This window comes from Nymphalis io, chromosome 10, assembly GCF_905147045.1.
Source record: "Nymphalis io chromosome 10, ilAglIoxx1.1, whole genome shotgun sequence".
NCBI lineage: Eukaryota > Metazoa > Arthropoda > Insecta > Lepidoptera > Nymphalidae > Nymphalis > Nymphalis io.
The window spans coordinates 3,832,331-3,955,798 of record NC_065897.1 but is presented as its reverse complement, the minus strand read 5'-3'; the positions used below and the strand labels follow the sequence as shown (position 1 = coordinate 3,955,798).

Below are 123,468 nucleotides of genomic sequence, written 5' to 3'. Positions count from 1 at the left end.
TAAGCGGTCACCGTTAAAAATGTTATCAAAGACCATAAGCCTCAGTAATAGCTGTAAATGGCTTAAAAATCCGCACTGCATTAAAAGTTTATAGTAAAAATGTATATTATATATGGCTGAGTTTTTTTCAGTTCTTCTCAGATATAGTATAGTATGCTCTGAGTATAAAAGGTAGTTTTTAATTTGACTATCAATAAATAAGTGTAATGCTTCTATATTGAATAAAGGAATTTCATTTTATTTGATTTGTAAGGTTGATGATGCTTATTTCACATTTAGCGAGTTTCTTAAAAGTCTCTAAGTATAAGGAATTATTTAAAAATATATAATATAAATGATTGTGCTGTTGTCGAGTAGTACAAATATAAGAAAATTAAAGTTTTTAAAAGAGAAGAAAAATTCCTTATTCGTTCGCTCGTATGAGCTGTGAGACTTAAGCTGATTATGCAATGAATGTTGGCCGACTAACTTTTGTAACGTAACCTACTCGGAAGTAGGCGCATTGTGCGAAATGCGCGCGCGATTGTACCATATTTTACGCATCATTTCCTTTCATACAAAATAAATATTTCTGTTATTATAATTTAACTGTAATTAAAATAAATTAAAATATTATTGTTTTTTTTTTATAAAACCATAAAAAACGACTATTTTATTAAAATTGAGGTTTTAAGCTGATTCAGTGTGTCTGTGTTGTTTAATAAAAAAAAAGTTAAACAAAACAAAAACATTCAAATTACGCTGAATTAACAGTTTAATAAAATAATGTATTGAATTTATTTAATTCTAATTATTTAAAAAACAGCATTAACATCAAATGTTATTTACCAGAAAATTGTAGTACATATATTCCAAAAATTAGAAGCCACTGCGCGTTAGTCACCATTTTTATCACAAAGGAAGGAATATCCTTTTGAAATCAACTGAATATTATCACAGACAACATCACATAAATGTCAAAAGCATTCAATTGACCACCGTCTCTTGAGGTCGGCAAAAGAAGTTTTTATATTTTTATTTTTTTTAACGACCACGTGAGGTTCGGCTATTTGCGGAACCCTTATACGTCTATCACGTTCGTTCTCAGTTAAGTCACTGAAAGCGAAAGTGACTGCACGCCTTGCCGTGTGGTTCCTCTTGCGAAAACTAAGATATGACGAATTCAACATAAAACACATTATTATAACCGCATCATCAAATTACTGTAATTTATGTAATGAGTTTATACAGTACAATACTGACAGTGCCAACGAATGTAAATGTATTTTTAGTAAAATTTATTCTTTTAAGTACAAACAAATATTCAAAAATCCCAGAGAGGTTTAAGTCAAGTTTATAAACTTGATTCTAAGCTGTTATAATAAAAGAATACGTTCGAATTTTAAATGACGCAACCGAATGTTGAACTATTTTAAAGATACTACGGAAGATTTATTTACAAGCATCACCGTCATTCAGCCTATCGCATTTTCACATGCCTCTTCCAAAGATCCTCCCGGTCGTCCGTTACACCAAGAGAATATTGTGATTTACTCGGATCCCCATATTGTTCAGATTAATCCACTTATTTAACTTCGTTAAAAGCTCATCTCTAACGGCTATACGCCCATTGATACGGAAGACATTTTTCATTCATTTTAACATTTAAATTTCATAAATTCTAACGATTTGCTTCTTCGTTTCTGATACGCACCGCCAAGGTCTGGAATACATAAATTAAATTAAGGTCTCGTTTTATTTTGTTAATTTGCAAATGACTTAAATGAAGACAGTTATTTTTAAAATAGAAACTGACACACCAATTTTATATAATAAGATTAATATATTGAAGTATTTATTGATCGTGGCGCAATAATGAAGATATGCGTAATTCACGAAATATTATGTTGTCATACAAATATCAAATTCAGCCACATCAGCAATTTATAACTAATAAATCTATATTGTCTATTTTATATGACATTAATGATGATGATGTCCTCCTAACCGATTTCGGCCAAGGTGACCATTCTCAAGGGAGACTAGCCATCTACTCAGGACATACCATAGTTAACGAGTGTGAGTGTAAACACGCTATTCCCTTACTCTCTCAATCTGATGCAACAGCAAATCGGTAACTACGACGAGCTCAGGCGCAACGCCTTCACGTGGTATCCCAGGCACAGAGTCTTTAGAATTCCAGGCTGGTACTGAGAATATGTCGACAGAAAAAAATATGTGAGACATTACCATTCTAAATTTATGATACCCAAAGTGACATGAATACTAAAAGGAATAGAATTAAAGACTTGAAAGGAGACATTGCGAAGGTTTATGCCCCGAAGAAATTATGGGACAAGAGAGAAAACGTGGAATGCAATCAGAGAACGAAAGAAACTACTTAATGTCGAGAATGATTCTGGCCACAAAGAATATGAAGGATTTCAGTAAGAATCCAATAATCGTGTCGCAGTGACTACAAAGTATTATTTGTAGCCACTGCGACTGCCTAATTCCAGAATTCAATATCCCTAATATATATAATAATTCAGAACATTGAACGAGGCGTAAATGACCCAATTTCTCTAAATTACTATTATCACTTAAGAGGTGAAGAGTAGACATAGAAATACGAATCTTTTCTTCATTATTGAGCAAAAATGTTTGTAAGAAAACCCCAATAACATTAACCGTGAACTATTCATTACACTAAACACTAGTTTAAACAGGCAGTTACTCAATTTATGCCCACAGTATAAAAACTGTTTAATAATAAATTCGCTGTAATATTGGCGTTGCAACAGAAAACGAGGATGCTATAAGGATATTGACAAAACTGATTGTAAGTGACTGTCCGGTTGTTGTTTCCGCCACATTGTAATGGTATTACCAGACGGTTACATAACATTACAGAGGTCCGCCTTTCAATAGTTCTCAATGCGGTCAACTAAAAAATATATACATATATATAACATGTTTTTGTATAACCTTGAACTGATAATTAAATTACTTTTATTTTTTTGTTGTTATCTACCTTGCCGTCTAAACGGAATATTCGTCGTTCGTTGTATGTTCAATACCTACGCTTATAGTCCTGTCGTAGAGACATAATCTTTGCTTATATATCTTACATATTGTTTTTTTCTTAAATTACCTTTTTTAAATAATAGTTTCTGTTATTAATGAATTCCATCACTTTTACATCCAGATTTATTGACAAGCTTGTAAGAAAAAGGTTGATCGCAATTCCTCCAATCGAGCGTATCAAGAAAAATTACCCGTAATTCCCGCTCTAGCGCCAATACTCCCTTTATCCTGCCAATGTTAATTTTCTTATATTTTTCTAGTGTTGCCAGCTTCAAAATCACAAGCTCTTATTTAAGTTCAGTTGTTTGTGTGTGTATTAAATCTAGCAACTGCACTTTAATCAGTTCCATCAAACCGATTGGTCTGATATTTTACTAATATACAAGGACACTTGATAAATCTTGCTAAACATTATACGCTTTAAAATAAATCATTAAAAAAATGTCTACGAAACTTCTGTTTCGGATTATAAAGTTTAAATGTCAGTCATTATTAAAACGCGATTTGCAAATATTACCATATAAAGGAGGCTGCCCACTAAGAGCATATTATTCGAATAAAACGTAAGAGAGCAAATTTGATCATTACGTCAACAAATACGTCACGACAAACATTTTTCATTTCAGTTTAACTTATTATCTAGCTATATACGCTAGCTAACATTGGGACCAACCTCGGAAGGCAAGTGGACCACGAAGACCAACGAAGGCCAAACATTGTCAGTACCGTGTGTATTTGTTACTAATAATCATTAAATGGTCCCTCGGGGTCGGACTCTTCCTAGTTAAGCAGTGTACATTCTTCCTTGTTATTTACAAGGAAGAATGTACTAACTGTACTAATTTCATTGAAATTGTATTCACATGTGTATTCTACCAACCCGCATTGGAGCAGCGTGGTGGAATAAGCTCTAAACCTTCTCCTCAAAAAGGGAGATGAGGTCTTAGCCCAGCAGTGGGACATTAACAGGCTGTTACTGTACAATAGATGGCGCTAGATGTATTTTCGTAAGTCGAGATGGCCCAGTGGTAAGAACGCGTGAATCTTAACCGATGAACGTGGGTTCAAACCCGGGCAAGCACCTCTGAATTTTCATGTGCTTAATTTCTGTTTATAATTCATCTCGTGCTTTTCGGTGAAGGAAAACATCGTGAGGAAACCTGCATGTGTCTAATTTCATCGAAATCTGCCACATGTGTATTCCACCAACCCGCATTGGAGCAGCGTGGTGGAATAAGCTCCAAACCTTCTTCTCAAAAAGGGAGATGAGGCCTTAGCTCAGCAGTGGGACATTTTCAGGCTGTTACTGACTTAGATGTATTTTACATCACACTATAAGAATGTTTTTTTCAATGTACTAAGTAAGTTTTGTAAATTCATAACAAGTTAGAACATTTACACTATCTGACCGGCAGAACATACTCGGTGGTTTTTTTGGAGTCTCACAGTACCAATAGTACCGGGTAACCACAAATAAAACTCTAAGTATTCTTAACTGATAAAAAAAAAATTGTTGAGCTAGTAAAAATTATTAGCGTGTTCATACAGTTCGAGATCGTTTGGCAGAAGTTGGGAGCGTATTTTAAAACGCTGTTCAATGTATCCGCATTATGTAGCAGAATTTTATCAAACACATTTATTTATTATATCAACACCAACAAGAAGTACACTAATAAATACGATTGAGTCCTTAAAAATGACGTTATACAAATCATGTGTCTCCTAAATTATAGGTGTTGCAAAATATATCAATATATCGAGTTAACAAAAAATAATAATTTTAAAAATCAATATATTTATAACAAATAGAAAACACATTAACAATTAAATTATTATAAAATTATCACTTGATTGGTATAAAATGAGTAAAATATAAATATCGGAGAACAATTAAATTTTTTGAATATTAATTATTTGATTAAAAGCAAACAAAATTAAGAGGTACATTAATACATAAAGAAAAAGATGTTAAAAACAAAAATTTAAACAATATTTTATACATTATTATTGAAGAAAAAAAAAGATATTTTTTTACGAAACTGATTCAAATTGTCACGTGCTGGTTTCGTTACGATATATTGTAATCCCAGCGCTTGCCCCGCTTTTAATCCGTAAGTTTCACATGTTCTTGCCACTGGATCATCTTAGCTTGAGTCAGTAAGTATAGTATAAGATAAATTTAAAACCTCTTCAGATGATGAGATAAACTCCAATTTCGTCGTAAAAATGTTAGACGTAAATTTCTTCATTTTCATTAAAATCATTTAGGAGTTTTAACTTCGAGATATTTTGTAAATGTTAATAAATACTTGAATTACTTACTCAATAATACACAGCAATTATTGAGAGATAATAAATATTCAGAAAATGATTGCTTAAAATACTTATCAAAATACCGCTTGTCGTGAGCGTCCTTGCTACAAAAAGTATAATTTATTATCAAGTTAAGTAATAACGGGTTAAAAACGATTCCATTTATACTTGTATGGCTTTAACTATAGATATTGCTTAGAGGGTGACATAATCAAATTCAAAATATATATTTTTTATAAAAAATAGAAGCGTTACACTAGCTTATTTACTGTCTAAAAATAACTAAAATTCAAGCAATGATACGCCTCTTTCTTTCGAAGGCTATTTTTTCGTTTCGTTTTCTGTACATTTATGACAGAAAAAAAGAACAATGTTTATTTCAAAAACTGAAAGGTAAGGTAAGGTCAATAAGGTACAAAATTTTTACATGGATTTTTCAAAATTGTGTTAATTAAAGTAAATGTCCTATTAAAAGCTAAACAAAAATGTCCTTTCTTCTTGAAGAAAAGTTTCTACTGCACTGTTAAAATGCAGGTGCCTCACGGAGTTTCCCTTTGCTGCCGAGCATAATTTGAATTCCAACAGATGATTACATGAAAACTTAAGTATTACTTGCTCTGGTTTGAACTCGCAATGATCAATTAGCAATCACGTGTTCTATCCTCTGGGCCATCTTTGCCCTTAATATGTCACTTGTGGTTAAATCTAATGGGGAAAAGTGTTATCATCAAAACATCAATTTGGTATCGATTTTCCCTTAAAATTCACACTGGTAAACAAACATTGTAATATAGAATTGGCAAGTTTACCTTCAGAATATTTCCAATTTTAAAGGCAAACATGATTCAATTTGAAATGCGGAACTATATAGTTCTTTGTGTATTTTTTACTTATTCAGCGTTTTGCTTTAATTTTTTTATTCTAGATAGTTATTTAAGACCTAACCTACTCCAGACAGCATACAAGGGTATTTAGAAATAATATTACAAAAACATGTTACGTACTAAACAAGTTTATATATTTATTTGTTTAGTACCTAACTACATTCGAGACGTAGACGAGCCGGTTGGCGTGGTTGGTAGATACTTGCCTTTCACGCCAAAGGTTGTGGGTTCGATTCCCACCCAGGACAGACATTTGTGTGCATGAACATGTCTGTTTGTCTTGAGTCTGGGTATAATCTATATAAGTATGTATTTACAAAAGAAAAGTAGTATATGTAGTTTATCATTTGTCTGGTTTCCATAGTACAAGCTTTGTACAAGCTTAATTTGGGATCAGATGGCCGTGTGTGAAAAATGTCCTGATATTATTATATTATTATTACATTCAAAATTTTCTCTTTAACGGTAAGTATCAAACACATTTTTTTATTTTATATTTCATTTTATTTAAAAGTTCGTAATTACAAACATGTTAAATCCAACAAAATATGTTAAATCCAAATTACTTATATGAAATATATATATATTTCTGATTCTGAAAACCCTGGAGCTGTCCAGGGAATAACAAACATTAACAGAAACAAAAAGTTAATGTTTGAAATTCGTGTGTAAATTACCTAATAATGTAGATGCCTGGAAGTCGATGAATATTTGGCATAATTTCAGGTCAAATCAATAAAAGCATTTTAATAATTACTAAGCATTTTAAATTATTATTGTTCCAAATCGTTGGTTAAGATCTTCCAGTTTTGATCATAGAGCCACGAGCGTAGGGAGGTTCTGAATTGGTACTAAAGAAGAAAATACCTGTAGTACTGAAAAGATAATATAATATTTGAATTAGTTGTATTCGAATTAACAATTTATTTGGCATATCGTAGTATTCAATTTAATAAAATATATGTATTTATAAAAATAGCAAAACGTCAAAAAATATAATAGTATAAAATCAACGGCTCATCGGCTCAACGGCAATCAGGCAACGGTGTTTAAGTGAGTAGGCGTAGTGAGTAGAGTTCCAGAGTAGGAGTAGTGAGTATATATATATATATATATATATGCAATACTTATATTTATGCAAACCTCATTGTTTTTTGAGAGTTGTAGTCTTAAAGTACAGCGGTAATGTGCTCTAGAGTTTTTATAATGGGGGTCATTATTCTATCATGTATTACTGATACAAGCAAACAAGCGAAACCTTTTTTATGCACATTTTATTACAAAACGCCCCACCTTATTAACATATGACTAATAATAACTGTAATAACAACGTTTTGCCTTAGTATTTCATTTAATAAAACATAGCAATATATAATAAATAAATTATGACACGTTAAAGTTTTGGTTGGTAGCATATTAGGTTTCCCGTGGCTTCCTTTTAAATCAGTAATACAAAAATCTATAACCCGTAGAATAAACAAAAACTGTCTCGAACTCGTGAACTAAACTAACTAAAGAATTAAATTCAATTACTTTTTAAAAGGTTGATTTAAATTTATAAGCAACAAAATACAAACAATGTCTATAGTTAATAGTTTCGTCATAGACTGTAATCTTCACTGCGCCTGATGAAAACGTTAAGCAACAAAATATTTTAACCGTTTGTATTGTTTATTGTTTTATTAGAAACACTTAAAAACTTACATATATTTGTGTTATATTTTGTTATATATTTGTGTTTATAAAATAATAGATTCAATATAAATTACGTATACAATAAATATTTTTCATCGTTGCATGATTGCTGTCGTTGCTTATTATGGGTATTTTAATAAAGTAAAGTATAAACAGTTAAGATATTGATGGCGGATTAATTAAGTAAATTAATTAGTAATTCTTGCCCTAATGGATTATATTGTTTAACGTACAGCAGACATCATCACACATCACGCCTTTGAAAAAAAAATAGCTATTTGTTGTAATTTTGTAATGCAAATATATTTTTGATTTAATTTCTTACTTCCTTGAAATATATTCTCCGTATAGTACTTCTTCACTTGATGGGAATAAATTACACAATCCTATTATGTAAGTTATCCACGAGTAGCACCTTGTTGCGTAAAATCCTGTAGTTGTTAAAATTGACTCTGCGTAGTAGATCGGCGCTCTTGCGTGGTCACAACCAGATTTTGCTAGAATAAATATTTACTATATTAAATTATTCACTTGATGTTAGGACTTTGTGTAACCTCATTTGGTTAGGTACCACTCATTCATCAGATATTCTACCGCTGAAAGCAGTACTTCTTGTATTGAATATAATTAATATAGTATTTCTATATAGAGTATAAGAAATATTAATCATCCCTTTCATCGCCAATGCGCTAACAAGCTTAGGAACTAATATGTTACGTTCCTTGTACCTGAAGTAACATTACTCATGCTACAAATCAGAACGCAACAATACGCAATTGCTGTTTAGCGCTAGAATATCTGATGAGTGGGTGTTACCTGCCCAGTTGGGCTTGCACAAAGCCCTATCATCTAGGCAAATGTTAGTGACTATTATATACTAATACCCTCTTGCGTTGTATAATTGCTTACTCTGGTTTTTAGTAGATTTGCAACCAGGCTGGACGACACCTCCATTAGAATAAAAATCTGCGTGACCACTAGTTTCTAATTTCCCTTTTGCCAACGCGTTAGTGTGAAGCACATCGACATAGTGCGCGTCATTAAAATCGAGTTTTTTCATTTTATCCGACGTTGCAAACATTGGTAACGCTGGATCAAGTGCTAGAAAACAACTAAGCTTTTTAGGAAAATTATCTCACCAATTTATTTGCTTATAAACGAAACATAATTAAACATTACGTTTTAAAGTATTTTATTTTATTTTTAAATTATATAATATTATTTAATTTACCTGAAATTCTGTCGAGTTTGCCTGACTTTAGATAATTTGATAAATAACCGGCAGTTTGCCCGCCTAGACTAAATCCTATAACATGAAATTGTTTCAGCTGGAAATTATGATTCTGTACCATCTCGTCAATCAACTGCGCTAGACACATCCCTACCAGCTCAATGTTTCGGGTAGCTTGCAAGTAACAAGGCTCCAATGCGATTTTATTATAGTCGACAGTTATTATATTGTAGTTACAGCATTCCATGTACGCTGAAATCCGTAATTGATTTTAACTTAATTTAAAGAATATTGTTTAGTTTTGTTAATTCTTATTATCTTTAACTTTTAAAGAGTGAATAACATATAAGATTATAGGAACAGCAAAGGTAAATTTGACAATATTTATCATTGATAAAATTAATTGATTTGCTTAACCAAGCCCGGTTTCAGAATTCAGAGTCATTTGAGGACATCTCCATTCCGAAACGGTTGATGATGACAAATGACAATGCTTTATTTAAAACAAAAAGTAAAAAACAAACATACAGCAAACATTAAAATTGTTACAAAATTATACACAAATCTGAGAGGTGTTCCAGTCATTTGACAACATTTGAAAGAGGAATTTAGGAAAATATTAGGAATTTCTGTTTGTTAAAATTAAGAGGCTAAGCGTAAAGCTTGTGTTAAGGGACGACGGTCAGGATCGAACCAGACTTTCATATCGTGCGAATAACGTTGAGCTATTAAGGCTTAAAGTTATTTGCATATAACTTTTATAAATATTTATATATTTTAAGAACAGAATATATGAGAAATATGGTGATATAATAACCTGGCCTTATTTCCGTGTTTGGAGAGAAATCTTTGTGTCCTGTATAACCATGTATTAAAACCTTAATTGGACTATTTTTAACCCATGGAGCTGAAGCGATGGAGTCTGTGTCCGAGACCTTTAATTCATGAGGATTGTTTTCGTTTGCCCTAAATAAAATGGAGACGAAATGTAGCAACTTAAAAATAACAAGTACATATATATTTTTTGTTCATTAATTATTATCTTAGTTTATATAATAAGTTGATTTTAATCAAATATTACGGGCTCAAATATATTGCACTTAATTAGTGTTTATAATTCATCTCTGGCTCGTCGGTTCAGGAAAATATGGTGAAGAAATATTCATGTGTCCAATGATCTGAAATTCTGTCACATGTGTATTCACCAGCCCGCATTGGAGCAGTGTGGAAAAATAAGCTACAAAGCTTCTCTCTTCTTCTTCTCAAAAGGAAAGGAGGCCTTCGTCTGGTACTGGTACATACACAGGTTGTTACTAAATTTTTTGACTTTACATGTACATATATCTAATACGAAGCAACTTTGTGGAATAAGCTGCAAACCTTTTCTTGCAGATAATTTAGATTACCTTCATTATTTGTTGCCAATTGATAAATTATTATTTACTAATTTGCCTTTTTTGAAAATATTATAATAATTATGATTGTTATTAAAAATACAAAATATATTATATTAAATACAATTTATTTGTTTCACTAACACATTTTTTTAATTATTTTAAATAAAACAGTTCTTTATTTAGCGTAGTCTCTTACCTGGTGTATAGCCAAAAAGTTATATTTTTATTCGGACAAATTAAAGGTGGAACCACACAATTATCATTAAATAATGCAGATCCTTTTGCTAGAAAATAAAAATAAAAATTAAAACTTAAAAACAAATTATAGCTAGACATAATTGACAAAATAATACACTCGGATTGATTATATTAATTGCCGATAATATTTTTGTGCATGCAGGTTCATGTATGTACTCGCGTATGCGAAGTTACTGATAAGTCAACTTATCGGTAACTTCACTTGTCTGTCGTTTTGTCCCAGTTTAAAATATTGGATTGACACGTCCTCGTGGACTCAGAACCCAGGTCCCACGAGACCTCGGGATCTTCGGCCGTATATCAAGTCACTAGAACAATTAATCAATTTAATCAATCATAATGATGATAGATGAAGTATGACAAGGTCTGGAGAAAATAATGAAAGTAAAGACCGTCCTCGATCAGTTATCACAACTTGTAATAACAATTGAGTTATTAAAACCTGATGAAAGAAAACTTATGCAGTCCGTATGTAACACCCTTATGACTACTGGTCTCACGTAATCTTGTAATAGTAAGTCTTGCTATGGAATGCATGTACTTGTACCTGTGTCTGGTAGACAACTTGTACGTCGAAGGAAACATTAAGAAATTGTATTGTGAATTGTACTCGCAGTATAAAAGTCAGAGGATCTAATTACAATTATAATTAATGTCAAATTTCTGATTAAAGAAACATAAAAAATGTGAGTTAATTCGAGAACGTATCTGTAACTAATTGAGTTTTTCACGCCACGTGATGTACATATTTAGATTGGCTTAATTAATTTATATTTCCGATTCGTTTCGCGTCTGAGTTGATTTATCTATTTTTGAGATTGATTAGCTAGATGTCCCATATTATTAGTGTTTTCGTACTAAAGATAACGTAACATAACTTTTAATTAACTAAATTGATTTTTATTTTTACCTTCATCGTGGTATTAATTATGCTTACCCAAATAAAGTTACTAATTACCCCTATATTCGAACATCTTAATTACCAACCAATGTTATACACACTGCACATTGTGAAAAGCAGAATTATCTGACTTTTTTAAACTTTTTTTACCATGATATTGAACCTACCTTTTTACCTACCTACCCTGAACATTTCATAACGACACGACAAAAAAATCTTAATATTTAGTCTCAATGCATCCACAGAAGATTAACTTGCATAATTAATATAATTAAAATTAATATAATAAATGAAAATATAACAATTAACCGTCAGGAATAACGACGCTAGGTTTTTTAATGTTTTCAGTAATTTACGGTTTCATAATTCATATTTAAATATTTATTTTCGACCTCATAAAATGCTTAGAGTATAAACCAACAGATAAGATTCATTGAAATTTCATTATAAATAACTGTCGATGACATTGACCGAGAAAATGTCTAACAATTTCATTGTACGAGTAATTTATTATAGTAGTGTTATTTATTTACGGTGTTATCTTAAAGGAATAAATATTTTGATATTATTATTTATACATTATATGAACGATGTATTGGGGTTTGGCTGAATTGAAAGAAGATTATCTGGAAAGTGAACTATGTCACAGAATGGAACAAGTTAACAAACACTAGGAAAAATAAGAAGAAAAAGAGACATAAGGTTAATTTTCTACTTAATCATCAAAACAAAACAACGGACGACGATGGCTGGGAAACTCATAAATAGGGCAATCACCAGTTTTAGAATCAAACGGAGAATTCAGAATAAGGAAAAATGGGAGAAGACGATCTGGAAAGTGGACTCTGTTACAAGATGGAACAACGTAACAAACACTAGAAATAATAAATAGAGACAGAGAAAAACAAAATAGAGATAAGGTGCATTTTCTGTTTATTCACAAACAGCAAACGAAGTAGCGGAATCGTGGACGGAGAGGGTAATCATCAATTTTAGAATCAAACGGAATCAAGGACAACCTAAAAATGGCGATCCATTATAAAGATGATCCTATATAGACAAGGACCTAATACCTGCCTAGAATTTCAGAAGTCTACTAATATCAATAACACCTCCTCTAGGTGACAACTGACCCATAACAATAAAGAAGTCGCAAACAAAAAATAAAACTGATGATGATGGTGCCTGAACTGCGATAATTATAACGACTTAGCTTACTTAATGATCCATCGTTACGCAATATTATATCAATAATCGATTTTAACGATTGCTTTGTTAAATGAAACAATAAAATTAATATACTTACAAACACATAAGAAGAAAACAGCAAGTAGCTTATACGACATTTTAACGATATATATTTGTAGTTATATCACATTAGTTTGAATTTTTTGAAGAAAAATCAAAGTGCGTGCAGCTACACCCAAAGAAAAACCGTTATGCGTGAAATAGGTTTCACTCAGTAAAAAGCGTTGCACTGAAGTATGACCTCGGAATATTATCAAATGGTGCCCAAAAAAAAAACAAAAAGATATCCGCACATGAAATGGTTTTTTTTATAAGGCGTAGGTCTGCTTTACAGAAAATCTTCCATAAGACTGCTGCTTCAGAAATTTTATATCTGACATAAAAACGCCTCAGTACCATTATTTTTGGATAACTATAAAACAACCTTGCGAGACTTAATCGGTGCTCTCGATACATATTTTTTTTTTCAATAAATTCTAAATTCCATAGCGAGTTATAATTTCACTTTTCAGAACTATGTGGTAGCGGATAAGTTATAAAAAATACAAGAACAAGAACTCATTTGATCATATGAATACGTGGAGATCATAATAGTGTAATTATTTAATTTTTAGAAAAAAAAAATATTAAAGAACATGCAAATTAAAATTTTAAACTATTAAAGCTACGGAAAAATTATCAGGTTACACTGTGTATGTATATACAAGTATACGTACACTGTATGTATTTATTTATTAAAGATCATCAGCAGTCATTACAGTACAGTAACAGCCTGTAAATGTCCCACTGCTGGGCTAAGGCCTCCTCTCCCTTTTTTTTTTTTTTGAGTAGAAGATTTGGAGCTTATTCCACCACGCTGCTCCAGTGCGGGTTGGTAGAATACACATGTGGCAGAATTTCGATGAAATTAGACACATGCAGGTTTCCTCACGATGTTTTCCTTCACCGAAAAGCACGAGATGAATTATAAACAGAAATTAAGCACATGTAAATTCAGAGGTGCTTGCCCGGGTTTGAACCCACGTTCATCGGTTAAGATTCACGCGTTCTTACCACTGGGCCATCTCGACTTTTTGCCATTATAGTAACATATGTAAAAATAAAAAATCATTAAGACAATATAAAGTGCGCCAGTTTAAGATGGCGTAAACATGAATTTTCAAGATATAGTATCAATATTTTTAGAATACATTTTTTATATTACTTAAAATATATTATATAACAGAGACAATAATTTTTACAATACTAAAAATTCTAAAGTACATTTCTTTCATAGATATTAAAAAAATATTAATGAAATTATTAAGATAGCACCAAACCATCTGCCAATTAAAATTTAAATGTAAATATTTAAAGCATTAAAATAGTACAATTAAGTTGTGCACTTATTTCATTAATAATATATAATAAAATAATTAAAATAAAAAACAATAAATAGTAATTAATAAAAAAAAATAATTTGAACATGCTTGCAATATTTAAAATTTTAATTTTATCTTTTTTTGTAATTAAAGTTTTATAAATAAATATAAGCCCACAATATTTTTTTTGTAATTAGCTATGAAATGTATTTATGTATATACAAGTATTTTTTTAACTTTATAGGGCTTTGTGCAAGCCCATCTGGGTAGCCTATCGCATATCTGTCACATATTCAACCACCAAACAGCCATACTATTATTATTAGTATTGTTGTGTTCCGGTTTGAAGGATGAGTGAGCCAGTGCAACAACAGGCACAGGGAACATTATATCCTAGGGTGTGGCGACATGTCTACGGTGCGGCACCGGCCACGGCGCGGGACCGCCGAATCAAAGAAAATATTGGGTGAATACTGAAACCTGGTATGAAGTCTTCCTTTTCACTATAATCTTTTAGAAATTCTTAACTTGAAATCACATGTTTTTTTTTCCACAAGTTTCACCTAATTTTTAATCCTCCAGATTTCACAATGGCATGTATTTTTAACGAAACAAAAAGTGATTTTTGTATTTTTTTCAAACGACATTATTCTACGATCATGGCGATTTTTATTAACGAGTGTGAACTAAGCAATAGCAGAACATAAGCTTACGTGACGTAATAACGTGCGGTGCACCGTACACGGCACCGTGCTGCGGCACGACGCCGCGCCATCTCCCAGCAGTGGTGACGTGCCATTACACGGTGGCCAGTGCCGCACCGTAGACATGTGTCCAAGCCCTTAGTTTCCAAGGTTGATCACGCATTGACGATGTAATGAATAGTTAATATTTCTTATAGTGCCAATGGGCAACGGTGACCATTTACCATCAGGTGGTTCATATATATATATATATATATATATATATATATATATATATATATATTGTTTCATTGTAAATAACTAGGAATGTCATTTATTTTATTATTAAATAAAACGTGTTAATATAATAAAATTTATAAATTGAAAAAATAAAAAGTAATGCTCCACAGTTTCGCTGTTTCAAATTATGTAAATATTACCGGTATTAACAAATGTAGACGCATGTATTGTTACCTTATCACATTAGAGTGTACCTTAAGACGTTAACGGTGTTCCCTTTATAATTATACTTAATGCCTTAACTGATAGTGAAATCGAAACGAAAACAAAACGTAATGGAATAATTTTACAATTAATTTTAATTGTACTTATATAATTAAGATATTTATTTTAATTAATTTTTATTAAACAGAACAACTACTGAGTATCATGTCTGTCCTCGGTAGAATCTGTGTTTCAAAACGAATGGAAGGGTTAACTTTACATTTAATTTGGTTATGAAAACAAATGACGATTTAAAAGCTTATTTTTAACAAAAAAAAATCTAAGAATCAAATCATATATGTATTTTATTTCAATTTTAGTCTTACAAACAAATTTTGATTCGACATTTTATATAGTTTATTTGTTACAATTATTTTATTTTTTCAATTACAACGTAACAACATAAGTTCTATGCTCACCTTCTCTCCCAGCCGTAAGCGTCGCCGAGGCTAGGAGCGTTCTCTGTACCCTAGGAACTCCCTTAGGAATGGAGGGCCAAACGTCGGTGCAGCGCGTAGTATGCGTATGCGATCAGATGTAGATCCCGTCATGCCCACCGAAGAGATGTAGCGAGTTGGTTAGGTTAGTAGAAACGCCTACTAAAAGCCAGTGGTAAATCCCACATACCCCCCTTTACTTGGAGGAAACGCGAAAAAGAGATCATCTTAGAATATAAAGAAAATTTATTTTCGTAAAAATAAAAATAAAATCTTAATTCAGAGATTTCTTAATAATCAACCCTCTATAGAGATGTAAAAAGTATGTATGGGAAATTTATATTTGTGATAGAAACTAGACATATTAAACATTAAGTTAATGTATCAACTTTTATATATCATGCCGAGCCGAGATGGTTCGGTGGTTACAACATGTGCAACTTAACCGATAATTGCTGGTTCAAACCCAGGCAACACTGAATTTTCCTTTGCTTAATTTGTATTCTTTGTACTCTGTATCAATGTAATTGTAAAAAAAAATTGAAGTATAAAATTGCAATTCAATATAAAGCATAAGTTTATTAATTTTACTGATTGGGTAATTAATACTCCTGAGAAAGTTTTAAAAGTTGATCATAAATGGTATACATTTTTTAGTAAATTATGCATACCTATTTACTAAAAGGATTTCAATTTAATATTTTTATAAAAGTACGAATAGTATTTATTTATGGATGTTATTGAAATGATAAGATAAAATAATTTAATTCAGTTTATTATTTACAAATAAGTATATAATCAGTCAGTTCGTTTGAAAAGAAGACACATTTGGCACGTTGTTCACTAATTAATATGGCTATTACAAAATTGCATTATAGCACCCAAAATACTTAAGTCTGTTTGGATTATAAGTATCTATACAATAAGTACACAGGTATATAGACACTTTTTTAACTTTTTCATTAAAGCATTTATTATCAAATTATTTTAAACTTCAATACTCTAGTTTGTATATTTTTTAACACAAATATAATAACTATGAAATTATTCATTTGTCTTTCACAATATAATTTATTTTTGTCATCAATCGATTTACATATTATAGTCTTCTTAATGCATTGTACAAAACTATCATTGATATAAAAATAAACTTATTACAATATCTAATATTACAATATCTACACATTATTCGACAATTATGCACAATGAGGTTCACGATATTAACTCGTCTAATATAAATGCTTAATTATTATAATATAACCTATAATTCAACAATTATGGCAAGAAAAAAGAAACTATAAAGACCTTGATACAAGATCCTAACAATTTTGTACAAAGTTTTTAAATCTAAATATCAGTACCTATTTACAATGGGAACATATTATCTAAACGTATTCCTCGGACGGTTTCGGTGTTCCATTTGGCAATCTTAGTGAGGAAGACATTCGGCCATTTACTGAGTCTGGAAGCTCAGCGATATCTTGAAAAACGCCTATCATACTTTCAAAATTTGATCCCCAATTCCAGCCTAACGAAGCTGGTGAGCCGTTAGCTTGTCTATATAAAGCTGAACCTACATGTGGAGCCAAGTCATCGTCAGATGCAACTAACGTGCTCAATGAACCTCGAAATGAAGAATCGAAACTTTCATATGGTGGTGGTAGGATAGGTTTCTTATTATTATTTCCACTAGTAACGTTTTGTCTCCTTACATCTTCTGGTTTATCAGCACTTATACTGTTGTTATCGTATTCTATCTCAGAACATGTAAAACTATCGTTTCCACTTTCATCATCTGAACCAGTGGAACTCCTATTGTCTACTTGTGGTGAATGATGCCTATGTGACATATGATGGCCAACGCCACCAACCCGAGGTGCTTCGCTTGAACTTGATACTGCATCAAGTGTCGACACTAGGCTAGAAGTTCGTTGTCTAGCATTCATTCTCTCAATTTCTTCTGCTGTAAGGCCAGTTCCCACAGACACGACCTGTGGAACCTGCGGTGCAGTACTGGGAGTCTTTCGTCCGGCGGAAGAGCTTTGTCCACTTAACTGTGACATAACGGGACTATTTAGGCTTCGTTCACTATTACTATGTAACGCATCTTTGCCTCCCGAACTAGATGTAGTAGCTAATAACGCACTTTGAAGTGGTTTACCGGATATATCATGAAGAGTAAGTATCCTCGGTTGCTGACTTAATTCACTACTGGGTGATAATCTAGCTAGAGGTGTAGTCTGATGTTGTCTTGTTTGAGGAGGGTGTTGTGAAGTCTGCGAGAGAACTCTAGGTGGATATCCACTTGGGTGATGTGGAGAATGTCTATGTTGAGGAGTTTGGTGCTTGTGATGGTAGCCTGCAATCGGTGGTGGAGTTGCTTTATATTTTCGAACACCACTAGCTTCACGGTATCCTTTGTAATGGTAAACAATATCTATATCTGAAGGTGCTATTGAACTGGCGTTTTCTAAGTCATAATGTTCCGGTCCTTCTGAATTCATATCCATTCCACTTGGGTGATCATGCGTGTGATGGGAAGTATTAGAAGAAGGAGTTGGCAGAGGATGATGATCTTCTCTTAGGGCAGGACTCTTACCAACTACTTCTCGTTCTATTATATCCGGTCGCTGAGGTCTAGGAGCATCTAAGTTCATTATTTCTCGATCTTTATATTTCTTTGATAGTAACTCAGGTCCTACAATATGACCCACGTTTCGCATGATATCTGCATTATCAGTTATGTAACTATTAAGACTAGTTTCATTGCTATGAACATTTCTATTCATTAGACTATCATTTGTACCAGCTATTAAATTTGGTGCGTTAAGCATAGCAGGGCCTCCATTTTGTTTGGTATGTACCATGCTATTTTTTCCAACAGCAACAGTACCTTTTTCTTTTTTTTGTTTGCGCAATCGAAATACAATAAATGAGCCAAAAATGGCAACAATCAGTATTATGAAAAATGATATAACAAGGGTTATTCCTATACTTAGAGGATCTGGGTTTTGAGCTAATCCAACACCAAATGCACTGTGGCATCCAGAAAGAATCTTTCCTGTTTTAACTACTTCTTTAAAAATACTGCCATTCCCGATAAACGGTTGGACTTCGTTCTGGATTGTAAAGTTCGCTAAACATCCTTCGAACTTGTTATAAGCTGATATAAATTCGGCCTTTATACCCCCTAAAGATATAGTTGTTAAATAAGGGTCTAAAAAATCATGTACTCCAGCTGTGTCCAATTCCTCTCCAAGATTTTTGTCATCAACAATTAATCTAATAATACGTCCAAATGCTAATAATGTAATATTGTGCCAATTTCCATCAGCAACATCAACCTGTTCTATTTGACTCATATTCACCATAGTATTTTGTTTAGAAGTATAACTTACTTTTCCTCCTTGTAATTCTAATAATGTATAGTATTTATCAGTAGCGGCATAAAAAAGCACCCCATCTTTTTTATGAGTTCTAAAGAGAAAGGATATTGATTTAGCAGGATTATTTGATTTACTTAATTTACCAACTCCTTTTCCAGATTTTTTATCCCAAATTGTACTTCCACTATAAAATGAATCAAGTAATTGCATTCTTCTATGCTTTTCCGATATTAAATAAGTGAGATATCCATTTTCTCCGATCGAAACACTTTGCAATGAATGTAAACAGTCTGGTGAAATAAGATTGTTGTCACATTTGCAATAATGATTTTTCCAGATGTCAAAACATTCTCCATTACCACAAATATCTTCTTTATAGCAAGCTCCTTTTTCTTTACGTCCACAATTAGGCTCAACTCCTCGGGCTTTTAAAGGGTTAGTTAAATTTAATACACGCCCATTTATTGTTATACTATGCATACAACCAACAAAGTCATCGGAATGAATTTGTCCTGGACGCTCTAAAACTGGGTCAGCCTTATGAAGTCCGCCGATCAATAACGGTTCGTTGTTAAAATTTAAAGTTCTGAAAATAAATAAAAAATGTATATAAAGACATTTGCTTATAAAATTATTGGCATTATCCTATATCATATTTTAACTTTAATGTGTCTAAATAAAGACAAATAAAAATTTAAAATATATATTATTTTTGGATATATATACAATATAAAAATATACGTACCCTGCTTGTCCAGTATCGTCATCATAGCAAGAATCATCACCTGGATCACACTCGGTACAAATATCACCATGATCAGTACATGAGGCTACACTAAGTGATATGACCCGCCCGTTTCTTGTAGCTGTTAATTTGTACCAATTTCCATCAGCAAGACTTCTATCTGTGTTAGTAAGAGCTACAGATGTTATGGAAGTTCTGGCACCTCCAAAAGAGAAAACTGGTTTTCCACCAAGCAATTCTATTGCAATAAAATCGGATCGGCCACCAGTTTGTGCACCATAGTTGTATAAAAGTAAAGCATCTGGCTTTGTAGTTGCAAATATAATTGTTATATCATTTGTTGATGCGTCTAAAGCAGGGAATTGCATATAAGACAAATCATTGAAACCGAATGTTGAGCTCTCACAATGTGTACCATAGCGGCCATTTATACAGCTGCATCTATATCCAGGTTTAAGGCTTATACAAATGCCTCCATGCATACATGGATTTGGTCTACAAGAATCTACTAAAGCTTCACATTGATTTCCACGATAACCTGGACGACACAAGCAGAAGAAAGAATTTCTATCAGAACTTTCTTTGCAAGAACCACCATTTTTACAAGGGTTACTACTACAAACGTCATCTCTTTCTAGTTCACAAGTCTTACCCTCCCGTCTTGATGGGCAAGAACATACAAAATCATGACCTTGCTTCCGACATTGACCACCAAACTGACAGGGATTAGGCGAACAAGGATCTTGTCGTTTTTCACAATTGTTTCCCATGAATCTGTCAGTACAATGACAAATATAATCATGGCGCACTAGAGGCGATGATAATATCAAAGTGGCACTTTCAGTTATTTTTGTGCCATCCAATACATTTATTGAATCTGTGCAAATACCGTCATTCTGACATTGATGCGTAGAACAGGGATAATATGGAATAATAACTTGTCTTTTTAACACCTTCCGGATTTCCGATTCCTTGGATTTTATATGATTCTGAGTGCTTTCTTTTTTCCAAATAGAATTCATATTCTTAATGGCTATAGTTAAATCTATATTTTCTTTTACTTCATTTATACTATACAAATAAATACTTTCTTTATTTTTCATACCAACTCGTAATATTTCTAATAATATTCTGTAATAATGAGTTAGAAAATCTGAAGATGTCATATTTAATATTCTTGTTGTAACAGACTGTTCCACGGTATTATTGTCGAAAGAAAAATATTCTACACTTATGGACGACACCACTTCATTATGTATGCCATCATTTCCAGATACTGAAAACGAATATCCCTGACCAGGCCTCACTGCATTTGTATAGAGATCACATCCTTTTCTTATACTAAATAACGATAGTGTGCTGTCAGACGGGTCCTTAATAATTTTACATTTATAATCACCTACGATGTCTAGATCGTTAGGTTTAACATCTGCTATTTTTCCTAATGGTATTTTATTATTAAATGCATGTACTAAAACATGCGCTGATCTCGGTGTAGGAGGATTATCATTTCTATCTAATATCTTTATTTGTATTGTATAATTAGAATGCATCACAGGTGTACCACTATCTTCGATTTGAATTTTAACATCTAATAATGGTGTTATTTCTCTATCAATTTTTTTCGTGGTTAATAGAACGCCTGTATGCTTATGAACTTTGACATAGCTCTGATGTCTACCACCTATGACAGCGTATGAAAACGGCGCCCCATTTGGTGGTAAGTCCGGATCCTTTGCGGATAATGTAGTGATGCTGGTATTAGGGGGTTCATTTTCATACACGAAGCCATCAAAGTTATCAACATCAAAAACAGGGCCGTTATCATTAATGTCAGTTAAAGTTATTTTAACAGTAGTCGTACCAGTTTGTGGGGGTGCACCAGTATCAATAGCACCAATAACCAGCGAGTATGTTGGTAACGTTTCTCGATCTAGATGTCGTGTAACTTCAATTACACCGCTTTGCGGATCAATTTTAAAATCTTGGTTCGTATTTCCTTCAAGTATGGAGAAACTGAATTGGTTGTTTTGTGGACGTACATCCTTGTCAACTGCTTTAACTTGTATAACCTCTTGACCAATATTAGCCCCTTCTGAAATTGTTGCTTCGTAATAATGTCGTAAAAATTCCGGTGGATCATTACCATCCTGTATTGATATGATCACTTGAGCTTCGTCGGTATCATTTCCATGTATACCACCTGAATTTTTAGCTAACACTGTTAACACAACTCTATTTTGTGTTTCTCTGTCTAAGTATCTAGCAACTCTTATGACACCTGTCTGTGAATTAATACTAAAACCTTTATCATTACTGGAACCAACAAATAAGTAGTAAATTATTCCATCCTCCCCTCTGTCTTGATCAGTGGCTTGAATAACGCCTACATTCGCACCTACTTCAGCAGACTCAGACACATCAAAATGAAAAACAGGTTGGATGAATTTTGGATAATATTCGTTAACGCCTGTTACATGAACAACTACTTCGGTCATATTCCTCATAACAGTATCAGGATTTTCAGCCATTATTTCCAAATTATAAACTGCCTTTTCTTCGTAATCAAATATTTCTCTTGAAAATATTTCACCCGTATTTTGATTAATGTAGAACAGTGATAACATTTCATTTTTTACTATATGATATTTTATAATTGAATTTTTAGGAGAATCAATATCGACAGCTTGTACTTTATATATAAAACTATTGATTGGTGAATTTTCCGGTAAATAAGCAATGTATTTTGATTGATTAAACTGAGGAGCGTTATCGTTAATATCTGTCAAAATAATAGTGATAGTGGCTGTAGTTTCCTTTGGTTTAAATCCAAGATCTTTTGCCGTTATATTAAGTCGATATTCTTGGATCTCATCGTAGTCTAGTGGACGAAGAATACTTATTGTTCCTGATACAGAATCCACACAAAACTCTTTACCCTCATTTCCAGATGTAATAGCATATCTTACAATGCCATTAGGTCCTTCATCTTCATCGTTTGCATTCAATGTTAAAATAGATGAGCCAATCGGTTCATTTTCGGGAACTATTACTTGATAGCTCAATGCTGTAAATCTTGGACTATAAATATTTTCTCCCGTAACGACAAATGTTAATTTTGTTTCTTCAAATTGAGGTGGGACTCCACGATCAACTGCCTTTATTTTAAGTTCATAATACTGCCCAGTATAATAAAATTGCTTGGATACAATAATCCATCCGTTGTCTTTGTCAATAGTAAAGTATATAGTTCCATTTCCACCCGCAACAAAATATTCAATTTCAGCGTTAATTCCAAAATCTAAAGTATCTTCAGCTACTAGTCTTACAATTTTTTCTCCAAGCGTAGCATCTTGAGGTACAGGTATTAATTTTTCGTGTTCTTTAAATTTCGGCTTATTATTGTTAGCATCTACGACATTAATTGTTACCAAGCATTCTGATGACATTGGTGGTTTACCATTATCGGTGGCAACGACTATGACAGAATATGTATTTTCGGGTGATGAATTAACTGAAGTTCGTTTATAATTCATCATAAACTTACTTAGTATTTCGCCTGTAGCTGGATCAATAGTAAAAAGATCAGATGTTTGTTGTAATGAATATGATATAATAGAATTGGGACCTTGTTTATCCTTATCTGTAGCTATTACTTGGCCAACAAAACTATTCTTATTTTGTAATTCAGGAAAATTAAAACTATAATAGGAATACTCAAACTCTGGGGCATTATCATTCTGATCTTGTATGGTTATAGTCAAAGGAGTTTCCGATCGCCAAGCTCCATCAATTGCCGCAACTTTTAAAATATATTCATCTTGTAATTCTCTATCCAGAGACCTTGCAACAGTGACATTACCACTTACTGGATCTATAACAAATTTTTCTCCGGGATTATCAACGAAACTATATGTAGCATTAGCATTTGGGCCTGTATCTAAGTCTGAACTAGTAACTTTTATAACAAATGAACCAACTTCAGCATTTTCTGTGACATTCACGCTAAAGAGTCGTGTAAATCTTGGAGGGTTGTCATTTTTATCCAAAACAGATACAATTACTGTTGATGATCCTATAAGTTGTGGTACACCATGGTCGACAGCTTCCACTAAAATTTCATAAAATGCAATAGATTCTCTGTCTAAAGCAATATTTGTGAAAATTTCTCCACTTTCAGAATCAATTACAAAGGTTTCCTCATAATCATTAACAAGTCTAAAAGATATACGTCCATTTTCATTGGAATCATCGTCGTGTGCTTCAATTTTTATTACCATTTGTGGTGGAGATTCTTCTTCGGGAACTGTTGCATTGTACAATACATTTTCGATAACAGGTGCATTATCATTCGAATCAGTTACTTTAATTTCAATTTCAATAAAAGACTTTAAGGGTGGATTATCAGAATCCTTAACTTCAAACCAGACTTCATATAGAGGCATTGTCTCGTAATCAAGGCCTGTCCCCGTTATGAAAATTTCTCCACTCATCGGTTCAACTCTCAAAGCATCGCCGACATTACCTCCTGCGACGGAATATTGTAACAACCCTGTTGGTCTTTTTTTGGGTGATGTCGCAGATAGTCTAGTTACTAAAACTCCCTCAGGTGTATCTTCAGGAAAGGTAAAAGTTAATTTATTGTTTACTGTAAATTTAGGGAAATTTTTACCGGATTTTGGAATCAAAATTAATTCTGTTGAGCTTTGTCTTGAAAGTACTCCACTGTCAGTTGCTAATATGATGAGCATAAATGTCGATCTATTTTTATCTTTATACTTTATTAAATTTTCTTTTGCTTTAATAACTCCAGTGTCTTTATTTATACTAAATAAGTTTTGGTGATCACCTTTTAAATCGTAAATTATTTTTTTATTCAGACCAATATCATTATCTTTTGCTTTAACGCCAAAAATAAAATCACCAGGCATAGTGCGCTCAGATATATAGACTTCATACATGGCTTGAGGAAATGTAGGAGTATTATCATTTTCATCGTCTACAATTATAGTAAGATTAGCAGTAGCAGTTCTAGGATCAGTCGTTGAAGAATCTTGAGCCATTATTATCAAGTAATAAGCATCCCAGTCTTCTCTGTCTAACGTAGCATTTGTCGAGATTTCACCAGTTACGGGGTCAATTTTGAATCTTTCTGATTTATCACCAAGAAGGCTATACTTTATTTTTGCATTATTTCCAACATCTTTATCCACTGCTTTTGGCTGTAGTATAACAGTGTCAGGCGGTAAGTTCTCTTTAACGCTAGTTTTATAACTTTGTCTTTGAAAATCAGGACTATTATCATTAACGTCTTGAACAATAATTTTGACAGTACCGGAACCAGTAAGTGGCGGCGATCCTGTAAATGTACGAAAAGTAAATTACTACAGTTATTAATTTAAGAGACTTAAAATAAAACTACAATTTAAATTTAAGATTCAAAAATTATACTTAATTAAAAATTAAGCTATTATGGGTAAAGAAAATTTAAATAAGATTAGTAAAAAATCATAGAAATATTAAAAGTACCTGTATCCATTGCAACAAGTGACAGCGTATATTCATCTTGAGTTTCTCGATCTAATGTCCTCAATAGAGATATTTGTCCAGAAGACGCATTTATCTTAAAAATATCTGCATCGCCTTCTTTTATAAAATAACGAACTTGATTATTAAAAGGTGGAGAATCAGCATCATAAGCATGAACTTTCAATATGTATCCATCGTTAGGTGGAATAACATTTTCCATAACATAGGCTAAATAGGGAGAATCTAGGAACGTCGGTGGGTTGTCATTTATATCTTGAATCGAAATTGATAATTCGGCTGTATCAAATCTCACATCATCTTTAGCACAATCTTCTGCTTTTATCAATAGTATATAACGAGATTTTCTTTCAAAATTTAAATTTTTTGCTACTCTTACAATACCGGTGTCTTCGCTTATACTAAAATCTCTATTTTCATCACCAGATGCTATCGAGTATCTAACTCTTCCGTTAGCATCTTCATCTATATCTGTTGCAGAAACCTAAAAAAATATATTTATTTATGAATTATTTTTTAAAATACTACTGAATTCATACTACACTACTCTTACTTTCACAACAATTATATTATTTAAAAAAAAAATCATTTATTCAAACTTACTTGTAGAACACTTGCTCCTATACTAGCATTTTCAGGGACCGAAGCACTGTATTGTTTTGGATCAAAAACCGGACTGTTATCATTTTCATCGAGAATTTTTATATAAATTTTGGCTTTAGTATTATTAGGCGGGTCTCCTCTGTCCTTGGCCGAAATAGATATTGTATAATTAGATTTTAGTTCCCTGTCAAGTTTTCCTGTTGCTCTTAAAATACCATCAACATTTCCTAATGTAAAATATCCATTAATTTCGGGGCTGGATGCCATAAAATATTCAACATATCCGTTACGACCTTCATCCTTATCAATTGCCTTAATTGTCATTACAACTGTATTAAGAGGAATGTTTTCAGAAATAGCAGTTGTTTTAGGAGAAATAAATTCGGGTGCCATATCGTTGACATCTTTCAACTGTATCGTAACCTGAAAAAGTATTAAACGCAAAAAGTTAATTAAATGCCATTTTGAGTTAAAATAGATATAAAATGTTCTATTATAATTAATGAACTAGCATAGCAATATTTATTATTTTTGTAGCGCATTAGCGATGTGAGGAATAGGTTCTAACAATGTCAATGTCTATGGGTGGTGGTGACACCATTAGGTGGCCCATTTGGTAGTCTGCAGTTCCGTTTTTAATAATAAAATTAAAAAAGAGAGAACATGATTTTTTTCATATTTATAATCAACGGAATAGGCGATAGTTACTTCGCTAAGCTATTTCAAGGACAAACATAATTACCAAAATATTATGTGTTAATTTATTAACTTAATTATTCCTGAATATCTGGTATATTTCATATAATCAATAAAGGTATTTATTACCTGCACAGTTGATGACAGCTGCGGTTCTGGTGGCTTAGCTAAATCTTTAGCGGTTACTATCAAGTTGTACAATGGAAGTGTTTCTCGATCAAGTAATTTTGCAGTTATGATTGTTCCATTTGGTGCTATTGAAAAGTCTTGATTTTCATCGCCAGATGTTATGCTGTATATCAGTTTTCCATTTAGTCCTGCAAATAATACAAACTTCGTATAAGTAAAACGATAATAGCAATAGTAGCATATAAATAATGCTAGTAAGTAAACAAAGTAATTTCTGGCTAAGAAATTACTTTGTTTTATGTATTTTTACTATTTCAAATGAAAACTTATTGGCTACATCAATTTCAATAAAAATGCTAAAAAAATAATGTTACTATTGATACAGAAATTTAGTTTATTAATAAAATTGAAATGATAACATTTAAAACAATAAATGAAAGTTTTTAAAACAAAATAAATAAATATCAGTAGTTCATACTGCAACATGTCTTCCTAGTCTTATTCATGATATTAAATTGTTACATAAATTGTGTATGAAGAAACGTGTTAAGATAATATAAATTTCACTTTGCTTATACCTGCATCCATATCAGTTGCACTAACGGTGACCACCGAAGTACCTATTGGGACATCTTCTAGAATTTCATTTGAAAAGCTCATAGGATCAAACATTGGCGCGTTGTCGTTAAGATCAATGACATTGATGTAGACTGTGACGGTACCGGACAAAGACGGATGCCCGTTATCCTGTGCTTGAGCCACGAGAATGTAGTGTTGAGTCTGGAAATATATTTACAAAGAGATATTATAAAATAAAAAGGACATTTCATTATAAGATTAAATTTACGGTATACCGCGGACTTTGGTCAGGAATATAGATATTTCTGTCCCTTTATAAAAAAAATCGACATATTGACCCACGATTTGATTGTTATCGCTTCAAATAAACATTAATAGCTCATACTATTAATTTATACATACAAAAACATAATATAACGTATCCAGTAAAAATATGCCAACAATGTCAAATTATAAAATATTTGAAGTACAGAAATATAACATCACCATTTAAAGAATCCGTCTGGCATTCAGATTTGCCATATAATAGGTCATCAAAGCTTTCCAACTATGACAAGCTCCCTCATTCGCAGATCGTGAAGCGAGATGGTTGTTTAAAAAAACAGGCAGCGGTCTCGGAATCCGGCTCCTGAATGTTTTGCCGACGGTCGCTTTGTCAGACATTGTTCGGGCCTTAATTTCGATGGCGAATCCAGTGGGCAAATGCCGAATATGATGCGCGACGCCAAAAAACTGTACCGGGATGAAATTAGCAGCTCTCTAGTGGGGTACGCGGAATTGGCGGGCGGTCGAGAAAACGAATGTACAGCGAATTGTTTTTACTAATTAACTAAACTAAGCCAGACCGGTAGATTTGACGAAGAGCTAACGAGACAAATGACCACATTGATCTGCGTAGCAACGAGGATTTGCTCCATTTAATTACATTTCAGTTAATTTATTATTAAACTATTAAATTATATAATATTAAATTAATGTTATATTAATGATTTTGTAGGAAATTGATCTTAAATCGAAAGTATTTTCAAAAGTAACGTTTACTAAAGTTTGCCACGCTCATGGTACCGAACAGGTTTCAATGAATAGCGGGATCAAATAATACCTTGCATAGACCTACTTATGGGAAATACCAGGATACTGCACGTCATATTGTGATCTATGAATATTTTATTAATGCAAAAAATTGTATTTTTTTTAAATATTTTATTCGAAGTATAAATTAGCTCTCGAGATAAATGTACTTTACTAATGAAATTCATACTACTTGTTATAAAACTTTCATAAATTTATTATAATAATGATATGATACTGATATTAAAGTGTGATATTAATAAATTTCAAAGCGAATTGTATAACTTGGCACATCGTCTAGGTAACTGCTGATTTATGGTTATAAAAAATTAACGACTTGTATGTCATTTTACTGCACGCGAGGTAAGTACTACAATAAGCTAGTAAAGATAAACTCTGAAGTAAAAACGACATAAATAAGCTTTAAGCTGTGTTATAGATTAAAAAAAATCCACAATATCTAAAGGCAAAGTACCTAATTTATTACTTATTTAAATAAAATACCAAGGAGTGCGCCTGTCTAAGAATCTGTTTTCATTTCAAACATTTAAATTTCACTTAACCGTAGCATTGTCTTAGCATTGAAGCTTCAATCTCCAATTAAATATTCTCTATTCCCTTAAAGCCCTCATCACATTTAAATTATCTTCTAGAGTAAAATAAAACGTACGTATGTACAAATAAAATATTGTCCTTTGGCATTTGATTTTTTATTGATTGCTTTAATTTTGTAATATGTATTTTGTTCTTTTTATTTTAATTTTGTATCTTATAATAATGTCTGTACATGAATATAAATAAATAAACCTTTATGTACAAATATAATTAAGTATCACTCGATAGTTAGTATAATTCTTTTTAAATGATGTATGATATAAAACAAACTGTAACGGTTACTTATTCAAGTTAATAAATATAGAAGATAAGTTGATTCAGTCAGTAATATTATTAAGAGTTTATTTTAGTATTAATAGATGAACCGGGCTTCATATCGATGCTTTATAAAAAGAACTCTACGGACGAGGCGGTCATTTCACCGAGCTTGCATTAAAAACTCGCTCAAGGGCATCATCGCCCTTCGTCTCTGAATTGCACATCTTACCTACAACATCAACAGCATGCAATATTTTATGGAGCTCGTAATAAATTTTACTTATCCGTATCTTATTTTTACGCCTAAAAGGCATTCGGGTAAGGGACTCTGAATGTTTTACAAGAACTGCGAATTATTTGCCCTTAACTAATTAGCAACAACTTAAGCCAGCAATGTTTTAGTAAAAATTAACATTATTTAATATACAACAGGAGTTATGAGTAATTCGAATTGAAATAAAACTCAATCTTACGTGGAGTTGTTGGTTTTAAAACCAATATTGGTTATAACTTACTCGTAAGACGGGATGGCTCTAGTTGAACACGTGGATCACATCAAAATCCCAGGTTCAAATTCGAGCCAAGCACTACTGAGTTATCACGTTCTTAATTTATAATAAAATTTTAAATATCGTGTTTAACGATGACGGAAAATTTCGTCAGATGAAATAAGCGTCGTGGAATAAGCTCTAAGCGATCTTCATAACGTACTCATCGTACTGTTGTGCGGCATTTACGGGACATGTGAGAAGTTAGATTCATCTTGAATATCATGTTGTACATAAATAAATCTTTATCTCAAAATACGGATTCTTTATTGACATATACTCTTACACTGCTTCCTACTCCAAACTTTTTTTATATATTACATAGTTCTTCTGAGCTTTGGAAACAAATATTTGAGACCAAACAACTTTTGGAACGTTACGTCGTGTCGTTCAATAGAACTACTCGAGCGGTCATCGCCCTGTCTTAGATTTATGTTAAGATAATTGTATCAACTGCAAGAACAAGCACACGAAGTATCATCAAGTGGACGATAGTACATTAAAGGCAAACAAAATAAATAATCGATTATACATTGCGGTCCAGTAGATAATCGATAAATTTATTACTTTGAATATAAACTAATAAATTTCATGTATGTGCTATTCTTATACATAAATACGTATATATTTTAATTTTGATGTTATCGAGTCATTAAAGAAGTTATATTTACTCTTTTATTTGCTCGGATAATAAGACATATATAAACTCCAATATTTATTATATATCGAATCATAGAGATATAACATTCCATGTAGCAAGCAGACAGACTAAAATTAATATAGAACATATGTAATACAAAAGTATAAACAAGACTGTAGTTTACTTTATTACATTCTTAAGATAATTAATGACGCCTTTACAATAATACAATAAAAAGATATTCAATGCTTTGTAAATTTGAAGTAATTATTCCACAAGACAATCGATCTTTAATTTTCTATTTGTACAAGATAAGAATTCTTTGCAACAGAAAGAAACGGTTGTTCATATATATACCTAGGTGTACTGGTCAATGCCCTGTCTTGAATTTTGTGGCGGAAAATTCATAACCTCTAGGCAAAACATAATAACGCTAGATGCACGTTTCTCCCGCGAAAAGTAGCACGAGAAGATTCTCGAACAAAGGGTTTATTCATACAGAGCCATTCTGATTTGTTGATAATTATTTACAATTTGTATCTGATATTCATTATTTAAACAATATTGTATATTTTAATAGTTTACATATTATAACCTTGTGGTTAAAACATTTTTTTGTAAAAACAAAATGTCGTCGGATTAAATATAACATGTATGGTGCAGAAAAAATCTTTAAGGAAACCGATAATGATGGAAGAATTCCGAGAGATACTTGTACATCGTAATCTATATAGAAAGAGCGTCGGGGATGACGCTCCGTCTCTGTAAAGAGAGGAAAGGCTTTTGCCCACACGTGGACCCGAACTGTTACATAATTACATATTTATATTAGCTACAATCAGTTGTAAGAATTTCGTTGGTTCACCAATAGTTCTATTTTCACTCGATTACCACCCACTCATCAGATATTCTACCGCAAAACAGCAATACTTGATATTGTTGTGTTCCGGTTTGAAGGGTGAGTGAGCCAGTGTAATTACAGGCACAAGGGACATAAAATCTTTGTTCCCAAGGTTGGTGGCGCATTGGCTATAAGCGATGGTTGACATTTCTTACAATGCCAATGTCTAAGGGCGTTTGGTGACCACTTACCATCAGGTGGCCCATATGCTCGTCCTATTCTATAAAAAAAAAAGATTACAACGAAACAAAAAGAAGGGATATGATTTTAACAGGCCATATTTATATGTTAATTTAAAAAATATATAAATTACAATAATGGAATATATTATTAGATAATCATCAATAAATCAAGTGTTTAATAACACAGAAGTACTATACAAAACAAGTCCCAGATACAAATATAGTGTTTTTTATAATTATCAATTGTAGTAAGTGAGAACAATACAATAAAAATAAAGACTTTCGTGGGTAAATTCCGCGAATATAAAATGTTAAACTAATTATTTTATCTGATGTAATTATACGCTAGTAAAAAACTATTTAAATAAAACTACTATTTAAGTATCTTTTATAATGAATAATATAATTATAAAGCGTGACCTTACTCAGTTATCATCAAATACACTCGAAATTGGCCCTTCGTCATCTAAATAAGACCAAATAAACTAATAATGAATAAGTAAAGTGATAAAGCCTATAAATTGCCTACTACTAGGTAAAGACCTCCTTTTCTCTTAAGGTTTAGAGGTTATTCCACCACGCTGCTTCGTTGCGGGTTGGTTGGTTGTATATCTATAATGTATGTCAGAATTTCATCTAACACATGCTTACCTCGCGATGTTTACCTTCACCCTGCTCGGCACAATATCATTGACAAAGCGAAATTAGGCCGATGAAACTTCTGTGAGACTTGCTAGAGCTTAAATTGGAATGCGGTCAAGATTCGCTTGTTATAGCCATCTCAGCTTTTGGGAAATAGCCCGTAAATAGCTTACTTTTAAAAGGCAAAGGGTTTGAAGCCTATTCCACTACTCTCTCAACTGTGAGTTGATTACCACTTAAAATTTAAGAAAGGATTTTAAGATTTAATGATAAGATTGCACCCCTCTCCAACTACACATGATCTAGTCTTTCGACATGCCATTCTTCCAAAGATACTAAGAGACATAAATAGTGTTAATAATCATATTCGTTTTTCAGATAAGGCAAACGTGGCTGCGCTCAAAACACACTTACATGTAGATATTTTTTTTTAAATTTCCGCGGGTTTAGCTGCTAGTAGATAAGTATAAATATAATTATAGCATCATCGTTTATTAATAAATATGAGTAATATCTTCCCTGTTACATTTATTTAACGATTTCAAGATTTTTTAATCGTTTAAATTTCGGCACTTCTAATAACTAAATCATGTCGCATGAGTAAAATCAGTGCGCATGACGATTAGCAAAAGAACCCTCAAGGAGGTTTCATTAAACAAATTAACTTCGTTGAAAGAGCGACAGTAATTGGCTATTATTTTACCCCTGAGAATATTTATACGAATGATTTTAATCACTTAACCTTTAAGCATTTTTTTTTATTCGCGAGTTAACTGCGCATAGACGCACATCGTAAAACAACTAGGATACCACTTTATTTTATGTCCTGTTTAAAGAGTTTTACTATTATGTGCGCAGCGTCGTCTTTTGTTTTAATTCCGATAAATATTAAGTAACCATCAGTTATCCGATCGAAGTAATAACTATCATTAATGGCGATCGATGATGACGATTTAAAAAGAATTAAAAAAATATGATGCCGTCGTTAATGCAGCATGAAGTACTTGTACTTATTCTCTTCATTTGAATTGCAGGCGTTATAAAACATATATATAAGTACCTATCGAATTTTTGTACGGAAGCGTCAATTACTCCAGCTTGGACTGACGGTCCATTCGGTTAGCAGACATATATAAACTATTAATAACGATATTAGGTGACGTAAATTCGCCACCAAAAATCCAAAGCTACCTTCTGTGCTATAATAAAAGAACTAAAAAAACTTACCTCTTCATAATCAAGTCGCGCTGTCAAAGTAAAGATGCCAGTTTGTGGATTGAGTGAAAAAACATCGTTAGCCCAATCCGATATCACAGTATAGATTAACTGAGCGTTAGGTCCGGAGTCCAGGTCTATAGCAGCCACCGTTCCCACAACAGAACCTCTAGCAGCATTTTCAGATATGTCAAAGGAGTACGCACTCTCTTTAAAAACGGGCGGATTGTCGTTTGTGTCGGTGACCTTGAAACAAATATTTAGAATATTCTTTTAGTGAAAGTCATCATTGATCAGAATAACATAAAAGTAACTAAATGTACGCAAACAGGTAATACAAACTTTTGTTAAGTGATGGAATACGTGTTGGAAATATAAATGAAGAGAAAAAAATATTTATTATTTTCCTTTGGATGTAGAAGGATCGTAAATGGAACTAAATATCAATTATAATCTTCTTGTTGGGCTTGTCATGCCAGATGTAGCCGCACGATATGGGCCTAGCCGTTACACTAAATAGAAAATAATATGTTTTGTCCCTGATCTTTTAATGTTTTGATATATTAAAATTGCTTAAAGGCAAATATATTAATGAAATGATAACCGATCTCCGCATATTTAAAGGGGCGGTCTAGTGTTGCTAGATGTAATAAATAGTAACTATAATTGAAGCTCATCTAACCATATAAAAAGTGTTGAACAACACAATATATTACTATTTCAGTTTTATAGCAAACCCATTTTTTATGTCTACTTTGATAAATAATAATTAGCAGTTTTGTTTATACATATTTTAATGTTTATAAATATTTGGGGCCTTCTTTTTGGGGACTTTAAAGAAATCGGTGTTTTAAGTATGATTTCAAAATTGTCACGTAATATATGAAACTATTATTATTGTTACATATACAAGATTTTCGTAACAGTTCGTTAAAAATAAAAATCATTTGCTTAATATCAGACCCAATATTTTATAAATTCAATACCTAGAAAATACCGAATAACAATTCACCGAAATAAAAAATCAGTAAAATTTACAATTGACGCCACGAGTTTGAAGATTTCATTATACATTATATATAACTTTTATATTACTAATATAGGTAGAAATATGTTCTATGTATGTACTATTTAAATTATTATGTTTGTATTATGTAACTAACCTGAACGACGATTGTAACCTCTGTAAACTGCATTCCATCGTCAGCTCTTATCACCACCTGATATTCAGATATTGTTTCCCTATCAAGTGGTTCTTTTAATGTTAATTTTCCACTTTGAGCATCCAACGTAAACGGCGTGGATTCTTCCGAATGTATGCTGTATGTAATAGTTCCTATTGTGTCGGGATCTTCAGCAGTAACTGTTGCAATAACTTGTCCAGGCGCTAAGTCTTCCGACGCAAAATATGCTGATGGAATGTTCTTGAACTCCGGCGGACTGTCATTCTTGTCCAAAATAATGACTTCGACCTGTAAAAGAGGAATAGTTTAATATAAAAGTATTTGAAGATACCTATGACCATTTGTCAAATTAGTCTTGAAGTATAAAAACAAAGGTTTTGAAACAATAACGTATTTAACCAAGCATCGACTTTCGTAAAACAGACTCGAGTCAAGACGACTGATGTTTTATTTATAAAACTGGCCGAAAATCGACCACTTTAACACAGTATAAGAACACGAACAAAATTAATAATTCTAAAAATGCAGCCTGCGAGCGGTTGTCTCGACAAATGTGTGTCCCTACTGACTGACAGAATGATAAAATATACTTTACGTTATTTCGTTTTACAGAGTGAAAAAGCGATATATTTTTTTTTTTATAGAATTATTGAAGAACGCCTTAATTTCAATTAACTGATTTTTAAATGTAGAGCATATTTTTCATGATTTTCAACAAATCGAATAGAAAAACTTAAAATCAAAGATCTCTAGATAATATGTCAGAAATGCATTTTATGTAAGCGAAGGCCTAAAGTTTCATCCGCGCTTGATGAGATGTATTAGATAAGATTTATGAAGTCAGAGGCAAGCTTTACAAACGCAACCGGTGGACGTTTACAAAAAGCTATCCGAACAAAACTCGACAAGTCAACAAAGGGACAGAGGAATGAAAGACTTAAACCACCATAGTTTCGTCATCTGTACGCTGAAGCACGAAGAATTCGGAACACAATGATCGGAGCCGTCACAGATAAGAAGAGACCGATTGTCAAAAGTTCTCTGCCCTCGACTAAGAGAAGCTGCGCATTTGTTATGATGACTCAATCTTTTCTTTATGTTCGTACGAGGGTGCCTTGTCAAGTAAGGTGCTTAGAAAAACCACTAGACGCCTACGTTATTTTACGTAAGAGAAGCAGCAATTAACGTTGATTGTACGACGGTGTCGGTCTTAGAAATAAATTGAAATGTGTTAATAAAATTTATTGTTCAAGAAATAAGAAAGCTTGAGAAAAATTTAAGATTGATTGTAAACGCATCGAGCTTTATTGATATTACAGTACATATTCTCATCGCATGTTTTATTTTGTAAACATACTAGAATATAGAAAGTTTGTAAGACTAATTGTTTCAATGAAATATTTATTGTTACGTGTAAAGGAACGTGAGTAACAAAACCGATAGAATAATACCCGACTCTTATAAGTTTATGTTAAAAAAAAAAACAAACGATTTATTTAACGAAAGCTTATACGTTGTACGTCTTTTGCTCTTAGACCCCCTAGAGATCATGTTTGAAGTAATCGATTAAGGGATGAGAAATGACAAGACGTCAATTTTGTTGGAACGTCGATTAATCAAGTTTCGATAATTGATAGAGGTTCGCTACTAGATTAATACTGAATACCCAACGTTTGTTTTAGCTCACGATTAAATAATGATCCATAAATTCGAAACTTACATAATGCATGTAATAAAAATCGTAATCATTATAAAGAGATTGATTATAAAACATAGTAACAGAATTTCCGAAATTATAAATGTAATTTGCCTTTTGAAAATATTGAACGTGGACGAAAATTATATCGAGAATATATTGTTATTTCTAAATGAACAAAAACACACAAAAACACGTCAACCATAACTAAAGAAATGCACCATTGAGTTTTCATGTGGGTAATTAGTTTGTACGTGACATAATAGCTCCCAAGTTTTCCTTCAAAAGATGAAGCTTTAGTCTCACAGTTGGACATGTAAAGGCTCTTACTTAAGTATTACGAAATTAAAAAATTAAAACATAATGAAAAAGCTAAAAAATAATCTAAATCCTTAACTGTTTATTTCTTCTTATAGATGAAGCCCCTTCTGATCGCTTTGTGCTTAAAAAAATGACCTTAAAATTTTGTCGTTTTGGTAACATGTAATATATGTTCATGGACATCAATCATTCTAGTCATTTACCTCAAAAATTTTGACGTCACGCCTTGATTGCCTCTTACCATTTTTATAAAATTTCACCTTGCAACTCAAACTTCAAAGGATATATTTAGTTACTGTGGTGATCGCAAAGTAATTTATCATTTGCCAAAATTGATTGTGCTTTTGATACAATATACTCCTAATTTGTGTTCGGTTGGTGAGTTTAATCAAAAGCGCCCTTTGAAAAGTCATTAAATATAGTCGATAATCTTACGTTACATTGTAATTTATTGCATTGTGTTTAAAATTATTAATTGCTTTAAAATTTTATATATCTGCAAATAATTGTACTATTTATCAACTTTTGTTTTATTATTTTCATGTAATTATAACGAAATACTTCGATTAAAGTACGTACGATTGAATAATTCTTAGTACATGTGTGTAATGTTGGTTAAAATAAAATTTAAACAGCTTCGGATCTAAGGGTGCTGCCCTGAGTTTAAGAAAGCGCCATGTTCATAATTATGTCAAATAAATATTCTAACGAGTATTAAATTTCTTAAAAAATGTTATATATATGTTACAAAAATTACATAGCCTTTTGTGATGTTTAAATTATTATTTTAAATCCGTAACAGACGGGGTTCTCATAGACTCGAAGCAATATTTTATTAAAGATATTTATAAACTGTTATTAATGTTCCTACTTCCAATTATACAATCCAATCCAACAAACATATTATACAGAATATTTTAGAATTCCATGATTAAAAAGTTCATATTTAAATTTAAATTTTTAATTTTTAGCTTAGTAAAAAACGCTGAATATATTATGAAACCATGATTTTCGGCTTACTAGACAAAATATTATCTTTTTGATGCCTTATATAATATATTGCAGGTTTGAGAAGAGAGTGGAAGGGCCGTGAGGCAGTGGACAGATATGGTGGCATCGTTTAGACTTGGCCTCTATGTTTAGAGTGCTTCGTGACCGCAGCGCGACCGCTATACCCTCAGGACTTCGCACAATTATGTACGCCTCACAAAGTTTACGGCATATGCGGTAATTTTTTCCTTCTATTGTTGTAATACGATGTTAGCGAATCAGTTTTATGACCTCATCAAAAATACAAAAATATTATTATTTAAACGTTTACTCGTAAATTGAAATTTTGTTTATTAATCAGCAACCGTTCGTTTATCGTATTACAACAAAAATTATGTTACATATTTAAAAATGACATTATATTTTGATATATATTAAAAGTATTGTATACCTTATAAATAAAGCATTTATGTGTCGAACAAATATAATAAATATCTTTATTAGTTACAAATTGTCCTGAAGTAATATTAGTATATTTTACTAATTACAACTTAAAACACGTATGACACAAAATAATATAGTTTAAACAATGCGCCCTTTAATTTGAACAAAGTGTATGTCTGCGTGCCGGCGATTCGCTGTATGCATTAGTATGCGGGCGCGCAGTCCGCCCACACTGACTATCGATATCCCACAAATATATTTAAAATATGCACAAAAGTACGACGGGATAAAGTGCATCGATAAGAAACGATGCAATTTTCATCGCCTAAAGCACATTTATTGGACGGTTGGCCCTATGTTTACCGAAACTTTGGAATGTGCGTCACTTTGCAGATTTAGTAAATGATACTGTTATCACAAAATTATAGGAAAAAACTTAACTTAAATTGAGTATATTTATATTTTTCATAAATATTATCAAAAGACCACTAACTAAAATAATACATTATGTAAAGGCGACGTATTTATATTCTAGTACTCTTTTAAAAACAAGAATAAGGTTTGGTTATGTTTGAAAAATTAAGCTGAATTGTTTTATACTTACTTCCTCTAAAAAAAATATTTCCCAATTATCTGTCAAATAAAAAAGGACAATGAACTAAGTTACGGTTAACGAAGGTCCTGTCTAAAATTATTATGTATGCAGATCAATTACTCAATATAAAAGAAAACTGCAGAGATTTTTCCGCCCACGAATTGAACCCTGAACCTCGAGCTTTATAACCTAGCCACTTGACCAACGCGCAGTTATATAACATACATAAAGCAATACCAAATTTTCTAAAACTGTAATATCCTTCACCGATTTTACCTCAAAACGTATAATTTTATATATTTTTTTTTCTTTAATAAAATTTGTCCTTTACGTGGTATATGATTTCGAATAATGCTTATCATTAGAGTTTATGTAAGGATTATGCCCCGAAGACAGACACGCAAGCACCCTCAATTTCACCTAAATTTGCAACCCGAAGGCATTATCTTCGTATTACCGCTTGATCGATAGTATAATTTCATTATAACAAGAATTTCACATGATTTTGTAAATGTGCTGATATTTACAATATATATCTTTTCTATTTCAAACCATTTTTACAATATAAAATAAATACTTAAAGAAATGCTTACAGTAACAGCCTGTTAATGTCCCACTGCTGGGCTAAGGCCTCTTCTCCCTTTTGAGGAGAAGGTTAATGCTTCTAAAACAATATTATTAAAACAAACTATTAAATTTTAAAAACTTTAGTAATTTACTTTACAAATTTATAATAATAATTTAAAACAAACTGTTTTTTATAAGCAAAATAATGTAGTTTATGTTACAAATTTATAATAATAACAATTTGTAAGTACTACGTTTAACTTAAACGGACAGCAGGAAACCTTCTAATATTTTGCCGTAAACAATATTCACCGTCTCCCGGCAAATAAATGAAGTACACGAACGAAAATCACGAGTTCAGAATTTTTCAACGTCGCCCTTGGATCGAGATCTGCGCTGGCGCAGCGGCGAGTACAAAGCGACTAACGATTAACGATTTAAACCAAATGAGAGCATGTCATTTTTGTTTTAGGTTGTTTGTTATCTGACTTCGATAATTTACAAAAAAAAAACACGTGACGCCTATCTTTGTGTAATATATCACAGATCGTAAATATCTGTGAATATACTAAGTGAAAACAATTGCTATATAACAATTATAGGAACACGGATTTCAGCAATAAAATACGTAGGTGTATCGGATATAAATTATGATACTGCGAATGATAATACCCTTTCACAACGTGAGGTCTATTGATGACTCATGTCTAACGAATTAGAATAAATGTACTTCTCATCTGCCTCATTTAGGAGTATCGGATTATCTATAAATTTCGAGTCATCGCAACGAAAACAATAGAAATAATAACAAAAGAATTACAACGTCAAACGAAAACGGCTCTATCGATCGCAGGTGGTTGAGATTCTAGCGATTTATCGGTGGGCGATATAACTGTTGATATAATAGACACCCCGCCCCGCGCGATGTCGCAACTCGCTCGCCGATTTCGGTCAGCCCGTCGGTCATCTCTAACGATGGAGCGATAATTAAGATCAGACGTCAGCATTATTTACGCCCGCAGCATCCCGCCGACCCGAGCGAGTCGGTCACGACTTTTTCCTTGTCAGGCAACACCATTGTTGCTTTACTCGTGTCCAGCTCAACTAAGAAACAGGATTTCATATTTTTTAATTTAATAGCAATATTATGTTAAATTTTTATCTTTCAATCTTATGTAACTGATATAGTCAGTAAGTCGTGTTATTTTTTTGTGTTAAACTATATAGAGCAATAACAAAATAATTTTATACTTGCTATACGTCCCGGCTTCGCGTGGGTAGAATAGTAGTAACATCCTGTGAATGTCCCACAGCTGGGCTAAAGTCTCCTCTCCATTTTTGCGGTAGAATAAGGGTCAACATAATATATCATAATATATATAACTCTATAATATATACTATTCTACCATTATATAATGGTTTACGCGGCATACGTGAGTGTAGCTCCCAGTCGGCATGTTTTTTTCCGACATCTTCATCATTTATCGTCACAATTCAGCCAATTTCCATAAAATCTTGATGAATTATACACCAAAACCTTTCTCATAATTTTTATAGTTGCTGTATTATATTTAAATAATTATTTATATCCATAATCATACTAATTATAGAACAATACTAATAATATTAAAGCGGTGTTGTTTGTTTATTTTCCAGTTTCACGCTTCATCCAATTAACCAATCGCTATCAAGTTTCGATATTCACATGACATGGAGATACAGGATACTTTTATTACCATTTTCATGAAACGAGTGCTCGAGAGTCGAGCTATCGAGCACGTAAAGGTTATTATTAAAAATATAAATCATTTATTTAACATAAAAGCATTACACATAGATTTTTTTCTTTTTTAAATTAAATAAGAGGTTTTGTCACACAGTGACAATGTCACCTCCATCGTCTCTTTAATATAAACAGAACATAATTAAACATAACATAATATAAGATTATTTTATAAGCGTTTCTGGCCTCTTCAAACGTTGATTCCACATAGTTATTGAAAAGAAAATACCCAGACCTGAGAAGAACCAGCGAAATAGACTTATTGCATATGATATAAAAATGTATTACACATTCATAAAATAAAAATTAACGTATAAATATAAAGTTTTATAATAGATAGTAAGGTTAAATAATTTATTTACCATAAAAACTAACGGTAACTCATCTTGACTGAGTCAATTACCTGAATAAGTTATGCAAATATTTACCACTAACTTGAATGAAACTCACAATCTAAAAGTTACGGGACAGGTTCGATCCTTGAGCCAAGTGGTCGTTATAACGAATGCGCGAATGTGACAATAATGTTTCCGAAAATACTTTTTTTAAATTGGCAACTCATTAAGTTGAACCTGGCAATGATTATAAAATGTATATTATTATGATATACGTTTTACGCTTATCATTTGGTCAATGCAACGCCATTATGTTATGGAGTACAGATAATAAAAAGTCGAATTTCAATTTATTTTAAGTTTTTTTTTTTAAATCAATATCATAATATTATTTATTCAAATAGGCTCTTAAATATATAGGCGATTAAATTTAATTTAAAGCTACAACGTATATATACTATAATAAATAGGTAAATGAGAAATATAATGGTAGGTGGTCACCTTAGCTGATTTGCATTGGAAGAAATATTAACAAATCCTTACAACGTCAATGCCCCGTCGATCATAAAAACTTACGTCTAACTTATAAACTGATTTCGCTCATTCTGTCATTATTGATTTGACATTAAAAACAAGAAGACTGTGTCTTCTTTCATTGTTCACTTATTCAGCCGATACACATAAATTGTACTTGTAATAACACCAGCTTAATATCCAACATATCTATCTACCCAAAATCCCAAAACACAGCAGTAGGTACAATGTATTTATGTTTGGCTGTAGAATAACTGAGATGGAACACTAATAATAAATATCATTAACATATTATTTCTCTTAAATTTTAAAATTATGTATAAAAACGTATAATTTATGTATGTTTCATAGTAAGAGCTAGTTAAAAAAAAAGATAAAATCAATAAAACAACAATATAACCAGACTTGAAAATAAATTCCAATATTATATAACAATTTCGTATTTTTATAGTGAGTAAAGAATAAATTCCTTAAGAATATATTGTTTATTTATTATATAACTTTGTTTATAGCAGAACGGAACATGCGTTCTAATTGATATGAGTTTACGTTTGCACAGTTTTCAAGTAACTTTAGATAAATAAAAAAATATTGCGCGATTAAAATTACGTAAATAGTCTTAGTAGTCGTCTAGTAGATTATTTTTACTTTTTACTGTCTTATATGAACAAACATCTCGGAAAACCTTACTTCGGACAAGTCATCTTAGATTATGTGATTTGATCTTTGCGGAAATATAACATTGTCTTATAAATATCCCCATAAATAAAAAGAACCTTTGATTAATTGATTGATGAAATACGTGTTTGTAGATAATAAGTACCTTATCGTATTACCTTTAACTAGATATCATGGTTCAAATTCAACATAACACTTGTGAGTTATTCAGATTCACATTATAATATGTAAAATGTCTGCACATCACTTAAGAATTCTAATTGTGTACAGCGAAGAAGCAAATCTTTACGATGTAGCGGATCTAATGACCGGTCAATATTCCCACGAATTGCGTACACCCCGAGTCCAAGGCATAGATATGTATCTACGCGTAAATTGAATAATAAATACCTTTTTCGTAGTGGCGGGCATTGTGACAGCGTTGAAATTAATGCTTTATCTAAATGCTAACTAGTTTTAGGTTATTACTCATTCGGTTCTTAGTTACGGCGCTTTGTTTAGGCTCGAACACTTGTATGTTGTACAACTAGAACAACGAAATGTACAAGAAATGCCTTCAAACTTATCGTCGATAGATTTAACAAATGGCGCGTGAGCAAAAATGTAAGTATATCTAAGCTACTTATTGGCAAGCCCGTCTGGTACAAGTACCACTCACTCAGCACTTATTCTATTGCTAAAGAGCACAATTTAGTATTTTGTTTCGGATTGAAGGTTGAGTAAGCCAGTAATTACAGGTACAAGGGGCATAACTTTTTAGTTACCAGTGTTGGTGCGCTTGGGTGATTTAAGGAATAGTTAATACAACTTATAGCGCCAATAAAAATGCGCGGTGCACAAAAATAAGTGCCCAGAGAGATATCTGAACTAAAGGCTTTACGTGCTTTCCAAAGCACGAGAGTATAATACCACCAAACTCATAATTTCAACGCGAATAGAAAAAATATTAGTCTGACCCGTTAGAACCTTCAGGTTCTGCAGATTTATAAGCTAGCCATTACACAGGAGAGGCAGTTGTGTGTAATATACACAAACGACATGGATGGCCATTTTATAATTTTCATTGTTCTATGTTCCAGCCCACCCATGATTACATAATGGATTTGGCGCCAAATAATGGAACTGTTTTTTAAATTTTAAAATTTATGGAATAAGTTAAGTTAATTAGTATAAAGACGTAATGGCAGTGATATTTAGTTATCAAAATAAATTTTATAGATTTCACGAAATGATACATTACTTTGCTAATAAAAAAAATGTTAACTTTGCGTATTAAAAACACGAAGAAAGTGTATTTTAAGCTCATACATATACATATACAACTTATAATAACAATTTCTAAATATTAAGCGTTTCGACTATATTTTAAAACTAACTTTAATACATGCTACAGAAACATTACTTTTACGACTTTTTCTGAACGAAAGAACGTATTAAAATTCCGGACTTACCAAAAGCCATCAATATTAGGTGAATTCGGACAGCTTCTAATGAACTCAGGTTTGCGATAAAAAACTTTTATCAGTCAACAATACAAAGCCATTAGTTGGTTGAATAAGTATTTCTTATTAAATCAATTTTTATCTACGTCGTTTGTTATTTAAATATATTTCTCTAGTAATTATATATGTTTATATAAAATCGTTGTTTATGTCTACTGTGACTCAATGACCACAAATATAAATCTTTATTTTAATTTTTTATCATGTGTCAAAAGTCATTGCATTCGGATTTTAAAATAAATATTAACGGTAAAAATGTATTAATAAATATAAATAAAGTAAAAATATATATATGTATAATAAATATTCTTATTAACATGTTTCCATTAGTTTCACCTGTAATGTAATTAAAAACATTACGTAAGTAAAACTAGCAATTAGTAAGAAATAAAAAGTTTACAATCGAAAAAAAAAGGGAAAATACCCTTTCGCCGGTTCTTCCCAGGTCTGAGGTGTTTCGTTCCGAACCGATGGATCTTTGACGATTGTCAAGTGTAGTGCTTCTATATATTTAATAAAGTTTTGAGTTTAAAAATAATAATAATTATTATTATTATTATTAAATACATAGTTAAACTCATAATAAATATATTTTTTTTGAAACAATCTTTAAAATAATCTTAGCAATATATATTTTTACTATGCGATTGATTTTGCGATTTTTACGGTTTCGTTAAAATTCTCTCACCGAAACAGAATGTTATCGAGTCTAAAGCACACAATGGGAGCGAGATCGTTGTCTCGGACAAGCCACGACGGCTGCAGCGGGTTCGATTCCCGTTCGACGAAAATCAGGTTAACGAACGGATCTTATAGTTACTTTTTGTGAAAGACTTAACCCAAAAGCAATAAATATTAAACTCTTAGAGATATTATAATTATTTTAAGCCCGGGCATTACTTTTTGATGATTTTTAATCACATACGTTATAAAATGTATCTTTAAATTAAATATTAATATAAAATTTAGGTCGTAAAAAATGCCCCTTAAAATACCTAATAAATTTCATGTGTATATTTGAAGTTCATTATCGTGCCCTTAGCTTAATCGAAAAAGTAAAAATTGATGAGACGTCACCGAGAAAATAATTCACACACTTGTTTTAAAAGCCGAAAATAAAGGTGGTTTCACACGAACGGAATTAATCATTTTGAAGGACATGTATCATAATATAAAATCGATACATATTGTTTGGTAATGTAACAACAACAATAGAGTATAAATGAAACCCAAAGAAAACTGCTTCAAACTGGTTTAAATTAGAATAATCTACTTACAAATCTTCTATTATTATACATTCACCGATAAGATAAACAAGTATATATCACGAACAGGAACCAAATCCAAGAATCCTAGAGTAGCGACCGTGGTATGCTAGCCATTTTCGTAGATAGTTGTCGGGCAATTTCGCTGAACCAAATTCATGATACAGCATTAGGTACGATAATTATATTAAATTCCATTAAATAGTCATTAGAAAGTTAAAAATTATATAGTGCGCAAATTTCCCGAAAAAAAAAATCTTATTAAATGCGTATTAACTTACTTGATGCTATTTTATGTCGGTGTTCTAAAGGGAATAATACTTTAAACATCAATTAGATTACCCTCGATTGGACTAAGTTGAAGTTTAAAGAAAGGCGGCCCATAAAAAAATTAGCTAAATCTTAGCCCTCATTATCATTCGGAACGAAGGTTTCTTCAATATTAATTAATTATCTGTGTATTGATTTTAATGATAGTCAAAAAGCCAGGAAATTAGCGTTTATATACATACATATCATAAATAAATAAATAATGCTAAGTATAAAACCTATCGAAATAATACCAAATCTTTATAATAAAATATGTAAAATATACGCTAATTGCGTATAGAAGTTTCAAATGTATAAATTAATTAATTTCAATATTTCAATAGGTTTATACTAGGCTAGTGTAATTGTGATGTTATAATCCTAAAGATTACGCGCACTATCCTTTACAACTAGGCCAATCAGCTGTATAATTGAAATACTTTATTACCTCACTCCAATAGTATGAACAGGACTTAATTCTGCATATTATATTACCTAAGGGCTTAAGCCAGTTCATTAAGGATCGTTCAATCATTTGTTAAGGGAAGGTAAAGAATTTTCTAAAGCCTTTTTATTTACTTTTTTCGTTCGCCATTCTTTTGTATGTGTATACAAAACGTGCTTACAATTGGATATATTATATGCTCACATATAGATGTCTTAAACACAACTTTATTATAATTGAGCTCTTTTTTGAATTGGCCAATCAATTAGAATTACACGTACATATATGTTATTATTAAGGAAACGAAATGAACTTGAAATGAAAAAAAAAAACTATTCAAAATATATATAAATTTAAAGTTCCGGTTCGGAATATAGATTCTGTGGAGAAGGACAGGCAAGAAATTCGGTAGTTCGAGTCAAATATAACTACACATATTATGTTCTTATCATATTAGAGACATCGTTAAATAGCTGCTAAATTAGCTTAGACTTTTTATGGATACGTATCAGAAAAATAGAAAGTGAGATTTAATATCAAAACGGTCTTGTCTTCCGTTTAGGCATAGCGTGACTACGTTTGCGAATGGACCGCTATCTTTTGAAATTTGTCTGCAAAGGATTGGTAGATTAAAGTCACGATTTATGATCTAGATATAGATTTTCCTTGTTTATTAGTTACTAACTATCAGTCTAGGTTTCTTTTCAGTACAATAAAGGTTCACTCCAAGATTTTTATCTAATATTATCTATTTATAAATATAAGTGATATAAAAATATATAAAAATTACCATAAAAAAAGTTTGCGAGTCGTATCAGATAATTGTGATTACATGATTAGAGCTTGTTCCATCATACTACCTTACTGTGGGTTAGTGGGTATACATGTTACCGTAATAAGAACATACAGGTATTCTCACGATTACTTATTACTATACATTACTTGAGTTTAGATTCACTTATTATATCGCGTTTATTCTAAAAATACTTCCACATTACTGTGCGTCTTACTTTTCAATTATATGATTGGTATCAGTTTTATTGAAATGATGTCAAACTCTAATAAAAAAAAATCTAATTTTGCCTAATTATTTATATCCCATTCCTTGCAATGTGGATTTACTTTTAAAAGAAAAAAATGATATCAATATTTTTTTATAAAATGAAATAACTTTAAACAAAAAAAAAACAACGTTTTATCAAAAGGTATTGCCGTAAAGATTTTACGATCGCCCTGAACATTAAAAGTAACAACTTTATCCACAAACCTTATCTAAAATCAATTTTTACTTATTGACTGGCCTCACTTCAATATCTACGTATAAATGAAACCAGTTACATGCTTGTCACATCACTAAATTAGGGTTGCGTAATACTTTGACTTGACAATTTAATATATTTTTTTTTTAAAAATAATTATAAAAAGGTATCGCATGGTTAAGGCCGAATTAAAAGCCGAATTAAACTATATTTGGGTATCTAAAAAAAAGTTGTGTGCACTATGTTATAGTTTTATATAATTTGTGTATTTTAGCTGTATTCTGTCATTTTTATTATTATATTATGTAATAAGATATAATATCAGTAGTACATAATAGTATAAAGTAATCGTTTCTAAAATATTGTTATTATTGTTGTTATATTTAGTTACGGAGTACCAACAATAAGCTTCACAATATACCTTCTGATAAAAGTCAGTTCACACTTAAAGTGTGAACTTTTATCAGAAGTTTTATGTAATTACAGGCACAAGGGACATAAAATCTTAGTTCCCAGGGTTGGTGGCGCATTGGCTATGTAAGCGATGGTTGACATTTCTTACAATGCCAATGTCTAAGGGCGTTTGGTGACCACTTACCATCAGGTGGCCCATATGCTCGTCCGCCTTCCTATTCTATAAAAAATGTGCTCAACATTTCCCGCTTAAATTCTACGGAATCCGAATAACAAACGGAATGACCGAAGTATTGTAATCAACACATTTTATACTAATTTTCGCACGCTGCGTTCACAAAGATATAAAACTACATTTTAAGTAGCTACAGATATATGCAGAAACGTTGTCACATTATTTTTCACATTTTACGATATCTGAGATGGTCACCGTCTTTTAATGTGTACACGTATATTTGTAATAGTATGACACTACAGTACAGTACAGTAACAGCCTGTTAATGTCCCACTGCCGGGCTAAGGCCTCCTCTCCCTTTTGAAAAGGTTTGGAGCTTATTCCACCTCGCTGCTTCAATAAGGGTTTCCTCACGATGTTTTCCTTCACCGTCAAGCACGAGATGAATTATAAACACAAATTTAGCAAATAAAAATTCAGTGGTGCTTGCCCAGGTTTGTACCCACAATCATCGGTTAAGATTCACGCGTTCTAACCACTAGGCCACCTCGGCCTATGTCACTAGCCATATATTTATTAAGAGCAACTCCAACTTTCAAGCCATTGTAAAACATAAATAACATTTTTGTTAACGCCATTAAAATTAAATGCAAATACGGAAAAAATACATGTTGCTTAATTAAAACAATAAACATTTTCATACATTTTTTTACCATAAGTATCCACTTACGCTAGTTTAATGATCTTGTTTATTTATTTCTGATTAATAACAATGACCTTTTCTGCGTGTTGTAATATAATTAGAGTTTTTTAATTGTATGGGTTTTAAACCGCAGACGATAAAAAATAATTTCAATTAATTTAAACCAAGGTAGCTATCTCAGCCATTTGTGCAGAAGATAGTACAGTGCGTAAGTATTTGGTCGCACAGGACTGTGCTCTATCGAAAATATATTAGGTTTATGAGCTTGATGGCTCAGGATAACCATAGAAAATACTGAACAAGCCTTTGAAGTATATTAGGCATTTAAAAAAAAAATTTTTTAGACTTAGGGGTGTCCTTGAAAATAATTAAAATTTTGTTTTTACAAGTATCGACTCAGTTTCAAGTAAACATTAATTAATTTTATTGGAATTGAACATAGAATTTTAAAAGTAAGTTCCATTACAAAAAATGTTTAGTCCATATATTTATTTGCAATCAAAAGCTTCAACCTACAACCTTCTCAATTCCAAACAGTCTAAGGTATCATTAGGTTTTATTTCTCTCTATTTGAAGAACGCTGTCGTTAATGCATCTATGTCGCTCTTTTAGTACAATAATAATGTTTGTTTATAAATAAGTAACTTTTTCAAAGAGTTTACAGCGGGTAATTCGTTTTACGTAGGTTTCCTTATTGCGGTAATGCATCAGACATTTCTCAATAAATTTCAAATATACTGTATAATCTCTTCCCAAAAGAGTGTTTTAAAGAAAACGTAAATAAACCCAACTGAAATGTGGAAAATTATTATTAAATTCTGGTACTCATTAAATGCCATTGTACCTATATTTATAAAACAATACTTATGGGGAAGAAAAATATGTCTTTTCATCTCGTTTCTAAGACATTCTATTAACTTTGGCCATTAGATTTTTATTTACTATATAATTTTGCCAATATATAATAGTTATTAGTAAAAAAACTTTTAAAATAATATTTTATATATAAAGTTTCTTGTCTATGTTTTGAATGTAGAGGAGCTCTTTCATCTGGAGCCAAATCTTTAGTAAGCAGCTCATGCCACAAGGGACATATCCTTAAAAATGCATCGTCTTCGGAACTAAACCAACATGTAAAATTTCAACTTCGTAGAATAAGATTTGGTTCTAATTCAACTTGCAAGATTTGACCTACACAAACAAACAGGTTAAATAAAAGCTTGTTATTATCGTTTTTATGAGAGATATTTTTCAAGAGAAAAACATTGTATTATAAATGCTATCACGTCTGTAAAATATTAATAGAATAACAACATACGTCCTATTCATACGCGCTACAAAAAGTATCATAAAAGGAGACACGTGCGTTCTAGTTTTAATACGAGGAATACAGGATTGCTGGTCATTAAAACTGAATCTATTTAATGGACCATGATAGATTGAAATTACTTTTACGTATACAATCAATGTCAAATGATTAACAGCTTTTGTTTATTTATTTATTTAGGATCACCAACATGACATACAGTAACAATTACAAATTAATAGGTCTAAGGGTAAAAGTTGCCATACTTGTAGGTAACCACGACACGCAAAAATGACACAAAGCATCTAAAATAATAATGAAAGAAAATAAAAATAAATTTAATACAATTTGGAAGTATAAAATGAAATATAAGTAATATTAATATTACAATACTACTTGGAACTGTATAATAACAAAATAAAGACAAATAAAACAAAGACTGTTGCACTGTTCACGAATTAAACTACAAATGACGAATTATTAATCTCAATAGGATCTTAAACGAATATATGGCTACTAAGATTTTGTAAAGTAGATCAAATAGTTTCATAAACTGGTTTTTTAAAAGTTATTAAAAATAAACTCTATATTAAAAGACATATGACTTTAAATTCAAATTTATGATTTTTCAAAAACAACTTCTTGAATTAATTAGTGCTTTTTAAAGAAAAAAAATATTTCTTCCGAATTTGTAACTAATTTATTTAAATATATACATCCCAATAAGAGTACTACACGTTAAGTCATTTGAGTCTGAAAAAAACAACCAGTACCACAAACAAAATAAGCAAATTTTGCTTAAATATAAATTGTTTGATATATATTATATTATACAATTTAGTGTTTGCAAAGTTATATAGTTAAAACCTAAGTCTTCTTTCCTTATTTACAAATAATTCTTCCGGTGCAAAGATCTTGAGCGCGCTTATTAGTAAGCCGAAGTTTTTATATATTAATTTTATTTTTATTATTAAGCAAATTTTTAGAGGAACTAATTTGGCTTTTAAATAAAGTTTAAGCTAATATACTTTTTTAATAATAACCGAGAACTTAATAATATTATCACGTGTAATAATCATACAAATAGTCGTTTCAAGTGAGAATTGAACACGCGAATAAAAAAGTCATTATAGCTGCAGCGTCAGCTAATAGTCTGTGATGATTATTAAAAAGAGTTTAAGGGTAGAGTTCATAAATTAAATTACAATTAATAGTCATTTTTTTAACAGTAATAGTAAGTATAATATTAGCATTATTATCATTGTATAGGTCTCCTAATATATTTACTATTTTTCTTAGTTAAAACAAAAAATAGCAAAGATGAATAATAGTTTCACTTGAAAGATAACCTACTAATCCGTAGCTTCGTTCAGCGGTGTGACGGCAACATGGGTTCATTAACGCTATCACACGGAGGAGCCCAACTGATATTGTATGCGAGCTTTATCTCTTGAAGCTTTTAGCTCGAAGATTTCTGTTCAGATGTGTAAATTTCAACTTGACAGCTAGTATCGTTGGACTAAAATAGAACATTTATCACTGAGAGCTACCTAAACATTTTTGTACCTTAAAAAAATGTGTATCTAAAATTAGCTTGAAGCTTACTATGTATATGTTTACTCTCTGAGCAAAAATGAGATTATTTTATTTGTAATTCATTGGAAAATTAATATTTTGATAATACTTATTTCTACTTCTTCTTATTTCAAACTAATTACCAGCCGAGGTTGGCCATGAAACATATAACGTATTGTTAAAAAATAGATTTTTAAAATAGTTACACAATTCTTATCAATTACGGAAGAAAATACGCGCTGGGTTTAGCGCCAAAGTTACTCCTCGAGAGGAGAGGAGGTCTTTGACCAGCAATGGGCCCTTTGCTGGCTATTACATACTTTAATAAGCTCTCATTTAAACATTTTAGGTGTCATTTATTACACTGTTTAGGTATTCAATGCAAAACACAATATAGGAGGTTCAATTATGTTAAGCCGTTATGTAATTAAATTTACAATAATCACATTCAAGTACATCTTTAGTAATTAAGAACGGATTTAACGGGTTTATTATTACAGGTATAATAGCTTAATTAAATCATAATTTTATGTTATATGAATTTATTTTTTAACTTATTATATAACTATTAGAAAAAGTATTACCAAAAAAGGATGACCTTTTGATTTATTATGGTAACATTAGCTTTTAAAATGTTATTATTAGCTTACGATACGTAGGCTATGGTCGACTAAGATTGAATTTATTTTGCCCTTAATAGTTGAGTTGACAGTTAATTGTTTCGCCTTGATTTATGTAAAGTAATTGAAATTGCAGATAACGAATTGTGTTCAGAGTTTGTCTAGACCTTTAGTGATCAACATTAATCACTAAAAGGTGCTAGACAGTTAACATAACAATAGTAACAAGTTTAATAAGATTATTTCTTACGCAAATTTATTGGTAAATTCAAATGATTTTAGAGACAAATATTTATTAAATTTAACAAAAAAATTTCTATGCTTTAATATTTATTGTTATTTTACATAATATAAGTAGGTTTTATAGTTATATAACATACACAGCACACAAATTCTACATACAACATTTATATAAAAAATGTTTTTAAATAGATGACTAAAAATATTTGTGTTAATTTGCTTGTCTTTTCATTATATATTTTTGGGATCGACACAGAATATTTCTTGAACAAAAACTACTCCGTTCTACTCCGCCTACCTAACTAACCCTCTCTGGGAAACCATTTACTTGGTGGTTAGTTTTCATCACCATCAATGTTGCTTGGTAAGTGCTGATTTTATAAATAGATGCGATAAATATAAGGATTTCTTTAGCCGGCTCTTACGACACACGTGGATTGAATATGGCTGGATTTGTATAATATATAATTATATTTGAATAATAAATATATCTTATAGTGATTCGCAACATGTTTATATAACTAAAAACTATATTTTTTTTCTATTTTATAAACAGAATATATATTGTTCAATTGTCTTTTAAACAAATCTCCACAGACATATTTCCCGTGTCTTTGGTATATCGTTCTATTATTTTGATTGAGCTTAGTAGTTTGATTTGTCTGCATATTTTTATTTCCAGATTGTTCGATAATAATTAAATTCACTTCGAAGCGACATGAGCACATTGCACGCTGTCGCTTGCACCCGCTGCATCGCGAATGAAACCGCGATGCGGCGCGTAAAACTGTCACGATAAGAATCGATTTAGTAGATAGCAATCGACTGGATCGACTCGTCCGTAAGACAGTTGCCCGACATTCCGAACTGAGCTATATATCTATTAGCGGAAAACCTTAATGAAAGGAACGTAAAATCGATATTCGTTTGAGTAATTCGCTCTTTAATATTCAAGTTACATTAATGAACATTGATGTTTTATGGCGTAAATAACATGTAACACTTTTGTTTGTTTTTTTAATAATATAAACTTTTTGTCGCTGTTATTTTTATATGTTTAATTATTATTTAATGAAGTTTTAAAATTACAATTAAACATCAGAAATATAAAATAATTTATATTGATACTTGACTAGAATAACATAGTTTTAATCTAACAAAAACTAAAGAAATTATTTTTTATCGATTCATTTGATAACATAACTTTTTAAATGTTTTAAATTTTGATTTGATTTTTTAAAACTTTCTATTCTTATTACGTTCTTTGTATTTCTGAGATCCCTTATTAAAATCACAATTATATCAATATATTTGATTAAAATATAAAAAATGTTATATATAATATGATACAATAAGGTAACTTTTCTGTAATTTGCTTGAATATAAAGCCATCTTAGTAACATGTTAACGTAATTGTTTAAATAAATTTTAAAACGGTAAACGGTTAAAGCCAACGAACAATAACGTTAAAATAAAGGGCCACTTTTAATATTTACATACATATAAGCAACAATCGTCGCGGGAGCCGGTCGTTCACACGGACGCTGTCCAATTTATGGACTTTTTTCTCAGGTGTAATGTTACGGCTATAAAATTCAGTTTTTGTAAAGCGGGCTCATGCTTGCTAGATCTCCCGTCGCGAGATATGTTGATTTACGTTTAACGCGCGTGACCTCTCGTCGGAGCCGATCATAGACTCGATAGACGATTCGAACTCAGGCACCGAAGATATCGGCACATCGCCACTCGTGCCGATGTATCTTGAGAAATATTTCGCGGTGTATAGCCTCCCTGCCGGCCATTCGGAACGAGATTGCTAGATTTCTTTGTGTTTCACACGATTCAGTTGCTGTAATAGAAACTAACATCCAAATATCATAAATTTTAACTTTGGCGATATTTGCTCGCTGATTCCATCTCTTAGAACTCTAATGGGTAAGTTATTCTACATAAAATATTGTTTCTGATAAAACAAATGCTTAGAGAGAGTTAGTTAATGTGAACACGGAGCTATATCTATTTGATAATATTACATTTTCTGAATATTATATGAGGATTCATTAAAATAGTTATTGCAGTTGAAGAATCTGGAAAATTTCCAGTGGTAGGGCTTCGTGCAGTTGCCCTTGTGAGTACACCCACTCACCAGCTAATCCACCACCAAAAACCAATACTTTCTAGTGAAGTGCTCTAGTTTGATTGATTAGTAAACCAGCATAGTTAGAGAAAAATGGGAAACAATACCTTAAATTCCGTAGTTTTGTAAGAAGTGACCTAGAGTATACAGTGTCAGTGAATTTGTTTAAGAGCAATTAACAAGAGGTGGTCAAATGGCTCGTTTGCCTTGCAAGAAAAAAAAATTAAAACAAGGTAATCATTTACACAATTTTAAGTTTTTAATAATTTCAATCCGTTTTGTAAAACGTTTTAAGTACTATTATCATTACATATACACCTGTCATTTAATAATTCAATCAAAATATAGGTATGGCGTAATACTCTGCGACGTTTAAAAGAATATCGATAGGTTAATGACCTATTTACATCCTATATTACACACAATTAAATAACTTAACTCATTTGTGTACAGGCACTAGAGAAAATCATAGGTTTAATCTTGTATCCTTGTACTATTGTAGCAATTAGAAACATAAACATAACTAGTATTTTTAATAAGTGGGAAAACAAAATAACAACCGTCCTAACAATCTTAGTGAAACTAATTGGGTAACAAGGTACACGCTCAGTCTAGTACGAATAGTAGAATGCATTTGAATTAACATAAACCGTAACAATGAATTATTGTATGGAAATCTAGAACATTTGGACAATTTTAAAATGTAGGACTAAATATTTTACATGAAAATAAATGTCGGTGTATTGTTTGAGATTAATAAACTTCAACATGACCGATCACAATGAATGTTGGTACATATGTTTTTTTCATATGTAAGATTTTTATACTATCCACTTTTTTGACACTAGCCGCTAGATAGCGCTGCAGCAACTTATATACATTCCACCGATTGATATACATGATATATACATGATATATATGACATATATTGATATCCTGACAGGGCAATATCTGTCTGTCTGCCGGGTTTTACCAGTACCAGGTACCAGGGTATTATATAATTATAGTTATATATTTTATCTAACAAAAATTCTGCCATGAATCGAATAAAAATACATTAATTATCCAAAAAAATAAAAAGCCGAGATGGCCCAGTGGTAAGAACGCGTGAATCTTAACCGATGATCGTGGGTTCAAACCCGGGCAAGCACCACTGAATTTTCATGTGCTTAATTTGTGATTATAATTCATCTCGTGCTTTACGGTGAAGGAAAACATCGTGAGAAAACCTGAATGTTTCTAATTTCACTGAAATTCTGCCACATGTGAATTCTATCAACCCGCATTGGAGCAGCGTGGTGGAATAAGCTCCAAACCTTCTCCTCAAAAAGAGGAGAGGAGGCCTTTAGCCCAGCAGTGGGACATTCACAGGCTGTTACGGAATTATCCAAAAGGTCTCTTACCTTAATAATAAAAGCTGTATAGTTATTGGTGACACACCGATTTCTTTGTCTTCCGTAAGTAACTCGACATTTAAATAAGGGGACAAAGCATTGTGGAACTTAAAAACTGCTAAACAACTGTTTCTTAATAAGGGGGTAGATATACGGGTTTACGCCAGAATCGCAGAAAGCGAACAAACAGTATCTGTTTGTAATTATTTTTTTAAATGTAATAAATCGTTCATGTGCAATAAGTTATTACTATTATACAATATTATTATTTATTTCACAGATTATCAACTGACAGAATAGGACACCTTGAAAATGAAACGATCGACTGTTTTTTTATCATGCTAAAAGAAAGGCGAAAAAGAATCTGCCGAGCTCAACCGTTTCAGAAGCTTCTTTCATCGGTCCTTTTAGGTCAGAACGGCTTTTACATTGAATTATTAACATAAAATTGCAATATTGAATAAAGTAAGCCTTCAAACATGCTATTTAAAATAATATAATTGACTAATAATATAATTGAGTTCCAACTTTGTAATAAATAGAATAATTAATTAAACATTCCAAAACGCATACGTATTTATGTTTATATACACAAGTTAGGCTCATCTGCAGTTGTCAGTTAGTTTCTACTTAGTTAGCGTGATGCGATAAGAAAATGCAAATTTTCTTAATGTCTTCAGGATCGGTATCAAAGTTGCTCAGGATGCGCACGAAGCCGACAAGATAACGCATATAATTTCGTGCTAAGTGATTTTTTTAATTTACTTAAATGAAATGAAATAACATTGTAACATCGCCAAAAATTCTATATTTAAATATAAATTATGGTATCGAATGTATCTTTTAACTAAAATAATCTGTCAAAATAGTAATAACCTGTGATTTGAATAAGTGTTATTTAATAATTAAAATAAAGCTAGCGCAAACCGAACATCCACGCCGTGGAGATCCTTGGGAGGCCTTTGTCTAGCAGTAGACATTTTTCGGCTTAGATGATGATGAATTAAAATATATAAGACATATAACTTAATAAATTTTATTTAATTCCTTAAAAAATGTGTTATAAAAAATTTAAATAATTGGAGACGTCAAATTGAATTTTTTTTAAGATTAAGCACGAAACTGAACCACAGACTGTAATTACACAATACAATAAAATATAATTAATCTATATTAAAATCAATAGAAACGTTTATAAGCAAATAATCCTTCAAACAGATTTGTTTGTAATGTTTCTATTTTCAGATATATATAACATTATATTTTAGATGCAATCTCAGAATATCTCCGTAAATATTTTCATCCAACCAATCTCAATAAAATAGGTACAATAACGTTGGACGTCTTCCGGCATTCAAACGGATTAAACTTACCACTGGTTGCACAACCCGCCACCCAACTAGTTGCTACCCAACGTCCTAGCAAGGGACAATTGAGCGATTTGTCAAGTACTGCATCGGGTAACCGGTCGAAGCAGTCAATACGAAAATCGATGAGACGAAACTCCCGGACTCATTCATTTCTCTTTGCGTTACATGAGTTCGCATACATGTCGAATTGAACGGGTAATGGATATATTGCAGTTGATAGCAGTCGAAGATCTACACGTGGGTCGAAGCCCGCAAGAATAGCGAGCCTTACGCAAGATATATCTACATGGGACAATGGACGAGGAATGCTCGGAAAACAAGCTTTTTGGGGATTTATTGGATAGATTTTATGTGGGATGGATTTGCTTTTCTTGAATCTACCGCCTACTATATGACCCAGTGGTAATATTTGCAACAAAGCTAGAAATATTCCTTACATTTTGTACGTTATTAATATTATAAATATAAAAGTTTGTATGTACGTACATATGTACATTTGTTGTTCACGCAAAACGGCTAGATTTTTACTTTATACTTATACCCTACCGCTACCTAATCTCTCACACGCGAAAGAAGCCTTAGGGGAAAGCTAGTATAACATAAATTTAAAAATTATGTTAATTGAATTACGTCATTACATATATTCGTTTATGTTTTATATAAAGGGCTGTAAAAACTGACGTTATATAAACTGTAATAAATTAACGTAATTATAATTAATTAATTATTTTCACATCGAAGCATTTCAATGATCACATTTCGAAGCATCTAAGTTAAAGGACGTAACAAGACTTTACTGTCGACTAATTAAAATTAATATGTTTAACCGTTCTTCGTTAGGTGCACGGCATCAATTCTCTATGACCCGCCACGACCCCAGTGAACTAGTGCTTGCCACCCGACACTGCTTGTTATTAGGTCGACAACGATGGTAACTTTGCATTGTTAGCTATTTGTACCGTTCAAAGCATTGGCTACGTCGTTTATAATATGATATTCTAGCTGCTTTCATTTTATTAAGATATCAATGTCACATGTGAAGCGAAGTGCGGTATACATATATATATATCAAATACAGCCTGATATTTCAACGTGAACACAGAAAGGTTCTAAGAGCAAATTGTTTTCTTATCTTATTTAGTTTCCGAAAAACCACATGAATAACTTTACTTGATAAAAATATTTATACAAAAAATCTTTTCGTCCATTATAACAAAATAACCGTGGAAAATTATTTATTAATATCATATTTTATTAAGACACATCTTAAAAAAAGAATTGATTTAAGTTTTATGTTCGCTACGTTGTATTGAGTGTTATAATATGAATTAAAAAATAAACCGAGCGAACTACCAATCTTAAATTCCAAACCCATCCCAAATTATTTAACACACATGCACACCGAACACGCCATCTCATTTAAGCAGTAAAACATTACTCTAAAACCACAATGACACACAAACATTATCACAATAGCGGTATTTTCAACCAAATTAATTTAAGAATAAACTCACGCAATCCTGTGTGAAATATCTCGTTAAGTAATAAAAGTACTCGGGTGCTAATGAATTCGATAGTTCTGAACTAAGACTTAATGGTTTATAAGCCTTTGGCTCGTGTGCTCGAAGCCTGGCTAACGGTGGATTCGCCCACTCTAGGTGTCGCCCGACTGCGCCGCCATCCGTCCCTATGTACCGACGATTTACGAGACATCGCCTACTTTATTGGGTAAAGCGAATCACATAAATCCACTAAGAACATCACTGAGTATATTTTTAACAGGGTAGTTTATTTTCGTTATATTCAAATTGATCTAACACACATTATTACTTATCTGTGATTAATTTCAAAACTGAAATTTTTATATTCATTGTGATTAGATAAATATTTGTTATGGACCAAAGCATTTAAAATATTATGAACGTTCAAACGGATGCAAATGTTTAATAGTATCTAGAAAATATGAATATTCACATGAAAGAGTTGTATTCTCATAACGGTTACTTTACTATTATTTTAATAAAGTTTTTTTTATCACAAAAAAAATTAAGCAACATATAGGTTGTCGCGCTAGCGTCAATTTTCTTAGTGCTCGTGTGTTCATAAAATTGCATACATTTTTTCCCTTATTTTTGATACATGCACGGGGCTGGCTTTACTAAAGGAAATTATTTTACACTTTGTATAGATATCACAAAGAACAACTTACCTTTGAGTTCCAAACAATCCTTACAAATTTTATCCCAATTTTTGTTTTAATTTATCATGTATTACTTACAAAGGTCAGGTAACAAGCTATCAGGTTTGTTTAAGACAACTGAAATACAATTTTTTTAAACTAGCATCCGAGATTGTTAAATACAGGTTAGGAGTCAGTCTTTGATATTCCGATGACTGATTCAGAAAAAAAAAACAATGTTACTTACTCTGAAATTATAATATTAGTAAATATTAAAAACACTAAACTTGTTAAACGAAACACACGAGTACAGTTATTTGCTAACCTACAATCTGAAAGATTGACTGACAGAACAGGCACGCAGACCGGCATCACACGCACGCGGGCTAGGCCAAGACACATCCGTTAGGCATTGAGCCCTGCGGATGCTTGCAATCTGACTAGATATCATCTGCGTTCGGATCACACTAGCTTTTGACCTAGGTCTTATAAGGGATACATACAAAATATTAGACTAGTCTTCGTTGGAAATATTAGTTAGATATTATTTAAAAAATAATACAATTTTATTGAGTGATATATCTATTATATTATTATATATAATAATATAAATATAATATAATACCTCCTTGCTGGTTCTTCTGATATAATCTATGACTATATTTGAACCAGTGTTAACTTCAAAATATTTGTTCTTGCCGGCTACCTGAATAAACTTTATTTTGATTGAAATATTAATTAACTGAGCACACACTAAAATAAGCAATGCAATAAAATATAAACGATAACGACTCTATATAAAAAGTTACACGAATGTTGTAACAAATATTAATAAAAAAATAATATGACGCTAATGATGTTTTCTACATTAAGTAATTTATAATTATATATTATGCCTCGTGATTAATACCAAGAGTACAAATCTGTCTTCTATGTCATGTAGAAAAAGTCGTATGATATCTTAATCTTGATCATAGATCATAACTTTCTAATCAGGTCAAGTAACGTTCAAGTTATAAACTAGTTAAAGAACGGATGTTACTTGTTTAAAGAAGCCAAGAAGTAATCCTACTGATTTAATTTAAATCTGAGACATAATTTACTGTCTCTTCACTTCCGTGCATCACATTTTGCTGACTAGCAAACTATAAAGAATGTTGCCAAGTCACATAAGAAACCTTTTAAGTTAAACTATAAACAATAATAGTACATGAAAAGCATAGTAAGTAAGTTAAATATCGAGACAATTATTTTATAATATATATTTAATAAAAATTGAAAATAACATCTGTACAATGTATTGTTGTTAATACTGCCTCGTTGGACTAGTGACTAGATATAAGGCCTCCTGACCCGGAGTTCCAGGGTTCAATTCCCAGGACGGGCCAATAAAAGTTATTGGATTTTTCTGTCTGTTTCTGATAATTCTCAGTAGCAGCCCGGGTTCTGAAAGTTGGAAATGTGTACACTTCTGTGCCTCGGAAAGCACGTAAAGCCGTTGATCCTGCTCCCAAACTCTTTCCGGTCGTGTCGGATTGCCGTTCAATCGGATTATGAGAGCTAAGCAATAGAGAATGCACTATAATATCTCCTGAGCAGTTGGTTAATCTCTTTTGAGATTGGCCGCCGTGGCCGAAATCGGTCTGAAGGACATTATTTATTATTATTACTAATAACATATTTCTTGTCCTGCATAATATAAAAATACATAAACATAAATTGTATATTGGACTGGCGAACCATTTACTATGTTGAAGTTTTAAAAGTAATTATCCAGTGAAATAAATCTAATAAAACTTTAAAATTCTGGAAAAATTTAGGATAGTGTTGGTATTGTAGTATATATTACTAATGATGAGTAGTTTCATTTTATTATTTATTTTATCATTTATTTCAGTTTATTTCACTGGTGGTAGGGCTTTGTGCAAGCTCGTCTGGGTAGGTACCACCCACTCATCAGATATTCTACCGCAAAACAGCAATACTTGATATTGTTGTGTTCCGGTTTGAAGGGTGAGTGAGCCAGTGTAATTACAGGCACAAGGGACATAAAATCTTAGTTCCCAAGGTTGGTGGCGCATTGGCTATAAGCGATGGTTGACATTTCTTAGAATGCCAATGTCTAAGGGCGTTTGGTGACCACTTACCATCAGGTGGCCCATATGCTCGTCCACCTTCCTATTCTATATAAAAAAAAAAAAAGTTTCTAGTTTCTAGAAATTTGACATGCATTATATGTACCTAAAAAAAATAGAAAATTTCAAAGCTAAAATACACTTTCACTTTTAGCGAATGATAATAACTAGTGTTAGTGGTTATTGTTATTAAGTCTAAATTACTTTTTGGCCAATTTTATTTAGTTTGTAATAGGTATTTCATTTATTATTTTACTTTTCTCCTAATATTGATATGTTTTACTGTTACTTTGAATGCTAAAACTATATGTATGCAAGTGGATATATGTGTATATAGTATCCTAAAACTGTTACTATTTAAAATCAAACTTGTAAATCAATTAGTGTTCTTATAAAAATGACAATATTTGTTAATAACAATATCATAAAAGAAACAACAATGTAAGCATAAAATGTTTCATAAACAACCAGTACAGTCAACTTTCCTTAGTAGTACATATATATTTCGTAATTTACATACCTTTTTCGCAATTCTACAAAAATCCTAAGTTATTTTTACAATTGATAAAAACATAGACTTTATGACACCGATTTCACAAGTTGCTAGCATCGTTGAGACGAGATCATAACGTGCATAAACGATAGCACGTATTACCTATGTTTTCAATTACCGTATAAAGTTTTACTTTATAATGATCAGATAAGTAAATAAACATTATAAAGGTTTACTTTACAAATAAAGGAAATGTTCTATTGGTGGCGGACTTGTCTTTAGTTTCAAAAGTCAATTAAATACTGATCGATGCTTGTCTCTGGATCTCAAATTATTATTTTAATCGTGTTTTTAACGACGCGACAGGATTTATCGCTTCGTTCAACGTTCCTCGTGCAGTCCGCACGCAATGCCGGTGTTGAAACAAAAAAAAAGCATTTGTGGTTGGCAAGTGTATGGCAAACTTTTCTCTTAATATGTATTAAATTACAATTCTTAAAAGAGAACAGAATATAAGACATGATAAATCAGAGAAAAGAATGTTTAACAATTTTTTCATGTACATAAAACTTACAGCTAAAAATGTGGGTTTTTTCTTACTTAACGTTTATAAAATAGCTTAGAATAAAATAAAGTTTCTGCTTTTATTGAAACCTGTTATAAATAAATAAATAAAGTAGTAATGTCCATTGCGTTGCCACTTTCAGTGAAGATCAGAAGTTTTTTTTATAATCAATGACGGCGTTTCAAACCATATTTAGAAGAGATTACTTAGAAATTCTTTTACATTATAAAAATATATAAAGTCGTACAAGTTTTTTCTCCACCGCGGGTCTCGCAATAAATTACAAATTAATCAGTCATGACAATAGATATGATCATCATTGTTGTTTTGAGTAAATTAATATGTGTTAACTACTTGTGGCCATTGCATCGAACACGAGGTCCATTATTCAGTGGACATAACACACATATTGACTGAAGATTGCGGACACTGAGCTTTCATGTGCTTAATTTGAGTTTATCGTCTCTACACGTGCTTGGTGCCATGTGTTAGTTAAAAATATTCCATATATTCCACAATAGTAAAATATCTAATATTTATATTTAATTTTTTTTCAACTCTGTATTCTAGCAGAAAGAAAGAAATGTGAGATTAATTTGCAACTATACCAGGAGGTCCGATAGTATAGATAGGCTGTTACGTTTAGCCTGCAGGCGGCCTAGACTGTTGGAAGTCAGTCTTGCTTCAAATTAGAAAGTAGTATATTTATTTATCTATCTATGTTTCGTACAATAAAAGTAAATTATAAATATAATGTTACCATGTTCTTGCTAATGTAAATTACTAATTAATTAAGTTTTATTATAACATGTATAAACTCTTAATTTATTATATTGATATTAACACGCGCCACTTAAATTATTACAATTTTATATTTGTAAACTCAAGGTAAATCACAAAAAATATAATCGGATGATTTATGCGTCTGTATAGTGCAACAGGATACAAGACGTATAACTAAATCAAGTTGTGGTAGAATACACAAATATTCCCAAATAGGTACCTAAAATATTTAAAGAGCATAATATATCCTTCGACATTATAAAACCGAATTAACAACATAACATGTCTTAAATAATGTTTATTTTAATTAATTTCATCTTTATTACGATTAAAGAATACCATATAAATGGATTTTTTCATAAAGTTCAAAAGACTAAGCATTTGGTCGATTCATATATAAAAGCAATAAAAAAAGATACTATATGTGAAATGTCACACATTTCAACTAACAATATCGTAATAAAAAGTGACGATGAATCACAGTTTAACAAACATACAATAAACTTGCTTACGGCAATGGGAACTACCATTACCAATAACAATTTCCTGCCCGCCATCTTTGTTCACGATTCTGTCCACCCGGGAATAATAAAAATAAACATGATTTAAAGTTAAATTTATTAAAAACTATTTTTATAGCAATATTAAATGAAAAAATATAATTTATATTCAAAGAGCAATTCATAATTTAAGCAAACATTCTCTCAGGAAACAAGGCAATAGAAACAGTCATTCCAATTTCCGACCGCCATCTTAACTCTCAATTCCATTTATCGGGAAATGGTAATTTTATTTTGTGACGAAAGTAATACGATTTAGTGTTATTATTATTTATTGTTAACAGATTAGTACGTAAGAGTATTAGAAAAAATCAAAAGTATATTATAAGTGTCTAGTATAAACAATTAGCTGACACTGAATGTACAATATTATGGTAGATATTTCGTATTCGTTTTGAAATTTTATTTGCAACAATAACAATAAATTTGACAGGATATTCTGATAAAAATCACAAGTATTTATAAAGACTTGTGATAAAACGGACATCTTTCTTCATAAAGTTTTATTGAAAATCTGATATTCATAACTTAATGTCAATGTACCTACAATTATCCCAGAGACATTACGTCGGCTTTGTAGGAAATTATGATTCTTCAGATAATAATATTAAGAGCAAGTTACTCACGTCATCTACCTCGGTTAAAGATTTAAAAAATGATTTCATAAATGATAATCTACCTAGCACAAAAGAAAACCATCCATTTTTTTGTTAAATTTTCTTTTCAACGATTTTCCATGCAAATATTTTTTTAAATATGACGCTTATATTTAGTATAGTGTAGTGAAATGATATATCGAATAAATAGTCAAATGACTAATAACATACATTACAGCTAAAAATCAACAAGCAAATTAAATAGGTAGAGCATTGGAGATATTATCTTAATCTGGATAAATCTGATTCATTTTGAGTCACGATAACCTAACAATGTCATGTTCCATAGTATTCGTAACTCCACTGTGAAGATATTCTGTGTCCGCGATAGCATCAGACTCCCCGTTGCCTTATTGATAAGGTTTCCATACTTCCCGTGTATGCTGGAATGCTTCTGAGTTTATTTAATGTAATTTATATGAAGGTACGGGGATATCTCGAAGGTAAATTTATAACAACGCACGCGTATAACAATCGTGTGTTATATGATAACAAGTACATTGATATTTATTACATAAATATATTTCGATGTATTGGTTTACTTTTTTCTGTTTTTATCCGATGATTTCATGTTTACGATTCTTGTGGACGGATATGCGTTTATATTTGAATTAACTGGAATACAAATAAATAGAGTATGATTTATTGTAATATGACATAGTTTTGCAATAATTTAGGTTATATTTCGATTTCGCCGCTAATTGTCTTCTTTTATATTACATCTATTGCTTCAAAGGAGCACCAAATAATCAGTAAAACTTTATTAATTTCATCCGAATGTGAATCGATGGTCAATCATAATAGCTATTGTATAAGTTAATTATAAATATTATGTTATTTTGAATTAACTGTATCCTGGCATTAAACAAAAAAAATGAATGTCGAACGGTATAATATTAGCTCCTAAAAGATGGACAAAGATCGATGAAAAGATCGGACGTTAAACTCACAATGATAATATTTATATACGACAAAAACATGGACAAAATGCACATATGTAAGATTTGTTATGTTCCTTTTGAATAAACAAAGGCACCTTTGAATACGGGTTAAACGATAACAAATATTACCCATCAGAAATCTTATACCGCTATACATCAAATTCTAGAATAGCCACCTTAAATTGAAACGGTTATGATGGGCAGAATAGATTCGCTTGGGGTCGAGGCGACATCACGAAGCGAGCGAAGGTTAGTGCTCTTAGCTGATAGTTGCGAATTCACCGGATACAATGGCCAATTTCTTGATGTATTTTACCGTAAGCCGAGCTTTTTAATCATAATCCCTTATTGTTTCGTAACTGTCATAGAACAATATCAAATTAAAATTGGAAAATAATTCATTTCATTATTGAATAAATCGTTTTTAGGTTACCTATCTATCACAAGTTTTCCGTGTCTTTTCTTGTTTATTATTTATTATTTATAACACTAATGCACACAAAACGAATTTTTATTACCATTGGCGTTAAATATTACAGGTTTAACTCTGGCCAGCACCATTGAATTTAGTGTGCGTATTTTAATTAATATGAAAATGTATCGCGAAATCATGAGTAAAAATACATATGGCGGATTAAATTCCACTACAAGCATATGCTTGCTACATGTATAATATAATAAATAACATTAATACAATAAGACGGGGAGGTATAGTATGTGATACATGTATCACATACTATACCTCCCCGTCTTTTTGTATAAACTATCCAGCTTTTACCTAAGATAACAGGAAACCTCTGCCCAGCAGTGGGACTATCACAGGCTTCTTACTTCTTCCTTCCATTGCCAATGCCCTCTACTAAATATATATAAATTAATAATAAATATTAAATAATCCTATATACTAGTAATTATGGTTATCTCAGTGTAAATTCAAGGGCTACGAAAATAAACATAGCTTGCGCGTACTGAAGCCCTCGTGTTTATGTTTAACCTTTAATTGTCTTTAAATATAGAACATTATATGTCTGCTTAGTCACAAACAATAAATCTATCTAATGCGCTATAAGCAAGTACAATAAAATTGTTCTACAAGCGCTCTGGCAAACCTTTGCCCTGCCATGTTTTGGGATAGGTCGTTACTTAAGGAATTTTAAGGTGACTGGATGAAATAAATGTATTTAATGGCAATTAACACGCCACAAAAACTGGTCTATTTAGGATGATGATTAAACTACCTCGTTTCTGTACACTAAAATACTAAGTACTATTTGGCGGTAGAATACGCGATGATAGGATGGTATCTGCCTAGACTGGAATGCACAAAGCCCACCGATAAGACAAAATAAAAATTATCTCCTTTTTATATCCCCCCTCCTCTTGTAATCTTCTAAGCATTTATGGTAAATAAAATTACTTATCAAATATATCATACATGCTAAACATTATATGATGCGATGAGACTTTATAATCACCCTTTTTAAATTTAATGTTATTTTAAATTTTGTAATGTGACAGTCTTAAACGCTATAATTAAAATAAATTGTGAATAAACATATAATAAAAAAGGTTTTAAGCGACTCCTGACTTTAATATAATTATAAATTAAACAGATTAAGATATAAAAGATGTTTTTTTAAAAACCCAACTCAAATATGTGATCATTTAATTATTCATAAGAAAATTTAATATGTTATTGAGAAGAACTTTATTTATGTATTTAAACTTCAAAGAGAGCCATGATGGCCCAGTAGATAGCACACGTGGTTCTTAAGTCGCCGATCACGGGCTCTCATTATTTGCGCGGATTTTCTTGTCATACTCGGCGATCAAGAGAAATATCGTAAGAAAATCCGCATGTTTCGGTTCAAGTTCTGACACATGCTTATCCATTTCAAATATTTTATTCGGTTACTTACCATAAATTTCTCTTTAAGCGCGGGGGAGTCCAGAAGTTGGACATTTACGGGCAATTATTTTATCTTACATCAATGTTTTACAATAACAATTTGAAAATTAATTAAATTTATCGATATGTGTTCAAATTGGAATACATATTTATAGTACGACCTTCGTGTGATCCTTGTTAAATAAAATTGTATAGAGCTACGCAACAATTCGACACAGAGCCGACTGGGTCCGAGATCACAAAGCTTTCTCATTAAACCGTCAACGTTCCAAACCGTGACACTAAAAGTCATTCCGAAGAAAAAAAAATCTGAGCCCGTTTTGTTACATTTCTTTACGCTCGGAAAAAGAGCACAAAAGATTTTTCTTTGGTGAAGCGTGACTGTGGTAATTAAGTGGCGAGTAAGCGATCGTGTTGACGAAGTTTTCGGTTCAACCGATCAATTCTAACGCGCACTAAATCATTGAATTGCTAAATTCATTTATTATAATCTTTTATTTTTATTTACCTATCAAGGTTTTTCATTTGCATAAATACCAGAGAATACTATTGAGTATTCAAGGATCGTTCTGTATATACATACCTACAAAAGCTTTGAGTCGCCTGACATAAAAACGCCAGCCTAATAAGTTGCTTCCAATTTAAAGTCAAAATTATTTTTAAGACCGCTGTCTCTCAGACGAGGGGACCCGTCGGGGGCCAGATTATAAATCATAAATGCCACGTTAGCCTCGCCAGACGGCCGGCTCGTATCGAAATTATCGCCTGCAAGCCTCGCGTAAAATATACAAAACAGTTTCAGGTTACCGCATCAAATATTTCTTTAAGACGGTTAAAATAAACCACGCTGACTCATTAGCTCATACCAGTTTCTTGCTAGAATGACTGAGAATGCGTAAACTAACCCTCATTCAAACTTATGGTTTAGTTAGACTTAATTTTCAATTGCTAAAGAAAAGTATAAGTTAAAGACGCATTCTACCAGAAACAAAAGAACAGGAATATTTTTTATTTTATATTTGAATGTATAAGTATTTTTTTAAGAACTAGTTTAGTTTTTACATTATAAATACCCTTCCATAAGATTACTATGATATACATAGAAATCTACACCATACAATCCAATTTAAATTATTCGTCCGATTTAAACAGGTGCAGAATAAATATTATAGATAATAGAAAAATTAAAAGTTTCAAATTTTCAACCAACTTCAAAATTTTCAAATTTTCATCCATCAATCTTCACTTAGATAAATAATAATTTGTCCAAATAAGTGAGTTAAATATAATTCTCTACCTCATACTGAAGCAAAAAATTCCACCTCGAACGCATCCGCTGTAACAGAACTTGCTCATTTTACCCCGAATTAAATTTACGTTTCAACAAGAAAATTCTATTAACATATCGCTTCCAATTCACGTGGACGTAATTTATACATAAATAATTATAGTCGTATCACTTATGAAATACTAAGGAGTTATTATTAATAATGTTTACATTATATTTAACCTTTATTAAATCATGCAATACAAACGCAAAAACGGAACCTATTTATGTTCACAAAAAGCACTTCAAAGTTATTCATTATTATTAATATATTTCAATATTGACATTAAGCAGTGTCTAAAAACACTTGAGATTCAAGGAACGGAAATTTTGATTTTATATTTACTAATCCTTACTAACTGACTAATGACTAACTTAATCTTATTTCATAATATCTAAAAATATGTCATCACTCCTGTTATATATGGAATCTAATAAAAACAAAATAATGTTGTTTTAGCTAAATAAAGACTTCAAATTTTAGCTTTATAAAGACTTAAAAACTTCTTCAATAAATAATGTCAAACATATAAAATGATCGTGCGCATTGGAACCGTGTTTTGTGTGGGCTAGAATAGGGGTATATAAATAACAGCTTTCATTGTTCCGAAAGGTTCATGATATATGCATTGAGTTTTTAATTCGGTTGGGTTTGAGAAAAGTTGTTTGCGCCAATACCTTTGATAAATATCAACCATCGAACTGCCTAAACGAAAAAACCTGAATGCTTAACGACTTGCAATTATAGACTAAGTAAAGCTATTTAGATAACATAAAAATATTTGTTAAGTTTAAAATAAGGCTATCTGATTCCAAACTTGTTTTAAATTAAAGACCAAGATAGGCGGCGATGCAACGAAAGATGTGTCTTATAATATAGACGCTTTAAGCATACTATTTGTGTATCTGCTCTTTTTTAAATGAAGAGTTATTGATATTTAATTTATTTATATAATATATAGTGTGCAAGAAATTATTAAATGAAAATCATCTAAGAAAAAAAAACAATAAGAAGACCTTGAATAATTTTCTGTCACGAAAGTATTGCCATGTATCGTTCTAAAATAGTAAAAAGGCTATGTCAGATGTTTGTGACAGTAATCACGCTTGCAAAAACTGCCTCGCATGCACCTCCAATTACAAACCATCTACGGAAAGCCTACGTGCCTAACATTACGACAGGATAAAATCTTACTCTCCTATAAAGTTTATTCACCTAAACTAAACGGCAATTATTTACAAAACCATACTCTGATAATACTTAAAGTAATTATAACATCAGCGCAAAGTCTATGCTATGCAATGAATGTTAAAAATGTATGAATAATGTGAAGGGGATACGAGTATTTCAGAATGGGTACCTAATAGCTAACGTTGCAATTATATCAAAAACGTCTTCCATCCGTCCGTCTGTCCATGAACACCACAAGATGGCTGCCGCATGCCAGTCCAAGATTGACTAGTAGCTGAGCGTTTCGCCAAGGGCGATCTAGAGTAAGTCGGTCTATCTCGGGCTAGCGTGGCTTGGAATGAAGCTTTTGCCCTCAGTAAATTAAAATTCTTTTTGTTTGATAAGTGTTTTGTGATTACGACTGCCGGTTTTAAATACGATGGACATTTCATTTAAAAGCAACTTTTATTTTACGGAATGTATAAATAAATATCTCGATTCTGACCGTATTGATTTCTTATAAATATTTAAACGACAAGCTTTAATTTATCGAATTATTTAAATTTTGATTACTGTTTCAGACAATACACATATATAATGTCGAATTATACTTTAGTTTCTAAAGTTATGCAGGAGATTGAGTATTTTATAATTAAATATAATATTCTTGAAAATAATAACCTTTGTAATAATCATATACGTTTTCCAAATAATTATATTTTCATGAATATTTAAAATGATATGTAAACTTAAATTAGTGTTACTTACCGCAAGAATTTTCAACTAAATAATTGTAATCGTACCTGAAACACAAGACATAAATCATAAATTATATGCAATATTACATCTATAAATAAATAAATTAGAGTTAACATATAAACGCAACGTTAATGGAACGCTAAAAACATAATAACAATGTTCACACATTAAACGGTGCCCGCCTAAACTGCCAAAACCCATCATTACACAGATGCGTCTGCCGTTAGGCCAAAACCACAAAGATAAGTCACATTTATCGCCACATCAAAAAGCAATCAGGCGACAAAAGTTGGGTCGAGTCATCTCAAGGAACTCGGCGAAGCCGACCATCTTTGAATCGCACTAATCGAAACGAAAGGGAACGAGTAGACAGCCTTAACATAAATAACTGCTCTATAAAAACATGAAACATCCGAAGTGGGGTGAAATTTATGAAGAATATTAAAATATGTTAGATAACTGCTATTAATATTTAATTTTAATATGAGAACGCTTTTATATCATCTTAAATCTTTTTACTGTTTCACATAACCTTTTATAATTTGCAGCATTTATTATTAAATATAACTTACATGACAGACATTCATTTGGTTTCTTACCCTAATATATATATCTAATAATGTTCTTAAAAGTTTTATATTGCTCCTTCGATCAATAATATCTATGATTAAGATTCAAGCGCTTAGACCCACTCCCGCGCATCCTTTTAGTTTGCCCCAGACACCCCCCGCTGCCTCGAGAAATATGTTACCTGCCGCCTGATCGAGGAAATAAACACTGAAATATTGACGTGGCTATAAATTTCAAAAATGACCCTCCATACTGATTAAAAAACAAATTTAAACGCCTGACTAAGTATATTAAATAATATTATTCGTTTATACAATTTTATTGAATTTAACATAATTTCTCATCATCTTTTTTTAGCGACATTGAATTAAAATATCAAGATTGATTAGCAATGTTTAGAAGAATATTCATCCCAAATTGATATCTATAATATTTTTATTTGTATTAAATCATTAATGTTATAGTTGAAAAAACAATTATCTAGTTTCATATATACATATGATATTACTTACTTTTAATTATGTAATAAAGACAATGAGTTGAAATAGAAGACAGACCTTGTGGTTGCGACCCATAAAGTAATAGATTTGTTGTCTAAGATCATTGTAACCATACAGAATTCTTTTTAACGAATATTTTAATACTTCAAGTTATAATCTATCTTTGCCGACTCTTCGAAACATTTGTGCGCGTAAAACAGTAAAAGAATAACTAAAATCGCCTATTTACGCCATAATAACCAATATCCTCAATTATTAGTTATTATGCGCAATATCCTTAGTAGTAGGTCTAGCTTTAGTAACTGCCCGAACTTAACGCCTTTGCTACTTAAAACTATAACGGTTACTTGTGACGTAACGTCTCGGCCAACACAGAACAAACAGAACGAAATTCTTATCCGTATGAATATTTGTATCGTAATAATATTAGTTATATTACTATTATAATCTTATGGATAGAACATATGTATCTTAATCGGAGACCGTAGGTTCCAATCCGAGCAAGCACTATTGAGTTTTCAAAGTAAACATCTTAAGGAAACGAATTATGTACATTCATGTGTATCCACTGTGTTGCAGCGTAACTGAATAAGCACCAAATCATCTTTTTAAGACGAGGCCTTTGTCCAGCTATAGAACGCAGGCTTTTATATTAATATTAATAACTGTAAATATTTCTAAATCGATCTTTCTGATGTCGCATACTATAATATATAATATAGGCAACGTAATGTTTTTAGAAAAAAAACAATTTATGTATTTAATCGCCATTCATGTAAACCGAACTATTTTTGAGTTAATCAATATTGTCGAGATCGTATCTCAAAATGTTCACATTTATTAAAATCATAATATATTAATCTAAGATTTATTCACAAGACAATGTACGATGTCTAGTGAAAGCCGGAAGCCTGTACTTGTTACTCTTGGCAGCCTACATTGGATCTACTTCGGGACTAAACAGTTTATAATAACTACATAGGTTTACAGAGACTTGAACGAAATCTTTATATCATACACCACTATGTACTAATTGATTTTCATGGTAAATGTTTTATACTAACGCGATGTAAAGCTTTATTTCTGCTATTTATAGATTTTATACAGTTCTGCCTTGTCGTTATATTTTTATACCTTAAAATAAAAATCAATTTCAATTAATTTTAAATAGTTTAAATTTATGATTAACAATGAGATATTAAATAAGAAGTCCATTATTTTTAAAGAACATTTATAGAATAATAATTTATACAAGCTATGAGAAATTTATTAACTTAAGTTACTTTAATGTCTTATGCCATGACATCACATGGAATGAAATTATAAAATTAAATAATAATACGAACGACACACGAAGGAAAAGCTAGCCCGGCTATAAAACGTTTATTACTTTTCTTCCATTTGACCACGAGGTCATGGACCCCATACATTTCTCTTTGAATTTTTAATTCAAACTAAATATGTACATCTGATTACCATTATTAAAGTTAATCAATACAAATCAATGTTTATATGTCACAGTTGTCGAAAATGACAAAATATTCAGGCTTGAGTGACACTCCTTTGGTTTGCTTTGTAATGTGATCCCTTGTTGAATTTTAAAACGCGGTTCGATGAAGCAATGATATACCTCAATGTGATCTTGTTTTGATTCAAATTTATGAGATGAAGACAAAAGCCAATCTGATTATATCTACGTATAAATTGGACTATTTTTCCACGTGTACATTATTAACAAAAAAGCAGCATAGCATTATGTTCAAAGAAATATTATTTGTCTGCCAATTCTATATCATAGTACAATCGTATACAGACTTTTTATTACCTTTCGCAACATTCTAAATAAAATAAAATACTATTCAGTTCGTTATATTATTTCTAACGATGCAGAATAATTGGAAATCCGTATACCGTAAACCCTATAAATTATTAGTTGAAGTTATAAGTAATTCTCCTGTCATGCTCTGACCTCGGTTCAGCTTAAATTTGTTGTACAATATAGCTGTACTAGAAATGCGTACAGGTTTCCATTAAATCACATAACTCAAAACATGCTACTGGCGCCGGAGCCTAATTGAAAATAGCAAGTAGCGTCCCTAGGTTTAGCGTATTAATTAAAATTAAAGATTCTCGCCTCCCTCCACTTACGCTCGGTATTCACTTGTCCGCTACCATTTGTACCTGTTCACATTTACTCACCAATACAAATTAAGCATTGGGCCTATGTTTTAAAGACTAAATTTCAATAACGATTCATCAAAAACGAATTTACAAATTCAAACTGTAACATATTGATATAAGGTCCATTTTAATTTGTCAAATAATGAGTAACAATATAAAATCAAACAAGGCGCGTAGTTAATAATTTATTGATATAAGACATGCAAAGCCCATAAAGTTTCCAATGGCACACGTCTCGGTCTCTTTAATTTGTAAATCGTTAGTATGAAGCGAGCAGTACCGGGACCGTTTAGATAAAGATTTTACTTAAATCCAATGAGTAATTTCGAAATTGTCGCCATTTCATTTGTCTCTGCCTCCAGTTTAAATTTATTGTTGCTAATTTAAATGTGTTCAAACCAAATTACGAAACGCTTATTATTTAATTAGACATTTATTATACTTTATTTTTGCCGTTTGTTAAGAGACAACAGCGTAACTTTAATTGGTAAAAGACTGTTTTATTACATAAGATTTTATTGTTGATATTATATTTGCAGTTAAATAAAAAATAAAACACGTAACATTGTGCGTAAACTATAAATGTTATATGTTATTGCGCTCGCAAACCAATACAAATTAATACGTAAATGTAGTAATAGAGCTTTTTAACAATTTAGTAAATAAACAACCAGTCAACCGTAACCAAGCGTAACAACGTAAGTGTCTCAAACAATAGTCGTAACTATTGAACAAACAAAAGTTAGCGCTCGAGTCTCAGGCGTTAGGTCGAAACCGACGGGGCGGTACGACCGGAGAATGTTAGAAAAACTTATAGAAAATGACAAGCGAGTGACAAGGACAGGTAGAAATAAAACGTAGAAAAGAGAAGGACGGATAGAAAACTCGTTCGCCGGCATTCCGCCGCATGGTGGATTTAGGAACGGGGGCAGCGCGATACGATTAGGCGGTTATGCCTTGTTATTTTTAAACTTTCGAGATGTGATTTCGTAGTGGAAGATGATTTTCTGTTGCCACGTGAGCGTTAATTTTTAATCAAAACATTGTATTTATATTATCTGCGATTAAAAAAAACACGTAAAATAATATATATTAATTGAAAAGTGTATACAGTATATAAAATGTATAATATCAAATATATACAATAATAATTAATATAATCGTTTTACAATGTTATATATATGCGATTCACGCGCAAAACAGTTAAATAGTTATATATATTTTTCATATGCACTCGATTATATAATAATGTCAAAAGCTTCAACCACATTAAAAAAATAATAAATCCATCACAGTTTATCTTGTGAAATTGTGAATCTTATGTCCGTCATTATTCTTAATGTAGTATTAAGTAAATCTTAAGCAACATTGTAGCGAGTGAATCGTTTATAAAGTCCCCAGGCATTAAGATTTTTATATTACGGACTCCGTAAAATGGGTATAACTTTAATATGCGTGGAATTAGTATGTATTCATTGATTTCCATGCAGGATATGCAAAATTTAACCGTAAGTAAAGACTTCACAATTTGAATAAAAGAGTAAGTGCTCAATGAGTTTTTCTTGATGGTTCTTCTTGGTACATTCTTATAGATACTTACTCTTAAAATAACGAATCAAAGGAAGAAACTATGAGCCTACGTGAAAAATTTATATACTGAATGTGTTTTATGTATTTGTTTTATGTACAAAAAATAAACAGATTGCTGGTGGTAGGGCTTTGTGCAAGCTCATCTGGGTAGGTACCACCCACTCATCAGATATTCTACCGCAAAACAGCAGTACTTGGTATTGTTGTGTTCCGGTTTGAAGGGTTAGTGAGCCAGTGTAATTACAGACACAAGGGACATAACATCTTAGTTCCCAAGGTTGGTGGCGCATTGGTGATGTAAGCGATGGTTTACATTTCTTATTATATCTAATTATAGTATTGCTACGAAATAATAACATATACAATTTTACGTAAGATATCTTAAAACCTATTTATTTAAACCAATTTGTACAGAATCCCAAATTAAGACTTTAAATTATTTAAATCAAATGATTAAACTTATTCGTGACTTATAAATTTACATAAATAAACGCATCTTATTCGACTACGTGTCGTATTGATCCCAATTCGTTTTAATCACGGTTTGAATGTAATGTTTTCTCTGTAAAATGCGTCGACTTAGTTTCTATAGATTTCTATACAATTTTGTTCAGGGCGAAACAGTGGGCCCCACACGCATGCAAGGTGTCCGATTGCTTGTCGTGTAACGTTAGTGGAGTGAAACGAACCAAGTTATGACACGACAATAAACGCCGACACATATGATAAAGATTTTCTTTATTTTTGATACGTACTCCCGCTGTTAGGGAATGATTGTTTCATAAGATAACATTAATAAATACCATTCACTAAACCATTGATACAATAAATTTGACATTTTGATGATTATTATTATTTTTTTATTTATATGTGCGCCACCTATCGTACGTTGGTGGTATATACCTAACAGCTGCACAAAGTTTCAGCTCAATCAAATTAATGAACGCATTGAATTATTGAATGATTACCTGTGTTTTAATTGCTATTCCGGTTCATAAACTTGTCAAACCTTAATATTCTATATATTATTCGTAATATCGGCCAAAACAAAAGAGGATGATCGCTGTATAAACCTAAAAAGAAAAGATAAAACTAGATCTATTTTATTTTATAATACCTGTATTTGATATAGAATAATACGAAAATTTCTTGATAGAAATACAAAAGCGAATTTTAGAATGCAATCTTATTCAACGTTCAATATAAAACGCAATGAGGCTTTGTGTTTACGTCAATTAAATTCTTTCCATTCTCTTGTATCGTTTGAAATGAGACGAAAAACGAAAGTGAGAAATAGCCATTTCAAAGTTAATTACATATAATGCTATCTAGCTATTGATACAGCCAAAGTATTATTTAGCTAAAGAAAATTTAAACTATATTTGCATTTAATAAAAATTAAAAAAAAAAGAATTACTGGCATTTCCAAGTACTGAATTGAAGGTTTTTTTAGAAATAATTCACATTCCGAACCGGTGGTTGAATGAAAAGTAAGTTGTAAAGAACTATTAGTAAAAAATTAAAATACTTAGACCTTTAATCAATAATATTTTTTGTGTGTGTTAATGTTATATGGCTTTTTTAATATTTATTTATCAATTCCGTTATTTTACGCTTCTACGCAAGTACAAATGAGAAGATACTACCCACCAGAATTCCACACTGAAGCCTCCAGATTCTTAATATCACTGTACGTTATTAAAGATTTGGTATCACTGTCAACGTTTATTGTCACCATGACAACATTTTGAAGCAAAAAAAAAAAACTTTATTTCTTTTTATTGTTGTGTTTTCATACTTACATATATAGATAAATATATTAAAAATATGCAATATACTAAAAGCGTTATAAGCACGATGGGTAATAAATTAATTCGAATTTAAAGAATAAAACGGAACATACAATATTGTTGTACGTGCTTACGCTGGTGCTTTAACTGAGATTTTAATAATACTTTTCGCGTTAGATCGGCCGTTTATTGAGAAAGGTTATAGGCTATATAACTTCACGCTATAACTTTTAGGAGCGAAGCAGTTACCATAAACGTCAAACCATCTGTCAAACTACATTTATCTCATTTGCTCATCATGAAACATTTACATGCCTGATGAATAATTAATACATACGCGGGTGAAACCGCAGAATTTGAATTGTTTAAATATAAAATAGATTAAAATACATTTTTAATATAAATGATACTAAATGTGTGAATAGTTACACACCTGTTCTCTCTTTCCGTCATGTATGCCAGTAATTTGAATTCGAAAGAAAAATACACTAGTGGTTATAACTATAAGCATTGCACAAAGTTTTTAGGAAGGGGATAAATGATAACAACATTATATGTATAAATGATACTATCAAGTAACCACACGTTTGTATGTTACCGTGGAATAATGAAATGACCATCATGTCTTCAATCGATACACTTTCAACCCTGAAGCAACGGAGTCGGTAAAAAAAAGATTGTGCACGATACAAAATCTGCAAAATATTTAAGCAAAAAAGAACTTTACAGATACCGTAAAAAGTTTCAAAACATATAAGACCTCATGCAATTTTATGTGTCTTATTATAAATAATTCGCCAGCAACATTTTTTGGAAAACTGTGTACACAAGAGGAATCTTTAAGCAGCGATGTTATTTTCGTTTTATTTTTCGTTCTTATTATTATGGTGTTAAGAGCTAACTTTATCGAGAATTTGCAACTTTGCGATTGGCCCAATTCCTTTTTCGAATTCATATTTTATAGTGATTGATTTTCTATACATAATACTTAGTAAACAAATAAATTAATATGAAATATTATTTGAACATTAAACCCTTCATATGTATATTTAACGATCTTGCAACGATGATTCTTGCGTCGGAAACATTTTGGGGAAAAAATATTTTGAATTAAACTGTTTAAACATCTATGTATGTAGGTACTTTAGTTTTTGTGAGAATTGTCAAAGTCTACGCGAGAAGTGATAAAATATATCACTGTGTAAGATAACAAGGCTAGACAATGTGAATGTTTTTGTGCTCAGTAGCAGCTCTCTTAGATCATTACAATAGCATAAAGTAGCCAGTTATGAAGCAGCCATACGCTGTGAGAACTCGCCCCACAACCGGTTACTAAGTTAACGCTTTCTGTAGAAAAAGACATTCGTCGTTAAACAGAAAAAATACATTATTTTCAAAATTTAAACCAGATATACTTTACGACCTCTTACGGTATGAATCATGTACAAATATTATATTTTTAGACACAGTGTGTGATCATCGCAGCCACTTTTGTTTAGAAGTATAAAATAAAACAGATTTCGAATTATCGATACATCGCGAACAACCGATCCATAAAAGTCAGAAAAAGAAAAATTGGATATCGTATAAAATCGTATCTGCAGAGATAAGGGCGGCGACGCGTCCGTGCGGAGTAGCCCACGGCTGCGACTCAATATTTCATGAAAAAGCCGATTTATATGCACGCTCCAGCAAACTTTAATGTTCACTGTATGTAATTACTATTAAAAAGAAGACCATAGAGATACGTATATGATCGTACAAAATGGTCTATATATTATAAATTGACTATATTTTATATAATAACTTTGATAAATATATACTTCTTTACGATATGATGACTATGTCCTCCTGACCGATTTCGGCTGAGAGTATTTCGAAACAACACAGTCAATGAGTAAAATGTGGAGCAGCATCGTGGTACATCTAACCAAATCATCGTAAGAGAAGGCTTCTAAACGAAGGACTTGGCAAGCAACTGGACACTTAAGAGTATAAATTCGAGTATAAAATAAAAACTATAAAACTTTTGATCAAGAATCAAACTATTCATTTTATGCTTATATCGACCCAGATTTATGTCAGGCCTACCTCGCTACTAAACCGGCACTCGTTTGACTAGGATGTCAGCTATGTCAATTAACATACAATAATGAAAGTCATAACGTGACCAATACATTCCTATACAGACATTCTACTTTTAACACATGGATATATATACAACTTTTAAAAAATATATAAGATTTTTTATGATATCAATGAGTGTTAAGTACGAATATAACTACAACGCAAGGTAGACCGAAAAAGGGATACAAATAATGACAGTCGCGTCGGATAATGGCTTACAAAAAGTTTAAATAGCAACGCAATGCATGCAAGTATTATCTATTATTTAATAAATGGAGAGTGAACTAAGATTACGATGTATTTCATCGGATAAATATCAATTATTTATTTTTTGTAATTGTCACACACTTGTACGATGTCAAAGAGATTATTTCGTTTTCGACGGTTAGGTGCCCCTAGTTGTCACTCCAAACATTTTTATCTGATGTATGCTTGTACCACAAATGAGTTCCTTAACATTAGCGGCCGTTACTTAAGTTCACTTAAGATATTCATCAGAGAAACAGAATGTTTTATTAAAATAAAATATATTGTCCTTGATCTTATATCTCGATGTGAAGCGTATCAACGATCGTTGCGGTGGAAATATTAAATTGATATTATTGTATTTTAATGAATATTATTACCAGCTATTTGCATTTTTAAATATAATATTTGTTTTTTTTTTATATACATATACAGAAAAGACACATAGCGTATTTGACAATAATTTATTATCTAACGATCTTACTTTAAGACATTATTTAGTGGATGTTTATTTAAACACTAATTTCTCTGAAAAAAAAAAATTTAGCATTGTTTGACTCATTCCCCAAACAACAGTCGTTGTCAATAATAATGGCTATTATAAAATTATTACACTTTTTTACACTTTTCCGTGATAAAAACTACTTACTACTTCGTTTATAAAAAATTATTATATCATTATCATATGATCATATCATTTGTTTCATATTATTTGAGAAATTTAATTCCATTATTCACTTCATTTGACTTAAGATCTTGCGTTATTCGTTTTATGTATTACTATTTAAACAGCACGTGAATTATCGACTAAAATAATTTAATTTATTAAGTTTGTGGTTAGGATTTCATAAACAAATACAAGCTGTATGGAATGATTTGCATACTCTCAAGTCTCAAGTCCAGAGTTGTATAATGTTTTAATACGACAGTCTTATTCCTTATCAGTATGTCAGGCGTACCTAATCTACGGCAGCGTCTGATCGATCGATTTGAAGCGGCTACTCCCTTAGCTTGCTTATATTACTCGTCTGTTCCTGTTTTCTAAGCTATCGTCTTTAATTTCAACCGCTATATTATTTATTTCTCATCAAATGATAATTCTATTTCGACTCAAAACATTGTCCTAATAATTATAAATTCGGCTATGCTTTTACAATCATCCTATTAAATTACGTACACTTAAATTTATCTTTGCATTTTTTGCTAATGAAAGCTAAATACGCTTTTAATAAAAAAAATGCGTGACATTATATATTCTAAGAACAGTAAATCATTCGTTTAATTTAATGAATTGCTAATTTAATTTTTAATCCGATAGGTAGCCATTACGTTGACAGTCTAGAAAACCTGATTGAAGCAAAAAAATAGTGGCATATGCACATAGTTGCCTTTTATTTGAGCTCAAACTGAGATGCTATCTATAAGAACAGGTAAGAAATAGCAGCAGCACACAAAAAGCTGAAGGCCTCTCACAAAACCTACACAACGGGCCGGCCACAATAGAACGTGTCAGATTAAAAGATGAATGGATTTAATTTCTGCGTTTCATTATACTTCGCTCCATCTGTAAGCGACCACAAATAGTATCTTTAAAAATATCCTCAATGCCAGTTTCACTGCAATCAAACTAATATTGTAAATGTAACTCTGTCTGTTTGTATATTCGCATAACGAATAAATCACTATATTAATTATAACGAAATCCGACTAGGTAGTGATAGGGGGAGGGGGTAGCCTGTGACTTGATAACACAATATATAAGGAATCGAAATTTATTGAAAAGAAAGAAACTCAGAGTAATATTTTTTATCTTAAAAATAACAATTATAGGTTTTACGAAAATGTTAATATATTTATGTATTTATTTGTAATCCTGGGGACAATCGTTTCATATTCAATAAATGCTATCATCTAATAAAAGTTTTAAAGTATAATATTGTATCATTGTTTTATATTCTATTGTTTTGTTAAATGCCGCAATTAATTATTGAGTTATAAAAAGACACATAAAAGTATTATATTACGTCGGTATAGTTGGAACTAGATTCTGACGACACACTATTCGTATAACAATATAAACAATTTTTATCAAATTAACTGAATGGAATCTCCATTATAGTTATAGGGTTTATTAAAATTATTGTTTTACGTATCAATTCAAGGAAACGGTACTTAACGCAAAATCCCTAAAAGAAAAAAAAGAAAATGATATAGACTTTAATTAGGAATGAATTTTATTACACTCAATCGGACCGAGGTAGTGAAATAAGGGCACGAGTATCGGATATCCGACTTCAAGCTAGACGTAGTAACGACAGAAAAAAATACAACTTTTGTTATAATATTTAACGGAATTATAAATGACAACAACGAATGCTTATTATTAAATTAATTATTCATATAAATATTTTAATTTTTATTTTGTAATATTTTGTAAGTTACATTAGTGTTAACCGTTGCTATGATAGCTATGATATAAAAAAATGAATACAATAAGACGTCTAATGATTTACCATTAACGTTTACTCTAGTAATTGGCACTAGGCTTAGCCCATCCATCTTTTCCGACCGTACAAGTGCAATCCCGAACAATGGCTGCTAATAATAAGGAACGTCGTATTTACGAGCATACGTGCCCTCAGAGCTGAGACGAGCAAGCGCCATTGTACTCAGACCTCCTATGATTATTTCAATCGCTTGCATTTTTCCACTAAAGGTCCTTTTTAAATTCATATTTTACGATTTGAGGGAGAAATAATTTATAAAATCGAACAAATATGATTTATATGTTTGATGTATTTTCTATAATTTATTTATGGTTATCTATTTATGGTTTTTATAAAATATATTCTTATTTAACTTATAGATATAAAAATATATAATTTTTATCCACTTTTTTATTTTTGTAAAACTTTAATGAGAAAATATACGTAGTTCTATAAAAAGAGAATGTAAAATTATGCTATCAATATATACATATATTGATCGAAAATAAAATTAAACTTTCACGACTATGCAAGTTTTAAAGCTTTAACTAAAATTTAAGACGTGGGTAATTTATAATCTAATATTACGACACAATTTTATCTCAATAACATAATATTTGATCTAGCACATAATCAAATACACCTACAATTGCATACATACCGAAATTCGCGTAATACAAGAGCGAAACTGGTAACTGGCAGTAGATTTGCTAAATTCAGCCTACACGGTGACCTAAATACGCAAGCGCCTGCGCACCCGGCGCCCGCCAATCATAAGCCGCCATTCGAATAACGAATTGGCGCCAATACATCTATGGCTGTACAAAGGTATTAAAATTAGATTTCTAGGTAACCAAAGAGAATAATGTTGCCCTTTATATTTGACTGCTAATAAGAGACGGGACATGGCAACCTTGAATAATTGAACACAACTATATAATGTGTGTGCCAAAATAATAATTTTGAAGAGCAAAACTAACGCATCTTTGGATTCACATACAGACATTCTTGCATCGAATACATATCTAAATATATTGCATATAAATATTTTAAGTTTGGCAAAATTATAATACTAGTTTCAGGCTTTGAGGCACAGTTGTAAAACATGCGCAATTTGCAAAATTATCTATTCCATGTTAAGTGATTATTCATGCACATTTATAACGAAGTATGTAATTCCGAGACTAGTTTAGCTGTCGGCTTGTCTTGCGTATCAATTGATTTAAACGCTTGACTAACATTTTTGTACGGTCAATATGTGCAGCTTCTAAATTGTTCGACGATTTATTATTTATGTAAATAATTAGTTATTTTAAATATTTTATATCTTTATTATACAAATAAAATTACTATTGTTATGATAAATCGTAAACGTTATAGAATGTACTGATAATTGAAATAAAAGGCCATTATTGCAATTTAGATAGTAACAGCCTGTGAATGTCCCATTGCTGGGCTAAGGCCTCCTCTCCCTTTTTGAGGAGAAGGTTAGGAGCTTATTCCACCACGCTGCTCCAATGCGGGTTAGGTTAGGTAAGGTTAGTGGTGCAATTTAGATATAATATGTCAATCCTTTTTTTAGTTTTAACTGTTATGCTCTGGAGATGTGGAACGCTATGAGTGTCGTGGACCGAATTTTGAGATGACCAATATTCTCAATTCTTCAAGAACTCGGCATCAAACAGCATCTTTACGCGGTGGTTCAAAAACGTATATTAACATTATTTGGGCATGTCTCACGGCAAGGAAATGACTTCATAGAGCGCCCTGTAGTTCAAGACAAGGTGGATGGCACCAGACCACGTGTAAGGACGCTCATACGATGGACTGACCAAATAAAGTCTACTGTTGGCGGTCATTTACATGAGTGCACCAGGCTCACCACAAATCGGGACAAATGGCGAACGCTCGTGAGGCTAATAATATCTGCACCGAACAATTTGTCTTACTACATGGCGGCCACGACTGCTCTGACAAGAATGTTACGACGAAGAATAAGTTATACTTTATTTAGTGTTTTTAATTTGTGTGTGCTTAAATTAAGATAATATTATTTTTAAATCCATTGAAAATAAAATGCAGGCCCTCCAAAGCCCTCCAGCCAGGTGGACCGACGACCTTAAGAAGGTGGCGGGCACCAACTGGATGCGGAAGGCGGAGGACAGGGAGCTTTGGCGCACCTTGGGAGAGGCCTATGTTCGGCAGTGGACAACGATTGGCTGTTGATTGATTGATTGATATTTTTAAATTTGACTAAACATTGTATAGAGTTGCTTTGTTTCTCCAACAGACACACTGTTTGTCTGTTTGTTTGAGTCTACAAAAAAAAGGAAAAACAAATTATATTTACATAGTGTCAATATGTTTAAAATTATTCTAAAGCATCTCAGGAATGCATGCAACAAAGAAACAAAAGAATTGGTGGAAACGCATAAAGCAGATTTTCATTCAACATAGCAGGTTTCCTCACGATGGTACGATGATACCATATGGATAGACCAACCATCATCATATTTTCACGCCAAACAGTAAAATAATGTTGTGTTCTGGTTTAAAGGGTGAGTGAGCAAGTGTTATTTACACTGGTACATGACATCTTAGTTCCCAATGCTGGCGGTGCATTAGCGATATAAGGAATGTTAATATTTCTTACAAAGGCAAATCCTCTCATAGGATCGACCCGGAATCAGTAATTCTTGCAAATAACACCATAAATATATAATGTGATTTACATAAGTGTGTAGACTCACATTCATTTAAAATGTTATATAATTGCCGTCATAACAATAACAATTGTCATTCAATAACGGGATCCGATATAAAAATACATATTTGATAATCTCAAAGGCTCTCATTGCTATACTTCAATGAAAAACCCATCAACTGTTACAATATACTAATCATATATTTCAAATATTATTTAAAACACGTATAAAATATTTTATTATAGCATATCATTCGTACATTATCATCCACAAGGAAACATTAATTTTATTACTCAGCCGCAAAACATCATAAAATACGGGAATACGATGCATTCTTTGGTAGTTTTCATTATTCTGTATCTATAATAACAAACAAGTACTCATACTAGCTGCCTGTTTTTAGTTAGTACGGGCGAAATAAGAAATATTTTTAAAATAAAAAATATTTTTTTATTGATAAAAAAATCTGAATCTCTACATTCCTAATACCGTTTGCTGTATTCATGTGGCTATTTCATAACATAACTAATTACTTTTATGAAGGAATACATAACTACACAGAACATTTAGATAAGAAAATCAGTAAATTCAAATCGTTCTTAGCATATAAGATAAACGTAATATTGACCTTTATGAAATACAGCATAATAATTAACAATAATATTCATTATATCGACTTGGAATCAGGACTTCGTGCACTTACACCATAAATACATATACCATTAAAAAACCATATGACCATAAATGTTAAAAAGTAATAAAAATTTTAAAACCCATTTTTCTAAAGTTTAAACAATAAAACACAGTGTTAGAACACGGTACAATATATATACAAGTGTGAAAAATAACTTGTCATATTCTCGTACGTGGCGAGGTGACGGTATTTGTCATTACTTAAAATATCCTATTGCAAGAAATTTAACGTCTAATTGTTTGCACGTTTAAAACAGCTTGAGACTGGGAGATAAAACAAAAATGAACACAAATAGATCTTTGAGATTCTATATGACAACAAATTATCTTTTAAATTATACTAATTCGTTTTTTCATTGGTTTATTTTACGTCATATTCACAAAGAACACAAAACTTGCTTTAGCAAAAACAAATAATAATACAATTGCTTGAAATAGTAATATAAAAGCGATATTCTAGTCTCTGTATTAATGCGTTGTATATTATTATAAAATGTAATTAATGATTTCAAATTCTTCACGAGACAACTGAAGAGACACTTGTCCGTATTAAATAATATAAGCTAATATTAATTATTAAACGATATTCCTCTAGTGGTTTTAACAAAACACAAGAAATAACAATGAAAAAAACATAACTTTAATATGTCTACAATGATCTTCGTGGCTCTGGCGATGCCCCATCGCATCTTAAAAGCTTTCTTCGGCCATACAGGACATTAAGGGGAATGAAGATAAAACGTACCAACCGACCTTATACGACTGCCATAAATATATTTCATTTCTTGCTTTTGTTGTATTTATATATTATCCGATTTTACTAGTATAAGTTTTTGATATTTTAAGTTTTATATTAAAACTAGCAGTGCCCAGCGACTTAAACTTGTAAAATTTATTTTTTACAAAAAAATCCGTGACCTTTGTCCTATTGTAAAAATTAATTACGAAAAGTTCAGATGCAGTCGTAATGGTATACAGATATACATACTATTTTCTTTTAACATTTTACTCAAACCTTCTAATAAATTGATAATGAATATAACATGATTTTATATAAAGTACATATTTTAACGGAAATTTTATGCTCAATTGAAATAACATATCATAGAACAAGTTGCGCACCAAGGACTCGTTGGAATATCAAAATATGAAAACAAAATGATTCTAATTTAAAAAAAAATTATGTCACACATCTTAATTAAGCTTTATTACATCCATACTTTAAATCTATAGCACTTTGAAATAAGATAATTTTTTATTTTTAATATAATGTGTATGTATATGGCATCTATTATCTTTACTGAAAATAATAAATGTTTGCATATAATTTATAACCATGTTTTAAAAAAGGTTTATTTCTTCATGCCTTCCTCCCACGCTGCGTAATTCGAATGCATGTTTTCTTGATATTTTACAAAATATTTAAAACCCAACCCGTGTCATGATAATTAATTGTGCTGTTGCAAGTATGCAAAAAATTTACATATACTTATACATCAAAAAAAAAATTACTACACACGAATATGTTAATTTTATACATACCGTATAATAAAAATACGAAAAGTTGATAACAAAACTCATAAGTCCACAAGCCTCCTCTGAGGAGAAGGTTTGGAGCTTATTCTACGCTTGTCCGATGTGGAGTGTTGATGAGATGAATTTTAAGCACTTGAAAATTCAGTAGTACTTACTCGGTATTGAACTCACAATCTTCGATTGAAATTTACTTGTTGTGACCAATAAGCAGTGTCGGTTTCATTAAAAAATACTTTAAAATACAGTATTTAATTCCTTATTCACATGACTTTCTTTAACCTTATACTTTGATAAACACTTCAAACAAGACCCAAATAGCTACGCTTCGAAAATAAATCCCACACAGCTAGTGACAAAACCCTCTCGATCCGGAAAAACATTCTTAGGTCAGGTAATATATTGCTGTCGCTTAAGCAAAAGTAGATTCGATATTTCAAGCCACGGTTAAGTTATTGACCGTTATTAATAAAGAACCTTTCCTAACTTAATCTGACTTGAAAGCATCGAGTCGCACGTCGTGTAGGCAATGCATTGTTCTGATAGCGAATGGAATGGTGAATGTACCTTATCTACACATTATACTTTAAACCCGCTTATTATACTGACACAATATAATACGTACAATGTCAATGACAAAACTAAATATAATATCATGTCCCTTAAATATAAAAAAAATTAATATATTTTTGAAGTATGACAATATTTTCGTTCCTTATTTGAATTGAATGGAAAAATAGCTGAAAGGGCGTAACTTACAACATTTTGTTCTATAATTTAAATTTTTAAACAGTACGGAATACGTACTGCATGTAAAAAAAAGAGTCCTCTTTTTTGTTCGTTTATATCAATAATGACAACATTGTTTTTTTTATGATAAGTTTCATTTTCTTTACCTTGACACGCAACACATTATAATAAAATAACTTTTTTTGTATAATACACTACATATTTATCGGGATCCAATGACCTTATTTTATACTACAAGGATACAATGTTTGGTGCAGTAGACTTTAATAATAATTAATGAATAATAATAATAACATAAACTGAATTATTATTCTTCCCCACACCACCAACCCACATGGGAGCAGCTTCGCTGCTTCTCCACAAAAGGAAAGGAGTCCTTAACCCAGCAGTGGAACACTTGCAGAATGCTACTTTAATCAACTTCTAAAGGTTAATGTTTGATTTAATTTTTTTGTTAAGCACACCACTTTAGAGAATTCTATTTTCCCCGTAGCATTCAAATATGTTTATTATTTATCCAATGTTAGAATGGTTTATTAAGAGCTTCCATCAAAAACAACATTCAATGTATTATTTTTACGCTTAGCAAATAGGATTTGTTTAACGGTTTCAATAAATCAAAACTTCAAATTAATCATATAAATAAATATAAAATACAAGTCTTCGATCTATCGATATAAAAAAATACTTAAGTCAATTGTTCCTCGTTAGTGAGACTTCGCTCGAAGTATACTTCTAAAGAATCGAAGTATCTCTTCAGATTAAGCGCTGTGTCATTTTACTTGACTAGAACATAGATGTGAATAGAATGGCAAACGTTCTAAATTTAAAAAATACAACAATCATAAATATTTAAAAAAAGCAAATATATAATTCATTTTTTTAAATGTTAAATTAGTTATATTATTATAACTTACATTTTTTTTGTCGTTAATCAATTATAATCTATTATAATAGGAAAATACTACTCTTTGGTCATAACATTCTATGTTTTGTAAATATTATATTAAAAATATATTATCTATTGTACAAAAAAAAAGGACACAAAAAGCTAAAATTTAACAAACGTTTTAAGCAAGATTGTCACAAATGCTTATTTTTTATAAAATAAAAAACTGTGAACTTACTTTATGAGTTTAAAAAAACAATAAAATACATGTAAAAGAAATAAAATAGTAGTATATTTGAAAGCATATTTTTTATATAGACGGCTCCACAGTCTAAGCCTTCTTAGTTTTTATGTGTTGCTAGGTGAATACGAACGATTGAATGGCCATAGGCAGGCGTGTGGGCAGTGGAGGACTATTAGGTCTTTCTCTTTTTTTCTGCGTGCGAGCCTCGCAGTACCAAACCGAGGCGTGCCTGCCCCGTCATTGTCACCGCACACTCAAAGAACCTGAATTCGCCTCTCCTAATAAAAGTATTAACTAATACCTCATAGGATTACAATGATTTATTGGTCTTGTCTCGTTTCTTTCAAGGCTATTTACTGAATAAATTCGCTTAGATTTACATATTATTTTTCGCTAACAGATAAAATCTACAAAAGAATATTTTCTAGCCATAAACGAGAAAATCTCTCATTATCTAAATAAGCCATTTATTTTACAACATTGATATTTCCTTGTATTTGAAAATATCACGCGCCTACTAAATAATAATAAAACCACCTCAAGTGCACTAAGTAAGATAGGGAGTATCTCAGTGATTACTCATGAGGCATCGGAAGACCCAAGCGCATCCTTATCAGGGCTGGTTGTTTTAAGCTGAGAACAAAGTACCCACTTTATGTGACGTTCTCACGTCTGGATTATACTCGTAATTTTTACGACCAATAAAACTTTAACTATACAGAATCTCGTTTTAAAAACAAGATATTATGTTAGCTATAGAATTTTTATGCTAACTACCAAGCCCCCGAAACATTAGCATAAGTTGTCATTTGAGTTAATAAAAAAATCGAAACAAATGATATATTATAGACACGTAGCTAAGGAGGTTGATCAAATTAAAAAAGCAATTACCGTACAACACATCGTTTTAGTGTAAAATTTAAACTATGTCCGTTCGTTAGCCTGGATAAAATCAATTATGTACCGACTAGAATGCCATAATTAATACTGCAATAGAAGGCTCTATCAAGGATATCATAAAGAATTATCTACCGTAACACAGTTTAGTCAAAAATTAATTTTAACATTATAATAATTAAGCTTAAAATGGAATTACTTATTTTAATACCATACGATACCTTTCTCATTTTTCGTAAACAGTATTTATTTTTGTGTGAGTCAAAAATTCTTGTTAGAAACGACTGTTGAGACGGAACTGGTTTTGAATTTTTATCTCATATAAATATGCAGATACTAACGCCCCCGAGGAGATCACTTGCTGGAGACTTAAATATTGCCTCGTGTCGAATCATGTGATATTTTGTATCTCTATCAACTTGTAGAATGTTTGTTTTATGTATTTTAAATTACTGGATCTTAAATTTCAGAAATATTTAAATTTAAATAGCTTAAAAACATATTCATTTGAAGTAAGTATCTATTCTACATTTTACAATTTGAAATACTTGTTTTATATAGTCGTCATTTGCCGAAAAGCCGAGATGGCCTAGTAGTTAGAACGCGTGAATCTTAACCGATGATCATGGATTCAAACTCGGGCAAGCACTACTGAATTTTCATGTGCTTATTGTGTGTTTATAATTCATTTCATGCTTGACGGTGAAGGAAAACCGCGAGAAAACCTGCATGCGTCTAATTTCATTGAAATTCTGCCACATGTGTATTCTACCAACCCGCATTCGAGCAGCGTTGTGGATTAAGCTACAAAGCTTCTCCTCAAAAGGGAGAGAAGGCTGTTACTATAGTCCTCATTTGATCAGTTTATTGTTTTATACTAGTTTAGTTTGTCGTAAAATTGTTCTAAGTTTAGTCGAATGTTTTAAAGTTCACAACAAAAACGATTTAAAGTAACGATTTCTGACTTCGATGAGATATACACTAATGGTCATATCATATACATGTTATTTAGGGTCGTAGAAATGAAAACATTTTTTTTATTTTTCTTTATGTATTAACACAAGGAACAGGCACAAACTTGTACACTCTTATACTCGATTACACTCAGTTAGTACCTCTATTGTGGGTCAATGTACGCGCTTTTACTAGCGGATCCCAGAAAATGGTCAAATATTATCAATTTCTTTCCGAACCAGTGGTAATTTATTTCTGTAATCAATACGCAAATGTATCGCTACAATATTAAAATGATATTAAGAGTTTTAATTTGATCATAACTATGCATACATATATAGAGTATTCTTGCAAATTACCGTAATTAATGATAAGAATATTATCAAAGTCCGTGTTTCGATAAAACTCTTGGCCCGAACAAGCGATTATCTTTTACATTGTTATGTGCTATAAGCGTAGATTGGTCTTAATATATTTATATTTTAATATGTTAAATTGAATTTGGCTTTTTGTATACAATTCAATAAAAATTACAACCGCTATAAAATTAAGATATTCCGAACTGAGCCCTAAGTTTGATAGCAATCAGTATTCAGAACTCATGAGGCAGTGAGAACGAATTAAGGGCAACATGTTGTGATACGTCGGAGAACAATAGAAAGGGTACCGCACAAAAACAAGCACGCAGGCACAAATACAGGCTGAATACCGAAACATACCTGTGCTTGGCCGACTGGGGTTATTAATTAGTAATTGTAGGGTGACAATCCACTCTTATATTAAATAAATTAAAATATTCATTATAGTCAATTAAATTTATATGAATCACATATAATATAATTGATTCACATCACCTGAAAACCTAAAATATATATATACAATTCAGAGATAGTAACGAACGAAAATCTACGTAGATCAATACTCATACGAACTCATAAGTTGCTTAGTAAACTTACGGTATACACAAGTGCAGTTGTCCGGGAAATTGGCATTAATGATGGTTCTCCTAATTAGCGAAAAAGTGTCGCCACATTGACGAGGCACCAGAAAAGGATGCCCGAATGTATTCGGGCATTGGCCGTCGTGAAACTCAAAAAACCGTTTAAAAATCACTCGCTCCGCCCCAAGTACGCCCAGCGAGTGTAGCACACTTATGATTTATCGTTAAGACGACATCCCGCCTCTCGCACTAACTACCCGGCTTCCGTCCCGTTAATTATGTGCCTATATATCGTCTCCGCCAAATCTTAAGACGCGACGTTTCGTCATCGCTCATCGGCGGTTCGATTTAGATATTGAACATAAACCCTTTGTTATTGACGTTGTAATAATGTCTTCAAAAAAACAGTCGCGATTACTATTATGTCATACATTATATGCTTTTTTTAAATTAATATATAAAGATAATTAAATATTATAAAGAACAACATATGTAACTATAGAGAATCACAGTAAAGTATGAACTGAATTTATTTCAAAAATTTGTACAGAGTATCTAATTATACTTAATATACAAAATGGTATAATTATATGTATTTAAATTAAAATGTTGCCCGTATGTTTAATCAAAAAATGTAACTTTGACAAGGTTTTGCAACGCAGCTTAGGTAAGCAGCAATGTAAAAATAATAGGTTTTTTAACATAACTGCTAAACGAGTCATAAATATAACTTACCAAAACACTTTGTTGCTAGATACATACCAGAGTTACATTATACTATCTTAGAAGGATCTTGATGGGAAAAACTCACCTTGAATTACTTTAAGCAGGAAGTTCCTAAGTATTTATATTGGTTAATGTATGATAATTTATTACCCTCATGTCAACGATCGGAAGCCTAACAGTTAGTAATATTGTTGATATTAAAAAACACGCACACGTAGGTTAATATCTATACATTTTCATTTACTCTTACAACAATGTTTTTAATGTTGGATGATAGGAACATATCAGGGTAATCACCCTTGTATTTGTGAATTTTAACGCGGCAGTAGCCTCTAACCCCGCTAAGCCATTAAAACTATATCGATATTAAAATATATCTCCTAGCAAGCTTAGAAAAATATGAGAGACGAAATGGTGTAGTGGATCAAACACATGTATTCGAATTATAGAAAAAACAATTATTTTGTATTCAAATTATTTTCAAACTTAAAGAAAAAGGTCGTTAGGTTTAAATGTTGATGTTTAAATTCTAAGACAAATGTTTTTCAGAAGCTTGATGCACAGAAATGGTACATTCATGAGTAAATATTGTTTTGTTGTAAAAAAAAAATCCACCTTCAAAGTATTTGACCATAAGTTTTTACGTCATATTTTCATACTAAAATTACTATAAAGAACTTTTAATAATGATTATTGTTAGTCTGTGATATTGTACTTATAACAGCGGTACGAATGCGTGCAAAGTATTTCCATGTATTGTCCTCTGCTTGGTTAACTTGTCACGCATCAAGGACGTGAATCAGACGTATTTAGAATAATTTTGAAGTGGTCACTGACAGTTCTCACGCTATTGGCATTCTTAGTTATAGATAATGTAAGCGTCCTCATAATATACGAACAAGTTTAACACCATCCAAACTCAGTAAAGCCCACATTTAATATTAGTACATTTGTTTCTTTTATAAATTTTTGCAGCCTAATAGATATTGTTTTATTTCTTAAGCCGTTAGTGCACGTGAATCTTAGCCGAGCACTACTTCAAGTTAGAAATTATTTAGTCTTCTTTTAACATTATTGAATCTATTTTTTTCTCTTACATTACATAATAAAATGTCAAATAAATAAAAAGGATTTTTAAAAGAAACATTTAACGATATTTTGTTATTATTACCACAAAAGATATAACAACGTAATTTTTGGTGTACAAAAAAAAAACGAATGAAACATAATAAAATGTATAACACTAAGTACAAAATCAAATACACTGGCAATCTCGATCGCTTAAAGTAATAGAGAATTTATCCGTGACAAATTGGTCGGTTAGCCGGCGCTCGTTGCACTGAATAAATTAGCTACAAGCTTCGAAAAAAACTTGTTACTCCGTCTGTTGTGACAGAACGTAGAGATTAGGGGGTATGACGTTACCAAATGAACCGCGTAATCGACGTCCAATTATGGCACAAATTGAAACGTAAAAATTATACGTTAGTAAAATAGTTTTGATCAATGAACCATTATAGAACGTGGACCACATTTTAAATTTATGGGTTAATATTTGTTGATTTAAAATAAACAAAAAGAAAACCCATGTTTCGAAGTGTAAACCCATTCCGTTATTTTTGAAAATTATTTCTGATGAGGTATCAGGTATCATATAAGAACTCACTTCGTATTTCACTCTACTGCAGTGACCCATTATTTTAATGTGTGTATACTTTAAACGTTATACTTTTCCTTAAGGCAATGTAGCATGTCTATGTAGTCTGTCTAAAATTTCGCGATCGTGAGAGTGAGTTTCAAGTTCATATAGAACGCCTCTCAAGTTAATCGATGCGGAGTTAGTATGGGACGGAGGGTACTCTTATATCAGTTCAGAAATTCAACCGATATGTGCAGATTACAACACCATGTTTTCCTTCAACCAACCAATCATGCGATGTATAATAAGGTCAAAATAAGTACTTGAGAAGCTTGGTGGAAACCTCCTCTTCAAAAAGAGAGGAGGCCTTAGCCTAGCTGCAGCACATTTACATTTTATCACTTTAAAGAATTGATTATCGAACGTGCTTAAATAAAAATAAATTATTAAAAGTATTAAATATATATATTGATACCAAACATTTAAATTTTAAAAATATATATTTTACAGCGAAACCTACATATTAAAATTGCGTGCCGACCATTAAAACAATATTTTAACATACAACGTCACATAGTTATAACGCTAAAAAAAGGTAATTTATTAATCACAAATATATGAACCATTTTTACTCAAAATATTAATAAGATTCAAGTAAATATTCAGATATTTGATAATGTCGAAAAGTAAATCTTATTATGGTAATTAAAATATCTCTCCTAAAAGGTATAAAATAAACCGAAGCCATTATAAGCCGCTAGCGTAACTTTAATGAAGTAGATGTTATGATATTGTTTGACAGAGTTTTATTCGTTTATGATATCATTTTGCATTTAGTACTAGCACATAAAATTGTCGGCCGTTGTCTGCTGAGATAGGAAATGGTATGAGAATCAATATAAATAAATTGCCCAATAGAACCGCCTGAGGTACATCGTACACGCCCGGCCCTAGATCAGACACCATAATTCAACGTACAACATATCAATTAAAACGGGTCGCCAAATGGACTACGCCAATATATAAATATGTTTTGGAATTTAAATTAATTAATTTAATTTTATTAACATTCATTTTATACCAAATGAGCCGTAGTTTAATAGTAATTATTATTATTAAATGTATCAAGAAATGTTCGACATGTTTTAGGAATATTACGGTTCCCATCACTATGCCTGTACTGACTGACGTGACAGTAAGCTCTCGATGTTTATTCAACAAACAACGTAAGAAAAACCTGACAACCAATAAATAATTAGTATTATTAATAACATTCAGTTAATTTATATTGCAAAAAGATCGTCTATCAGATTTTTTAAGTACTCTAAAGATTTAGAACTAAATATTTCATAAAAAAAATAACATGACCATTTTAAATTTTTGTTAATACTTTACTCGAAGTAGCAACGAAAATCAATCTGTTCAAAGGACTTAGGCGCTATAGGATTTATGAGTTTTCCCATAAATTGCAACTTTATTTACGATCAATATCTTGCCGTGATTTACGGCGACAATGTTATTAAACCGCCTATGCTTCGATCTGCGTACATTAGAACACACGTAATAAAAATATTTTAATCGTATAAGTTATGCATAGCGAAGTAATAAAATACCCCATCATAATTATCGAAATTATAATTAGCTTTGATTAATATTTAATTCCATAAATTTTTTTAGTGTTAAATTATGTTAATAATAAATAAAGAAAGTGTTTATTCGGCAGATATGTAATGTTTTTATTTAAATAAATAAATTCTAAATTAAAATTTGTGTCGCTTACATACTCTTCAACGTAAACGAGTATACAACTTTATTGCAAATGCCAGTGAGGTCGCAAGGTTATCTTAAAGTACTTCAGATCGTTGTCAGACCTCATAAGTGCCGATGCACTAAAATGGCTTGCGAGACGAGATCGCGCCTTAGTGCCAAGGAACAAATAATCGTAACTCACGTAATTATATAGGCATTCACGGAGATTAGAACGAAAGAAGATCCGTGATTGACCAAAAGAGTGTTACCGGTTATCGTCATCTCAATATAATAAGATAGACTTAGCGATTTTATATATTTGCTACTGGAAATAGACAAGACAAAATAAATTATACTTATATAAATATATGTCTGATATAAATATTCGTCAATTATAAAAAAAAGTTGCTCTATAGTAATAAATTTATTTTTATTTCAGATTAAATTCGTACTTATAGTATCATATATTAACATTAGTTAATGAAACTGATTCAATAATTTGAATCAGTTTTAAGCTTTCGCATATCGCGAGTACATTTGCAAATATTTAATGATTTCTAAATATTACGTTACAATAGATATTCAGAACATTAAGAACCGCCATCACAATAAAAACGAAAAGAGAATATTTTATTTGAAACAAGTGCTGTAAATTTTCTAATATATTTTAGTTTTAGTGCTCATTAAATATAATTTATTGCTGTATGCACATAAGCTGTCCAAAGTCTTAATGGAATGCTATTTCTACTTTTAGTTATATTTGTCACTTCCTAAAATCAAGCAAAATAGTTCGTTTTATCAATAATTAAATAAAACAATAGATTTTTTTGGGAATTGAATAATTTTATCATTAAAATTTCGTAGTTTATCGCCAGACTCTATTTTGGCTTCATTCGTATTATGGATTCCATTTTAAAACTCTTAGCAAACAAGTCGAACTCACTGGACTGGTTTTTTATTTATTACATACAATGATCGTGATATCCAGTCCAACTTCTGTGCATAACTCAACATTGTACTAATCTGATATTGAAAACGACCGAACTAGTAAGGAAGAGTTTGACGTACTGTTCAGTATGGGAGCCGATCTTATCTCGCTGTGGACTCACCGTCGTCCTGTCGTATTCGTTGGCGGCCACAAACTTAGATTTAAAGGCAGCTTCAGTAACTCGTAGAGACCATACCAGTTTATCGTGATAAGTTTAACTGAAGCGCCACTGCATCACAATCTATAAACCGAATATCGTACATGAAATCGGAAAGGACCTATGTATGTTTACATCCTTATCGTGACTATCCCTATATCGCGTGGTCATTTAGATCATAAAACAATAGAACAGTTGCAACCGAGAGAATGCAATGTGCAGTTATGCAAATAGTAAGGGTCGCGACCGAAGCATGAATATTGATACAGCTTTGTCGAGATTGCAGATTTCCCCGCCGATAGCCTGAGCTCCTACTTTCTATGAGCACGATTCGGAAACGAATTATCCCAAAGCGATTATTCGACGATAGCATTAGATCTTACGAACAATAAAAGGGTAACTATCGACGTAAAAGACGATGAAGAATGTTTATATTCATTCGCATAATTCTCGTCAAGTTAAATACAAAAAAATTAAGTACAACTTCGTTCCGCAATATTTTAGTATAATACGAATAGCTTGAACGGAGCGCGGACTGGTCGTGCGGCCACAATGGTCGCTTCGTCTAAGAAATGGCTTCAAAAACGTATATAACTTCGTCAAATGGTCATAAAATGAGACCCGTTTTATGGCGCACCTTTATAGCCGCGGGGTGCGTAAGGATGGACGGCGGATGCCACGTCTCATTTGGCCTCGACGTTGGGTACATCACTAGTCTCAACCGGTCGACTCTCGTCTGACTAACGAAAGAATTTAGATTTCTAAGTTCTGCCATATGCTTATTGAAAATGAATGGTAAAGGATTTTAATAATTATCTACTTGTATATTTATTTAAAAACATTTAATTTGTCTATGTGTTATAGTTTTTTTATTTATATATACAATATCGATTTGTTGAGAGAGTTCAATGCGAAACTACTTGTTATGTGATGCGAACGTTTCTTTCTTATTATAACTCTCAAAAATAACTAATAAACTTGTGTAGTTATTTAATCGATTAAAAAAAAAAACAAAATATCTACTTCACGAATTCGAAATGTCGCTTCGTTGCCGAATTCCTATTTAAATATTTATGTGGTAATTCAAATAAATGCGAGAGAAAAAAATTGAATAAGTATTTTAAAATTTAATTATTATTCATCATTGGAATCGGAATGTGTCGATAGACGTATTTAAATGAATCAAATTAAGCATAAAGATAAAGATTAAATACATTAAGCAGTTAATAAAGCAAAGACACTAAATGAACGGATACAGATATCAAAGCGATGTTCTACAATGGCTAACAACTAACAAACGGCTGACAGGTAATTCTGAATCGTAATAAAAGAATATTGTTTCATCGTGTAATTTAAAGACATTTTCGAGCATAAATTGTTTTGATTTAGTATCGGTTGTGTTGTTTGAACTCATAATTATTTATAGTTTAAATTAAGTTTTGTCGTAAATGTTCGTGTTGATTTATTTACGCTTCAGTTGTTAAACCGAAATCGTCAAAATGCTTCTAGTCGTAAGCGGAATTAAAATATTTTATCGTGTCATTAATAAAATTTAGCATAACACATCTTTATATGTACATTTAAATTAGAATAGTATACGCGTCTCGAAAATCGTCAGTCAAAAATGTTTTTAAAAAGGGATGTTCGTTGTATAAAAATATTAAATAATTAAGAAGGTAATGTATGTAAAAACTAACCAGGCATGACGTCACGCATGCCAAGCGTATCAATAATAAAGAGAACTACCTGTATTGGCATTTCTACCTGTTACAGGTAACAGGTAATACAAGATAGGAAATAAAAAACGATTCACTTGTTGACACTCAATATGGTTACAAATTTTGGGGAACATTTCATTTTATCTCTAACTGCGTTGTAAAATACGAGTATGACGAGTTCAAATAACAAATTACATTAAATATTTTTTTTAAATTTACTCTAATATTCTATATCATTTTAATAAATTTATAAGTTTAATAAATTATTTACTTTAAAATACATTCGAATCATTATTAGACATTACATTTCTAGATCGCGTGCTATGTTGTTATAACTAAATCGTTGGATTTATAAAATAGTGTATGAATTTCACTTATTTAGACTCCGTGCACGGGTATCTCTTGGAAATTTACTTGTTAGTAACAACGTAGCTTCTGTACAAGATCCCAAGGTTCAAGGCAATTCCTGAATCCAGCAAATGAAAAAATATTGGGTATTTCTAAAGAAATTCATAATTAGCTTACCAATGATTAAATACAAAAATAAAGTAATAGACTGTCCATGTTCCACAAGTCCCACTGCTGATATAAGCCCTCCTCTTCGGTAAATGCTTATTACTCCACTCTACAATGCCGATTGGTAGTAATATAATTTGATAATTTTAAAAATACTTTTATTATTTATTGATAAATTCGATCTAAATTAAAATTAATTTATCATTTGATAAAACCTATCTTAATTTAATTATTAAGTAGAAAAATAATTTATCATTTAACACAAGCACATTATTCCACTGTGTCATGACATTTTTACTTTTATAGAGAAGGTAGCATTGATACGACAGAGACAACATGAATAATTGCTCATAAATATGTATAAACCTTTTGATTACAATGTTGGCCCAAAATTTATCGACCAAATTTGATACCCGTGAAATTATACCCACTTAGATAAAACGGTTGAAAAATTCTAAAATCGAAAAAAACATAAACAAACGCATAAAATATTAGCCAATTATTACTTTTTCTCGAAACTTGCACCAATATATTGAATCTGTTTAAATATTCGAATTAATTGTATCTTTCCTTTAAGCCTAAGCCTTAAAACCTAATATTTATATGATCACGTACAAAAATGTTATAGTAAACTATTGATCTAAAATCTAATTACTTATATATGAAAGTCTTCATAAATGACATTCTTAAAATAAAATAAATATTCTTCGATTTGATAACATTTCGACAATTAACCATTTATTGAAACCAAGTTAAAATTATTTTAATTTATAGTCTTTGTGCTTATAGCAATTTGATTGAAATGTATCCAAAGAACGCAGGCATATCTTCAATATTTGAAATTAATTATTAAAATAATTTGACAAATATTTCGCATTATAACTTTTTAAAAATCAAATAAAAACAAGATTGAAGTTCTGACAAACCATTAGAAATATAAATTGTGTGATTATAACGTAATCTGAAAAAGCTAACGGCAAATTCTTTACGTGGGCGTAAGATTCCCAACATTTCACTAGCGCCATTTGCATTTTACAACTTTTATCGATGTAACCTAAACGAGATTTTGCCGCGAAAGGCGGGAATCGACCCGTCCTCCATATTGCTTACATTTTATAGTATGACCTCAGGTGTTAAGCAGCTAATTAAAAGATTTAAAAGTTGTTCTGTAAAGTTATTTTCAATAAGCATACTCTGTGTATACATATTTAAAGATCAACTATTTCATTCGTTTCTCATTCATTTGATATTTTAAAATAGTTACAAATAGGTAATATGTACATTGTATATATATAACACATTAATTAAAACAGAATTTAAAAAATCGAAATCTAAAACATTCCTTACAAATTCACTTAATCCTTATTTGGGTAATATTTACGCCTATTTTTCAAGTTAATAATTAAAAAAAAATACAATTATAATTATAACAATAATATATATTCACAAATGAAGAAAAATATTCTATAGATTCAACCACAATGAATTTCAAATATAAAAGCTAAGTAATACAAACTCGCTGGCGTATAAAGCTAGTTCGATTACCAGTTTGCGATGTTCAGTAGTTATTTAGATCGTAAGCATAAAACTACGGAGTTCAATAATTAATTCAGTACTCATTATTTAGTGCAGCAGAGCCTAAAGGCAAGATGCCTATTTCCTATGCAACATGGCTATTGAAAATCTCGGATCGGCACGAACGCTAAAACATTGTAAATGCATGTATTAGCTCATTTATTAAGGCGGGATTATAATTTAAATGTGTTGTGTAGCAACCACCATAAAATTGTTTTATTTACGAAGAGTACTGGCAACGAAAAAAATATATTAATATATTATTATTCTGTATTTATTAAAAAAATGATAGAATTAAATACACAACACAACTTTTTTTAAATATTATAACTGGTAACATTATACTATTGCGCATTAGTACGAAAACAAAAAAAAAACCATTTAAACCTAATGGACTGTTTAACTTATACATACAATTAACACAACAACAAATATATTTTAACGATCTAAATTATTTTTTCCAAAACAGGATGGCAGTCGACCTTGGGTCTCTCTTCTATATGTTGCCACGTTGTCAACTATACATCAAGTTTTTTCTAGTGCTCATAATAAGGCTTTATTTTAAATAATTGCAACACTATTTCCATTTCATAGCTCTAAACTTATGATACGACTGATAACTACGTAATATCTACTTAGAAGCACCCACACTCTCCTATCTCGCAAGGAAAAAATAAATTGGTATATTTTCTCAAGAAAATTAAAAAGTTAACAATTTATCATTGTGTCTTGTATCTGTGTATTAGTTTACGGCGGTTAAAATATATAAATTATTTAGCAATTCATATCAGATCTCGATCTGTTTATTTTTAAATCTATCAAAAACAGAGTCTGATTAAATATAGAACAATTTTAATTAATTAAAAAATGAAAGCTTTTTGGTTGATCCTCTGTTTGATAAAGATAATGGCAGCCTACCTAAAATTAAAAAAAACTTGTAAATATATATTTCTATAGTTATGTAATGATAATTTTAAATTTGTATGTATACATTAGTAATAACAGCCTGTAAATGTCCCACTGCTGGGCTAAGGCCTCCTCTCCCTTTTGAGGAGAAGGTTTGGAGCTTATTCCACCACGCTGCTCCAATGCGGGTTGGTGGAATACACATGTGGCAGAATTTCGATGAAATTAGACACATGCAGGTTTCCTCACGATGTTTTCCTTCACCGAAAAGCACGAGATGAATTATAAACAGAAATTAAGCACATGAAAATTCAGAGGTGCTTGCCCGGGTTTGAACCCACGTTCATCGGTTAAGATTCACGCGTTCTTACCACTGGGCCATCTCGACTTTTGAATTTTAAAATTAATAAAAATTATGAAAAAATGTAGTCATTATTATTGCAGACTATTAATTATCGTATTAATTAATAATTTACTATAAGTAAACACATCATCGCTAATTTATTAAATACTAAAACATAAATGACAAAATTAAAAATAATAGTAAAACAAAACAAAATTTGTTAACATTAAAACCAAATGATAATAATATTGAATAAATTAAAAAAAATTATAAATTCATAGGGTAAATAACCCTCCGAATATAAATTTTGTTGTAAGCTATGTTCCAAAGAAATAATAAATGTGACTGTAATCGATGTTTAGAATTACGAATATCAATCAACATCGAACCTTTCAAAATATTAATAATACCGAATAATTAATTATATGTAACGTCAAAACTTAATTGTTATTTAGTAAGTACGATTACAAACGCGTGAAATCAAGATTGGACTGCACGCTCATTACGGCCTTAAAATTTAGGTATATACAATACCACGGCAAATCATATACAAGCGTAATGCGACGGAGGAGTGTCGGGCACGGAATTAAAATGCAATAATATATCCGGCGTGCTGTAATTCTGGCCTGTCTCAGATCTCCGCAGATTATCGTAAAGTATTTATTTATCCACCATTCCCTCGGGAGGTTTGATACCATCAGGGAATCAATTTTGCGCTGAAACGTCGCGGAGGCGTAAGGTTTGCAAGCCCTAAGTTACAGGTGGCAGTAATGTCCATTTAATAACTTTGCGCAACCTAAAACGTTTGCGCGATAAAATATTAATTATGAAAAAAAGTGTACTTCTTTACACTAACGGGAAATAAAACGATGTGTCATAATAACATATTTCTGTTTCTTTTTTGTGATTATGTTGAAATTAAAACTGACGGTTTTGTACTAGAATATACTTTATATCCGTAATCAAATTGCAGTTTCTTTAACTTTCACTCTTTAACAAATTCTTAGTACATTTAACGTAATACACTAATTGATTGTACGGAATTTAGGTAAGACAAATTTTTTGTACACTATTTTCGATATCAATGAATAGTTTGGTATGTTAATTGGTTTTATTTTAATTTTTTGCATGGCGGAAAATCGTAATTTTTTGTAAAAGTTATAGTGACAGCTTAGTCTTAGTAAGTATGTGTTCGGTTTTTTTTTAATAATTTAAACATTTCATGAGTCGTAATCGTACTCATGACACATATTACTCCGCGATTGTTTTAGGTACTTTTTGGCCGTGATGAAATTTAAAAATTACCGTTAAATTTGAGTGCATATAATTCTATAGCCTATTTTAACCACAGAAGGACAGGAAGAGGGGACAAGTAAGCAACTGTGAAAATGTATTGAGGCGATAGCATCGGTTGAGATCTTAAAAATTTATGATACTCGTTATGGATTAGTGAAAACAAAATGGCGTTTATTAATATTAAAGTGGATATAAGTAATTTAGTAGAATATTATTGTATTAATAATAAAGATATATTAATCAAGAACCGAAAAAAAAACAGATCTATCCGGTATTTAGAATTGAGCGAGCTTTAATTTAAATTTCGATTTGCCGTCCCATCTCTGTAACAATTTTTTTTGCGTATAATGTGTACATAAATATGTATATATATTTATTTTATATCTACCTCAAACAATGCAACGTAATAACTATACATTTTAATGCTCTTACCTCGTATATATTATGTATATAGTTCCCCTTCATGTTTTATTATTTTTGTGGACAGACTGATAACCTTTAGTAATAATTTCCTATTTTAATTTTTAGCTGATATCAAAAAAGAAGGATGTCATCAAATTGACTGGTTTTAGTATGTTATCTGTGGTTATTGTTTTTGAGTGGATCGAAATTCATAATAATAATTATTAAATAGATAAGATCAATTATATCAACATCATTAAAATACAACAATTTTATTGAATTAATATTGTTATTATTAAAAAAAAAACAATGTTTATATTTATACCCAAACATTTAATCTCGGACGCTAAGAAAAAGCAAATTATTTATGTCGATGTTATTTATATTTTGGTAAAAAATATATGTATTAATATTGTCGTGAGTTCAGTTTAACATATCAATTTAATTACCAGTATTATTTTACATACTAATGAATTTCGCTTTGCTGAGTTTTATGCTTGCTTTATCGCAACTTTGATAAAACTTTTGCTGTCCTCCGCCATGCCATTGCCATGAATAGCAAAAGCAGTAAATAACGGACACGACACTGCTCTATTGAAGCGACGCCTTTCCTCTCACGCGATTCACAGATACTTAATCTAAAACGCGCTAAGTATCTAACATCACAATTAATATGAATGTAAGCGAAGAACAAACCAACGAAAACAAAATTTGACTCGACTCTTATTGAGCCGAGATTGTTAGAATATGTGGATCTTAATCCAAGATCCAGGGTTCTAATCCTGGATTCAATTTTCATGTGCTTCATTTATTTTTATAATTATCGTGCTCGGCGGTGAAGGAAATCATTGTAATTACCGTCATTTGTCGGATGAAAATCCACCAACCTAAATTAGCATCGTATTGAAATACGCTCGAAGCCTCCACAAACGAAGAGTAGGCCTTAAAACAACAGCGAGACTTTTACAGGCTGTTACGTATTCAGTTATATGACCTCTCAATATTCTAAGCAGGTTTTTAATACAAGTGTACGGGATAATATAAACGACAGGTATATGCCCGTTTCTACTAAACTCCTATCACGCCTTCGCCAATGATACACAAATCATAATAAACTTCATAGAACTTTAAACTGCATACATTACGCTATGGTTTGCTTGTGTATGACGTAGAAAGCATCAAACCAACTACAAACCGGTTCAGCTTCACATGAATACACACATATAGGCGGCCAATTAAACGAGATCTGTGACAGTCAGTAATAAAAGACCCCGCTTAACAATTTGTGAACGACATCCCGGAGCGAAGGAGGTCATGCATCATTGGTCACTACAATCAACATTGATAAGAAAGGGGCACAGTAGACTGTTCGAGAATAATCTATTATAATGTTGTGATTGCTCTTGATATTGGAAAAATATATAGACGCAAATTTAAATTAAATGAAATTTAAATATCATTATAACTTAAGCTTCGTACACATCTGCTGTAAAATAAAAAAATTAAAAAAAAATCACAATTAAATTAAATAATTACAGTCCGATTTGCTAAAGTATTAAGGCCTTATAATCGCTAAATAGGTCATAATCCCATATAATCCGAATCCACCCAGAATCCGGGCTTTCTAAGATTTCCATTCCGTTTAAAAAAAAACAATAAGTCAAATATAACCTACACTCTTTTAATAAATTAATTCAAATCAAATCTAATGTTTACGCATAAGATATATCTGCATAAAACCTAATTAATCGTAATCAACTAAGTGTGCTGTTTTCCGTGAAACTCAATTCAGATGTTTTTAATACACTTCATTATAAGAGCAGGCTGTATATGAACAGGTCGAGACTCGATCAACTCTCTCCGAGACGAATAGTTTTCTAATTCGATCGCACGACTGAATTGAACTAATTGAGTAAACTGTCTCGACAATCTTACGTACTACATAAAGATTTGTCCTCATATTTAATATATAACGCATGACGTAATAACAATAATGATTTGTTTTATTTTTCTTCTATAAATATCGTACTACCTTGTTATATATACATACAATATATACATACAAGATAATTCCGTTATGAATGTGTGCATATAAAAAACATTTTTTATTAATATATATATAGACATGAGTCTCATAGAATAAACGATAACGAGTTGGTGGATACATGGTTTCTTCACAGTGTTTTCCTCCCTCTTGCTATTTATTACTACCATTTGTTTTTAAGTCCAAATTGACAAAAAATAACATAAAATATAAGCTTAAGAAATATTAGTTAAGCATTTCATAATGTTAAAGTTCTTAATTTCTGTTTATAATTCATCTCGTGCTTTTCGGTGAAGGAAAACATCGTGAGGAAACCAGCATGTCTCTAATTAATAATAATAATATCCTTGGACATTTTTCACACACGGCCATCTGATCCCTAATTAAGATTGTACAAAGCTTGTGCTATGGGAACCAGACAACTGATATACTACATATACTACTTTTCTTTTGTAAATACATAATTATATTGAAAATTACACTCAGACTCAGGACAAACAGACATGTTCATGCACACAAATGTCTGTCCTGGGTGGGGATCGAACCCACAACCTTCGGCGTGAAAAGGCAAATATCTACCAACCACGCCAACCGGCCCGTCAAATTTCATCGAAATTCTGCCACATGTGTATTCCACCACCCGTTATTGGTGCATCGTGGTGGAATAAGCTCTAAACCTTCTCCTCAAAAAGCGAGAGGAGGCCTTAGCCCAGCAGTGGGACATTAACAGGCTGCTACTGTACCGCTATTTCATAATGAAGAGACATATATAAATAGTTTTTGATTAGAATATTATATAACCTATATTAAATACGCTGTGTCTATTGAGAGCTCACCTGTGTACTATATGGTCACACATCAAAAATATTTAATAATATATACCAGTGTCGGCAGACATTGCAGCACCTAAGCGAGTTGACAAGGCAAAATTAAATGTTAATAATTTTGTTGGAGTGAATATAATAAATAAATAAATGAATATATGTAAAACATTTGCGATGTTAATGTACTTTTAAAATAATTAGGTATAAAAATTGCTCCGCATGCCTTCATTCCTTATCCAGATCGAAGACGAAAAGTATTAGGTACCTAAGTGACTTTTTTCTCCGATAAGGCTTTTAGAGGACGCGCCACCCAAAGTCGTTATCAATTGCGCCTCAAAACGCATTAGACGACGTAACGTAGGTTGAAATAAACGCTGATTTAACATACAATTTTTTCTCTCAACGGGCACGTTCGTCCCGACCAATAAATTTCTTGATAAAAACTGAAACGTTAATAAGTTAAAATGCCCGACTCTATATCGGCAATTTAAAAGACAATCTCTTTATTGTTATTTATTTTACTATAAATGGATTATGTACAGTTATTTTAAAAAGTCAAATGTAATGTGACTGGATTCGTACTACTTTATTACCGTGTTAAGAGATTAAATTCCGAATAGTATTAACGACATTGTATAAAAATGTGACATGAATATAATAAAAAATCAGTCAAAACTTTTTGTATAGATAAAAAGTTTATGCAAGACAATTACAACAACAACGTTTTATTATAACCGATAAAAATATAATCGACATTACAATAAAAAAAAAACAATAAACATTTAACTAATGACAGAGTCGAACCTAAACGGCACAAAATACTTCTAAGCATAGACACAAGTCTATTAGTATTGGCGTGAAATAATGAAAGCTATTTCACAGTATAACGTAACTTGTACGTTCATTAAGGCGGGTGTCGATGCCCGCGCCGGCGGGAGCACGTTGCATAAATCAGAAGAGGGAATGCAGCTTGGCGCCCTAATGCGCTTTCGATGTCAGGTGATAGTCACCCTCTAGCCGGGCTACCTTAAACCGATACTTTTTAAAATGATCATATTTTAACAATTGATCGCTCACTAATCCTAACTTACTCATGATTACTATTATCACAAATATTATAAAATAAAGCGCTATATACTAAAAGCGATAAACTCAAAAGCTACCGAATTTATTTTCATGCGGCCTGCACTAATGTACGGAGTGATTCACGAGGAAGGTGTGGGTATATAAATCATAAGGGTTTTGGGTAAACTGGCTGAAACATGACGATCATCGTTGAAGATGTCGGAATTACGCATACTGACAGAGCTTTACTGGCATGCACTGCGTAAACCAATTTATAATATAAACCAGTTATAAATGTATTTCGATATAAACGTGCGACGCCGGAACGAATAGCTAGTTTCTTTAATAAGTATCAAACACTTGCTTATTTATACCATAATTTAAATAATTTCTAATATTAAGAATATTAGTAGAAATTATGTTTGCTAATTAATTAGACAGTATATAATAAAAATAATGTACTATTAAATTGTGATATTAAATTAAAAAAAATTTTTTTTTTCATTACAAGAACGAATAATAATAAATAAATTTAGTAAATATTATATATAAGTAATTTAATTTATCTAGAAAAGGTTAAAATAAATAAATAAAAAATATACTGCGTTAAAATACAGGACGTGCATTTTACAAGACTGAAGATTCCATCGTGAGGCAGGGAATATTTGAAATAACGTTGGGTGATTTAAAGATGACTAGAAGACGCCACTAAACAAATGTTACTTCCTTAATCGTTTTATACGAGGTTATTTTATCGCTTAATCTCATGCCATAGTTGTAGGACGCAGTCAGCAAATAAGAAAATATTTAATAAGATAATTAACTCACGAGATAACGCTCTATTACACACTTTTAGCAGTAAAAAAAAGTAAAGTATCAGCCTGTTAACCCTCCTTTTGAGAAGAACAAGATCTGCGAAATAATCTCCTAAAATGCTTCAATTCGGTTCAGTAAAAGCCTGTTAATGTCCCACTGCTGGGCTAAGGCCTCCTCTCCCTTTTGAGGAGAAGGTTTGGAGCTTATTCCACCACGCTGCTCCAATGCGGGTTGATAGAATACACATGTGGCACAATTTCAATGAAATTAGAGACATGCAGGTTTCCTCACGATGTTTTCCTTCACCGTTAAGCACGAGATGAATTATAAACACAAATTAAGCACATGAAAATTCAGTGGTGCTTGCCCGGGTTTGAACCCACGATCATCGGTTAAGATTCACGCGTTCTTACCACTGGGCCATCTCGGCTTTTCAATTCAACTCAATGGATACTAAATTAATGACATGACAATTTAGTAGTGCATCCGTGGTTTTGAACCCACAATTTTCGGTTAAGTTTCACGTGACGCACATCGTTTTTTTTCCTACTACATACCGACATGCTTTAGTAAAGCGATTTTACCTTAAACCTCAAGGTAAAATCGCATTACTGATATTGAATTTTTTGATTGTGGTAGACGCCACAGAATTTTTAGAATTCCATAGTCAAACTGGTACCTTTATTATTTTACTACTTCCTGCCTTCATTTGTTTTACTTCGTTTTTATCACCTTTCTGGCAGTTAAAGCAAATAAGCTGTTGAGTGGATATAGTTTCAAAAGATCAGTCTACATTAAACTACAGTCGGAGTTTTATAAAAATAGATGAATTTGAATGATATTTTTGTGATTTATGTAGTTAGATAAAATTACAAATATTAAAACGAAGTATGTTTAGTTCGACAAACAGTTGGTTGAACGCAAAATATATTTATATAATACAGCGTTATTGTGCTTTTTTTATAGAATAGAAAGGCGGACGAGCATATGGGCCACCTGATAGTAAGTAGTCACCAACGCCCATAGACATTGGCATTGTAAGAAATGTTAACCATCGCTTACATCACCAATGCGCCACCAACCTTGGGAACTAAGATGTTATGTCCCTCGTGCCTGTAATTACACTGGCTCACTCACCCTTCAAACCGAAACACAACAATACCAAGTACTGCTATTTTGCGGTAGAATATCTGATGAGTGGATGGTACCTACCCAGACGAGCTTGCACAAAGCTCTACCACCAGTAAAAATGCTAAAATAAAACCAAAAATATCATGATATAAAATGATTATTTTAAAACAGACGAAGTCAAATTTAAGTCTAATAGATACTCTGTATAAAGATAGTAAAATAACTATTTATTAGTGGAAACACATTGGTATGTGCTTGTGTTTATGTTCGCACATCCGGGTGTTAATATAAATGGGCTGGAAATAACGGTAGTAATGTTTATTACAAGGCGTTACCCATAAATATAATGAAAGCATAAGTCATAATGGTAATCATGCAAATAATCATGTTATAATCAATAAAAATAAACAATTGTTATCAAATATTGATAAAAGTTAATAATCAAAAACATATTTCTGTTAAAATATTAAATAACATCATATCACATAAAATAAGTATCCTAAATATAAAATCTGAATCGATAGCCATAAAAATACCTTTCCCATAAGACGTTACAGTCCAAATGTGCGAAAAAACACCACTATATCAAAATAAAATTGTTATTAAGAGTGACACTCAACACTTAACGGTCAATAACCTCTCAAATCGAAATGTATAAGCGAATGAACTGTCCTAAGTATTATAAAAATCTTGTTATTTTTAATACATTTAAGGCATTATACGAAGGGCGGGTTTCATCGTCCCATAATCAGTTATAAAGTGTTAATACAAATTTTGTTTTTTATAATTATATGAATACTTTTAACAAACATGAGTACTATAGATATGGAATTTAATATAAATTTGGTCTGTGCAATTACTTTATCAACATTTTAATTTCATTTTAATTATTTAAAATATAACAGTGCAGAACTATACATTTAAAAAAAAAAATGAGCGATTAAAACATAGAAACTTGATGCTATTAAGGTATATCTTGCCATAGAAATTGAAAGATTATTATTTAATTGTTATAACAAAATTTAGAATGCGTATGATATATAACACCCAACAAAAAAATAAAAACCCAATTAGGCAAACAATTAATAGACAAGTATCCGTACAATATCCAACAAACTGTGCTCATTTATGATTTTAAATAAACAATATTCAAGCAATAGTATATAATATAATATAACATTTGTAATATATAATATAACATTTTTTTATTTAAATAAATAATATTTCGGGCACATTTTTATCTACCTCGACAAATATATTTATAAGTATTTCTTCATAATAAAAACTCAAGAAAACGCCTTGGTAAGTAAGTACACGCTTTGTGCAAGGCATGGAGAGGAACCACTCTGTCAATCCACCGCTAAACAAAGACTTAAGTGAGCCAGTGTACAAGCGTAAAGGATCGTCTAAGATCCCTGTATGATGTATGTATCAATGATTATAAAGAGTGGTAACCATGTGGAAAGTGACGGTGATGCTGACATCAGATGGCCGATTCTTTGGAATTAGAATGTACCCAACAATATATATCAAATAATAGCCAACAATGACGAATTTCGGTTTTATTGGTTAATGCTTTATTGTCATATAACAAATTGATCACTTAATATTGTTAATATTAAAATATATCGAGGTTTGTGTACACTCAAGGTAGATTTGAATTAATAAAAGTATTCTCGTATCATAAATACAACCTTTCGTATTTTGGTGTTGAAAAATAAAAATATCGTTTAAGTCTTCTTAAGTGAATTTACAAGTATACTTAAAAACGATTTTTCCCTTTATGTTAAATAAAAAAATTAAACTTTTTCTTAACACTTATCTGAGACTGGTGATAACTGTAAATTTGAATTTGATAAAACGCTAAATATTTCACGCCCATAAAAATACTCGTATGTATGAACGATTATTATATATCATATATGAAACACGACTCCATCGTTTTTTAATAACAACATATGTAAATGATAATAATACAGTCCGTATACTATAAAGCGAGTGTGTATGGAAAATTCGAACACAAGAAAAGAAATAAAATAAGTAATCAGTAATTTATTCTAGACTAACCAGTACGCTTCTGTAATCTTTTGTAACGAGTTTAAATTAATACGTTTCACAAATAACTTTAAATAATTGTATTATATACATATAGAAGTCACAATTGTATGGTATACAAAATAACGTATACAATTTCAAATTACATAATAACTTTAAACCATCATAATGCAAAGTGAATTGACGATTTTTTTTATAGTATAGGTAGGACGAGCATATGGGCCACCTAATGGTAAGTGGTCACCAACGCCCCCATACATATACATTGACACTGTAAGAAAAGTAAACCATCGCTTACATCGCCAAAGCGCCACCAACATTGGGAACTAAGATGTTATGTCCCTTGTGCCTGTAATTACACTGGCTCACTCACTCTTCAAGCCGGAACACAATAATACTAAATACTGCTGTTTTGCGGTAGAATATCTGATGAGTGGGTGGTACCTACCCAGACGAGCTTGCACAAAGTGCACTGCGATGTGACGATATGATTATATGCTTAAGTATTTATATTCTTATGCTCAGTTGTTATAAATATTATTATTAAAAGTAACTATAAATGCAATCTGAACTATAAGTCTTGTTATACCTAAAACTTGGTTAACTTAGGACATATAATTGATAATATTGGGTAATTTGATTGGTGAAAAAGAGTCATTTCTAAGCTTATTGTCGGTCAATAGGGCTTCTAAACGCCTCCTAGAATTTCAATTGTTTTAAATATCAAGTTCATTTAAATAGTAAGAAACAAGGACTTTAAATGGATTTCGTTTTAATTAATTTATATCATATTTTACTTCGTTTTTAGCTAATATTGGCATTACACGAAACGACTTACAAATAAAATTCATGTTTCATTTAATCTTTAGAAGGTTTCAGAACGAATGTTGTGATATCGTTGCGAGACGCAGCTTATCGTTAATTTAGAGTCTCCGATTAGAGTCCGCAAGCCGACGTACGCTAACGAGCATTCGTTTTAAATTTATTTTTATTTTAACAACAGTACGGTGCCGATGTTTTGTCTTCCACCGACGATTGTGCGAAGTTAATTGGATTGCCTGATTTAAAATAAGTAAATAAAGCGTACCCATATTTATACGACATAACATTGGTATTTTGATCATGACATCTGTCAGAGGGGTGCACTCTTGTTAGCGTTTTATAACGATTTAACATATTTGTATGCAAAAAAATTAAAATTGTATATTGTAATTTACCTTTGTCATCGTTGATTGCAGCGGCGAACCCGTCGATACAGCACAAATTTCTACTTCATATCTGTCAACGCCAGCTTCTCTGTCCAATGAAACTGCCGTTGATAAAATCCCTAATGAGGAATCTATATCAAATAACCTGTCCACTTGTTTATTATCACCGGTCACATTCACTATATAATACTCTAATCCCGCTTTATAGTTATTAGTCAAATTTAACACAGCAGTTCCAGCTTGTTCGTTTTCAGCTACTGAAATAGACCCTACATTGGTCCATGTAATGCCCTCTAACTCCATTCCCCCCATTATAACAGTCAAATAAGTTTCCGTACTTTTTTGTTCACTTAACACAGCTTCATCTGTTGCTTTAATGACCAGATTCCACCTGGCATCTGGCATAGCAGGAGGATATCGCAATGATAAAGCCCCATTACTTCTATGCAAGTCAAATATATCATTACCTCCATGAATCAATTTATAAGTAACCAGTCCATTTGTTCCAGAATCGAGATCACGAGCCAAAACGTTCATAATAAATATTCCGTGACTCATACTTCGACCTAACCGAGCAGAGTTAATTACAGCTGCATTCATAGAAACAAAAACAGGTGCGTTGTCGTTTATATCTTCTACAATAACAGTTACAAGTTTTTCTGCAGATAATCTAGTCGAAGGTGGTTCAGCTCTGTCATAAGCTACAACAGTTATTCTAAATGTGTCAATACTCTCTCTGTCAATAGGCAATAAAGTATGAATGACACCTGTTATGTTATTTATTGCAAAATGCCGTCTCCCATCATTCGGATCTTGATGTGTAATTGAGTAATAAACTTTACCATTCAATCCTGAATCTGGGTCTTCGGCTGTCACTGTAACTATTGGAGTATGCGTAGGGATCCCTTCACGTATTTGTCGTACAATAGCAGTATTAGTAAATACTGGCGCATTGTCATTTGCATCTATTACATTGACCACAAACGAAATACTTGATGAAAGACTTGGACTGCCATTATCGGTAGCAGTAATGTTTAAAACATAGGAAGTCAAATCTTCATAATCTAAATGCTTATGAAGAAATAATTCTCCGGAATAGCTATCAATAAAAAAGGTTTCTTTTCTATTACCTGATGAAATAGAAAATTGTAATTCATTGTTTATACCTAAATCCGCATCGTTTGCATAAAATTGTATAATTTTTTTATTAATTGGTTCTGTTTCTAAGACTGACACTTTCATCTGTGTCTGGGAAAATGTAGGCGCATTATCGTTTTCATCAAGTACATCCACGCTTATTGTTGTACTAGAAGAAAGCTGGATATCCTGTCCCGAGTCTTGAGCCAATATTGTGAGTAAATAATGATCTACAGTCTCCCGATCTAAAGGCTTATTAATAAAAAGTTGACCAGTTGCTTCGTCGAGTGTAAATTTGCCCATATCATCACCACCTATCAGTTTGTAATAAATATCTCCGTTTAGGCCTTCATCTGCATCAGAAGAATATACTCTCATAATGGAAGCTCCTACTGCCGTCCCTTCAGATACGTCAACCGAATAAGGAGTCCGTGTGAATATCGGTGCGTTATCATTGACGTCCGTTATATATATCGTTACTCTAACGGAGTCTGACAGTTTTATCTTACCGTTGTCACTTACAGTGACTGTCAATGTGATATAATTTTGACCAGAGTTTTGGGCTAAGTTTTCTCTGTCAAAGGATTTTAAGGTTTTTATAAAGCCATTTCTTGAATCAATCCTAAAATCACTTTGAGCAATAGGTAAACTAAACGTCAATTCGGCATTGCGCCCTATATCTTTATCTGTTGCTGTCAATTTGCCTACAAAAGTATCAGGTGGTTCATTTTCTTTTATTTTAAATATGAATGTTGTATTAGTAAACTGTGGGCTGTTATCATTTTCATCTAAAACATGAATAACAACAGGTACTTGTGATGATCTTGGCGGCTTACCGTAATCGGACGCGGTTATTGTCAAAGAATAATAATCTCTTTCTTCTCTGTCAAGTGTATTTTTAACATAAAGATAACCATCAGGAAAAATTCCAAATTTTCCGTCCATATTTCCTTCAGTAATAGAATAAGATATTCTGCCATTCGGGCCCAAATCAGCATCCGAAGCTGATATTGCAAAAAATCTAGTATTGACATAAGTAGATTCTAATAAGGAAGTTTCATATGAAGTGTGGTCAAATACCGGTGTATGATCGTTGACGTCGTCTATAATAACAGTAATTGTATGTTTAGTGGCAAGAACAGGTCTGCCGGAATCAGAAGCAGTAACCTCTACAGACAAAACAGAGCCTGGTTCATTTGTTATAGCTTTGTTTAAATATATTACGCCAGTAGTCTCAGATATTCTAAAAGTATTGTCAGGATTGTAATTTAAAGCATAGGACACTGTTCGATTAGAACCAGAGTCACGATCAGTTGCTCTAGCAAAATATACTTCTTGGCCTACTGCCATATTTTCCGGTATATGGATATCATCTTTTCCTTCTATAAAATATGGGTAATTATCATTTACATCCAATACCGAAATATTAACAGTAGTAAATCCAAAGGCTTGACCACTTTTAGCCATAATTTTTAAATGATATGTCATTTTATCTTCCCGGTCAATATTAGATTCAGTAGTTATTGTTCCAGTCTTTTCGTCTATTTTAAAAACATGTTTAGGATCACCTTCCATTATATAATATAACATCGAATCACTAAATGTTCTTGTACCAACTTTGCCAACAAAACGTCCAGCCTGAAATTTTGATGTTCCTTCATCTTCAATTATTTTAAAGTTGTAACCATTATATCCCTCAAACTCCAAACTTTTTCGGTATGAAGATTTAATTATATCAACAAAGGCATCTTCGATAGCCCGTCTATTACCTTTGTCTTTACAAGATATTCGCAACGAGTAAAGTGCTTTGGGAGCTTTACGAAAATCTTTTTGTAGTATTATGTTACCAGTCATTGGCTCTATATCAAAATAGCCATCGCCTCCACTTTCGAGCTTGTATATAATTTTTGCATTTTCACCTTCATCTAAATCCAATGCATTGACTCTAAGAATATTCGAACCAAGAGTTGCATCTTCTCTCAGGCTTTCAAAATATCTTTGAGGATAAAATAAAGGATCATTATCATTCACGTCGAGCACTTTAAGAAATACTGTGGCAGTTGAAGACTGTGGTGGATATCCTTGATCCTTAGCAATTACTTGAATTTCGTATAAAGAATTTTTTTCTCTATCTAGTTCTGCTGCAGCACTTAATTGACCTGTTATAGGATCAAGTATAAAAGTGTTTGGATATTTTCTTTCTACGCTTGAAGAAAGATAATATGATACTGAACCATTAGTTCCCTGATCATAGTCAGACGCAGCCAAAATAAGTATTTCTTTAATAGGTTTCACATTTTCTGGAAGAGTAGCATTAATTTGAGATTGTGGAAAAGACGGTGCTTCATCGTTTTCATCCAATATAGTAATTTTTAGCCTTGTATAAGCCCATTTCGGATTTGGACCACCGTCCCTTGCTGAAACGTTTAGTTCAACAGTTCCCTGTATTTCTCTATCTAAAGCAGATCTTGTTGTTACTAAACCTGTCAAATGATCAATCAAAAACCATTGTTGTTGATTGCCATCGTAAAAATCATAAAATATTTCAGCGTTAACCCCAGAGTCTTCATCAGTCGCTGTTATACCAGCTACATAAGTTCCAGAAGGAGCAAGTTCACTTAAAACCGTTGAGTATTCTGATTTTTCAAATACAGGTTCATGGTCATTTACATCATTCACATGAATAACTAGAAATGATGTAGCAGTCCTTGCAGGTATTCCTTTGTCGGTTGCAACAACTGTTAAATTATATTTACTTATTTCTTCTCTATCTAAAATACCATTTACATGCACGATATAGACACTGCTTGAGTTTTCTAATCGAAAATGATTCAGTTCATTTCCTGCTACAATATGCACGCTAGTTATACCATTAAGACCCGCATCTAAGTCAGTAACCGTGATAGCAGCTACGAGTGACCCATTTTTCGCATTTTCATCAACAGTAGCAAAACTAGCTGTTGGTGGTACATAAGTAAATGTTATAACTGGATCATGATCATTTGCATCTATAAGATTAACTGTTACATACGTTCGGGCATCCTGACGAGGCACTCCATGATCTTTTGCTATAACTGTTAGCACACAAGTCATATTACAAGTTTTATTGCTACAATACTTTGGACAATTTAATTTTTTTATAGTAGTTATAACGCCTGACTCTGGATCTACTGCGAATTGTTTTTCTGTGTCGCTTACTTCGTAAGTTATTTTACTGTTATCACCCAAATCACTATCTGTAGCAGTTACTTTAAGAACTGTTGTTCCAGGAGGCACACTCTCATTTAGTGACACAGAAAAGTCGCTTTGATCAAAAATAGGAGGATTATCATTTACGTCTAAAATAGACACATTTACTTGAAGATATCCGTACTTAGGTGGATTTCCGCCATCACGCGCTGATATATTTAAAGTATAAAAATCATTTGTTTCTCTGTCTAATTTTCCTGTAGTTTCTAAATGCAAGTACGAAGTTTGGCCACTGGGATTTACCGTAACATTTAAACGAAACTTTCCTTCATTATCACCATCTACAATTCTGTAATCATTAGTAATCCCATTTTCACCCAAGTCGTTATCAGTAGCAGCATCTAGCAATAGTTTAGTTCCCGGCGCTGCACTTTCCGAAAACGCAACAGCTATTATAGGTTCAGGAAATTCCGGGTAATTATCGTTTACGTCCGTTACCCGAAGTCTGACTTCTATAGGATATGTAGGCTGACTTGATAGAACAACAAATGCGTAACGATCTACACTTTCACGGTCAAGAATCGAGTTAGTTTTGATTTCTCCCGATAATGGATCAAGAACAAACTCTTTCGGCGGTTCATTAAAGCGATATGTAAAGCCAGGCTTAGTTGGGATTCTTCCAACAATCGTTCCAATAGGCTGAGCCTCGGGTACGCGAAGGTCAACTCCAGTATCGACGGCACGAGACTGCATCTGTTCGGCGGCGGCGCCAGCGCCCGCGCCGGTTAGCAGCGCCAGCGCGACCAGCACCACGTGCCACCGCCCCATCCTAGTCATGACACTGTTGATAACATTGCAAGGTTAGGACTCTTGCAGCGAAAGTACCCCGTGACTAAAACGATTATTGTGTCCCGTTCGCGCAGTGTCGCGCACTCACTCGTTTCAGGTATGCAACATGGCCGCGACGGCCTGCGCGAGCACGAATATCTCACAGAAAGTGCGACCCGCCGTTGCGCCTACGCCGTCACATTCATTCGTAAACACACGTGACACTCACTATCTACACCAGTTACAGAACTAAAATATTCGTATTTATAACTTATTCATGTACTTAACGAACAGTATTTTTACAACTCGTACTAAATTAAGATATCACACAATGCTTAAACACAATCCTTCAAGTTATTTTCACTGTGTTGTATATATACCGCAACTATAACGACATGCAAGTTGCGTCGCGTTCGACTCAGTACTAGCGGGCGGAGGCTTTTTCGACGCCCCGCGGCCGTCCCTGCTCCTCGCCGAACTTCCCCCGCAGCCTTAAAAGCTCCGACCGTGGCTGTAGAATGATGATGCCAAGATAATGGCCGCCCAAGGATTCTACTATTTATTTCATTGTTCGAGATTACTTTATACTTGCCATTTCTGAAGAAAATATATTTGTTATTAAAAAATCAACAGAGAAAGAAAAAGCTTTTTGTTTATATATTATATTGAATGTAAAAATAAAAACTGTCATCATTTTTTATTTTAAATATTATTTCCGTCCCTGTATACGTAAATATATAATGGACAATCTACTATTTAAGAAAAAAATTTAATTAATTGTAATTATATATAACGTTTTTTTTTTAAATGGTAATTTTGATATATTTATTGATATTTTTATTGTTTGATAGAAATGTATCGTATATCGATATATTATTGTTTTAATGAACGACACCACTGTATTACATCACAAAATATCAAAACGCGTTGAAGTCTTTTCAAAGACAGCGTATATAAAATCTAATCTTTACTTCATATTATTCTTCTCTTACATTTTACTGAAGTGAGATTAAAGTAACCTGTTATGCTACCTATGGTATTATCTAATGTAATTTTTTAAATTAGAAGACAGTCGAGAAAATTTTAAAACATATTTTGTACAAAATATTTAAATACATAACAACAATTGAAGTTAACTTTTATTTCAATTGATTACAATTACATATTGTAATTAAAATTAATTTTGGGATAGTACTAACAAAATTCAAATGATAAATTCTAATAACATTAAGTATTTTGAATTATAAACTTGTAATATTATGAACGGCAAAATCAATAACATAATTCTATAGTTAAGTGTATTGTAAGAGATAAAAGCTCCATCTAGATCAAATTCACGCAAAAGCTCATCACTAACGCCGTGGCGTTTTAATATTAGCTACTCTTAGAACTTTTAAGCTAATATCACCACTTTTCAATAGATGGCGCTACTTTGTAAATTTTAAAAAACGCAACAGGAGAAATGGAACAAAGAAAAATGGTTATTAAACAATTAAAATAAAACCCACATTAACACGTCACAATATTTTACTGCAAATGTTAAGTGTATAATAAAATACGACTAAATAACACGAAATAGAAAATAAAAAATTCTGTACGATTACAATATTTTTTGTAATATATATTTTTTGTTATGTATCGTAAATATATATATATTTTAATTGATCTATAACAATATATGCACTCGACCTCTTTTGGACGGTTAAAAATAGACATGGACCGTCACTTACTATATTTTCATTCGAAACACTTGTTGCTGAAATGGTTTGACGTCACTCCCCACTTTCAGCGCACCAGCAGTTACACCCGAGGGGGTGTGCCTCCCTCCGGGACGTGCTGACGTAAGGACTTATTCTCATGAATGGAAAGAGTCATATACTTGGCTGACTTGGTACTCATACCTAAAAAATACAATACCACGTATTACGTCATTTCAATTGAATTTCCCTCATCACAATACTTTACCATTTAACGTATTATATTGCTATAAGTGAAAAGTCAGAGATAACCCCAATTTTTACATATTTTATGAGTTAATTAAGAAAATAGTAATGAATTAACATTAATAAATCTAACTTCTGAGATGTTATTTTAATATAGTTTTGTTTATTTACCCATCTATATATTATGAAAGTGATACACGTATATATTTGAATTTTACAATATCAATAACAGAAGTATTACTATACATTTATAACACAATGTTTTATTAAATTCACGTTAACCTTATATATCCAAGTAAATTATAGATAACGATTTTTTCGTAGCGTATTTTTTATTAATAAAACAGCTGCCGCCTACGTCCGACGCGGAGCGCGCCTCTTCGTTAGAAGCATAGTTATGAGTATAATATTATATGAGTAAATTCGACGCCAATGGAAAACGAAGCTCTATCAAAACTATCGTTTGGTTACGTAACAAGCAGACGCGCATCGAGATGTTGCAGTTGAAAAGGCGTCTTCGAGAAATACAATTATTGTGAAAACTCGTAGAATGGCATCACTAAAGGAAATCTATTTTTAACATCAGTACCGTCCTAACTTCTTTATGATACAAAGAGAAAATTCTTATTTCAAAAACAACTTATTTTTTTCAAATATAAATATTTCTTTAAAGACTGAAATAGAATATTACCTCAACTTTATTATCATGTATTATAAGATAAGCTACTCATAATTACAGAATATAAATGTATGCAAAAAGACAATCTTATCGTTAGTGCATTTCCATGTTGTCACAATTAAAAAAATACATACTTTACTTTTATTTTGTCAGTAAAATATGATGATCTACGTAGCTGGGAGATATCAAAACACGGCATTTGCAAACAGCTGTGATTAAAAGCAAATATGACGTGAACATTGTGAAATTGATGAAAAAGGATTATTGATAACATAAAAATATATAAATATATTTATATTATAATATCAACTCACATAATTACATGTTAATATCCCATTGCTGGGTGTTGGCCCCTCCCTTATGGGTTGGTATCTATAATATTATGGTATCTTGTGCTAGAATGTCTTCCGAAATATGCATAACTATTTTTCTCTTCACCAAGCACGATACAATATAATACATTTTTTAAATTATTTATACACATATTTTATAAATCTTTGTGCTCCATATAACCGACACACACAGCTTTATAATGCTATGAAAACGATAATGTCACTCAATTAAATTATTTATAGCCTATAGTAATCGTATGTACGAGTACTTCTAATCAATAATAAAATATTACTTGTAACAACAGAGTACACTTCTTCTTAATTACATAGTTTTTAAATTCGAAAGGTTCGAATAATAAAAACGTAAGACCGAACGTCTGCAGTACTGAGTTAAATGTCTATTTCGTTCTACATTTAAAAATAACAGATTCAAAACATTGATGTCAATTTTTACTAGTTATTGAGTCGCAACGTCGACGTAGGGGCGCCAGCCGGTCATCGACATCTTGGTACTTCCGCTTTGGAAGTTGAATATGCACTTCAACTATTTAAGAATAGCGATTTCACCCTCTCCCGACCTGCCCCATGCGATTCCTGTAAATCTGCGCTGATGTGAAAAAAGGCTTTGTAATCTGTGATTCATAATTTGTTATAAATTCATCATTATAGAATTAATATACTATATATAGATATGTATATACTAACGAGGTATGACAAATTATTTGTTCACCATATTTAATATGCTCGGATTCATTAAAAGCCTATAGTAACTTTTTCACAAAAGGAAAATGCGTTAATATTTCTTTTCGAAGTACATAGCAATATATTTTTATATAAGACTTGCGATAAGCTTTATCACGAGTTAAACTGATAAACACTAATTGCTCGCGGGCGAATACGTACATACTCATAATACCATATAACGTGATAATTCCAAAAATATTATAGAAACCAGATATGTAATGCAAAATTTAATAAATAAACATAATTCAAGAACTCACTTCATTATGCAATACTACATATACAAGCTACATTGTAATGTTATTATTGCATCTCCTCATTTTGTGATTATTGTGTTTATTTTTCAAAAACATAAATAAAATGCTTAATAACAATAGTTTTATACTTGATTTTCAAATTCCTTCTGTGATTTTCAAAGTTTAAAGGGTAAATATGCTTGTATAATATTCAAAATTTAATATGTACTTAACCAGATTATTACATCCGAAAAAAAATATTAATTGTATATATAAAACAATAGGAAGACAAATAATGGTTTTTTATATAATATAGGTAGGCAGATATTGGTACTGTAAGGAACATTAAACATACCTTATACCGCGAATGCACCACAAACCTTGAGAACTATTATGTTATATGCCTTGTGTCTGTAATACCCTATCAAGTAAGTACAACAGTCCAATAAACATATTTTTTATTTATTATTTTATTGAGAAATTGATAACCCATATAAAAATATTTGGATGACTTTATACGATAAAGAGAATAAGAAATGTCATTCACATTATAAATCTAAACCAGTTTTAATTAAATAAAACTAGTTTCCACAAATGTTATTCCATAAAATTCCATGTTTTACTAACGACGCTGATGTCCTAGTCAAATTTTATAGTTCACACACTTTTTATGTTTTTTAACAAAGCTTTTATTAAGCTGACCTTTACTTAACATTGAATGTTACGAAATTCTTGTAATTTAATTTACACCTTCTACGTCTACGGGTCTACGGAGTAATCTTGAATTTTGTACACATTAAGAACGGTTGGCAATACAATAATTTCAATTTTTCTTATAATTTCGAACGCTTTATTTTATTGAACGTTTAATAAAATGTATTAAAATTTCTTGTTCGTATCTTTGTTAAGAATAGTTACTGTTGTAGAGAAACAAAACTGTATGAATAGTATGTATATTATATATTTTCCGACGTAATTTTAAATAGCTTCAAATACCCATGAGCATTTTAATGTAAATTTTTAATTTTAAATATAACATTAACTTCAAAACTTAATAAATACGTAAGTTTAATTCA

At 31.5% G+C, this 123,468-nt stretch overlaps 3 protein-coding genes across 3 annotated transcripts in view; all 3 read right to left on the bottom strand.

Moving 5' to 3' along the window:
- LOC126771326 (phospholipase A1 member A-like) overlaps positions 1-1,034 on the bottom strand; it is a 15,359-nt gene extending 14,325 nt beyond the window's left edge. Inside the window, exon 1 of the mRNA XM_050491172.1 lies at positions 829-1,034. Within this exon, the coding sequence (XP_050347129.1) occupies positions 829-886 (58 nt within the window). The 5' untranslated portion in view covers positions 887-1,034. The remainder of the gene's footprint in view (positions 1-828) is intronic.
- A 5,982-nt stretch (positions 1,035-7,016) lies between these two features.
- On the bottom strand, positions 7,017-13,320 carry LOC126771334 (pancreatic triacylglycerol lipase-like). Its single transcript, XM_050491184.1, has 7 exons — positions 13,052-13,320; positions 10,783-10,870; positions 10,007-10,155; positions 9,190-9,441; positions 8,868-9,059; positions 8,284-8,455; positions 7,017-7,138 (listed from the first exon to the last, which is right to left on the bottom strand). Exons 1-7 carry the CDS (start codon positions 13,089-13,091, stop codon positions 7,057-7,059), a joined length of 975 nt encoding a protein of 324 aa, XP_050347141.1. The 5' UTR covers positions 13,092-13,320; the 3' UTR covers positions 7,017-7,056.
- A 3,438-nt stretch (positions 13,321-16,758) lies between these two features.
- LOC126771217 (cadherin-related tumor suppressor) lies at positions 16,759-118,470 on the bottom strand. The gene is made up of 9 exons (XM_050490973.1): positions 113,317-118,470; positions 34,899-35,207; positions 33,748-33,981; positions 27,663-27,864; positions 27,085-27,272; positions 26,260-26,682; positions 25,639-26,140; positions 20,110-25,468; positions 16,759-19,950 (listed from the first exon to the last, which is right to left on the bottom strand). Exons 1-9 carry the CDS (start codon positions 118,468-118,470, stop codon positions 17,364-17,366), a joined length of 14,958 nt encoding a protein of 4,985 aa, XP_050346930.1. The 3' UTR covers positions 16,759-17,363.
- Between the last annotated feature and the right edge of the window lie 4,998 nt (positions 118,471-123,468).

What these genes read in the sequence shown, in the direction of transcription:
- LOC126771217 (XM_050490973.1), bottom strand. Translation starts at nt 118,470, where the DNA reads ATGACTAGGATGGGGCGGTGGCACGTGGTGCTGGTCGCGCTGGCGCTG. An exon ending in CGCGACTTGATTATGAAGAG is followed by an intron (nt 27,865 to 33,747) that starts GTAAGTTTTTTT and finishes ATATATTTCCAG; the next exon opens with ACTCAACACTACATTCTCGT. An exon ending in GACGATACTGGACAAGCAGG is followed by an intron (nt 19,951 to 20,109) that starts GTACGTATATTT and finishes ATTTATTTTCAG; the next exon opens with AACTTTAAATTTTAACAACG.
- LOC126771334 (XM_050491184.1), bottom strand. Translation starts at nt 13,091, where the DNA reads ATGTCGTATAAGCTACTTGCTGTTTTCTTCTTATGTGTTT. An exon ending in AAACACGGAAATAAGGCCAG is followed by an intron (nt 9,442 to 10,006) that starts GTTATTATATCA and finishes TACGGATTTCAG; the next exon opens with CGTACATGGAATGCTGTAAC. An exon ending in GGAGAATATATTTCAAGGAA is followed by an intron (nt 7,139 to 8,283) that starts GTAAGAAATTAA and finishes TTATCTTTTCAG; the next exon opens with TACTACAGGTATTTTCTTCT.